Source organism: Anomalospiza imberbis, chromosome 5 (assembly GCF_031753505.1).
Source record: "Anomalospiza imberbis isolate Cuckoo-Finch-1a 21T00152 chromosome 5, ASM3175350v1, whole genome shotgun sequence".
In the NCBI taxonomy this organism is placed as follows: domain Eukaryota; kingdom Metazoa; phylum Chordata; class Aves; order Passeriformes; family Viduidae; genus Anomalospiza; species Anomalospiza imberbis.
In genome coordinates, this window is record NC_089685.1 from 18,096,685 (window position 1) to 18,240,863 (window position 144,179).

Genomic DNA, 144,179 nt, shown 5'->3' on the forward strand with positions numbered 1-144,179 from the left:
CTACCCATCAGTATTTAGCATCCACTCAGCTAAATTGCTGCAAAACAACTTACCGATTCATTTTTATGTTTTCTCTAGCAGTAAGAGGTTTCCTTGCCTCAAAAAAACCCAGTAGGTCCTACAATCAATATATGACTAGGGAATCAGAAATAGATACATCTGCTATTACTTGTACAAAGTTAATTAAGGTCCAGAGAGTTTAAGCAACTAGGCTGTGGAAATCTTGTAGAATATGAAAAGTACTTTCCAAATTCTTTTTTCCTTGTGGGGCACCATTTAGCACACTGATCTCTGAACAAAACACAAGCTATTAAAGCAGCTAACACTTGTGCAGTCCGCTCAGTGTAGGAAGAGATCCTTAGGCTCAGACACACGAAGTACCTTCAACTTCCAAGACAAGAAAGTTTGTACAAACTATGGAGGCCATCTGGTCACTTGTGTACTTGGCTGTGAGGAACTACTCTCCAGTTAAATTGTTTTAGTGATCCTGCCACCAGTCTCCCAAGTCTTACAATATGCTGATATAAATTAGTGTTGTTGCACTGGAATTCAACCTGTAATAGAAACGTATTAAAGAGGGAGTATCATACCATACCATATCATGTACATTAGTGCGCAGAGTATAAAAATGAATAGAAATAATGTTGTCAAAAACCTAGTAAGATTATGATAAGAAAATATGTTGGTTTATCTTTTAAGGGATAATTCATGTGTATCTGATGTGCAGCTGTACAAATACTTTTTTAAGTGGAGACAAGTTTTCCACAGAAACCTTGATGTTGTCCACATTCTAAAGTGTCTGACACACAGCAAGCTGGCTTTTTTCCAGTTTCTTTTTTCTGCCAGGTGGACTACAGCATTCCATAGTCCCTAGACATCAATTTGATAACAGGGTATTCCTTATTGGTATTTCCACCATTTGACCACTTTTCTGTAATTTAAACTCATGCTTCTAGATTCTTCCAATTACTCTCATTAAGAAGGTGGCATGTTGAGTTTTTGCTCTGGAGCATCCAGGCTAGGACACAGACCTCATGCCATTCATTCATATGGTATTTCAGAGTAACAGCACAAAGATTAGGGCACACTCAACAAAAAGCTCTGTATTAGGAGTCTTAGACTTCAAAATAACTTCTCATTGACTTTATGACAGGCTACCAGAGCAGGATGCTCAATCTCTCCATTTTAAGTATTAGTATATTAGCCCATGTATTTCAAAACAGAACAGTATGCAGTATTGTCTGGGGCATCTGACCAGTCCTCAGCACATGTGCCTATAACCTCAAAGATCTGTTACCTTCATCTTTTCCACCTCACAAGTGAGATGTGATTACTCAAAAGACTACAATTCTACTAGCATATGGTTCAATTTCAAGCCAAAAATAAGAAGCCCTCTGATCCCTAGTTTGATGGCAACAGACCCCTCACCACCATTTTTCACACCAGTTCAACATGTGCAAGGGGCTTTAGTCCCAGTCCTTCAGAATCCTCACACCCCTGTCAGGATCAAACTGTTAAACAAGTTGCCAATGCTGACTCACTCTGCATGGAAAACTTCACAGAAGGAGGATCTTCTCCCTAGTGGATCTTATCCACTAGTTGTCAAATTCTCAACAGAATCAATTCAAGAAAGATCACAAAAAGAAACACAATTGCTATTTATCTGCCTAGGCAACCTCTCTATTTTCTCATAGTAACAAGCTTCATGAGACACATTTCTATGTTTCCTAATCGTATCACCTTTGTTTTCTGGATTAATAAAAGTCAACTCAAGACTCACTGCAGCAATAAATACTGGCAGAGGTAACGACCTACTTTGGATGCAACTTTGTATCCCTCTCCTGGCCCGGACAGCTGGCTGCTGAAGGGACAAGAAAGAATTGGAACCCACCCCCACTCCTTAGAACCTGCAACAATCTATATTTTGAGAAAGTTTTTGGACTGCCACAACATACACGTGTGGGTCTTCTTCCTATCATGATGACAAATCTGCCTAACCTTGCATGTCATATTTCTGTATGATGCCTTAAGGTAATGTATCACCAGTAAGTTTTCAAGTTTGGCTTCTCCATTACACAATTTACACCTTCACACTCATCTATGAGATACAACATTACCATGGTCCTCTCATCCTACACGGGAATGCTTTCAGATCCCACCTACTTCATCAGTCATGGTATGCTGCACTGGGAGAATACTCGCAGGAATGACTTTGCAAGTTCACAAAAGAAAGGTTGTTCCCAAACCTATGGAAGCCAGAACAGCATTCTCTGTGGAAAAGATGCTGTGATCTTATCAATAGACATATTACAGCAGTGTGCTCACAGAATTTCAGCTGTTTATTTTTAGTCTCTTGGGTGGTGGTGGAGGATCACTCTGCACCTTCTGGGTGATCTTTGCAAATTTTTGTATTTACAGAAAAATACACATTATCACTGATCCATCTCCTAGTTATCATTGATATCTTGTAAGAAAGACTGGTATGTCATACTAGACAGAGTGGAATATATAGTTCAAAGTCTTGGATGACCATCCCAGAATGAAGATCAAATTTTTGGCTTCAAATATATAAAAGAAGTATTGGTCCATTTTACTCCTACTTGTTTACTGAATATATTTCTTGATCTGTAGTTAGGAAGATTTTTCTGGATTTTCCTTCTCACTCCTCTCATCTGGAAGTTTTAGTTGTATTATGACAAAAGGGGGAATAAAAATGAAATAATATTGGTGTTCATAATGTTCACCAACTGCTATGGAATCAAAGATTTTTTGTTTCTTACAGCATCAGTAACTCTTACTCCCTACACATACCACCTTTCTCATTCTCACAGCCAAAGTGGTTCTTTGTTAATGAATTGCTAAGACCCTTTTGTCTGACCCTTCAGAACAGACGATCAAAATGAACAGTCTTCACTAAAACACAAGTTTAAAAACAGACTGGGAGCCGTGTCAGTGCCTTTTATGGTAGTGATGAAGGTCCAGAGACCTTTTATCATCAGAGCTCCACCAGAAGTCACACTTGATCAGGGTGCTTGCAAAGAAATACCTTTGTGAGCTGCATCTGCTAAGCAGTCCTATGGAATGTTGTCTATAGATAAGCTTGAAGATCATTTGACAGAGTGGTCTTCAAGTAGTAAAGCTGCTATGCAAAGGCCCTTATCCCATTTCCATTTAAGCATTTGTTGGAACTACTGCTTGGGGTCACCTACTGCAAGAAGAGGTATGTATCCTGTCACTTGCTGACAGAGAGATACACCAAGCACTTTGCTGATACACACAATCGACAGGGAAACCTACTGCCTGCTTTACTTATCCACTGTCTTGAATAGTTTAACATTATGTACCTTTAGGATTTTGCAGTTTTAAGATGCTCTCTACAATATGTGCTCATAACTGTTGCATGGTGGAAGGTGGGGAATGAGCTCACTCCTCTGGACACTCAAAGATGCAAAACCAAAGTTCATCATTAGGATATACATGAAAACATATGTAAGCTATGCTTCAATAATACAAAACAAAAAACCACAGACAAATTACAACATGCTGCAACACAAGCACAGAGCTTGCCGGTGTACTGACCTGTAGGTCCACCAAACACCAAAACTACCATCTACATAGCTTACTTTCAAGACTATTTTATCAAGAACAAACCCTTGGAACAGAGTTATTTGCACTCTTATGTATAATGATATTGCTGTTTCCAAAAGAGTAGACAGAGCCATAATCAAGAGAATAATATTCCCCTTCTCTTCCGTCATTGTCTCTTCAGTATCAATTATTCAAATACTAGTGTTTACAGTTTGGCACCTTTATTATGTTCTGTATAGTAACTCCCTGTGCAAAGGTCTTTGTGGGAAGCTATTCCTGCCACAGGATAACCACCATCAGAACAACCCCTTCATAAACAAGTCACCAATTTTCTGTTTAGCTCCCAGGAGTGCTTCCCTGCATGATCAGATGAAAATGATTACCAGCACAAGACAGCAGCAGTAAAGTAAATCCAGGATTTGGGAGTGCCCCTTCAGCATCCCCAGTTTTTAGCCATCATTAGTTTAGCTTACAAAAGCAGCTCCATGTTTAGAATTGGAGTGCCTGTCAATTCACACAGCATAACTAACTGAGCCAAGTTATAGGCAAAGACAGCATCAGTTGTAATGGTTAGGAATCAAAAAACAAAACAGTAATTGCTATGCAAAAAGTTCTAAAAATATCATACTTGCACAGCAAGGAATTACAAAACAGTGTGGCTAAACAATCTACATTGGATTTTGATCTCTTTTTTTCACAAGACACACTGAGAAAACCTCAGTAGCAGATATAAGACAGAATTTATAGAAAGGTAACAATGAAAAAAGGACCTATTTGAAATGAACAATTTTGTCAAAGGCAGCCATAGCAAAGGGAAAAAGTGTGCTCCATACCTGTATCTGATACACAATGATTTTTGAGAAATACAATCTGTGGTTGTTCTCCTGATCAGGTTTGGATTTCAGAAGATACCCGAGTTTGTGATAAATGAAGTAACTTTTTAAGATAGCATAACCCATGCAAACAATGTTATGCAAATACATTGTTACTGTCTCCCTTGCCTACTTCCTGATCCTTTCCTCTGCACTGGAAAGGATTCTCTACACAGCATTCATCCAAGCAAAGACAAGTTGCTCACTGCCTTCATAACATTTAATCATACATAAAGTTTATTTTATTTGTTGAAACCCTTAAAGTGACTTCCCTATTCTCAATTCTTCTGGTGTCAGTTTAAAAACTTGCAAATGTAGTATGAGATGAGGTATAAGCTCCGAGAGAAGTTCTTTTCCTAGTTAGCTCACTCACAAACACGTATCTCTAAGAAGCAATCTCCAATGTTTAGAATGAGTTAATACTTCAGCCTTAGTATAATTAAGTTAAAATTTAATTAGTAATGAGACCCAAATCCAGTCTTAATTACTTTACAATCTCTTCCTCATTCATTCTAGAGGACAAACCTGGTCTGCAGCTGATTAAGATGGTTTGCAATGGAGGAAGTTCGACTGTTAGAATCCCTAGTCATTTGTCACAGAAGAAATCCAAAAATAGATGGGCTCATTCAGGATTAAAACCTTGCCTCCTCATTTATATAGGGAAGGACTACAAGAAGGTGACATCAAAATCTGGGAAGGAAAAAATAAAGTGAAAAATAAGTCAGAAATAAGACTCAACATGACATCCACAAAAAACCCTGAACCACAAAGAGCAACTGACATGGCCTGTAGCTTCCTCTGTACAGAGAAACCCAACTTGTGTGTATCATTTAACAAGTAGTAATGAGCCCTACACAACTTTGCTTGTCCCAGACTTGCTACTGCCTCAGCCAAGGCCTGATGCTGCCTAATAAAGAGAACTTCCAAACTCATGTATATGTAAATCAGTCCTGATACTGATGGCTTCATCATGTAGACAAAATTTCTATAGGCCCAACAGAAATGCTAGAATAGGAACTTCAAACTGACCACTCCTGAAAGATATAATCCGGCACCATGCTCACTCCACATAAAGGGCAAGCATGAGTAAATCCTGTCAATGTGCTATTATATGCTCAACTCCAAAAATCAGTGACATACACCTCTGATGTGCTACAGAGTGAGGATGACAGAGATTAAACAGTTGTGTTTGTAACAAGTGAGGTAATTAATATAAATGCACAAGGGCACCATGGTTTTGGCAGTAAATGCTTGCTCCTAACTACTGTGTGATTGCTTATTTCTTATTTCCTGAGCACCCACCTTGACACCCTGGATCTGATGAGCAGAGCCAAGTACTCACTGAAATAAATGGGAATGTATGCTAAATATAAGTAATTTCCTATGTTACAAGTTCTTAGAAATCATACTCCTGTGATAGATACTAAATTGGACATACAAGTTTAGTACTTTTGACCTCTATTTTAAAGTTTTGATCATTAAGCTGACATTGCCTGGACAGGTTCCTGGAAGAGGCTGGAGACTATACAAGGAGGAAAGGAGATAATTTTCTTAAATGTATTACCTCTGCATACAAAAATCTGCAATTCTTTGTGCTTTATTTAAGAACTGTTATCTCTTAATGTAGTTTTAGTCTTCATGACTTCATACAGAAAATGCATCACCGATGCAGAAGTTACTAGAGGTGAAACCAAAGGTTTGAGTGAAAATAAGCATACTAGAGCAGGTCTGGAGATAAATATTAACTGTTAAATTTTGCTAAAACAAGGCAACAGCATCAACACTACTAACTGCACTGTTATTATCAACATTCAGTGTTTCCAAATGTATACAAATATAGAAAGACAGAAGTACATCAGTTTATCACTGCAGTATCAACATTTTGTTTACTACCAAGAAAAATGGAAGGAAGGAAGCAATAAAACTAGATTAATATGAACAGCCCAGTGACTGGAGAGACCCTGGGACCACAACACACAAAACTCTGTCTGCAGCACTAAACATCTACATCTGGCTAATAACATAATATTGAAATAGGTGTATTTAAGGCATACTTTAAGTTCTGTCACAGCAGGATAGGATATAAGAATTTAATTTAGTTTCCAACTGGTCTTAGGCTCTTGCTATAGCGTCCCCGAGAGCCCTCCAAGTTCAAGGTATACCCCAGTACTGAGAATGACAGAGAGATGGTTACAGATACATAAGTGATGTTTCTTTCCTCTCTGAACCTGTAATAGCTTTTTTCCAGAGAACCCGAACAATTTTCTTGGAAGCATGGTCTCCTAGCTTTCCACTATTCTACAAAACATAATGAAGAGCCAGATACTTGCAGTTTGCTCCAGGGACTGGAGTGAGAAATTACTTTTTTATATTAATTTAATATCATATCACTTTTAAGACATGTCATGTTCAGTTAACCATGCAAATAAAGATGTTTATTCGCAAGATCAGAAACAGATAACAAGATTGTAAATGCATAAATGGAGGAAAAATTAAAGAAAAAAATAACTCATCTGAAGTTAAATAATGGAAGTTTTAGGTTCTTCCTGTCAGGATGCCTTGTAGATTTTCCCAATTATCTGTCTTCCCAAATGACTATGTTCTTTCACATACTTACACCTCAGACTGCAACCTTTATGGAAGATCTGTATCTTTAGACTATCACCACACCAGTGCTGCTATATTCACCACAAGCTGGCAGTCTGGAGCCTTCTCTAGGAAATGCAGTTACTTACTTTGTTTTGCCTGTCACCAGATCACCACCTCTGTGTTTTATTCATCACATTACTTGGTTGTTTGTGAGAAGATGCTCTGGATCCAGCTTTGCTCAGATTTTTAAGACCCGATTTCTTGAGTTTCTGGTGTATTTTTGTAAAACAAGAAAAGAGAAATTCCAGTTATTTCACTCAATCTGTGATATACACCTGTAGATTATATACAGAATCACTGATTGGTTCTCAAGCCACCTAAAAGATAATTTAAAGAAATAATTAACTTTCACTAATCTCAACTGCCCTAACCCTTACGGAAATTTTTCAGAATAGGATGTATGAAAAAATGAAGAGATACAGAGAGCTGATTACAGAAAGAGCAACATGCTGTGCAAAAGTACAAAATAATTTCCAGTCTTTTTTAATTTACTGTAAAATTTTCAACTATGAATTGCGAAACTCTCCAAAATCACAGCTGTTAGAAAAGGCAGTTAACAAAGCCACATACTCTGTTACTTAATCTTTCCATATTGTGATAAGCATAACTATGTCATTCCAACTGTTGCAATTTTATAGTTCTCTAAAAGATGTTTTATGAGATGACATATTTCAATACTAGTAATAACAGTTGTTGCTATCCTCACCACTGTAATTTCCTGTCAACAGACTGGTGATAGAGACTTGTTAACTAAGCTCTCACACCTCTATTACTGTGACTAGTTGACAGATCTAGCCAAGATCAAACTTCATTTTTAAGCAGTTCTATTCATATAACTGTACTTTGTAAGAGTGGAAACTTACCAAGTCCAAGTAACTTCACCTCAAACCACTTTGGCCTCAGCCACCAATAGTAACTAATACATATGCTATATATACAATATTTCTGTATATACATATATATATACACACTGATACAGTCGAACTCTACCAATAAACTGTAAATTAAAAAGTAATAAAGAACAAAGGACTGCCTGCACACAGCATAACAACTATTTTGTTGGGAGTTTGAGTAGTGTATGAATAAAATTTAAAAAAAAATTGGCATGAGATTTCCAAAGAAGTAATAACCACAACAGACCATTTACTATATGTTGGCTAGAAAAATCCATTTAGAAAATCACACCAGTACTTAAGTACAAACATACACCTAATATGGCAGAATGTTGAAGAGTTCCATTATTTCAAAACAAAAAGCTATCAACTGATCTCTTCATATACTGCCATATATTCCAACCAAAATACTCTTTACTAAATCTGTTCAAATTACAAAGGAAAAGAAAGTTAACTGATGAAAATAACTCAGATCAAAAAGCAAGGACTTGCTTAAGCACTGTCCCTCTAAATACTGTCTTAATCTAAAATTTAACATTGTTTCTAAACCAGTACTGTTTACAGTACTCTTAAGCATTTTCTCCTGTTTTCACTCCCAAAGGTAAGCAGCGAGTTATGACGACCAACACTTAAGACAAAGAAAGTGAAATCTATGACTGCCACTGGGAATTTGACAACAAATGTCACAATCACAGCAGATTATACCTCACTCAGCTCTCCGGAGAAATGACATACATCAAAAGGACCCAACAAATCACCCTTACCCCACCTGAAAAGCCTGGATCACTCGGCCCATTGATAACCTTAACTAATGTCTCACAATCGGAGAAGAAAATCACCGACCTACAACCGAACACCGGAACTGGAGGAGCTTTATCCAGAACACGCCCTTATATATGTAGCCACTGTTTCCCTGAACCGGCGCAGTGCATTCCCTTCTGCCCTGAACATCCTTCCCTAGGATGCCTGCTCAGGTGAGACTCGAGCGCTACGCCAAGAGTCCCTCCCGAGGCAGACTCAGTACATCAAAACAGTGCTCAGAACCAAACCCGCTGTGCGTCAGGCCACGGATACCCATCAAGGTGGGTTTAACTGCGGATACGAACAATGGAGGCTAAATTCCTGACAAGGCTAGGGCTGCGCTCGGAACAGCGTGTCCGTGCCCGCTCCAGCGGAGTGATGCCCAGGAAAGCCTCTCCGCGGCCGGCCCATGGGTAATGCGAAGAGCCCGCCCGCGGCCTCCCAGGGAAGGCGCAGCAAAGGCCCTGGAGGCATCCCCAGGCCTGAAGCACCGCAGGAACGGCCTCGACCCCGGCCGCCGCCCTCAGCCGGCCCAGGAATGAAGCGGAGTGCGGCGACCAGCGGCCGCACCCTTGCAGAGAAGGACGGTGCCGGGGCCCGGCCCGGCCGGGACGCGGATGCCAAGGGACCCCGCTCTCCTGAGCATGGCACCCCTGAGCCGCCATTTTGCGGCCCGGCGCGCTGACATGTCGCGCGCCGTGCGTGGCGCCGCCCTCCGCGCCTGCGCCCCGCGCCCGCGGCGGCCGAGCCGGGGCAGCTGCTCAGCGCCGCGGCGGCGGCGGAGACAAAGCGCCGGGTAATGAATGGGACGGGCCCGCCCGGCCCTTCCTCTTAACTCCTTCGGGTCCGGCCGGGCGGCGGCAGCGGCGACCTCCGGTTCCCCCCGCGGCGGCCGCCCGGGGAGGTGAGTAGCACTGCTCCGGCGCCGAGAGGGCGCCGGGCAGGGCGGTACGGCTCTCTGGTCCCGCGCCCCCCCATCCCGTGCCCGCCACCGCCGCCTTTGGCCTTAGCGGCCTCGGTGCCTTGCGCTGCCGGGGACCTGCGTCCCGGGCCCGGCGGCGCCTTGTCCCTCCCGGGAACGCCCGCGGGACAGCGCCGCTAGGCCGGGGAGGGGGCGTGTGGCGGCGGGGTAGTGCAGGAAGCCGGGAACCAGGCCCGCGGTGCCGGCTCCATTGTCTGCGGGGCCCCGCTGGGGGCTTGGACGGCCCGGTGGCTGGAGGTCGCTGGTGCCTAGGGGTTCGGTGCTGTCCCGGGCCGCCTGGCAGACCCGCCGCCCCCCGCCCGAGGAGGGGTGCTGGCCGCGGCGCCGGGTGCGCCTCGAATCCCCCCCGGCGTTGTGCGCGGCCGGGCCGGGCCGGCGGGACCCGCCGGGGCTGAGCGCCCGCGCCCACCTGGCGGGGCCGCAGGAGCCGGGCCCGCGGAGGGAGCGGTGACCATGTGGCCGCTGCCATCCCGACCCAAGATGGCCCAGGCAGCCCCGGCATGGACAGCCCATTGCCCTCCGTAGGGTGCGAGCCCAGGACCGCGGACCGCCTCGGGTACAGGCTCCCGAGACGGGTGCCGGGACCGGAAAGCCCGGGAAATCCTAAAAAGCGTTTTCCCCCCGAGAAACAGGACACGAGGTAGACAGGCGCCCGCCAGCCGCTTCGGCCACGGTGTAAGCACCGCGTCTGTGTTTGTGCGCGGTGAAGTTCCAGCCATCCCTGCTGGGCCGAGTCGCTCAAGAATGGTGTCTCAGAAAAGTGCAGAATTTAGCTTTCATGTGGTGCTGTTCTCGTTTTCTCCTTGGGGCGTTGTGATTTTTGCTTAAAAATGCCTTTTCTGGATTCTACATCTACACTTAGACGGCTGCTGATGTTAGAGTGCTTGTGCTAGAATGCTTACTGGAGTTCTCAGGGTGTCCGATACACTTAAAGTTGTCTGCTGCATATACAGCCTACTAAAAGTATAAAAACATGTATTATTGTACTGAAATGTTTAAGCGTCTTTTGCATTAAATGGTGATTCTATTTATCGTTGCTAAGTTTAGCAGAGTTAGGCTTTGCAGTGTAGAGACCTTTCTCCATAGTGCTTATGTGTTAGAAGCTGTCCTATCTTGTTTCTGGGGGGGTCCCTTTGGGAGATGTCAGTAATTTAGTATGAGCTGTCTTCCTACACCTATAACACTAAGCAAAGAAAGCTTTTCAAGCACCCATAATATGAATGTACTTTCTAGACTTTCCTTACATGTTGTTGTCTTTATGGCCCACTATACATGTGTATCTGTTTTGCTTTTCAAGAGCATGAGCACAGCACTTTTCTTCTAAAGGTTATTTTCAGTAATGCAGTGTTTCACTTTAAGAGCAGGTATGCATCCTTGGGAGGGCATTAGTGGCTTATGTACTGGGGGGAGTGAAGTCTGGAAGACTTTTTCAGCTATCCCCAAGATATTATGCTGCTACTAGGAAGCTTGTGTTTGTGCAAATACTGGGCAGGGGCATTCTAGTCATTATTCGCTATGGGGACTGGTTTTGCAGAGGAAAAAAATTTGTTCAAAACAAAATAAATTATTTTGCGTAATTTAAGTAATTTGAGTGCTGTCCACTAAGTATAAGACCAACAGGCAAGGTGCTGACAGTTTTTGTACAGTTGGATTTGTGTCTACTTTGGTACTTTATGTTGCTAGTACCTTGCAGCTTTAACAGATGTTGAGGAATTTATTCCATAGGGGTTCTCCAGAGCAGTCAAATGCAAGAATTGATTGAGAATAAGTAAAATGAAGTATCTAAGCTAAGCATCTCAGAGAAGTTTTCTAAACATTTGTACTGTTACGTAACAATAACTCTTTTGCTTCTTGTGGTGTAACACCCCCCATCCTTGTGACTACTCTGCCTTCTTGGAAGCTCCTGGTGAGCCGTGGCCAAACCAGCTGAGCGGTGAAGCGTCCCTTGACTGTACCAGTTGGGCTGCGAGGCACTCCCTGATGGTACCAGGAGCTCTGGCTTGGTAAAGGTGGGAAACAAAGGATATGCAATTACCTCTTGTAGCCTTGGTAAACCATTTACCTGGATGTAGCCCGAGTGGAACGGTACCATTGTTACTGCACTTGGGGGAAAAAAGCTTACTAGTTACTGACTTGATTTATGGTCGGGAATGAAGGTTGTTGATGGCCAAAGTCAGTCATCTTCTGACCCTATAAACAGCAGTCCTAAGTGATACTGTTTGGGCTTGCCTGGACTGCAGCAGCCTGTGCCAGCACCTCCCAGAGCTCACAAACCCTTAAGTTTGTGGTACTCAAGGATTGTCAGCCCCTCTCCCCCCATCTCCATGTTGCTCAAGATCCAACCATTGCCTGTTGGGAAATGTGAAGGGATTTGACATATTGTAGTGAATTTGAGGGGAATTTTTCATATTAGCCCTTACATGCATAGAAATAGGTGTATGCATCATTTACCTGTGTGTATGTGAATTGATTGTGGTACAAATGTTAATATTTTGAATCCATAGTTAAGTCATTGTTATAATTGTAAAAACTATCAAACCACTTTGTAAATGTTAAAGTACTCAAGTATTAAGTGCTGCTAAATCCTTCTGGACCCTTATCTTTCCACCTATATCCTTAGCAGTCTTACTGCTTTTGCACTCACAGCTTTTGTGTAAATCATTCCAAATTGCTTCTTATTTGACCTTCCTTTGCATGTTTTAGTCTTTTTACTAAGTAGTAGAGTGAACCTTGCCACTGAACTCTGCAAAGTTGCATCTTCACATATCCATATTAAACCCTACTTTTGCCAGTACCTTTGTCAGTGTTTCTTTAAGCAGCCAAACCACTCATTCATGACAGCGGTATAAAGCAAGATTGTAACAGGTACAGCATTTTCAGTGATAATGGGAGACGCAAAGTATAGAACAGCAGAAGGCTAGACAGGTGATGAACTTGGGAGTAATGTTTGCTATTTTTTTGTTACTTTGTCTGCACCCTCTCTATCTACTGCTTCCCCTTACTGTGGCTTATTTTATACTGAGACAGTAAATGTCCAGAGCAAGAATCTGTGTTTGCAGAACAGCCAGTGTCACAGGTGGTTAGTACAGAGGGGGTCTTCTTCAATAAGCATTTACACATCGCTAAGACTTATAACAGGGCCTTGGAAAATACAGGAGGGCAACAGAATATATTTTATATGTTTATTTTAAAATGTCCATCTACTAAAGTAGACTATCCTATCAAATACTTTCAAAATTAGGTATTACAGAAGGAAGTAGCCTTTGAGCCTGCTGGGTCTTTCTGTTTTCTTCTCCCTTTTTTCTTGGAATTTGTTCTCTTTGAGTTTTTAGAATCCTAAATACATTAACTTCTGAGAGATATTTTTTTTCCTCTGGGAAAGTTGGAGTTGAAGAATGTACGTGTTGTATTTCCCAACAGCTTGCTGCATTTTATTGCCATTCACAGTGGAGAATATTTACAGGGGAATTTGTAAATCCTGGTTTTTTTTCAGCTTGCTTTTAATTTTATAAGAGTTTCATCTTCAAAGTGAGCATGTTTTGCTATGCGGTTGATGAATGAACACTTGAAAAATCAGCCATATGTGAATAACATGATGATACATGTATATTGGCTTAGTTTTGTATAGAAAATAATATTTTAGATAGTTTAGTGGGGAATTTTGCACCATATAGAGCAGAGTGTTTAACTCATCATGACTGACATATTTTCCTGAAGCAGGCATGATCTGTGTATTTTAGTAGTATCAACATGAGTTAATGTAATTTACATAATGTTACCTGTTGTAGTGTATACTTTCACAACAGACTTCACAAAGGAAGACTTCTTATATGGCAGACGTGCCTTGTTTTCTGCACATCTTTGGCTATGTATTTTGTATTTGTTATTGGCATTCTCAGTGTTGGCCAATTTACAACTATGGAATTGTTGAAAAAAATTGAGTCATTTCTGTGGTCTAATGGTAGCTTTCAAATGAAATCTAGAATTTAAAGCTTTCAGGTCAAGAAGTAAGAAAAACTAAAGCTTTTTTTCATATTTTTGGTGCTTTTTGTGTGTTTGGTTTGGGTTTTTTTTTTTTTTGTTTCTTTCTTTGTTTGTTTGCTGAAGCAAAGGAACTTCTGTCCTAAATGAGTGTGATAGTGTGATACATAGTTTAACCATGGTAGTATTGGTTTAGGTTTGGGGTTGTGGTTTGGTTTTGGTTTGTTTTTTTGTTTTTTTTTTTGTGATGAGATAGAACTCAGTATGATGGGCTGTTAAAGCAACAACAGGGAAATAGCTTGGTTTTTAAGGCCCTTCTTTTCATTCAAGTGTGATGATTCAGGATAAATAGTGATTTTTTTTTTTTTTTAAATATTGAACAACATATTGGAAGGTGAGGTATGAGTCATTTCTGTAGTCAAAGACTGGTTTTCAGTGGATGTTGACATAAGAAATATTATTATATTACTATAATCTTTATGTAAACTCACAACCTGTGTGCTCTTTTTAGCAATTACTGTGCAGTTGTGTCCTTCCCATCTCTCAGTTCTGTCCCTTCCTCCTTTGTTTAAAGACATGTAGGGTTGGACAATCCCTCTCTGAAGGTTTAGAAGGTTACTGATTTTTTGTTACAGCTGTGTGAAAGGGTGTTGGATTTTTTCTTTTTGCTTTTTTTTCCTTTACACTGTCTTCTAGTTTTCATTCACTGGTGTCCTACGTAAATGTTTTTCCTGTGATGTGTTAAAGTAATTTTTGTAGTGACCGTTTAGATTTTCTATATATTTAATACAAAAGACAGTTCTGGGGTGTACTCAATAGCTTGAAAATCAAGGCTGAAAATAGGATTTTTAACAGCTGAACATTTTAGCAATACTTTTTTGCAATTATTTGCAAAATACATGGGAAAAGATATTTAATAATATATTTCTTTCATGTGACAATGATCAAAGAATTTGAGCTTGTTTTACTCCAGATAGGTTAAGTGGCTTTTCAATAATTATTCTTCTTACCTGTTGCTGTAATTCTGTATGCTGAATCAGTGTCTGCCTCTAAAGAAAATAATCTGAGATCTAGAAAAAAAATTACTTTTTCTTTGTTATTCTTCTCACAAAAATAAGCAATCAAGAAAACCCAAATATTAATTTGAATTGAACAGAATGTTTGGCTGGGCTCGAAACTATAGTCATCTTTAACAAATCAGAGAGGAGGAAAATGGAAATGGAAGGGTTGAGGGGTTCTGGTGTTTTTTAAAGACATCAGGGAGCATAAAGATGCATATTTGTACTTTATTTTGCCTGTAGTCTGATGGCTCTGGCACTTGCAAGGAATGTGGGAGAGCCAGGTTCACTTCCCTGCTTTGCCTGAGGAGCTTAATCCACATCTGAGGAGAGTTCCCTAACTGCTCCACTGAGCACTGTGCCTCTGGTGGGTCTGTGTCTCCTTGGCTGACACCTTCCTCTCTGCATACATTATTTAAATGTTGCTGTAATAGAGATGGCTACAGTATCTCAACAGTCAAATTAGCCTGCAGCACAGCTCTGGAGGTGTTTCAATTGCTTAAGAGGCACTATAGGAGTGTTTTAAAGATGTCAGTAAGAGAAGTGATACATAGTTCATTTCATAATGCACACTAAGCCAGTCATCAGGACTGTTTGCCCTCTGAGACGTGATCTCCTTCCCAAAGAAAAAAACCCCTAAGTGTGGGTATATATATGTATGTATGTGTGTGTATATATATATATATATGTGTGTATATATATATATAGTGTTAAACATTTCAATCTGATTAAGAAGAGTAATCACTGCAATATAAGAGAGAATGCCTTTTAGATTATGGATTTTCTAAGGTGGCAAAATGTTTTCTTGGTTTGTTTGGTTGGGTTTTTTTCAGTGTACTGGGGCCTCTGCACTATGGCACTCATATTGATGAGATCAGTGGGACTAGAGTTGCAAAACTCAAAAAATGTGTCCTGCAATAGATTGTTTCAGTCTTTTTAGTTGCTAAGTCAAAATATGTGATCTAATATGCACTTGCAATTGCTCCTTTCTCATACATGGGGAATGATAATCTTCAGTTGATTCTATGCTATTGCATGTTGATTAATACATGTGGTTGGTGCAATGGATAAGCAATATGTTTAGCTTAGGAAGAGAAGGTTAACAAGGAGAATGCTGTAGTGCATGGAAAGGTGTCAGCAAGCTCCTTTGAAATCTTGCATGTAATGTAGACTGTTTCATTCAGCATAAGCATAAAAAACTGGAGCAGTGGTAAAATAAATACAAAAATTTTACTTTTAAATTTTGTTTTAGCGATCATCTGAGGGGTTTTTATTATGTTTTTAACTTTTATTTTGCTTTGGAGCTCTAGAAGTGAAAATGTCCATCGTTTCTTGATAGTTGTGAGGTCTAGAGATTTGAAAAAAGGTGAGAGTCATGTAAGTGCAGCTCCTGGAGCTGTCACCTAAAGAGAAATTTGAAACATCTCATGAGTTGCCACTGTGGCAGTTAATGTATTTAAAAATAATAAAAGTAATTACTTTCTTATTTTCTTTAGATACAATCATCTCACTAAGTTTGAGTAGCAAGTCTTTAACCTCAAATGAAGCCGCCTGCCTGCTGTGGAACAGATGTGTAAGTTTGTTTGTTTTTCTCAATAAACTAGTGAGCAGCTTGTTTGTTTTGGGTCTTGTATCATTATTTTTATTAATTTAAAGGAAGACAATGTAAAAAGGTAATGAATACTTGTATGCCTGTGCAGTGACTTGCATGGAGCTCAATAATTTAGCAGGAGGTTTGTATGAGTGCCTGAGCCTTAAAAATTAAATTTGGAAGCCTAGATATCTTTAGAGTGGTACAGAAATAGTAACTATTTTATGATTTATGGGGCATCTCTTACTCTGTGGTATCAGCTGGCATATATACATCTATACCCTGAATTATACTGTTTAAAAAGGGGAGATAACTTAGATGCTGCATTCCTCATGTACTCAAGTTACGGGTGTCTTAATCAGATTTTATGTCTTCACTGAGCGAGTTAGTTTTAATATTTTTTCTGGAGTTTTTGTCAGAAAATACTAAAAGTTTATATATTCCGTTTAAGCTTCTGAATACAGATTTTTTTTGGAAGCCTGGGATTCCTGAGTAAGATGCCATAGAGAAAAAATTGTTCATATAAAGATAAGTGTTTATATGTGGAATAACAATAAATGTTGTTCTTGTATAGTGTTTCAGAGCTTTGTATTTATTTCTTATCCCATCCCCTCTGTGTCGTGAATAAAATAGTTCAATTTTTAAGCCATCTGTATTATTGGTTAATATGCTAGCATTGGTTGCATGCTAGCAACAGATGGAAAAAATGTTTAAGATGGAGAAAATTTTGCACTTGAAAATCTTGGTGGGGTCATAGAATCAGAATAAGGGACCTCTAAAGGCCACCTAGTCAAACCCCTTGCCATGAAGAGGGACATCTTCAACTAGACCACATCACTCAGAGCCCCATCCAACCTGGCCTTGAGTGTTGCCAGAGATGGGGCATCTACTGCATCTCTGGAAAACCTGTTCTAGCATTTCACCATCTTCACTGTAAAAAAAAATCTTTTCCTTATATCTAGTTTGACTCTACCCTCTTTTCATTCAAAACCATACCCCTTTTCCTATCATTATAGACCCTACTAAGTTTGTCCCCATCCTTCTTACAAACTCCTCTTCCTGAAAGGCTAGTCTAAAGTCTCGCTGGAGCTTTTTCTTCTGAACAACCCCAACTTTCACAGCCTTTCCCTGTAACACTGTGGTCTCTGTAGGAAGAGAAAATTAAAAGTCTGATTCAGATTCATTCCTTGAAGGAAACTTTTCTTAGGTGACACATACAGAAGATGTGGGAGATTTTGTTACATACTAAATCTGCCTGTGGATTGTTCTTCATCATTCTAAGCAAAAATGAGCTGCTAGTGCTTTCCAAACACAGAGGAGAGCTGAAGAGCAGGAGAGAGTAGTTGTTTGTACCAGACACCCAGGTCAGTTTTAGACCACTGTAAAGAAATCTGACAAAAGGGACAATGGTTTTTTCCCAGAATATCCAAAAGTTCACTCTCCATGTAGTTAATGCTGTATTCTAATATACTCATCTCAAGGTCACTGAATGATTTGCATGGCTTTATTATATGATGTCAAGCACTGTAGTATATTATACTTAAAGTGCTTTTCCATTGTGACACTCAAGGTTAAATGCCTTCAGTGAAAATAATCCACTTTAGTTCTACCTGTCTAACGAAAATAAGTATCTGGTCTTTGTACCTTCAAGAACTATTTCTTGATTTATAGTCCCATATGAAATAATTTTTGACTGCAAGTTCAGTGTTCTGATAGATCCTTTCTTAATCTGTGATTAAAGCAGCACTCTTGACAGTGGGTACCCTAAAAACAGATACTTATCTAGAACTGCAGTCTCCTGAGAACAAAGATTCTGCTGCCCAGATGTTACCTTTTCTGTTAAAATTTTAAATTTTGGTAGGCCAGCAATGTTACTGGTCTAAGTCCTCTATACCATCTACTGTAAGAATTTGTCTTTCAGTGTGTATGATATACAGTTATTTTTATGTGGAATTTAGATCATTGAAGAAAATCTAGCTCCTGATTAAAGGGATCCAGTAGTGCTAGATGTGCCCTGAGAAGGTGGGAGAGAACAAAGCAGTGTGAACACTGCTGCCTGTTTGTTTCACACCCAACTACTGGCTCCTAGCTCATGACAGCTTTTCTTAATATAAGATTTGAGACTGCAAATCCCAGTGCTAAAATGTGGCATAGCTCATGGCAATCATATAATTTTTGTGGTTTTTTACTCTGTGGTTCCCCTTACTAATTCTTCATTAAAGGTGGAAGCATGGTAAGCATGATATGGGAGCATATGTACAGATGGGAGGAAAAAAAAAACAGTTGAAAGACAAGAGTGTAAAACTCATTTCATGAGAGATTGTCACTTGCTCTGACTTTGAATAATAGCTGCTGAAACAGTGGGAAGAGTGGGTCAGTTTTCAGGGAGTCAAAAAGTGCAGATTTTGCTACCAAGCAGCAACCATGCTTTGGTACTGGGAAATGGGAGAAATTGAGGTTCTGTTCATTTCCTTTTTTAGTGATTTTGAGTTCTCTTCAATGGCTTACTGAACTGGAGGGAGACCATAAACGATTTATTACAGGAAATACAAGGATCCTCATAAAGAACAGGAAGATTCCTCATCCTTTTCTCTAAATACTTTTATTTCCCTTTTCTATTCCTCAGAAAAGATTGTTTATTAAAATAATTATTAATAATAATAGTAGTCAAGTGAATGGAAATGGTTATCCATTTCTTTACCTTTTCTTGTACTAATAGTGTTGTGGATCTTGCTCTGAATAGGACACCCATGTAGTTGTACTATGTAAAACTTAAGTTTAAAAACAAGTTGCATTACATTAATTAAGCTCATGAACTGCACTGGTTAGAATAACTACTATAAAAAGCTTTATTCTTAATTTAAAATTTCTTGTATTTTTTGCTCCTTGAGCAAAACCTTATTTGGTCAACTTAAGATCTGTCTATGGCATTAAGATTGTTCTTCTATAAACCATTAATTTTGGGAGAAGACGCTATTAGAAGGAGCTGTTTATCTCCTTGAGGTGGGAGAGTGTCTTTGTAATTCCTGCTAGTGCTCAGTGTGGTGCTGGTGGAAACAGTGTTGGCTTCCCTTAGCTAGGTTGTGTGAGTCAGTTAAGTCTTTGCAAAGTCTCACCTTACCTTGAAGAAGACAAAGAGAATATATCCCTAAAAGAGATTAAGAGAATACCTCTTGTCATGGAGGCTAGGAACAGGCTGGTTGACAAGTGAATATGGAGGTATGCACACTCATTTTTCCCTCCCTCTCCCCTGTTCCATGAATAGGAAGGCTTGTTTTGAGAGGAAGAGAGATCTAATCATTGTTTTTTAAACTGGGATTTCAGGTGAAACTGTCAGATGCTACTGATGAATGTACAGTTTACTTAGAAAATATAGAATGACAAAAAAATACTTGAAAGGGGCATAAGATGTTCATCCCTATTGCAGACATGTACATTATGCCTGTGTGTGATATGGAAGCTTGGTTTTAAAGGTTACCTCTTGATTTTTGTTACAGTTCTTGTAGTCATTGGCTACAACTACACTACAAAGGGTGGGGAAACTGAGTGTTTCTGAACTCTTATTAATTACCTTGTATAGTATTGTGAATATTGTTTTCTGTTTTATTTAGTAGATTTAGTAAAGAGATTATATTTTCCTTACTTCCAGAAAAATCTAGACATGCTTCTTCAGTTTATTACATGAGGAAGGAAGAAATACTGTTCATACTCTTGAAAATATGTTTTTGTGGTTTTGGGTACTATGAATTGCATTCTCTTTCTAACCTTCCTTTGAGTTCACAAGCATTCCAGGATACAAATGTTTTAATAGAAGCATAGTATTATGTCATGTTACATTATGTATATAAATCATGGAAAACTTCTCACTGTTGAAACTATATGAGGACATACAACTAACTGGCATCAGTATGAGCACAGAATTGGGTTGATGGGTAGCTGTGGAAGGTTTTTAAAACAGACATCTTCAGACTTCATCTGGTTAGCATGAAAATAAATACTACTATATGGTAGTCTTAGCAATTTAACACTTCCAAATAGTTCCATTTTAGATCATAAAAAATTATAGTTTTAACAAGTTAATATAATATATTCTGCAAAGAACTCAGTTTAAGTTCTGTGAGGTCTTTTTCTACTTTCTACTTACGTGGATGTTTTCAGTACACAAAACATGGTGTGTCTCTCCTGTTTTTTTTTTTTGTTTTGTTTTTCATCATCCTGCCTATTCAGCTTTCTTCTTTACAAGTGCCTCATTTCTTACTGTTTTAAGTAATTCTTAAAGTGCTTGAAGTTTCACTCTTACTGGACTTAAAGATAGACAATTAACAAAAATAAAATCCACAAAAGTGTATAGTTTTATTGTGTTGCAAACTAGGAAGATAATGTAGTGAGTAGAAAAAATAACTTGTCCTAATCCTATCCCTTTCACTCTATCCCTTTCACAGCTGTGGGCTGCATGGGAGGAGAAAGAGAAGAGTCTAATGGGCTGTTCAGAGAATTGATCATTTGGAGAGAAGAGTTGTTAGACGAGCTTTGCTTTGATTTTTCTGATGCTTTTCTGAAAGCAGGCTGCTGTTCTCTAGCAATAGGGAGTAAATTTTTAGTCTTTTGCCTTTCATTCTTTTCTGACTTAGCTATTGTTACTGCTGTTTTGGTTGTGTGCTTTTCTTGTTCCATGATAATACTGATGCATCTTTCCTACTCTGTTCTTATTTTATCTTCTCCATTTTACCCTTGTGTTGTGTTCCTGCAACCTTCATTTGTCTCCTGTCAGCCCCAAATTGTACAGCATGTGATACTAAAAGCAGCTTTGACGTCCTGCTTTAAAAATGCTCTAAACCAAACAATATATACCTCAGCTGTGTAAAAAAAATTTTTTTTTACTTAAGAAAACCAGCTTATTTCTTGTAACATTAAGATTTTCCCCATCATATCAGTGTATGATATTTTTTTGCCAAAATTATAAAGAATAATATATCAATATAAATGTATAATTTGCTGTAGCAACACTAAAATGATGTGTAAGGCTTGGGAAAATACTGCTTAAAGTTTTAATGAAACTATTGCTTAAAACATTGGCATTTTAACAAATGAAAGATCTGACATGTGGTAGGTGTGAACAATAGCTCAGAAACATATCCTGCAAGTATTGCATGTCTGATAATGAGAAGTAACACTTCAACACTTGAGACAGTTTGGATCCTAGACAAATGTTGACATGATTTACTTAGTGTGATAGATCTGTTTTTTATGAGTAATTTCTTAGTAGAAGCTGGGACAAATTATTAGCATGTGTGGAACCTGGGGTGTTTTTTGTCCTTCATTACAGTGTGCTGCAATGGGAAGTTAGTAAAGGACATGTGAAGGGATATAGCCCCATTTGAGATCTGATCATATTTTTAGTACACTAAGGAAAAAAAATAGCAACAATTAAAGGCTTATCAGGTGGTTGTAGGTGTGAATAGTGCTACTAATTCCGGTGATACATAATGTTATGTGTGATGGTAATGCAACACACTTCTTTGTTTTTTTACTAAAAGTTGTGAGTGATGTTGTTTTGACCCGGGTTATTGTTTTGTTGTTGCAGCTTTACATTTTTATTTTACTTTTAAGATAAATGTTGATAAAAACCTTGTGGTATGGGGATTTCTGTGCTATGGGCTTTAACATGTTTAAGAGTGTTACTTAAGTCTAGGTGGTGGAGGATGATGCTTCAAATAGATATATGCCTAATACATTGGCAGATAAGTGATGAAGATTGATTTCTCCAGAAATAAGGTTGAGCTTTGACTCAGTACCCTGTATCAGACACCTTCTTTATTCTTACACATACTGTGCAGTGAGCCTGCATCATTAAGTCTGATAAAACGTTTGAGTACTGAGCTTGTTTACAAAACCCGGTGAGCCCAATGGGAGCTTCAAAATTTGTTAAAGAAGCCCTGCTGTTGAGTCACAGGGTGCAGAAAGGGCTCCATGCTTTCTAAACTTCTTCTCAGAGAGGAGCCAGGGTGTGGCTGGATCCAGTCTTGCCCCAGACTTTTCAACGGTTTTTGTCTAAAGGATCACAGAGGTGTAATTAAACCTCTTTGGCCTGCAGGATTAAGGATGGCAAACCATATATATTAATATAAATATAAAAAATGTATTATGATAATGATTAGATACAAATAATTTACAAAATTATTTACTACACAGTACAGGAACTGTAACAACTATTATAATATAGTGCACTATGAAGCAGTTGTATTGAAGAAGCTGTATCAAAGCTGAGAAAACAATTAAGTAGATTGATGTTACTCACGCATAACAATGACCTTGGGCAAATCTCTTTAGCTCAGCCTCAAGGAGTAAGAGGAGTAACCTTGAGGGATGTTACCCATTTAAGGGAGGAATCTCCATACATACACTCCAAGAAGGCTTATGTCAGAAAACCCTGCATTAAAATTTGGGACTGGGCTTTTATAATGTGAAGTGACTGATGATGGTCAGATATCAGGTCCGATGTCTCCAGCTGTGTCAGCTCTGCAGCTTTGGACAAGTTATCAGTAGTATCCCTTGTTTGTTCGTTTATCCAGGAACAGATCTACCACACCTTCATCTCACTATCAGGATGTTTAGCTTTGGGACTGATGAGTCAGGCTGGTGTCAGCGTTATTCAACACCAAAAGCATCATGATGCTCCCTTCTTCATTTACCACTTGTGGGTTTGCAAACGGCATTGTTCAAGTTGGTTCACAGCATTCCCTTGTAGCAGAATTTAGCTACAAGGCTAAACAGGGATACCAGAATTAAATGTCAGAATGTCAGCCCGATGTAAATAATATACATGCTAACTTGAACATCCTTCTTTCTATCATACTTTAATTAACATGAAATGTATAATATTGTATAATAGTAATGTACCATATTTTAAAAGCATTATCTCAATTCTTTTAAGAAGTTTTATGATTGAGGATATGTGAGTGTAAGAACTGAATGAAGAACTGGATCTTCTTTTTTTAAATAAATATTACTTTAAAAAAATATATCTTCATTTCCACTTTGTCCCTGTTCCAAAGTATTTTTTAAATTATGCTAATTTGGAAATTGTATTGTTTCTCTTCAGTTTTACCATTGTCATGAATTATTTTCAACCTTTTACATATTGGAGTATGAGCCAGTGTAGTTTTGTGCAGGCGGAGCTGGCATGCACACTGTTTTGCAGATGATTTAGGGTTTGAGATGGAGATGTTGGTAGAAAGCTGGAGCTTTTAGTTTTTAATCTTTTCTGAGGTTTCAGGGACTATTTGAAAATTATTAGTAAACAGCACCCCATTGACTTTCCATGTTTACAGCAACAAGAGAAGAAAACAGCTGTACAAATAGAAACATCTTTCAAAAGTAAGAAGCTAAATTTGAGGAGTTTGAGTTCGTACAATGTTAGGTGTTTTCTTTGTGCTGGTTTCATTTTAACTCAATGCTGTCCATTTAACAATAGCCAAATGGCTAAAATTTTCACTTCTGAGGTGTTACCTTCTTGAAGTATTATTACTTTAGAGGTGGTGGGGAAAACAGAAAACAAAGAGAAGAGTCCACTAAACCAGAAAAGTGTAACTCGGCCCTAGTAGATCTGTTTTACTGCTTAAAATCATTTGGGCTCACCATAAAATTATTGTTGTTTTGTGGAGCAAGAGGCAAGAAGGAGGGGAATATTTACATTTAGTGGCCATTTTTATCTTTTTAGTCTCTGCTTCAGCTAAATTCCTCCATTTGCAAGTAGAGTTGAGTACTCAGAGTGTAATTGTGACTGTTATACTCGACCGTATACACCTTGATTTTTTTTCTCTTCCTGCAATGACTGAATTAGGCCACAGCTTACACCATGCCCTGAGTTTTCCAGCAACATGAAAGGGACATGAGTGATCTTTATACTTCAGCAAATCAGAGGTCTCTGTGTTGTGTCCTGACAAGCAGCTTGAGAGCACTGGGGAGCTCACAGAAGACTATTCTTGTCAACAACGAACAGTGTTCAATTATGGTGGTGCTGTTACCACTCTTCATTCCTTTGAGTCCAGATGGAGCATTTGGGGTTGTGGATGTGAGAGGCTGTTTTACAAGTTAGAGAGAAAACCTTTGTAAAACCACAACAGTTACTGGTTTTCATAAGACCTACCTTTCAGGTGACTTAAAAGTCATGGAATAGTAAAGTTGTCACCTCTTTTCTCTTCCAGCAGTTCTCTAGAAATCATGCTTCCCATGAAGTCCAGAACGACTTGTGTCTTCTATTAAGCCTGACTTTCTGTACTTTATTCAAGAATAAACTATTGCATACCTCTAGTTCATGCTTGTACATCTGTGCCAATTCCTGTGGGCTTCTGTGAGACTTGAGACTGGGACCCACCTTGTTTCAGTGTGACTGACATGGCAATTTTCATATCTAATTCTGCCTTTAGTCATCAGTAACTTGCAAATCTCTATAGTTTCATACAGGTGAGCTAGTACTGATATTTTGTCATAGGAAATTTCTACAGAAAAAATGCACTGTTTTTAGTTTTTCTTCTTCAAGGAATTTATAACTTTGAAAAGCAGTAAGGTTCATCTGGACTATAAATTTATACTAATACATTCTGCTGATTTTTTATGATTTTGAATGTGTATTCTCTGGATTTTTGAGGGGTTTTTTTTTGTGTGTGTGTTTCTGTTTTCTTTGATTGTTTTGCTTTAGCAAATATTCCTTTATTAGCAAAGTACCTGCCATTGCAGTTGAAGCAAATAATTTCTTAAAGTATATATTTCTTATTGCTTGTATTGCTTGCTGTTAAGCATTTCTAATGATGCTTCTACATTTCCAAAAATAAACAAGATTAACGCTATTATAAAACTGACATCCATTTATGTAAATTACTGTTAATGAGCTTTTATGTACATCTTACTCTCAAAATCTGTCACTACTTTTGATTTTTTTTTCAAACTAGTAAATGCTTTTACCTTCACTGTCTTCAGATTTCACATCTTTCTTTAAAAAAACTGTTCTTGCATTTTGCAGGTGTGTCTTTGTTTTTACATTACATGCTTTTCAATAATAATGTAATATTTTTGTTTTAAACAACTTTTTCTTGACCATTATTTCCACCAAGATTCTGTGATATAATCAAGTTCGTATTATTGCCTTACTATTCAATCTAAAATGGTTTAAAGCTTACAGGCCTCTCTGCTTTACAAAAAATAATAATTCTGAGACACTAGTGTTTCACTTTTTTCCTCCTTCCTTCACCACTGATTTCTTCTGGTCATGGCAGTTTTCTGTGGCACTCAGGATCAGTGACGTTCTCCAGACATTTCTTGTCAACCACTGTACGCTTTCAGTAATCCCATTTTGAATGGAAAATCCTATAAAATGTTCTGTAGGCTTCTTACCACAGCAAACTACTGCTGAGGAGCTAGTAGTCCTGTGTAGTGCATTTGAGTAGATAGTTGTTCTTTAGTACTGTTTATTTTCTTTGAAGATTATTTTGTTGCAAGGTGACTCTGTATCTCACTGTGGAGATTTCAAAAGCATAAATCACTTTGAGCTAACAGCCTATAGCTTTTTGTACCTTTGAAAACATTTTCCTTCTTGAATATCCTGTTTGTTTAGCAGTAGTCCTTAATTTTGAGTCGCTTGGGTCCAAGGGTAAATATGGTCATAATCAAATTCATACTTCATTCTAGGTGACTTTAAAATTTTAAAACATCCTTTTTTGTTTCTTATTAAAACAAACCGACTCTTGCATAGAGTTGGCATGGGAGGAGGAGATGAAAAACATACTTCTGTTTCTGACCCTTAGTATTCTGGGGACTGTATTCTAAAGAAAGTTTCAGTTGAATGTGAAAGGGTATTTGAAGGGAAGGAGCTTGACTTAATTTTACATGATGTAATATCATAACAGAATTAGAGAATGATGGGTGTTGGAAGGGACCTCTGGAAATCATCTACTCCAACTTCCCTGCTAAAGCAGGTTCAGCTGGAGCAGGTTGGACAAGATCTTTGTCCAGTCTGGTTTTGAATATCTCCAAAGGAGACTCCACAACCTCTCTGGGCCGCTTCCAATGCTCTGTCACTGTCAAAAGAAAAGTTTTTCATTGTATTTAGATGGTCCCTCCTGTGTTTCAGGTTTGTTCTAGTTGGGTTTCCTCTAACCAGACTGCCTTGCTGATTGCAACCCTCTGAGCGCTGCCATTTGGCCAATTCTCAAAGCAACAAAAATAATTCTTAGATGTTTGAAAGAAAATGGAAAAAAAAAAAAAAACTTCTAAGGGGCATTCAGCTTTGTGGATTTCCCAGGAAGTGATTGTCTCCTCTAATCTTAGCTATTTCTGGTCTTTTCTAAAAGGCAGCAACAAGGTCAAGAAAAATACATACTATGTAGCCAGAGACCTATAAAAGCCATAAAGTGGACAAGATATAAATAATTTTTTCTTGTCTTACATTTAGTCATAAGTACACTAAAATAATGTAACTGACTACCATCTCTAAGTGCTTTTTAACACTGCTAATAGTATAATAACTCTATTAACAGCATGCAGGCATTTTCACAGCTAAGCATAAATATAGAAGTAACATGTAGTTGTAAAGGGAGACAGGTTTAATTGCACAAAAGGAGGACAAAAACCACATGAATCAACAATTCAAGCAATAAAAACTGCAATCAGAAACCAAGGATAATAGGAATAATATTATAGGATAATAGGAAAGATTTCTGGTGGATCAAGAACAATTTTTTTGTCCTAAAGAAATTAAGATAATAGGGTCAGGAGCAGATAAGATTGCTTCTCACATTTTTTTGGTGGTGGAGAGTATGAATATTAAAAAAACACTGTGACAGCAAGGAGACATACAGAAGAAAGAAGTCTACCACCCTGGTTCCTGCTTAGAGTCTAAACAGCTCCCTCACCTCTTTACCTCAGCTTCAGTAACTAACACTGTCAAGGACCACAGCCATCAGTATTTAACTACAGGGCATCAGCTCAGTGGTATTGTGTACTCAAAGCTAATTTAGGATAAGGTGATTAGGGTGTAAGTGTTTGAATATGTAGTGATAATGGCTGATAATGATTAAGAACTTAACCACTGGCAATGTTTTGTTAATGAATGTCAATCTAGTTAAGCGTGGTTATAAAGTTTGCAACTGGTGTTATTTATCAGGTTTTCAAATCTTCCCATCACAGCTACTTTAAGCTTCACTGTGTTAAGCAGTAACTGCTTATCAGGACAGGGACACTTGAAGCCGCTCTGCAGATTTTTCTGTTTAAAGCCTAGAACTGGTTTTGCATAGTTGAGAAATTATAGGAATCACAGGATAAATATGTGATTACCTATTTTGAGTCAAAGAAACTGCACACGGCTTCATCAGAACCCAATGCCAGTGGATATATGCATTTATTTTGTGTGAATCTAGCTAGAAATCTGTATGTCCTTATTGTAGCTTGGCACTCTATGCATAATTTATGTTCTGTAAGCTCTGCATCAAGCCACTTGCTTGTGAGCATTTCTATTCTGTGATCTTAAGTCACAACATCTTATTATGTTTTCTTGCTTTTCCTGTTTGCAGTACAAGATCCAAATTCACAGATGAGATCAAAGTAAAGATGAAACAAAAATCCTCTTGAATTGATTGCTATTTTAAAAAGTTGACTGTCTTACACTCTCTCTTGTTCCAGATTCACACATATCCGTATAGTATAATCAGTATGTGTGTGTTCACTCATTTTTGTTTCATTCAATTTTATATTGAGTCATGTAAATTTAGTCTGGCTGCCAGAATTGTTCTCTGATGTGATTTCACAAGCCAATGGAAAGTCCTGTGTAATGTAAATTTCTTGCAGAAATCTAAGGTTTTTCTTCAAGTGTTTCCCTTCATTGTTCTTCATGCTCAACCCTCATATCTTTTCGTATCTGAAAACATTTTTTCCCCAAGAATAAGGAAGAAAGACACAAAGACTAAAACTCACACAGAAAGAAAAGCAGAATTGCTCCCTACCTCTTAGCAAGTTCTGACTGCTCCATCTCCCTCTTCTTAAAATAGCTGCAGTAAGACCATTGCCTCTCCTTTTCCCTGCCCCTTCCCTTGCACTGGAAAAAAAAAGGAAGTTATCACAATGATAGGCTTTCCATACATCAGAAATCTACAGAAAGTGTTTCTAATTTCTCTTGCAAACAAATCCAGAGAAAAATAAGTTAAAATAGGTTACAAAGCTAATATGACATTGATCTGGATACAGGGGGGAAATTTGTGTTTTGGCTTTTTCTGTGGAGAGAGAGTTCCATAAAATGTAGTTTGCAAAAATTGCAATGCATAGTGTAGCATCACCAATGTGATAGCCAAAACTGTTTGTTATCTTGAATGAAGGCATCAATAACTGCATTAATGACATAGAAGAATAAATGAGAAAGGGTTTGGCAAAATTTAAAATTCTAATATAGTTGCAGTGGAAAAAAAAGTGACTGATAAATGCAAACAGCTTCTTCATATTTGTGAGGGACTACTCGGTTCCAGTTTTTGAGGCTGCAGTTGCCCTTTTGTATGCAACTTCAGAAACCTACTCTTTGTACTGGAATTGGTGGTGAATAATCTACTCACAACTGAAATTAGCTGTCTTGCTGTAAATGGGCTTTCCAGTGTAACCTTTGGGCATGTGAGGGATTTGAGCTGGCAGTGCTTCACAGGGCACCAGCATATGTGGCTGTGTGTGCCTTGACTTCTGAGTGATGTTGCTACACTTTTGGAAAACCTCTCTGTCTGTATGGCATTTATACAGCTTAGCTGTCCTAAATTAAACATTTCAGTTTTTAATGAAACTCTAAAAGTAGCTTGTTTCTATGGCATGTTGTTGTCTGGCAGTGTTATGGCATGAATACAAATGTGTGACTGTGGTCAGAAGCAGAGTGATTAGTGTGACAATGCTGAACACACTTACAGAAGTTACTAGTTTTCTTTTTAAAGACTGCTGTCAGTAATGGTGAACTTACATGTACAGGACTGTGATACAGCACTTGATTTTAAGTACATATTTCTGTGCTAACATAATTAAATGCCTGCTTGTGTTCCTAAATATTGGTAGATACGGACACCTGTACAGTATATGGGTTTAGATATATGTATGTGTGTGTATGTGCTTTGGTATATATGTGCGTGCAGGGGTTGAATGATGATGTAGGATGAGGCATAGGTATGTGCAAGCAAATACAAAACTGATGCTTGGACTCTTTTTGTCAAAGTTGAACCTGAGCTGCATATGTAGATTCATATTTCCCTACAATAAATGTATCGAGTAAATGTTGGGCTTTTTCCTTTTTTTTTTTTTTTAATAATACATTGAGTTGTTTTCATCTCAAAGGAGAAAAAACCCAAAACATACAGAATACCTAGTGCCTGCTTTCGTTCCTCTTTTACTGTAGTTCTTTAATGTGCATTAGTCAACTTTGTCTTCCGATTTTTTTTTGTAGATGGTGTGAAAGAATCTCAGTTGTGCAATCAAGATGATCAGAATGGCTTTCTTCAACAAGAAAATAGAACATTCATTTTTTAGGATTATATCTACAACATGAAGCATTTAGCAGTAGCTGACTTTGAGAACATTCATCTATGACCTGAAATGTCCTGATCCTGGGAAAAAAATGGGATTCCATTAATTAAGTCTATAATTTTTTAATGCATTTTCATGAGTAATTATATTTGCTTATGCACAACACGGATACAGAATTCATAAACCAGAAATTATTTTAACACATGCACACATTTTGTTTTACATTCAGTATACAAGATACCTGATTTTAATCAAATTTTAAATAATCTTTTAAATTATCAATATTTATTAATAAATGAAGTCTGGGCAAGAATTTATCATCCATGGACATGAGTAAAGCAGATTTCCCCGGAATGGATGATACTTTTGTATTGGGTAAAATCAATAACTTGAAAGTAGAGCAAGAAGACAACAACATTAACTGTACTCTAGAAAGAACGGATATAAAGACAGAGCAAGATGATTTCAAACATGCGGACAGCAGTGATGAACAGGAAGACAAAGAAAAGAACTTCATTACCAACAACTCTGGCAAATATTTGTCTACAGAAAATGAAGATGATTATGGATCTCTTTTTTCTCAATATAGTAATACACTGTATGATGTAGCAATGGAAGCTGTGACACAAAGCCTCCTTTCTAGCAGAAACATAAGCTCCAGAAAAAAGTCACCTGCTTGGAACCATTTTTTTATATCTCCTAGAGATAGCACTAAAGCAATATGTATGTACTGTATGAAAGAATTTAGCAGGGGTAAAAATGAAAAGGACCTGAGTACAAGTTGTCTCATGAGACATGTGAGGAGAGCACATCCCACTGTACTAATTCAAGAAAATGGAACTATGCCAGGTATATCTTCCTTTTCTTCATCCACGTTATTGCTGCCGCCTCAGTCTGCAGATGTTGGAGATCTGAGTTCTATGTTATCCCCCATAAAACTGGTCAAGAAAATGGCTTCTAAAATACCATCTCCAGATCGAATAATTGAGGAATCTGTTTCTATAGTTTCTTCTGAAGAAATATCAGATCTCTCAGTTTCTGAAAAGTGCAGCAAAGAAGAAGTCATGGTTGGTTCATCTCCACAGCAAGCCAACAACCAATATGATGACACTGTTGAGAATGTAGCAGAAAAAACAGTTGTAATTCCAAAGAGTGCATCAGGTTCTAGAAGGAGATCTGCTGTCTGGAAACACTTCTATTTGTCACCTCTAGATAATTCTAAAGCTGTTTGCATCCACTGCATGAATGAATTCAGTAGAGGAAAAAATGGAAAAGACCTAGGAACGAGTTGTTTAATAAGACACATGTGGAGAGCCCATCGTTCCATTGTCCTGCAAGAGAATGGGGGTGGTACCAGCATACCACCTCTCTACACCGCACCTCCTACTCTCTTGCCTTCTTTACTACCATCAGAGAGTGATCTGAATTCTATGTCATCTTCTCCTGGAAAACTAATGAAAGAACCAACTTCTGTTTCCTCTTCTCCAGACAGAATCTCTGAGGAGATCCATAATAATCTCACTTCTGGAGATACTCTAGTTGAAGACTCAATGCTGTCATCGTCTGATGATATAGGTGAAGTTTCCTTTGTTTCATCTCCTGAAAAACAGTGTGAGGGATTAGGTCCACTAATATTTGAACCTACTGCTGTGTTTCAGCAAAATAAAAGGATTATGAAAAGGCTTAAGTCAGAAGTCTGGCACCACTTTTCACTCTCACCTGCAGACAGTCTAAAAGCAGTATGTAGATACTGCAGTTGTATGATAAGTCGTGGTAAGAAAGGAGATGTGGGCACAAGCTGCTTAATGAGACACCTGTATAGACGCCATCCTGATGTAATTGGAAACCAAAAGAGCTTTCTTGATGTGAGTTTGGCAAATTCACCTTATGCCACTTTGGCTTCTGCAGAATGTTCATCCTCAAAGTTGACTGACTTGCCTACAATGGTTACACATGATAATCAAATTATATTTCCTGTTAATAGTAAGAAGACCTCAAAACTGTGGAATCACTTTTCAATTTGTTCTGCAGATTCAACTAAAGTAATATGTACACACTGTGGACGTATAATAAGTAGGGGGAAAAAGCCAACAAACCTAGGCACAAGTTGCCTTCTAAGACATTTGCAGCGGTTTCATAACAATGTATTGAAAACTGATGTCCCAGAGACAGTATTGTCCTCATCTACAGATAATCACATGCCACTCCGCACAGAATTACTGGGATCTTCAAATTTTGATGAAACCAATGACAAGTTTTGTGACTCTCATCCAGTTGCCAAAAAAATCACAAGTCTTGTAGCCGAAATGATTGCACTTGATCTTCAGCCATATTCTTTTGTAGACAACATTGGCTTTAACAGGCTGCTTGAATATTTGCAACCTCAGTATTCTTTACCTTCTCCATCTTACTTTTCTAGGACAGCAATTCCAGATATGTATGATAATGTAAAACAAATAATTATTTCACATCTTAAAGAAGCCGAAAGTGGAGTGATCCATTTTACATCTGGAATATGGATGAGCAACCAAACACGAGAATATCTAACCCTGACCGCTCACTGGGTAACATTTGAGTCTTCATTTCGACCACAGTGTGAGGATTACCATTGTTCAGCATTATTAAACGTATCACAGATTGATTGTGACTACAATGGAATCAGTATTCAAAAGCAGCTAGAATACTGGTGGGAAACGTGGATTACTTCCATTGGACTTCAGATTGGGATTACTGTTACTGATAATCAGAGCATAGAGAAAACTTTAAATGAAGGTGATCATTCAAGTGTACAATGTTTTAGTCACACTGTTAATGTAATTGTAAATGAGGCTATTAAAAGCCAGAGAATGGTTCAGAATTTGCTTAGTATTGCAAGGAAGATCTGTGAACGCGTCCATCGGTCAGCAAAAGCAAAAGAGAAGTTAGCTGAGTTGCAAAAAGAGTATGAGTTGCCTCAGCATCAGCTAATACAAGATGTTCCATCCAAGTGGAATACATCATTTCATATGCTTGAACGCCTTATTGAACAGAAAAGAGCAATTGATGAAATGTCAATAGAGTGCAGCTTTCGGGAGCTAATAAGTTGTGATCAGTGGGAAGTCATGCAGTCAGTGTGTCACGCTCTCAAACCTTTTGAAGCTGCTAGTAGGGAGATGAGTACACACATGTCTACTCTAAGCCAAGTGATTCCAATGATTCATATACTTAACAGGAAAATAGAAATGCTATTTGAGGAAACTATGGGCATAGATACTATGCTGAAATCTTTGAAAGAAGCTATGGTGAGTAGATTGTCCTCCACGCTTCATGATCCAAGGTACATTTTTGCTACACTTCTGGATCCCCGGTATAAAACATCATTATTTACAGAAGAGGAGGCTGAACAATATAAACAAGACTTAATCAGGGAGCTGGAAATAATGAGTTCTACCTCAGATGATGATAAACCTGTTTCCAATGGATGCGATATGGGTTCACCATCTACAAATTCTTATGGGGAAGATAATCTCTGGTCACTCATGGGTGACATGAAGAAAACAAAAGACCTGAAAGAGAGAGCAAAGTTACCAGAGGAAATGGTGCTTTCTTACTTGGAGGAAGAAGTGCTTGAGCATAACTGTGATCCTCTAACTTACTGGAACTTTAAGAAGTCATCTTGGCCAGTACTGTCAAAATTGGCTGTCAGGTTCTTGGGTTGTCCACCAAGCATTGTTCCTTCAGAGAGATTGTTCAATACATCCAATGAAAGCAACAACTTTAGTCAGTCAAGGTTAATGATTGAACACTTTGAAAAGCTTATCTTTTTGAAAGTGAATCTTCCTTTAATATACTTCCAGTATTGAAACTAATGAACAAACTGCTAGACTAAATCTGTTGTTGCTCACTGGATATTAACTATCTATAACTCAGATTTTTAAATTGCTCCAGTAGGGGCCATGTATGACATCTAATCAGTGACTATAATTCCAAATTTTAGATTCTTTTTTTTCAGCTTTCAATATGTCTACATGTGCCTTATTATAGTACTTCAGGCCAGATATTGTATATATGTTTTTTAAAAGTTCACACTAGAGATAGCCTGTCTCGTCAAATTATACAAAATTATGTAGGTTTTAATCCATAATTGTAAATGAACTTTAAAAAGCTCAGTCATTTGTTTTAATAGAACAGCAAAAAAAAAAAAAAAAAAGATGTAAACAGTTCTATTCTGTAGTTTTTTATTCAATTATTATGTAAAAACCATAAACCAGGTACTGTATTTTAGTTGAACATTGCTTTAATTGCAAGAAAACAGGTTTTGTAGTTGTCAAAAGAAAGCTGTACATGAAAGATGGGGTTCAAGCTGTCTTGTCTTTTTATCATATGGTGTTTTTAACTGCAAGCCCTAAAGTACTTAAAGGATTAAGAAGAGTTATTGAGGAAGATGTGTTTACAGGAGACTGTTGACTTAATATCTGAAAATAAATCTTAAATTTAACATGAGATGGAATGTCACTTATACAGCAATCGGTAGTAAAACTTACCATTCTGGGTTCTCCTGTTCAGGCTTTACATTTTAAGTGAATTACAGAAATATTCTGGGTATTTATAAAAGGTCTTTGGAAGTTCTCTCAAAGTTTGTGAATTAATGCTTGTTATTTAATGCTGTATACAAAAAAGGCAAGAAACTTACCAAGAAGACTCTAATGTCATTCTGAAGCCTTTTCTAATCTTTAGTGCATCAAAACTGTAAGGTCCCTATTGTAAAAATTGAGCCCTTACTCCTAATGTAATTTCAATTGTGTAGAACAGCCTTTCTTAAAGCTCCTAGTACAGAAATAACTGATCTTCTGGTTTTCAGTAATAGCCTTATGGATATGGTGCACTGCTTAGAACTTTATGTAGTGGGGTTGATTCCTAACTGTTGGTGTCCATCAGGCAAATGGGATATAAAGCCTTTAAAGCTTCAAATAAGATGGAAAAAATAGCCAGCATTTTAATTTGAAAGGAACATTCTCCTTAGTTTAACTCTAGAAAGACTTATCTTTTAATTTCAGTTTTCATTGAATACATTTTTGGGAAACAAGTCATCATTTGCCTATGACCTTTTAGAAAAGTTATAGCTTTGTTAAAATACTCTACCTATGCCTAATCTAATTTTGCATTTACTATGTTTTAGTGTATTTATAAATGGTGAACTCAGTTTCTGAAATTAAACATTTTATTTGCAATTTTCCAGTGGTAGTCAACACTGCCTTTTATTTTCAGATGGATTTAAGGCAACCATTGAATAAAAATTAATTCAAACAATTGTAATCATAAATATACCACAGAACAAGCTATGTGAAAAGACAGGTTTTCCATTTAGCTCTTTGGACTTGAGCCTGGATTCTGCTTCTTTTCATTTTCCAAAAGCTGCTTTAACCTCAGGAAAATTGGTAGAATTACTTCCCAAGTGGCTCTGGTTTCCATGTTTCATTTCTCTAAACATTTTACAGTTTCAGATATTTCAAGTGTTATGCCATCATGTTATGTTTATACCTATACAATTTAAGTAAATTAAATTACTACATAGTGCACTTGGGAAAGATTAATACTGCTTTTTTCCCCTGAAATATTTTAAAAGATAATGTTTACTTCTATCAACAGTCAGCATCTCTTTGTTCTTCTAGGGTTAAATGAGAACAGCACATATTTTTCCTGCAGTAATAAAACAATTTGGTCTAGTTTATATGTAGCTGGAAGTAGGTGAGTTTGAAGCAGCTTATTGGGAAACATGTTTAAATGACTACTGGTTAATTATTATCTCAATTTTTACTCCTACATTTTAACTGTGGATATAACCTTGACCCTTGTAGAGGAGATTTTTAATCTCTCCAAACCAGTGGAGAGAGGATGAAAAAAACATTTTTCTTTTTAAACAAGTGATACAATTTTCACTCGGGGCTTGAATGTAAATACAGCCTCAGCCTTAAAGCATTATGGAGTCATATCAGACAAGGAGGAATGCTGGCAGTGAACAAGCTCACCTGAAAATCACAACTCTCCGGACTCAAGAATCTTGGCTCCTCTAAAGGGAGTCTTTGCTGAAGCTCCTATCAAATTTCCTGTGTGGAAAGTTGTAGTGATGGCATTTTGTAGTCCAAAATCTGCTTCTTAGTCATACAGATAATTAATTGTATAGTCATGCTTTTTGTCAAAACATTCTGAGAACACAAGAACTAGTCACTATTTTTAAAAGTAAAATTTCATCAAGTTAGTCTACTTTATTTATACCTGTGATTACCCTTTTTCATTTTGGTTTCATTTGGATTTTTAAAGGGCTTAGTTCTTAAGACCACACTGTTTCAGTGTCAGCTTGGTTAAGAATGAATTAAAGACTTATGTTAGAATGTTTTTAAGATAATATGCAGGCCTGAAAGACTTTAAAATTGAAACACTTAATTCTTAAATAAAAATAAGGGAAACTGAGAACATAAAGTTGCTGTTTTCAGTTGTAAGCCTTGATCCTTCTATAGGAGTTACAGGAGCATCTCCTTCAGATGACACTGCTGCCTGTCAGAAAAGAATAATTCCAAAAGAAGGGCTGAAAGCTTTCATTTAAAGCTCGAGGTAAGTTACTGAGTGACTGTGTTTTGTGTTGGGTTTGCCTTATTATTTTTCATGTAAATTTTCTGTGATTGCTAAAATTTTATGGTTTTACAACCTTTCTCATATTTGTAATAGATAAGACCCCCCTTCCCATTTTTACAGTGTTTTCCCTCAGACTAATAAAGCTGTAAATAGTGGGAGTTCTCATCAACCTGAGTTTGTGCTGCACCAATCCCTGTGGCAGCAGACAGTTTCCTAATGCATAATATGGTGGCCCTGCAACAGTGACACTTAAACAGATACTTTCAGTACCGTAGCAACTTCAGAAGTAAATTTAGTAAGAATTTTTTTCAGTGTTAGCATAGAAAGTAAAGTGTAGATGACACTTGGTCATCATAAAAATCTTAAAAGCTTTTACTTCTTTTAGAAGTAGGGAGGTGTAAGAATATAGCCAAAAAATAGTTTGTAGTAATAAAGGTAGGAAGGGGAAGAAGTTGAAACCTGCAACAGCCTTTTCAAAGAACTCAGGTCTTGTGAAGGGTATATAATGGAAAGTATCTATTGAGATGTATATTATGCTTCAGAAACCTGAGATAATGCTTCCCCCACATTTGCTTTTTTTTATGTGGCCTCTTTCCCTGCCCACCAAGTCCAAGTGAAGGAAACGTGTTTGCAGAATTTAGTCAGTGAGCATTTACTACCAATACTCGTAGTTTCCCCATGCTTCCCAAAAGTAGCTTCTGAATAGAAAGAACTGAAATCTCAACTAGAGCAGTGTCAAGACCAGTGTAAGGATGTAATTGATTGAATTGATGACAGCTCAGAGTAGGTGATTACAGTTGTTGAGATCTCTCCCTTAAACTAGCTTTTTTTTTCCTTCCATTATATAGAGCTGACCATATTAAACTTTCATTTAATTACCTCCAAACACAGGAAAACTAAATACACACACACACACATATATATAAAATACATAATTTACAAATAACACTTGCTAGTTTTAGATTATTTAAGATTTTATAAATTAAGCATTTTACTCTTTCACAAACATACTCATATTTTGCTTTATTCTTAGCAAAAAGAAAGAGTGATTCTTTACCTTGGTTTCATTGTAAAGCTGACCCAAAAGGGATTTCATAAAATGAGTAAGCCAACCAGAAATAGTAACCACGGCGATGTCCCCGACTCAGGTATCAACTTGGGTTCTAAGGACTGGATCTTTGCTAAAGCTGTCCCTGACTCTTTTATTTAATCTATGAACCAATGCCTTCTTCCAGCTTCCTAAGTAGGCAGTTTTAAAGGAAAAGGTGGACTCCATTTCAGGCAGCATTTTTACCTTATATTTGGCACAAACTGACAGATGAAGCCTTGGGAGGAAACACTGGATGCACTTTCTATGATAAAGGTCTGAAATAAGGAACCAAAAAGTAGTTACAGTTGTTCATGGTTATCTAAAGAGCTGATCTAAAATAAGTAGCTGCATACAAAATGGACCAGTTACACTTTGAAATCCTACATATATAAATAGGAAATTAAGAAAACCTTTGTAGAGGCATTTGTTATTTAGCTTAAGGATTTTTTGCAAATACCCTTTTAATCTTTGGTGTCACATGTTAAGCAGGTAGTGATACATTTCATGTCTCACTGTTTAACAGCCTCTTAACATTAGTTTTGGCATAATTGAGACTAATTATGTAACCAGCTCACTGAGATAGTTGTGCCTCAACACTCTTGCTTACATCAATGATAAGCTCAGCTTGATGAAAAGTTTTCTGTTTTTCTTGCAAATAGAAAGTGAAGTCACTTGTACAAGAAAGAGCCTTTGAGTACTACAAAGGAATGCTCTTTGAGGGTGGGGCTAGAATGGGAGTACTAGAATGGGAATACGCAAGACTGACCACATGTAGTAAAGGGAAGTAACACTAGGCTATGATGTCTGGAATTTCTGTGTAAGTTATGAAAAAATGCTGTCAGATGCAAGGGAAACACTCTCTCTTGCATTGGAATTGATATAGCAAACCAATGCTAAGGACTCATATCCATTTTCAAGTTCCTTAACATTAGAAGAACTAGAAGTATTAAGGAAAATAAGAATGGTTCTGGAACAACTGCAACTGCAGGAACAGCAGCACAATCTCAAGCTTTGTTCTGAACATGTAACCTGTCTCACTAAGAGGATGTGTGAAATGGCCAGGGAGCAAGAAAAAGGAGTGTGCTCAGTGTTTCAGAATGCATTGCACAAATAGATTGAACTGAGGTTGTGTTCTGATGGACAAACGAGGCAAGAACCTGAGATGTGTTCTGGTTTTTCCTCAGTGGAAGCAGATAAATGTATTTGATGTCAGATCCAATACAACCATTCTCCATTTCTCCTCACCCCAATTTAGCTCGAGAGGGAAGACCCATAGCAAGTACTTAGGGCAGGTATAGGGGCAATATAGTCTGATTTTTTCCAGTTCTTGATATTAGAGACTTTGTGAACTGGAAGTTGTTCCTTGATCTTTAGTTCTTTTGGTTCTTGATGCAAGAGTCATCTCTTTGCTGTTATTTTGAAGCAGCTTCTACTTTCAGCTTCCAGAAATGTCCTCTATTGGCAAGTTCCACAACATTTTTTTCATGCAATTACTTTATTTAGTTTTATAACAAGAATGTCCTACAGCTCAGGCTGTAAGACTGATTACTCACCTTCTTCATGTGAAATGGCATGGTGACGTATTTTTGTCCAAATAATCTGTTGGACTTTTTACAGGAACAAACATTGCTTCCAAGAAATTAAGTCAAACTTGAAAGAGCAATTTATGATGCTACACAAGATTTGACCCTTGGGGAGTTTAAACAAGACACCCTAAAATAAATCTCATTCTATACCAGCATTAGATATCGATCAACTGTACTATCTGTCTTTTTGCTTTATTCAGGTTAATTCAACCTTCAGTAATTCAATATGCTCACCTTATTTCTGTTTTTGTTAAGAAAAGCTGAACTTTTTGGTAGGATTGTAATCAGTCATATCAAAAGGTATTTTTCTTTTAAGAACTTAAATAGGCATGAGAAATTTATTACTTTTAAGTCCATTCAAAAATTCCAAGTGTTCAGTCACTGTCCTCCTACCTACCCCAATCATTCTCTAACATGATGCTTCCTCCTATGTCCCCCAAATTCAGAAGAACTTGTAATACCCCACTTCAGGTTTGTAGAAGGAGCAGGAGAATTCCTATATGCCTTCTTGTATTTAAAGGAACTTAAACTCACTTTTTTCTTCCATGCAAATATACTGAATATTAGTTTATATTAAAGGAGAAAATAAGCTTTATTGTTCTTGTGGAGCTAAAGAAAGGCAACACAAGACTTGGAGACAAGAAAATTCATTTAAGGAGAGATGGCTTTAGTTTCTGTTCCAAAGATTGCTTAATTTATTCAAGCAGTAATCTTTATCCCAGTTTGCCAGCTGCCCCTGCTTATTCCAAGTGAGGGCCACCATAATATCCATGGCCTGTGTCCGAGGCAATTACCCATAGAATCATAGCTAGAAAGGAATAGATGAGTCGGAAAAGACATACAAGACATACAAGGATCAAAGTTCCACTCTTGGTCCTGCACAGGACATCTCCAAGAGTCACACCACATGCCTGAGAGTGTTGTCCAAACACTGCTTGAACTCTGTCAGGCTTGGTGCTGTGACGACTTCCCTGTGCAGTCTGTTCCAGTGCCCAACCACCCTCTGGCTGAAGACCTTTTACCTATTATCCACCTTAAACCAGCTCTGATATATGCTGTTACAGAGGGCATATAGCCACAGGTGCTGTGGTGCTCCATGCACTGCTTGGGTCACAATCTAGCCCTTTTAGCTACAAAACCAAAGTTGCAGATTTTCAAATTAAGCACTTTCAATAACCACATATGGAGGATAAGATGTAACAGGACACAAATAAACTTCAGACACCCTTCAAAACTGCAATCCAGTATCTCTTTCCTGTCTCCTTGTGTACATTTTATCTTTCTCTACCCCAAACAAATAGAGTAAAAGGCCAGTTTGAGCTGATTGCTTCTATTTCCATGGTTGATGAGGCTGTGAACAGTACTACACGTGAGCTCCACAACTGAATATCATCACTGGTTTAAATCCCACAGGTAGCACCTACACACCAGAGTAAGTCTGTGGAAGGACTCTATAGGATGTGAGTATGAAATTCAGCAAGATGAAACTCTTCAAATGCCTCCTGTGTACATATTCAGTGCCACTTCAAACAGTAGCTTGAGATGCCTATTCTGCAAGCACAGCAGCCCTAGGTTTTCTCTGTAGGTGATCAAAGCAAGTTCTTGCAGAGGGATTCTGACAACCGGGCATTTGGAAAGCTGGAGCAACCACATAGACATTTGTGTACACCTGGGCAGGAAAAATTTTAGTTTGGGTTCTTGAGTTGTGGATTCCAATGTGGGGGAGTTACATGAAGTCAATGATTAGCCTTAACACGTAGGCCTACCTACATCCTTAAGCAAAAGTTTTCCTTTGTGTGGTTCCAAATGTGCAGCTATTTGCACATGTATTTCCTTCTGTCTCTTGTGAATTGTTTGATGTTCAAACTGGCTCTGGAGGAAGCTAGGTTTTCTTCCAAAGACAAGTCAAATAGATAATATTTGAATAATTTAAATTCCAAGAGCAGCCAGAGACTGGACCAACAAGTTCTGCAGGTTGCCTTTGCCAGATCTGCTCAGGCCAAGGAAGCCTGGGCAACAACAGCCACACAAAAGGGAGCAGGCTCCACCCCACCAGATCAGTTCCACTGATACATGATCTAGAGGATAAAAAGAAAACATGGTCCTGAAAACTGAAACATACACAGGTAAAGGTAGTTCCTGAATCAAGCAAGTTTAAGAATAAAAAGAAAACAAACAAAACAACAAAACCCAAACCACTTTATTCCATAATTATACTCAAGTTTTCAGTCAGCAAGGAATAGTTTTCTGCCTATGATAATTTCAGTGACTGTGACATTCTACACTAATGGAGCTTCTGCCACATTACAACTGGGCCTAACCAGAATTCTAACCTTTTGTCCTTGTTCCATTCCAGCAATCTCTGCAGATATCCTTAACAAAAACATCTAATAAAGAAACTACAGAGCATGCAATCTTACTCTAGTTTACAGAATGCAGCACATGGCACATTAGAGTACTCCTTTCCAAAGGGATTACTTAATCAAAAAAAAAAGGAAAACAGCACCTATCTTATAGTGGACATTTTCCTAGGTAATTTTTACACTGCAAATTAAGATATCATTACAGCAGATGAGGGGAAAAATTATTTTAAATACTCTTTTTCCCGCAAAATCCAAGTTATTGCTTTTTCACAAACTGTTGAATTAAGATAATCATCCTTAGTACTCAAATCTGTTATGAAACAGTGCTTGTCAAGAGGTCCAACTGCTTTTTAAGTGAATGTTTCATTAGTTTGGTAGCCTACAGGGCACAATTAGGTATTATGATGAAGCAATGATGAATATGGCTTTCCTATATTTATAACATCGTTAGGTTTCAGACTGGCAATCTGCCAGCTAAGGGGGTTACAATCCTGCAGATACATAAAGTAATACATCTTTGCACACATAGATTACATATCAAATTACTGCCCTAGCACAAACCTGTTGATTTTGTATCTTACACAGGACAATTAGGACATACCTGTGCTACATGATGAAACAGACTATCGAATCAAGTAGACAGGTTTTATTTAATACCACTAAACATGTAGGCAACTGCTCTCAAACATATAAAAATACAACTCAGTATACTGAGCATATACTGACTAGGAATGCACTGTATTATTTACGTAAGAAACAGGACAGAGCTAGATACCAATTGGTACAGAGATTTTCTCTGCCTTTCCACAGAAGCTGAGTTGCAGTGCTGGAATGACAATTTACTGCAGTCTTATACAGTTCAATCATCAGCAAAATCACATCAAAAGACTTACTTAAAATTCACAGTCAAGATGATAGAGGAAGTTTTTCCAACAGTACTAATTTTGGTTTCAAGTTTAAAGTAAAAGGAGGTAGTGCAGTAAGGTTCAACCCAATTTTACTGATGCCAGGTATATTTGCCAGTGGCCTGTGGGTTGTCTTGTAATGTGATATTTGAAGAGGATTTGTTTCCATCAGTATATGTGTGTAAGAAAACATCAACTGGTCTCCTGGTTTAACATCTTCTCTTTTGTCATACCTGTAAAGAATAAAGAAGGTTTATTTTTATTCCTTGCTTTACCTATTAAAGATGGCCATTATTGCAGAGGCATGAAGCATCCAAGGTGAAACACAAAAATGAACTAACATTCTCAGTTATAGTTCTTGATTAAATAGTACTAGAGAAGGAAATAGTATTTTTGAAGAATGTAGGGACTCAGTCATTCCATGCAAGTCTTTCTGCTGCTATTGTGATATAAATCATGACTCCTAGAAAATTTCTTACTAGTTCCCTATTTGAATTCGGTGGAGAAAGGACTCCAAAGCCTAAGATTGCAGGAAACTGGACCAATTTTTAAGTTTTACTCTACAAGAACTGTATTTGGACAAATGTGAGGGTTTTCTTTGGGGTTTTTGCTGCTTTTTGTCTGTTTGTGAGGTTTTTTAGTAATTCTAAGAAATACCTTATATGGTACTTAAGCAGAAACCTTTTTCTTCTGGTAGTCATACATTAGAGTAGGAGCCTCAGAGAACAGCAGGGAGAAAACCTCCTTGAATGCTTGAAGATAGAAGGAGCCTGGCAGTTACAATACTAATTTGATACTTGTTATTTCTAAGTTCAGTTCCTTGATCTACTACATGTTTGGGCAGGTCACTTTAGGTCAGCTTTTATAAACTGTTTAAGTACCAGAATACATATAAATTATATATAGAATTTAAAAAAAAAGCTTATAAAATAACTATTGAGTTCTAGGACTATTTATTATGTACACTTACAGTTATTTCTCAAAAGGATTTATGTTCAATCTAGCTATTGAGGAATTTACAGGATGAGAAAACATGTGACTTAGCCATTTGGCAGGATGTGAAAGATCTAGTTTCAGCCACTTTTCATCTGACCTGAACCCAAAACTGCAGTTCATTATCTCTTAAGAGCTGTATGAACCCCTTTAATCTTCTAGGAATTGAGGCACATCTCCACCACTGTCTCATGAGGACATGGTTCTACTTTGCACTAGTTATTTGCTCATTCACTGAGAGTAAGGTGCAATTTAGAGCTTAAGGGTTAGGATATTCATACTGAACATGGCAGCCTGATTGAGTCCTCAATCCAGCAACTTCAAAGGAGAAGAAAGAGGTAAGTTCACTCCAAAATGCTCCATAAACCACTGTTAGGCTCTGTAACCTGAGTGAAGAGCAGTGTCCCATTCTTCACCTTTTCTGTTGCCCTGTTCTGTGAACTGTTTTCTACCAGCACTTGGAGCTCCCATTCTTAGGCACCTGAAGCCTTCCACACATTTCACAGGCATCTTACTCAGGCCGTCATTTTCCTTGCAGACATGGACACAGGTAGGGAAGTGGTGCAGTCCCAGCCCTACATACCCTTAAATGCACCTAGGATTAAATCCAGCCTGCATCTTTGCAGGCTTGGCCTCTTATCTGCCTGAATTCCCTGAAAAAAAACTCTACTGATATTTTTGTAATGCTGCCTGACAGTGCAGTCATTAACATTTAAGATATATGAAGGAAGTACTTTACAGAAAAGCAGAGGTTTTGTGTGAATTGTTAACTAAAATTTTGGCAACTCAGGAAAGACCCCAGGCTGACAGAATTCATAAATGTTACTAAACACACAGTATAATGCAGAATTAGACTGCACACTGAACAGGTGTTTTCTACTTTTAAAACAATTGCATGCTAATTTCACCTGCTATTTCCAAAAATATTACAATACCCCTTAGGTTGGTAGATACATCCAAACTGGCAGAAGGAACAGCATTATTTTGTAGCAACACTACCAACTACTAATTTCGCATTTTCTTCATCAGCAAGTAAAAGTCCTTTTATCTGGCTGCATGCATTTCTGAATTTTATTATTTTTAAATACTTTAAGCTTACACAGCATATTTATTCAGGGTTCAAAGAGACTGCACTAATTGAAGACAAGATTGTAACACCTGTTCCGTGTAAGAACCTGCATCAAGCTCCTTTCAATCACCCTTTGAAGAAAAATAATAGATCACTTGCATTTTTCTTGAGGCAAATAGATCTCATCTGAGCACTAACTGAAAGCTGATAACTTTAAGACACTTTTATTTATGGATTGCAGTTATCTGATGAATCATCAGCCTTCACAGCCACCCCACCCCTAATCTGTTTCCACCTGACATATACTGTCTATGAAGATGTTAAGTTAGTTTTCACCCATCTGAAAGGATGTCACTTTCTTGGACAATGAGAAAATGGACAGTTGGTGCCAATTAACTTTGCACTACTGTGCTGTCAGACCAAGTGGTAGTCCTGTGTATGATGCTCAGTTGTGAATTTTGCCTGTTTTTTTAATGTGAAACTTTATGCTGAATCAGCCCTTCCTTTAGCCTTTGTTTTGCTGAGTACAGATAAAAGTGAGAGAAAAACTGCTCTGTAACACCATGAAACATTTATCAGTGACAGGGATATTATTATTCATTCACCTTCCAATCCCACTAGGCCTTACAAGCCTTACAAACCTTACAAACCCAAAGCAATCCAACACTCACTCAATGAACTCAAAAAGCTCATTGGAATGAAGCATTACTGAGAAACTGGAGTTGTATTCAGAATAGTGTGTGTATTAAAGTATATTTTAAAACCCCAAATATTGAAACATTTTAGCTGTCATGCACATTCTATCCCTTGAACTCTAGCAGGTTAATGTCTCCTCCCTGTAGTTTAAGACTTTCTCCAGATTTAGCATACAAAAACCAATTTGAAAAAAACAATAGATAGGTAATTGTGAAGGCTTTAAACAGTCTGTACCATCATCATGAGAGTGCTTGGAAATAAAAAGGCATAGCAAGATCAATGATTTTTGTACTTCCCCTGGAAGCATTCTTTCCCCTTCTTCTGCTTTACTTCCAAAGTACTTTTATCTCTAAACATACCAGTAATTAAATTATATTCATTTGATCCTGAATACTGTGACTGGGGAAAAAGAACTCTATGCTCAAAATACTTCTTAAATCAAAATCTGCTTGTGTTGCTTTTGTTTTGTGCAGTATGAAGGCAGGCTTTGTGTCACCTTCTAATGAGTCATTTTCATTAAGATCATTTTCATTAAATTAAAATCTTATGCTTCAGCTGAAGAAGTAGGGTTAAAAATCAGAAAGGTGCCTACTTTTTGGTTTTCATCCTGAAAAGCAAATGATGCCACCTCACAATGTCTCCTACTATTCAGTCCAGTATTCCAACTCTTTTTAAAAAGTGTCTATGTATCACTGCTGGTCATAGTAACAAAACACTCAACAGCCCTCTCACAGAGCTAATGAACGTGCTCACAGCAGCAGCTGTGCCATCTATATGAGGGATGGTCCACATAAAAACAGACTTTCAATATTAAAATGTACATGAGCCTCACATTGCCACACATCATTCAGACAAATAATTATATACACTACTTTGCCAAGAAAGCTCTGTTTCACAAGGTCTAGTGGGGTATCAGACCTAGCTGCATTAAACATATTGGTATAAAGTTTGGTAAGCCAGCAATTTTTGTGCTGGTTCTGATGTCTTCAGAATCACAGAATCATTAAGGCTGGAAAAGATCTCTAAGAGCATCAAGCCAAATCGTTACCTCAGCACTACCATCACATCCACCATTAAACCATGGCCCCAAGTGCCATAGCCACACTTTTAACACTTCCAGGGATGGTGACTCCACTTCCCTGGGAAGCAAGTTCCAGTGCTTGACAACCCTTGCCATGAAAGAATTTTTCCTAGTATCACACCTAAACCTCTCCTGGAGCAACTTGAGGGCATTTCCTCTGGTCCTTTGAAATAATCCATGCTACACAGCAAATCAGAATCAATCAAAACAATGAAAAAAACACTGCAGTGCTTTATTTCTGAAATGGCAGCACTGCAGACATCAAAAATTCTCTGAAGAGTCATATAGTTCTTAAGCTGGTTTAATAAATACGCTATACCAGAAATTGTGTTTACAATATTTATCCCTGTGCATATGTAAAAAAAGAAAAAACAGGCTACTGTCCTCAGATCAAAAAACCTCATTCAGAACATACCTCCAATCGGAATTGATTTCTAGAAACCGAGAAACTCCTGTTTGTGCTGCAGCCACGTCAATATGAACAGAGACATCTACATAAATAAAGAAAATAGAATACAGCTTCAAAATTCTTCCAAGAACACGCTTATTAATAAAAAACTAACAAAACAGTAACAAAGAAGATGTGTGTACCTAGTTTGAAGAAGTAGTATTCAATACATGGAAAGATATATTGTAATTAATATTAGGGGAACATACCTCAAGCCAGCTTTACATACCTGCTGTTGAAGGTACCAACTCATGCAACTTCTGAATTGCCACTCCTCCAGGATAATTGAAATGTGAAACATACAAAGATGTTCCTGAATAAACAGCATTAAGTAGAAGATGCATTATAATAAAGAACGATCCAAGTCTGTACAGCCAGGATCTCCGGTAGTTATTCAGACTGTTGAGGAAGAGAAAAACAAGGAAGAATAAACTTATTTTATTTCATACTGGTCACTGACTACTGTGACAACTGTTACAGAAACTCCACTTCTAGATAATAAAGATTAATACATATTTTATTAACCCTGTACAGCATGTATTTATTACCAATTTGTAGAAGATTAATTTCTAGTGACATTTAAATTAGAATATTCTCATTAATAAAGCTAAGACAAACTTACCAATAAAGCTAAGTATTTATCTTTAAAAACTTCAGCTATGAACATATTCTCTTTTAAATAAGTTAAACACTGAACTTCAATTTCTTTACTCAATACACCCAAACAGAACTATTTAACTCCATGTCTCACAAGCCTCGCCTGTGTATTAAACTATCTCCTGAGGTAAACTGTGTTAACAGCTCAGGAGTACACTGGAATATGTCTTCTTTTCTGGTAAATAAACTGCATTGTAACAATGTAACCGTATAATTAGGGCTCTATTCTCAATTCTCCTCCAGACTTCCCAAATAGTCCCATCAAAGCATTTGACTTTTCTCTGTTTCCACTTCTCTCTGCAGTCAAATGGGTACAAAGACCTCGAACTCCTTTCTACAGAATATGAATATTTCAATATGACCCAGAGTTCAAGATGAAAAAAAGTGCATAAGAACAGTACTAATAGTTTTCCTTTTACATTTTCAGAGGGAAAAAACCCAACAAACAGGATTTTGAACTTACATTCGTGAGCACATTTTAGCAGCCACTATGTTGAAAACAGGGAAAGTATAGATGATGAAACGCAGCTCTTTGTGTGGGAGAAACGAATACAAGAAAATAAAGCCCAGTGCTGGCAAAAGTAAAATCCGAGTTCTCTTTTCTGTTACCCCTAAAGGTACAAATATTATGCTGCATCCCAAAGCACGAGGCAGGGCTGAATAGAAATACCACAAGAAGGGAGAGGTCTTCAAGGTGAAAAGAGTTAAGGATGCTTTCACTGCTAACAGGTAAAGTAACTATTCTTTACATAGTACCCACAAATTTTGCAAATGTGCAGTATACTTTTTGTATACACATTCTTCCAGCCTTTCATTTCCTGTCTTATCTTTGGAAAACTAACAGCAGTTGCTTAATTACATTCGTATTACCGAAAAGAGGCACGTCAAATGGCACTAATGATGGGCAACATGAAAAACCAAGTGGAAGAAACCTGGCTTTATATTGGTAGAACACAAAGAGGCAAGAAAGAAGTTAGCAGACGAGACTTAAAATTTGCAGAAACATCTAAGAGACAGACATTGTCTCATAAGTTTTAAATAATGAAAAGTAGAATCTAACACCCTGAGTCTCAGGAGTAAGTCACATCAAGTCTTTGCTTTGGTAGTGTTCTTTTTCTCTGGATGTTTCAAAGGATACTCCCCAGTTGGAACTTTTGTTTAAAACTGTGTTATACCAGAGCACCTTCCCCTCAGGCCACACAAGCTGCCTCCAAAATAGAGAATCCACAGCAACTGTTAGCCCTAAAAGAATTAAAGAGATACAAATCTGCATGAACTAAAAACCAGGGAAAAGCACACTAACACATCTGAATAGCATATATACAGCATTTTGAGACCAACATAAACTAAAACATGCATTGTAAGCCTCACCCAAAACCACAGAGAAGGCTGAATATGTCAGTCTTGCAGGGAAGGGAGGCACTTCTGAACAGAAGCCTTTAAATAAGCATGTTAGACATGAATCCAATTGGGATTCACCCCACTCCAACCCCAGGTTTGAAAGAAAGGGTTTAACTGAGATTTGTTTTAGAAGAGTATTAGGAGGATTAAATGTAATGAACAAGAAGCTCATGTTAACTTCAAATAGTAATAAATAAATGTTTATTGTAAAACTAAATTGTTTTTTGTTAAGTTAAAAAAAACAATCACAAAGTTTGCTACTATTCATTAGGTGGAGAGAGAAGGAGAATAAGGGATGAAAGGCAAAAAGAAAGCAGCAAAACTGTCAGCCCTATCTCTTCCACTCAGCTCTGTGAAAACTGCTCTAGTATTTAAGGATTTTGCTCAAATAGGAAAGGGGAGTGCCAGTGATTAATTCCCACTGGACCTCCAAACTCTTACATCATGAGGTGCCTCCACATGCACCTGGCATAATTGTTTGGCGTTTCTGTTATGCACTCTGCAAGGGACAGCACGCTGCCAAGGGTCATCATCACATATCTGACAACAGCATTTTTAATTTGGTAGGCTGATGGAGCAGCTTAGAATATTTACGTGCATATACACGAGGATCTTCCACAGACGGGTAGAGACAAGGGAATTTTTCAACCTCTCCAGCATGGAGATCACTTAAGCTGTTAAATTTAATTTAAGAACAGAACAGAGCTGAACTGTAACTCTCCCCACAACCCTCCTGCTTGGTATCTCTGTCACATAGTTGTATTTTATCCTGGGACTCAGCTTATCACCACGGCAATAGATACTACAACTGATAATATGCACAAGTAGCAACAGCCAGGTACTAATTGTACTGAAGTCAACCTGTACATCTCAGCCTCAAGATCAGGACATTATACTGTAAGCATCTAAACACAGAGGCTACAGCAGCTTTCTCTGCTCTGCATAAATCTATTTCCTCACATAGAAATTTTCAAAGAAATAAAAAATCTTGTCATATTATTAGCAAATAGAATCAAACTAAAACAATAACAACTCACCCCACTTACCCTCTCTCCACTGCCACCCCACCCCAAAAAACCCTTAAGGGCTATTCAACAGATAAATCAGTCAAAATTCCAGACTTCCCTTGAACTTAATGTCATTTGCTTTCTTCCAAGCACTTACCCAACCAAAACATTCCAGCAGGAACAGCATGGGAAAGCACCTTGAAAATGGAGATTCTTTTAGTTAATAACGTCACCAGGAGCATGAGGCCTAAGAATATGCAGAGCTCTGATCTGAAGACTATAATCGCCAAAGCTGAGAACCAAATGAATGGCCTTTGCTTTTGCTGTATCCAAAATGTCAATGCCAGGAGCACTGCAAAAAAAAACCCAACAAAACCCCAAAACACATCATCCAACATACTGAACTATTTATTTTCTAAAGGGTAACACTCAATGCTATCTTCTTGTTCCTCTAATTTCACACCAATCCTCTCCTGGTCTTCCTACCATTTCTAGTCCAGAAATTCTTCCTTTGTTAGAGAAATGTAATTTGGAATAATGCACAGCTTTATACTGTTGATGCTTAAGTAATTAGGAAAAGTATAACCACAGAAGGAACACATAAGAACTCTTTCTAGGCAGTATATTTAATAGCTATTGGTGGGGGGGGGAAAGAAAAACAAAACTTTAGGGAGTACTAAAAGCTTCTCAAACTATGATTCATAATTATTATTGCTCAATATCAACTAGGCAATTAGTTTATTCTCTTGGCTAAGTATATTCTATATTCATGATAACACAAACACATTTCAAACATAAAAATGAGACTACAGACTACTGCTGAGGGAGAAAGATCTATAAATTCATTTACATGACTAGGTGGGATACACAATATCTCTACAGACTAAGTTGTCTCTATTTTTGGTTTAAATCTTGACATAGTAAAGTGCTCAGGATCCTAAGGAAAATGTGAAATACTAAGGTACAAAGTCATAAAACAACTTGTATTTTTTAATATGCAGAAATTATCTGAGACATTACTAGACAGTTTATCTGACCATTCATCTGCTTTTGTTTCTCATTTCTCATCCATACAGGTTCTTACATCAACTTCACGTTATTAGCTGAACAACTTGCACTGAAGCATTTAGTGACTCAGTAAATATCTGTCACATAAGATTAATTTTCCTCTTCATTAGCTCGGGGGGGAAACTATATATGTTGAGAAGGGTTTGATGTTGACTTTTTTTTTTCAGTAAGTATAGAAACTGCTGCATTTGTAGAATGCTTCAGAAGAGGAAGGTGGAGATGGTGCAGTAGGAATTTCTTCTACAATCCCATGATAAAGTACTTTCCTGTGCCGACCAAGTTCACAGGATTTTCTGAACTGCAGGTGTACCTCATTCCTTTTCATAGCTCCATGCTTTATGCATTAGACACGTGTACTAGCTAATCAAAGCCATCTGACAAAATCCACATGTACTCAGATTCAATAAAACTTGATTAAACAGTCACTGTAAGCATAGATGGTAAAGAGAGAAAGAAATCTCAAGCTTTCTAGTCTTGTTATCACACAATTTAATCAAGTAGATATGTTATTTTGGTCTGACCATACTTTTCCTGTGCTTTAACTACTGATACATTTGAAAAGAAGTTTTAAATTTTTATTTTTTTCCCATGAAATACCTACCGAATGGAAGTGCAAACACATTAGGGAGGGTTCTTGTACAGTAAAACATCAAATGAAACTGAGTAACAGTGATGAGACAGAAGATTGATGCTGTAGTTGCTCCAAACTGCTTTCTAACTTCTTTCTGCAGCTTCCATAAGGTGTAAATCACACTGAGCCCCAAACTTCCTCGGACTATCAGGAGAATAAAAACAGGAATCAGAGTAGCATCAGATGGATCACTGATGAATGGCCATGTTACATAATGTAATGGGAAGACATTCTGAAGATTAACACTTAAGATACCACAATGTAACTACCTTCAAAGAAACAAAAAGCCAAACAAAACTGCATTTAGTTTATCTGTTCTAATCCACTTTTAATTTGTCTGGTAGTTCTGCACAAAGGTCAGTGCTTCCATGCCGAAGTTAACAATCCTTTCTAAAGTGTGCATGGGAGAGAACTCTCTGAAGAGACTTGAGATACTTGCTTTTCCTATGCTGCTTGACATTTGTTAGCACAGACTTCCTGTGCGCTGTTAGTTACTCTCCAAAGAAGGAGCTGAATGGCCATGCTGGCCCCAGGTACCATAGTATGGGTTTTCCTTCGTTGAGGAAAAGAATATCACAATTTAACTATTGATCCAAATGTAGCAAAAATGTGTTAACTGGTGCTCTAATGGGTGACATCTCTAAGGATTTGAAGTTCTCATACCTATCAGCTGGGAATAAAACTTGGACATTCTTAGTACAGAAAGCACATAGATAGCCGGGCTGGAAAGAGCAGCAATAAAAATTGGTCCAAGGAACGTTCTTGGGACAACTCCAGGAAATTCATGATGGTCATACTGCAAAAAGGAGAATCTACTTAAAATAAGCAAATTAGAAACAATGGAAAATAAATCATATTCACACCGCATTTATCCTACAGATACTGCAGGGAATTGCCATCTTTAACACTGTCCAAAAATGAAGACATTATTTTCAATTTACCTTATCCAAGTCCAGCTGGTGGTACACGACATCATGGATAGCTTGTAGGTTAAAGCTTTCCTCCACTTTTGTAAAAGGACAGACAGTTAAATGAACAAAGGCCACCGCAATCAGCAGCAGCAGCAATGGGAATGACCGCCCACTTGAGCTCCTCTTCTGAGCCATCTTGGCTTTGAAATTCAGATATATTCTATTAGTATCAAAAAGAAAATAAAAATAAATTACATAAATAACATGGCATGAAGTGTACAACCAGAAAGGAAGATTGATGATGCAAGGAAAATGTACTACAGCAGTCAAAATTTCAAACAAAGACTAGTAAGACAAAAAATCCAGGAAATTTTTTACTACATTCAATTAATTAAGGTAGTCAAAAATATATTCAGAAGCATTTCAGAATTTATGCCACCATCTGTAGATATAATTGTTTTAATTTTCACCTAAAAAACCTCAAGACAACATGGACCTTAACCAATAAAGTATATCCCTTTGCATTCCATACTGCCCCACTGCTGAGTGTCACGTCAGTTATGTCTGTGATTTGTGGGACAGATAGCTTTGTAAATTACCCCCACTTTAACTACACACTGGATTTACATATGATCTTTAGAACATACACTCTCTTGCTTGTTCAGGGCTCCAAAAACAGTGGGAGAGGATCCACAAGGATGAGAAATTCTTGAGAACAGAGTACTTTGATCTCCAGACTACTTTGAGTTTGCCAGCAGCTTGGTCTGGACTTGGCCAGAGAAGGACAAATCCCCCCTGGCACCCACACATGTCACTATGGCAAGAGACATTTTGTATCCCATATTTCACACTTCTACCCAGAAATTAAGGTCCCCTCTCCCTAGTGCTTCATTTCACAACACTGCTGTGCCATTCTTATGGAAGTATTTATGTTGTATTTTATCTTTATGATAAAATCATGTGTCCAGGTGATGCCAGAGAAAATCTATTTCATGTTCTTTTCATTTAGGCTTCCCAATTTTTTGTAAGTTTACAATGTAATAAAAGAGATTTTGATTACTGTTATTTTTGCTCTGTTCTCACAGAGAACAATTTCAAAACCAGCACTTTTATGGTACAGCTGGGGTATTGGTTAGAGATGTTTTCTCCTGTGTTTTGGTCTAAATATGTCCATCAAACAGATGTAAGATAGTTGGCAGATTTCCTGGGATCACTTAGCAACTGCCTCCTAGAGCTACCTTTTCCTGAACTGATGTTTGTGCTGCTCATTTGTAAAAATGAGCAAGCTCATGTTCCTTGTATTCACAATGAGCACAAATAAATCTTGAAATTTGTGTACTTCCTGTAAATTGCATGTATCTGCATATTATTTTAAATATCTCATTTACTGCATCTCTTTTTCTGATGATTGCTTCTGCAGCAGACTGTAACTGAACCTCTAAGCCTGAGCTCACAGACAGAGCCTTGTCAGGAGTCTAAACAAACCCTTCACCCCAGGAAGTGGGAATAGCCTTTTTAACCTGCGCCTAGTATTATTTCTTTACAAGAATGGATAACCATAGTTTATGCTACAACAGAATCCTTTTTTGCACAAGAGTAGGAAAAGACGTATGGGACTGACACCAGGACACCTCAAAAAAGTGTCTGGCAGGAATTAAGTCCCTGCACAGGGCCATTTAAGTTGCACAAATTCTTGCTAAATTCTTACAATAAATGCAGAAGAATCTCATTATTCTGGTCAAATTTAACTGAAGAGAAAAATGGACACTGAAGGGTCAATCCACTGCTGCACACAGCAACACTGGCACTTGAGCAGCTCCTGCATCAGGTGAAACAGCATATTCTCCTGCAAGGTAGGGACTCCTGACTCCAAATTCATACCTTCTTAACACTGCAGATGTTTTAGGACCCAATAAATCCTTATAAAAGGACCCAAGTGCCAAGAAGCTCTATTTTTTCCCTTCTTAACTACATCATCTGCATAACAAGCTGTTACCATCATCTATAAATACTGCATTCATTATCCTCTGACCGATCTACAACACAGCCTTCTCCTGGTATCTTTAGCTGATAACTACATGAGTAATTAGTCCCCAACTTCCTAAATCAGAATGAAAGTGAAGCTACATATCCCACACACAGTTTATCACAAGCTTTTTTTTTATCTTGTTGACTCCAATCCTTTTGTATGCCTGAAAAAAGCACGACAGCATACTTGCATATCTTGAAGATAATTATATGCAGAAATTCCCTGAAGATAAAAAACCTGGGTGTTGAAGACAACACCCAGGTTTCTGATATAAAGACTAATAAATTCAGTGGTCTTGTCAAGACTCAAGATAACTCGCTCTGTTGAAAATTTATGTTGACAAGCATTAAAATTCAAGCAGAATTTATCAAGACAGGTAGGCACTGAATTTTATTATTAAAATAAATTTCCTATATAAAAGCAAATACTTGCAATTATAGTTTTTTATTTTTAAATGCCAAAACCCCAGAAACAGCTTTTCACTTAATAAAAATAATTTAATACTGACACTTAGAGGGATAATCATAAGCAATATACATAGGTTTGTCCATTGATTACATTCTGGCAACTTCAGAAGAATCTTCCTCAGGCCTCTACAACATAGCCACACTGACTTCCCCCCAGGAATCTATATCAAAACTGAATCATAGAAGAGCAGGGGTTTTTAACACAAAGGATTCATCTTTTCCTGGGATTAAACTGGGTGGAAAAAACCCCTGGGTTTTCATGTTAAAAAAAAAAAAAAAAAAGCTGAGGTACTTCCATCAAAAATGGTTTGTTGCTGTTTTATACTTTTTCAGTGGAAATACCATTAGTTCACATAATATTTTTTTCTTCCCGTGAAAAACCTACCATATTAAGCTCACTTAGGTTTTTCAGACACGCTTCAGAAGAGCTGTGATAGAGTTTGGCAGCCAAACTGCATGTTAAATCTGTCTACAGAGTCATTTCACTCCCTCAAAAGGAGGAATCCAAGCAGAACCACCAAGCGCACCCCAGCATCAGGTCTTCCCTCTTAGGCTTGATCTAGTGTTGGCAAAACCCATTTTGTATTATCTTAAATTTTCATGGCTTTTTTTCTATGTTTTAATAGCTCTTGCAAGTTTGATCTAGAGTTAATACCTCAATGAGGTCAGATTTAAACCTTTTAGTTGCTGGGATTGCTTCTTTTTCGTGTATTAGGAAAAAAACTGCAGTTACTATTCTTATATACACTTCCTCACTAGTTTCGAGACTAGCTAAATAAAAAAAAAAACAAACAAAAAAAACCTAAGGGGGGGAGAAAAAAAGAAGAGAAGGTTGAGGCAGGAAATACAGTGTGGGACGCTAAGACACAAAGATACGGCCGAGCGATAAAGAAATGGCACTCCTGGAGCCAGGGAAGAAACACGCAGAATGCTCTCCACTGAAACCTACACAAACCCAACCCGACCACCCTCCCCGCGCCCCCATCGTTCCCGGGCGCCCCGGGCCCAGCAGGGGCACCCGGACACCGAACCGCCGAGCCCAGCCCGGCCCCGCCGAGCCCAGCAATGCCCAGCCCGGCCCCGCCGAGCCCTGCCCGGCCCAGCCCGGCCCCGCCGAGCCCAGCCCGGCCCCGCCGAGCCCAGCAATGCCCAGCCCGGCCCCGCCGAGCCCAGCCCTGCCCGGCCCAGCCGAGCCCAGCCCTGCCCGGCCCAGCCGAGCCCAGTCCGGCCCCGCCGGTGCGCGCCGGGGCGGGTTTGAAGCGCCGCCCGTGTCAGGTCGCTCCTGTGACGGGGCCCATGAGGGCTACCGGCCGAGACCAAGCACCACCCGGCGCTCCGCCAGGCCCCCGCGGCAGGGGCAGGCACCGCGCCCCGCGCACACCCCTCAGGAGGCGGCTGCCCTGCCCTGCCCGGCCGCGCTCCCTCCCGCCACGCCACAGCTCCCGCGCCCGGGAGGCGGAGAGCTGGGGCGGCCGCCTAGCAGCGCCCGGCGGGGCTCCCGGGAACGCCCTCTGGCCCGGCTGCAGCAAAGGCACGGGCAGCTGGCGGCGCTCCCGCTCGGCCGCTGCCCCATCCATCCGTCCGTCCATCCGTCCATCCTTCCTTCCATCCATCCTTCCATCCCTCCCTGCCTGCCGCCCGCCCCGCCGGCCCGGGCAGCGCCCGCCGCCAGTCCCGCACTCACCGCGCGCGCGCCCACGTGGCCGCTCCGCAGAGCGCGCCGGCAGCGCGGGAGCGGCGGCGCCAGCCCCGCGAGCACGTGACCGCCTCCCCCGCCGGCCATATTGGGCGAGGGCAGGGCACGCCCCCGGCAGCAGAAGGTCTCCGAGGCGGCTGCCGAGTACAAATGGCGGGCGGCTCTGAAGCCCCTACGGAGCCGGTGCCTGCCCTTTCTCATGATGGCGGCGACGCGCTCCCCAAGAGCTCTGCCCCGCCCCCCGCCCGGCTCCCTGGGCACGCGGGGGGCTCCCATTGGTCCGGAGCGTGGCGGGTGCTGATTGGACCACGTCCCTTCGCTCCGCCGCCTCGACCAACGAGCGCCCGCGGCCGGTGCGCGCGTGGGGCTGACGCGGAAATCTGAATGGAGCTCGCGGGCCGGCGGCGGCGGGGCCGGGGCGGGGCCAGCGCGGCCGCCGCTGCTGAGGGGGCTCGGCTGGGGCGGCCCCGCTCCGCGTCCAGGGGTCCCGCGCCCTCGCCATGGGGCCCGGCCCCTCTCCGCGCCCGGGCCCCGCGCCACGACCGTCTCGCGTGGTCTTGGCCGTGCTGCTCTGTGCCGCCCTGTTGCTGTCGCTGCCTGTGAGCGGCGCCGGTGAGCGGCGGCGCCTGGCGTGCTCCACCTGCCGGGGCATCGTGGACAGGTTCAACCAGGTGGGCCGCGGGGTGCGGGCGGACGGCCCCGTGCTGGGTCACGGGTGCGTGGGGGCTCCCGGCGGGGTCGAGCAGCGGCGTAGCTGGCTCCGCGCCTGCGGCGGGCGCCGAGGGGCAGCGCCGGCCCCATGGCCGGGCAGCGCCGGCGGGCGCGGCGCGGGTCCGGCCGGCGGTGTGCCCAGAGGCCGCGCATCGGGAGAGCCGCCGCTGGAGCCGCCCTGTGATGGAGCAGCGGCGGGTCCCGCTCCAGCAGCGCTGGCAGCGCCGAGGCGGATGGGTGGCAGAGCTCCTCCATCTCCATCTCTGCCGCCAAAGGTGTTTTGGTGCTTTTTGTGTAAAAAGGCTGGCACTATGGGAAGTGCTGGTGGAAAGCTTCGTCCCGCTTCACTGTCTGTTGCCACTTTGTGGCATAGTAAATTCTGCGCCGGCAAAGAAGGGCTGCTCCGCCCGGTGACCGGTGCTTTGTGCTCTCCATACGCGTATCGGCTGCTGCAGGCTCGCCAGGTCACTTGAACTGCGGGGTTTTCTGCCAGGTGTCGTCTGGTGGCATTGGCTGTGACTGGGGACAGCTGTGCTGATCGCCCTGTTGTACGGTTGGGTGCTTAGCTTACAACTTGGTGCAGACCGGGCTGTTATCAAAACCGAATGAAGTAAAGGTTCTGTCCAAATGATAATAAGTAATAAATTTCCTGAGAACTTGAGGGAGAAGGGTGTAAATACATGCATTTCATACATGCATAGAGGTTTTTTTGTAAATCAAGAGTGTAACATGGCTTTGTTTATGCATTAGGAAAATTTAATCACGTTATGCTGTAACATACACTTTCTCACTTTTTGTGTTGTCGTTAGCTGTTGCTTTCGCTCAGGAATTTGATCAGCAGCTTGAGAGCTCTACTGTAGTTTATACATGGTGCTTTTCATAATTTCTGTATAAGCATTTGTTATTGCCCTTAATTTTTGTTAGAAACAAACCCTATGTAATTTCTGGTGCTTTTTATTTGTAGGGTTTGGCAGATACAGCTAAAAAAAACTTTGGTGGTGGGAACACTGCTTGGGAAGAGAAGACGCTGTCAAAGTATGAGTCTAGGTGAGCTGTCTCGGTACTTCTCATTCATCTGCATTTTGTGTTCACTGTGTTCTCATTCAACTGCATTTTGTGTTCACTTCAATATACCATTGTTTTTTGGAACTTAAATATTGAACTTGGCATCTGAGATTTCTCTTGTCCAAACCTTAAATTCTTAATGATTATAATGTTACATAACATTGTAATCTAAAGACTATAGTAAAGACTCAAATGCCTTATTATTGCCTCTATTCGCCTTGTTTCTGAAAAAAACTAAAATTATTTCTGTTATTAGTCATAGTAGTTTTGTTTTTCTATTTACCAATAAAGTCTTAATGAATCTAAATAATGGTCAATATTTTATAGCTAGTCATAAAAGGTACAGAGTACTGAAATACTTGATTTAGAATTAAAGCAATATCTTCTCCCTTGAGTTGTCACTGTTTCAGTGCCAAAGAAAAGGCAGATTACTGTATGCACATCTGGTCAACCATGGAGAAAAGCAACCTGATACCTTTCTTCTGCATTTCAAATTCATTTTTTATCTTAGTTGGAGCACTGAGATGTTACTGTGAGATTCACATGCTTGTGTCAAATAAAAATACATTAAATTTATTGTTGAACATTAAAGTATTGCACTCCAATCTTCTGGGAAGCTAAAAATCTATCAAACCTACAATCTAGAAATATAGTAAATGCAAGCAAGTCACAACATTCTTGTGGTCACTATTCTGGGTTTGGGTTTCTTTTTTGACTGAAGTAATGTTTTTTAGTTCTTTGCTCTGATATTTGGTATGTTTTGAAACTAATTCAAGGCACCCCATAAACTGATGAAATATTCTCACTGAAGTCTGGCTGCTCTGTCAGGTCTTGAGTTGTATTGAACATTTAAATTGTATTTACAGTTTTCCTTCTCTGCTTGTAGTGAAATTCGTCTCGTAGAGATCATAGAGAATCTGTGTGACAGTAGTAACTTTGAATGTAACAACATGGTAGAAGAACATGAAGAGCTTATAGAAAAATGGTGGTTCAAATTGTAAGTATCATTTTCTTGGTGGAGATCTTTGTGTGAATAAATTATCTAAGAGGATGAACTAATAATGTTTAATCTTGTACCTGAACAATAGCAGTATGGGCAATTATTCGTTGTCTTTCAAGGGTTGCCACTGGGTGCAGCTGGTTTCAGGCTAACTTTTAGTATCATGTGCTGCTATACTATGTTCTTTTTGATTTTCAATTCCAACAGTGTTGCAACAAAGCATCTACACTTGTTTCTTATACACTGTCTACTTAGTTACCAGTAGGGTGTCAACATTGGAAAATTTTGAAATTTAGTCCCTTATTTGTTTTCTTTTGTCACAAAACTTCAAAAGGCTCTTTGGCTCTTGTGGGTTTTTTAATTGCTTGCTGTTTCCCTGACGCTACATTTTGTTCTCCTGGCAATCAAAAAAATAGTTGGTGCTAGTCAGGGTAGAAGTTAGATCTTTTGCGGATGATAGAGTAGCAGCTGACTTTTCTACCTGCATTTTAAGCTAGACTGGGATTTGTGCTATAGCTAAGCTTTTTGTATAGCAGTCATAAATATTATTAGTGCATGGATGGCAGTGTACCATTTAGATTTCTTAATGTTTGGGTTTTTTAGTTCCAAATCACATTTCTTCTAAGTATTTTTCACTAATTTAGACTGTCAGCACTCCTAATTAGCTAGAATACAAGAGAGTGAACTGCCATTAAATGTTTCACAACTGGATAAGGCTTTTTGATACTCTTTCTTCTAAATGACTGCTTTATCCTTTTACCTAACTATGCAGTGTTGTTTATATGGTAACATGTAGTGAAGGGAATAGAGTAGAATAGCAGAGCAGAAAACAGAATATTTCACTTGCAAGGAATCTAAAATGATCACTTAGTCCCGCTGCCTGACTGCTTCAGGGCTGATCAAAAGTTAAAGCATGTTGTTAAGGCCATTATCCAAACACCTCTAAAACACTGATAGGCTTTGGGCCTCCACCACCTCTCTAGGAAACCTGTCCCAGTGTTTGATCACCCTCTTGGTAAAGAAATGTTTCCTAATGTCCAGTCTAAACCTTTCCTGGTGCAGCTGTGGACCCTTCCCTTGTGTCCTGTCATTAAATACAGCAGAGACCAGCACCTCCTTCTCCCCTTTCCCTCCTTAGGAAGCTGCAGAGGGCAATGAGGCTACCCCCTCCACCTCCTTCTAGACAAGCACAAAGTCCTTAGGTGCTCCTCATAGGACATGTCTTCCAGAAAGGTAAACTATGCAACCCAGAATCTTTAATTTGGCTAAAATTTGCAAAACTGGAAACTAGAAAATTTGGCATAGTAAACTTCTTAAAATAATCAAAACCATTCACAGAATACATTGGGTTTTGGAAAGTTTCTGTATTTAATAGACCTTTTGAGTGCATGCAATTGATTGTTTGCCTTTCTTTCTTTAACCTGCAGTATCCAAATGTCATTCAGTTTCTGTGGTAGTTTCCAAAGACAGTTTCTTTGCCCATGAGTACCTTAGGCATTTTTTACAAGTTGTTACATAAAGGGTGGTTGATCACTGGAACAGGTTCCTCACAGCACCAAGCCTGTCAAGTGTTCAGGAATCATCTGGAGGACACTCTTGCTCACATAATTTAGTGTAGGAAGTACTGAGAAGAGCAGGGAGTGGACTCAATTAATTGGGGTTGTGTGCTTGTGCTCAAGTAGCACACAACTAACTTCTTAATTTTAAAAATGTTTGGTAAAATAATACTTGATCAATGCTAAAAAAAGGAGAAATTTTAACCCAATCATCAAGTAGCCAATAATATGAACAAATGTTAACAACTCTTCCAGACTATCTTCTGTATACTTGAGATAAAGATACAGAAGTTATCTATAAGAGAAAGACATAAGTAAGACTGTGTAAACTGTATATAAACCTTCTCTAAAAGTAAGGTGTTGAAAAATGGCCTGTGTACATGTATGGAGAAGAATTGATTTTATTTGTTGCTCTTATTTCACTTTTTTCTTAAATATAATTTATAAAATTTGAGTACAGCTTGTTAATAGTGGTGTATTTTAAAGGTAGGTTTTCAAGTTGGAGGACATCTTCTAGAAATTGATTCCTGAAATCTTCAGAAGAATTTGGTTTCTAATCTGTCATGTGCAAGAGGTTTCTCTCTTGTGTTGTGCTGGATCAGTTGTGTGAGCTGGCTTTTAAAGAATCTTTGTTCCTTTTGTTTGTAAATGAATGTCTTTCATATACAGAAAGAAGAAGTATCCAGATTTGTTTAAGTGGTTTTGCATTGAAACAATAGAAGTTTGCTGCCCTGCTGGAACTTATGGACCCGATTGCCTTGGTAATTTTTCTTCTGAAAAATTCAGTAGCAAATACAGTTTTTTTACCTGTTTGTTTCAGTCTTTATTGTCACAGACAAATACATGATATATAATATTTTGTATGAGACACAGGCTGCTGTGTAGTATGTATCTGCTTTCTGCCTCATAGTTAAGTGGTTACCTTGTGAATATCCTGCCTGAATAAAAAGTCTTCTGGGCATGTAGTAATGTACTAAACTGTCAAGGGTACCAAGATGTGCAGAAACAATCAATCTGATGCTAATATCCACACCTGACCCATCCTTAAAGGCTGTCTGTAACATGAAGTCTGTTGTTTAGGTGGCCTTGCAGAATCTGTGTAGACAAGAATCCTTGACCAGTTTCAAGAGTAAAACAACCCAAATGCTGCTGGGGTTTAAATGAAGAAACTTGCCACTGAGGGTCAGTTAAAAAGGCAATGAGAAAAATTGGGTAAAAGTAGGTGGGAGGTAAAAGTAAGGTCTCTGCAAAAGTGATGAGAGATATCTGAAGCTGGTAAAATGTATAAATCTCTAAAACTTTGCACGTTATTAAAGAGATCGATTTTGGCCACTTAATATATTGGTAAAAATGAAGTCCTCATTTCCTATATTGATCTAAATGATAGCTGGTAGATTTTTACAAATGTAATATTAGCCTTCTCAGAGATCCAGAAAAAATAAAGATACCAATTTTATCCAGGAAGCTGGGAAAATAAATAAAATTTTGAGCCATGGTCTTTACCTAAAATCAAATTGATAATTGAACTTTCCTGGAGATTGTTTTGACTTTCCCTTATACTTGAATATATTATTAATCATTGTCTTATTGCAAAACTTTTGGTTACTCTCAAGGGTGAAAAAGACTCTTGGAAATTATATCCTGCTTTAGTCTGATATTTTAAAATTAATTTTTATTTTATTTTCTGTGAAGAGAGAGGCAGTTTGGGTGCTTGTATCTGAGAGTAGAAAGTTATTTCCTTAAGCATCTGGTTTAAAAATATGTTTGATCCTTTTTTAGCTTGTCATGGTGGTTCAGAAAGACCTTGCCATGGAAATGGCCACTGTGATGGTGATGGTACCCGAGGTGGAGATGGCTCATGTAGCTGTAAGAAGGAGTATACAGGACAGTTTTGTTTGGACTGTTCTAGTGGTTACTTCAGTTCCTTGAGAAATGAGACACATTCTGTTTGTACAGGTAACAAAGTCTTAACACATGATTCTATCTTTGTGTTACTTCCTCAGTTTTTTGCAAGCAAAACTAGAAAAATTTGAAACTAACAAATGGAGAAACAAAACACAGTTTGGTCAGCTTTAAGTATAAGAGACATGTCAGTCATTTTAATGGAATTCTAAGATTTTGCTAAGTCATCTTTTCACATTGCCCTTGGTTTTGAAATTGTTTTTTTCTGCTTTAAGAAGAAGAAGCAGAATTCATAAAAAACTTTGCTTCTCTGCTTCCAAAGTGCTGTTAAAATCTTGAGCTGAAATTACTACATACTAGACTTCTTTAAATGTTAAGGTTTCCTCATGTCTCAGATGAGCTTAAATGGAATAAATGGAAACAGTTAATCTGTACTGCAAACTACTTAGATTCCAGTTAGATATGCCTAAGTTTAATTTTGAAACAAAGTCAGGTCATAGGAGTAAAATTTTGCATTGATCAGATTTTCAGTTCTTCTTAGACCCTTGATGAGATTCTGCAACAACTGCATCCTGTGTCTGGGGTCTAATAAGATTGTTTTTAAATAGTCTATATTGTTGTGTTGTTGTTTTTTATTTTTTTTTATCTTGTTATGTTGTAATTCTTCTCTATGATTTGTTTTAGATGACAATATATAACATACAAATGTTGCAGAGGGTATGTTATATATGCATGTTATATATATATATGTATACAATATGTATATACAGCTGGATTTCTAGTACCTTCTGAAGATCTTCAGAGTTAAATCACTTCACACATTGCTCTCATAGCTAGTTGCTAATATAAGTTGTGTGAGGATTCATTTGGTAAAGAAGTGCTGAGTTTGATGTTTAAAATCATGTCCCAGCCTTGAGGAGCTGAGCTAAGTTTGCTGTCCTGATCTCCTCTTTCCAAATATTTTAGAAATTGGACCTGTCACTTCTAGTCACTAGAATTTCATGGCAGTGTTCTCAGTGGTGCAAATAACTGTAATTGCTAGGTTTGGTTTCTGTTGGTATTTTGCAGTTGTTTTGGTCAGATAGCTGCATGTTTCTGAATTAAATCTTGATCTTATGGAGGTGGTGTCTGGTGAATGGGAGTTTCAAGCTGATAAAAATGATGGCTTCCACTGAATCCTAAATAAAGTTTTGTCTGAGAGATTGTGTGCCCAAACTTGTCTTGGTATCTCTCAACAAAGTTTTCTCCTCTCAGCCTGTCATGCTGCCTGTAAGACTTGTACTGGTTCAAGTAACAAGGACTGCCAAGATTGTAAAGAAGGCTGGATTAAAAATGAAGATGGAGCTTGTGTGGGTGAGTAATGCTTGGCAGACTTCAAACAGGTTTTGTAGTAACACTGGCTAGTAAGATTAGATGGCATCACTTCCAAATCTTATTTTATTTTATGGAAATGATCTGTCAGTTTAGATTTCTACAGTTTTATTAGTCTCTCTCTTCCTAACTTACTTCATGTTGCAGGAAAGCAGTATTTTCTCACCACTGATTGCCTGGTGATGACAGTTACGTTTTATCATTCTGTTCATTGTATGTCTTTTTAGTTTAATGGAATTCATAGAGCAGCAAGTGGGGTGTTTCTTTCTGGACTTGAGTTTTCTTGGTGTTTATTTGAATGCTAAACAATGTCCTGCTCTTGACTTAAGCTATTCTGTCAATTAGTAGAAGATTTGTGTAAACTACATATTTTGTACTAATTGCACATTTACCTTCACATAACTTTGTTGTAAATGCTCAACCCTAACAGAGTTCAAACACTTCACTAAAAGCCATACATGCTAACTTTTCCTGTTGTTGGACAGAAATACCAAGAGACATCAAGCTCAGTGCTTCCATTAATCTCTTACCTGTTTCTGTCTTAGCATTTAAGTTCGCTTACAAGGAGATAAATGTGAATACAGGAAAAATGTGAATACTAAAAATACTCCCAGTGCAGGAATGCATTAGGGGAGAGTAACACATTCTGTTTTAGTGGTTGAATTTGACCCTTTAAACACCTCTAACAAAATGCCCAGAAACAGTGTCTTTGAAATTATGTGAACACTGCTTCCTTTTCAAAGTGCCAGTGAGAACTGGTTTTGAATTACAGCTCTTGCACTAACCTGCTTAGGCAACTACTGAGCACTCCCAGGGCGTTTTTAAGATGCTTTGGTACTGTCTTCTGTACAGCTGAGTTTTTTTCCAGATAATTATTGCCACTAATGAACTATAAATCAATTGAGTAATCAGTAGGAATGATGGGTGCAGCAACAGGATGAGAGTGACAACAATGACAGGAAGAAAGGGACTGAAATAACCTTTCTTTGTTTGAATTTTTTAATGAAATACTGTTGCACCCTTTCCTTAAAATCATAAGGCTTGCATGTTTTAACTCTGCAGTAGAATTGGTTTTCAGTCTGACTGGTCCTAATCATAACTTGATTTGCTTCAATTTGCTTTCTGTAGAATACCAAGAGGTGCATGTGTGTGCAGTAGTATAGTTTTTTAGTCATATAAAAAGCTCTGTAACTTGGTAATGTAGGGGTACAGGAGAAAATAGTATTCTAGAACAATAGTGTGTCTGCTTGTTTGTTATGATATTTGCATAAATGCATGACTTGAAAATGGCAGGGATTGCAGGTATCCTGAAGTTTATTTAGTTTGAGCTCTTGAATTTCTGATACGTCTCTTATTGTCATCACAAAGCATATGAGGATCAGTTTTGATTTTCTAATACAGGTTTAAGCTGAACAAAACAGTGTATGTTACTGTGCTGGTTCTGGGTGTACCATGTTGCATACCTGACCACAAACTCATTGCAACTATTCTCAATAGCATTCAAGTATTAATCTATTAATCTATCAAGTATTAATCTATTTAATCATAACTACTATTTTAGGTAACTTGTCACTTTTTATCTTCAGATTTAGATGAATGTGCTGCTTCTCCTTGCAAAGATCACCAGTATTGTTTGAACACAGATGGATCTTTCTCATGCAAAGGTTTCTTTTCAATCTTCCTGTTGTATTGTACTGTCTAGAATACTAAACTAATGCTAGAGGTTATGCTTAGAAAATGCCTGATGGATATTTGGTACAGTGTGGTCTGATCCTCACTGGGCACGGGGAGGATGAGGCTTTAGACCTATTGTATGAGCAAAACAAGAGATTTCTGGTTATTTCTCCTTGGCTTTTGTGAGACCCTCCAGCTCTGAGACCTCCAACATGAGGCAGGCATGGACCTGCCTGAGTGGGTCCAGAGGACAGCTGTGAAAATCTTGATCAAGAGGGTTGCCTCCCCTATGAGGACAGGCTGAAAGAGCTGGGATTGTCCATTCTGAGCAAGCGAAGGCTCCAGAGCCTTTCAGTACCTAAAGAGACCTACAACAAAGATGGAGAAGGACTTTTTACAAGGGCATGTGGTAGACAAGATAAGGGGGAATGGATTCAAGCTGAAATAGATTAGATTAGATATTAGGAAGAAAATCTTTACTATGAGGGTGTTGAGGCAGTGGACCTGAGACGTTAGGAATGCCCTGTCCCTGGATGTGTTCAAAGACTGGTTGGATGGAACTCTGAGCTACCTGGTCTAGTGAAAGGCATCCAACCTATGGCAGGCGGGTTGGAGCTAGATGATCTTTAAGGTCAACTTCCAGCCCATGCCATTCTGTGATTTCTTTGTGTGGGTAAGCTGTCTGACTTTAAAGGTAGTATTTTAAACCCCAGATACACAATTTTTTTATGCATAAAATATTTTATCTTTAGCATGTGATGCCAGCTGTGTAGGTTGCACGGGAGAAGGTTCTGAAAAATGTAAGACCTGTGCATCTGGATATGTGAAGGAAGATGAGACGTGTACAGGTTGGTGGATTTAGCAGTACCTGGTAGAATGCTAGTTAGCTCACTCTTGGTTAGCCATACTGAGGAGCTCATAAGTGCATTCACATTTGTGTGCTTCAGCTTTCATGCCTGTCGAAGTGAATCCAGTCGTTCTGATATTAGCTGCAAAGACATTTTCAATAAATTACTTTGTTACTGAGCTGATAAGCTTGACAAGACTTAAAGTGAATCACTGGTACAAAGGAATAAGGTATTTTATAGTAGCTTCAGGAAACAGCTACATGAGTCTTTTGTCAGTTACTTACCACTTTGTCAGATCTGTGTTTCTATTCATTTTGTAGCAGAAAGGCAGGCATTGTGATAATCCATCAATGTCCAAATTCAAATGATATTCATTCTTAGTGAATTATAACTTGAAATTAGACTTCTTCTGTGGGAAAGAACAAGACATATGCATAATCTGAAGTAGCTGTTAACTGTGATGATGTAGTATTTACAAGCTCTGTTCCCTTTAGCTATACTTTGATGGCATAAATAGAAAATGACTGTGGGGGAGATGTTCAGTAGGTCAAGACAAATTGCCTAATTGTGACAAACGTAACTACTTAATACATTTATCCATACATGTTGCAAAACATTAAAAAACAATAGTACTGAGTGTTATCTGAATAACTTTGAAACAGTCCAAATCATGAAGAATCAAATCTCTTGCAGCAGCATTCTGCTCCTCAGTGTTTTTCATATTTGAATAGACTTTTGTTTATATGACTGAGCACAAATAAGGTTTATAACAAAATAACAGCAGTGGACTCTTTCTTTCCCTGTGCTATCTCTAGATGTAGATGAATGTAACCTTCCTGAAAAGGTCTGCACAAAAGAGAATCAAGACTGTGTTAATACGTCAGGTAGTTACAAGTGTGTATGTTCAGAAGGGTTTGAAGATAAGGATGGAACATGTGTTCAAACTGTAAAACCAGGTAAGTAGCTTTTCAGGGACAATTTAAAAAATATGCTGTATCAACAACTTGGAGTTTTATGTAAGTCTAAGGGTCTAGTTACTTGTAAGTCCCTCTATATTATTTCTCATCTTCACACAGCTATGGTCTGTATCAATAGTTTATAGTGTAGGCCACACTCTGATGTGTGTGTTTTTGCCTAAAGATAGTTTATGTTTTTAAACATTCTCTTCTTGTGTTGCTACATTTTTGCTTAACTCAAGGTTGTGTTTTTAAGTCACTTAAGGGTCTGGCACTTTTACATAAAATGGGCTAGCAAATATCTGCTGTCATAAAAATGAGCTTGTCCTCCCCACTTCTTTCCTTTATCATTACTTGTAGTGACTTAAGGGTTTGTCTGATTGCATGCAATCTTCAACTCATTGAAATCTCCGAAAATTACAAATTGAAAAAATAATTACAAATTCTTTTTGCTGGATAAAAAAGCTGAATGTGTTTATTTTGTGATCATGTAAGTGCCAGAGCTGGCGTTAAGATGAAAATGGGGAAGACATCCATCTGTCAGTCATAGGGAACAGTTTAGCTTCACTTAAATTATAACTTGCGTCAAAAAATTCAACTATCATTTTTTTTCTAGGATGTATTGACACATATGTACAGAAGTACATACATTAAATGCTCTGTTACTCCATCTAGGCCTCTTTTACAATTCCAAAGAGAAAGATGGGATTATTTTGCAATAACAGCTGTAGGAGAATAGATGAGCGACACCTAATTTCATACCTTTTCTTTCTACTTCTTAGCTTGTTTGGGTGGGTTTTTTTTTGTCCTCCCTTTTCCATCCCCAAGACTGATTTTTCGTCTTGTACTAAAAAGTTGTAATGATGGATGTTGTGTTGCTCAAGGCCACTCAGTTCATTCCTTTTAGTGCTCGCTGTTATTAGTCCTATAGAACCAGTTATATACTTCTCTGATACAGATATGCAGGGTATCAGATACTACCTTTGTTAATGTGGTCTGACATTTTGAGACTAAAAGTAAAATAAAAGCTTGACAAATTGGCTTAGTTTTTTTTGTTTAGATAATGCATTTCCCAATGTTATAAAATTGCTCTGCTTTTCTACAAGTTCTTTTAACATCTGAACTGAGCAGTTTGTACTATAAAAACAATTCTGAGTAAGACTTGCCCTACTTTTTCAAATACTGAAACTACTACTGACAGGATATGTGGAAAGGAGGAAATTCACTGTGAATAGCTGAAAACAAAAGCCTAGAACAGAAATGCCTGTGCTGATTTTTTTTTCCTTCCACTAATAGTATAATACCAATTGATTTGAAAAATGTTGTTGGCATGTAGTAAATAAGTACAAGCTTAGGTTAGGAGAATGGTGCACGTAGGTGTTATATATGGCTTAATTGCTTTTCTGGTCTTGATAAATATGTTAATTTGGGTTTCTCTTTAAAAAATCCTAATTTCAAAAATCACAGTTAGATATATAATTAATTATATATATAATTGATAATAGATTTGTATTCTAATTGTGCTATTTAACTTCACAGGAGAGGAAGTAGAGAGTGAAACAACTGAGCCTTCACATACTGAACATATTGACTTATGATCTGCATTCAGAACCAAAAGACATTCCTATCTAAAGTTTTAAATTATTGGACTAAGCCTCTGCTAACTGTCATACTGTGGAAGTGGTATGAAATATGCAGGTTGCCATTAAGACTTTTTTTTTAAAATGGTGACAACCTGCTCTTTAAGCTGCATTTCTTTATTCTTAAGTCCCACTTTTTATATAATTCTTCAAAAACAACACTCTAGATGGGTTAGTATAAAATTTGAATGAACATAACACTGTACCCAGCAACTGTAAACAACTTGCAGGCTTCTCATTCCAGTGCCTACTGAAAACTGTTATCTTCTGGAAGAATTTAGTTGCACTTCATAATTCAAGGAAAATTTAGACTGAAGTTTGTTGTTTCTAATCATGAGAAATATTTCTGTAATTGAAATACAGCTTTTGGAAATTGTCAAAGGGAGTCTCTCTGGGGGGAGGGAAGCACTGTTCCCTTAAACAAAATAGAATGCCTAATATTCCATTCAATAAAAGTGTATTTTGTTGGAATGTGCCTTAAAATTTTTAAGATGTTAATACCTTGATGTGTTGTCATGCCTGTTTTTCTTTTAAGTCAGTGAAAAAAACACAAAAGCAACCCAAACGACTCTCAAAAAAACAAAACCCCAGAACCTTGTAAACTGTATTTCACTTCAGCACTGAATTCTAGCACTCAGTTGTATTGGAATATACATTAAATAAAAACCCCAACCCAACCTCTCCTCTCTCTCACACACACTTTTCTCTAAAGGAAGAATTATGTCAACTTAACTTTTCAAAAACAGGTAAACAGGTCTCTCTGACAGATACTTGCATCAACTATGTAAACTAGTTTAGAAGGTGATGAAAAGTAGGTTTGGCTAACACGTGCCTGCAATGGCTCTAAGTTAGTATGTGAGTGCTCTCTAGAATCGATGAATACAGGACTTTCACTACAAGCTACTGCTGTGTGTAATAGCTGCCTGTCTACTGGAGAGCAAGCATGCTACTATCAATTTTTCATCTTGTAACTTGTGCCATTTCAGAAGGAAAGCTTATAAGCATAGCATAGATACAACTTCCTATGTGTTGTCTCTAAGCTTGATTGGCAAGTATAAGAGCTGAAATGGATATATCCTGTAGGACTATCACAGCTGTAAATAAGATAAGGACCATCCACGTACAGTCTGGTGGAAGTGAGTAAAGTTTAGAATACATTGTGATGGTGGATACAGCGGGTTGTAGAATACAGCTAAGAAGAGCACAGTTTAGGCTTAATTACGAAGTTTCAAACAGGACTCTAAGGTAAGGGGACATAAAAAGGCTTATGAATAGGATTGATCTATTCTGCTAAGCAGTAAAGATCAGACTGCTTCTATATCAGAACTTCTATATAGTTCTGAAGACTTTTGTTCAAGCTAAGTCACAGTTCAGTTTATGAACAGTGCATGGATGATTTGTATGTGTGAGAGATACCTAGGTGAATATTGTACAAAATCTCATTCTGTTGAATTCTTATGTTAAAAGCTGTATAAACTGATCTTGTGCATGGTAGTTTAAATACCTAGTGGTATTAAGGTATCTCTAACAGTTTTCTTTAACTGTTGTATCTAGATGTTCCTTAACTTGCCAGTCAGAATATGAAATCTTCAGTGCTTTCTCAGCTATAATTGTCAAAGATGGGCGTATTTGCCACAAAATCTTGCAAGTTGGAGGGTAGGCATTGCATTTGAGGAGTACTAAATCAAAGGGAGGAAAAAGTAGGCAGTTTGGGAGGCACATGGAATACAACTCAAGGATTTTAGGGTTTTTTAGTACAGGTGTAGCCAGTTACAGTAGTGTTAGTCCCTAAGGATCCTGCAGGAGCGTAGCTTCTCTATGTTACTCACATTTAACTCCCAGGTGTTGCAGGTTGTGGTATGAATGGTTGTTAATCATAACAGGAAATGTTGGTACTGTTTAGAAACTACCATCAACTCACACTCAAGGGAATTGTCTGTCCAGTACAAACTCTTTATTAATGTTCCAAGCCTGAAATAATGCTTCCCTATGAAGAAGAACTTGCTACTCTTAAGTTCCTTTCAACTTACTTGGGACTCTGGGGGATACCTGATGAGGTTCTTAACTACAGACTACTAGAGTTGAACCATCAATCAGAATGTTGTACATACAGATGTAGTGCCTGGGTATTATGAGTCACTAATATTCTAGTCTCAATTCTCCCATTCTCCTGCCACCAAATATAGGCACATATTGCTCTGCATTAAATTATTGTGGAGACCAGAAAGGTGAATTCAAATATTTAGAGCTCTCACTGAAGGAATATTGGCCATGATATGTATGTGATAAATATTTAGTACTATGCTGCTGTTTTCTGCCCTCTTGATGCTGAGTTTTTAAAGAGTTAGTTCCCTTGTTTAGTTCTGTGTTCTCCTTTTACTTCTTCAGACTGTAATTACTGCTCCATTTTAGAAGTTGAAACTAAAAATTGTTTTGACTGAACTTAATCTTTTCTCCCCCCTCTGCCTTGAATACAGTGGGGATTGGATTCTGAGTTGTCTTGGGTTTTGCCCTTTATAATCAGAATGTGGGGTATGGAGGAGTAGGATTTGAACTGATTAGAAGAAACTGGCAATGAAGGTAAAGTGCATTTTTTTAACCAAGCCAATCCATACTATCAATACATTCTACAGTATATGTTAATATTCTGGTGCTAAAAGAAAGTGAGCAGTTCCCATTAAATTTTTCATTGCGTTGTGAGAACATCTGGTTATGTGGTACAAGAGTTTGTGCTTAGGGTTGTCTGGATGAACAGGTCTCATGTCCAACTATACAAATATGTTGGTAAATACTTCAGAAGTGGTCTGAGAAAACCAACAAACAAGATTTGTGCCTCAGTGAAGTGTTGCTTACTGGCAGGTTGGTTGGCGAAGTGGTAGGTACTTCTGTAATAAGTACCAAGGTGAACTTTTAGACCCACACCTATGATTTATTTTGTAAACTTCAAACTCTGGTACCAAACTGGAAGCAGCATCCCTTTTCCTAGATTGTCTTGCTACTATTTTGGGGTTTCTTGACCTAAAACTAAGTGGTTTTTTGCCATGGGAAATAGTACTCAATAATGTATCTAGGCACTTGAAAGGACAGTATTCTCTTGTATGTGATAGCTGGATTCCACAGAAAGTCCAGAAACACTTTCCAGGAGCAAGCAAACTTAGAGACCTTCATGTTTCAATTAAAGCTCTAAATAAGACCAGGAAAGCAGTTTTGAGTATGCAGCACCAATACGACAATCCTGCAGTGCCTAAAATTAGAAGTCAAGGTATGTGCTGAAATGTTTTCAGCTAAACATTGGCACATAATACTGAATATTTTCTTTGATGTGAATTCCCAACATGTCTGTAATAGACACTGGGTTCTTTTCAAAATGTGATATCCATTCCTAAACAGGGCAAATGATTTCTCTTTTGCAGAACACTTGATGACTTAGGTAATTCAGGGAGTCAGTGATCACATGAAAGGGTTCAAATCATAATCTTCTTTCTCAGGAAAGTTGCCAAAGTCTGTAAGTTATATACAAGATGAGGACACAGATTACTGTAAAATATATGGGATATGCTGTATAAACAGGACTTTTTTCTTTTTATGGATGATGAAGATGATCATACATCATCCTAACGCGTATGGGAGAGGTACTACTCAGGCAGTTGTCAGTTGAAGAGTCAAACAATGACATTTGTAAGTTGCAAAAACACCAAGAATTGTGAAAATCACCAAATCACACTTCTAGCATAAAGCTCTCAGTGTATGTGGCACTATGTGGATATATTGAGGTGCACCCTGCCCTTCAGGTTACTTTCAGACCTTTTTTAATACTGCACCAAGTTTGCCTTAACAAGTGACTAACTGAAAAAAAATGTGTCAAGAGAAAAATAAACAACAAAACCCTCAGCAACAAAATAGAAGCTTTAAAAAATCCAAGAAGTTCTGGATCATATGTAGCAATAATATAAAGGACAGTTGTCCATAATGGTCCTAGATGACCTCCTGGTACCCCTCCCTGCCCTCTGTCTTCTGTCAGAGTGCTATGGATTTTTGCCTTAGATTGTATTTTATTTGTTCTGAAAGGAATCTTCTGAGGTTATTCAGAGCGACTGCCTGTGCTTTTTTTTTTTGCCTTCCTTTCATCAAAATGGAATTTTTCTCGTCCCTTTCAGCAGCTTCACACCTTGTCTAATTTCATGGTTTCATTTGCTGCAGACATGCCTATAGCAGCCCTTAATACTCTTCAAATCCCTTGCCAGTTCTCCTCCAAGCAGGCTTTGGCTTTCTTGGTTCCATTCCTTCGTGCTAGGACAGTGGCTCTGTATTCCTTCTGGGTCACTTGCCACTATTTCCACCTTGTGTGTTCCTTTTTATGGCTTTAGTCAGGAGCTCGTTGTTCATTCTTGTCAGCTTCCTGCCACCTTTGCTTGATTTCCCACACATCAGGATTGGAGAAAGTGATCACTGAAAATCAACCATCTGCCTTGGACCTTTCTGTCTAGGACTGTCTGCCTTAGCTTTCCTCTCATGCTGAGGCCTGAACTGCCCGGGTCTACCATTCTGATATAAAGGGTTATGGTCCTGCTACTGCTTTGAAGGCAAAATAGTATTTGGTTACATTTCTTGATTTACTGCTGAGGTAAAAATATTGTCTCTCTACTTGATGGTGCTTTTTTGTTGAATCTAACCTTTCTTATTCAGTCTTAGTCTGTGGGGTGGCTGTAGGCTCTTTGGGACTAAGGGTCATCTTTGTTATGCTAGAGATATGCCCTAATCCTCACTTGTCCCCCAGTTTGCATCACAGCATTTGATGTGTATGATTCACATCTTACTGCATCCACTAGTGCAGAAACTGCATGAGAGTAGCTGGAAAGTTGTGCAGCTAGAAGAATGTGTTTCTGTTGCTGAATTCTGTATTCACAGTGCACAGTAAATCCAAGAGAGAAGAAAAACAGAAAACAGTTGGATCTTTAAATACGTATTGGGGCTGCTATGTCAGTGTTTTTAAGCATATTGAGAAATTGTGATGTCCACGTAGTGTATCATTTTGGTTGATAATGTGTTCAGTAACTTAATAAATCTTTCTGTATCTCTGGGGGAGTTTTGATAGATATCATACTTGGACTAGGCAAATTTATCTTCCTTGAGGAAAAAAGAAAAAGCTCCTTAAATAAAATCAGTTCTGGTTCACACTGGTTTTTTCAGTGGCTTCTAGGAATTTGGTCCAGATCCTGTTATTCTTACCCATTCTGTGTACCTGTAAGAAATTCTGTGTAATTAAAAACAAAACAAACATTGATTTTTTTTTTTTTTTTTTAGTATTTCTTAGTTTAAAAAAAATTGATTTATTTTTGGTTTTTTTAATGAGATGGAGGAAGAATCAATACATATTTTAAAACTAAGAAATAAAGTGTCCTACTTATTTCGGATTTTTTTGTTTTGTTTTGTTGGGTTTTTTGTTCTTTGGGGGTTTTTTGTTTTGTCTTGGTTTGTTTTTTTTTCTTCATAGATAAAAATGGCTGACCAAAACAAAAGATACGTGAATAAATTAGTCAGTATTCTAACAAGCAAGACCTTGTGGGTCATCTTGTTCTTCTGTTGCCAATGTGGAATTCTCTCTGTGCCATTTGGAAGTGCAGTATCTAATTTAAAAATTGCTGAGGTAATGTATTTTCCATCATTCCACATTATTTTATCTATCAGAATATATTATAATTTCATAGTAATTACTTTTAATGACTAGCACAATAAACAAGAACTCTCCCATGTGCAGCTGTGATTATGCCTCATTTGTTTCAGGTAATGCACAGATACAAAAGATAATCCAAAAGATCTTTGCTTTGCAAAAGATGGAAGAGGAGCCTGTTCAGGGAACTGAGACTTATCTTTGACCTTTAGCATAAAAAATATGCTTTTAGTTGGCTTTAATTTTTTTTTTATTTTATTTATTTTTTTATTTCTGGAACAAGCAGTGTCACATTTTCAAGCACTAAAACAACGAAGACCAGAAACTACCACCAGAAAGGGATGGTGTGGTATCTGCCTTCAATGGCAATCTCTTGGAGCTCTTTAATAATGGGGCCAAGAGCCTGGACTGAAGCAGCAGCTTCTTTGTATTTAGATTAGGAAATAAAGAATTATCTCTACTCCCTGTTTTCATTTACTCTTCTATACATCAAAATGCTTATGTTTATAAAGAAACACTTTCATAGATAGGTATATGTAGACTTGTATGTCATAGATAAACAAATGCCAGTTGAAGTACTTAATAACTTTTAGGTTTTTTTCATTATGCATCATAAGATATGCAGTGATTAAAACAAATTCTTCCTACCTCTTGTTAACTTTTCAACAAGAAATTTTATTGCAGTGTGACCTGTAGAAGCTGGATAAACTCTTCCCATGAACTTGCAAGGGAGAAAAGATGAGTCATTAAGACACAAGCTGTTGTGTCTTTTAGGACATAATTCTGTTATCAATTCATTGCACACTGTTCATGTTCAAAAGAAACAGAATGTCCCTAGAATAAGTTTTGTTTTAGGCTAAAGCTCTTCACACAGATGGTGCTTTACAGGCTATTTGACAAGAGCCGTCATTCTAATGGGACAGCTCTGGAATTCCAGTTGTTTGGGAAAGAGCTCTGTGGCCTGTGGTGCAATGTTGCTTCAGGCATTCCCTTTGTAGGTGATAAATGCTACAGCACAGCTGTTTGCCTCATGCAGAGATGCACAGCTGTGCTACTCAGGAAAAGGAGTTTCTCTCTGCCATGCCGTTTCAGTGTATGATGCTGCAGGTTTTCACAACTTCAGTGTTAAGCCAGCAGAGGGTACTCTTACGCTTCCAAGAACAGGTTACATGGGCTGCCTCAGGTTACTGCCGCCGAGTTACTGTACTGAGGGGACGGGCTGAAAATGTGAGTGCTTAATTATATGGGCCTCATTGTACTTTAGTGAAAGTTTTGAATAGGCCACATACTTTGTTGAATAAACCTACACTGCTGTTTTTCCAAAAGCACAGCAAACCAAGATCCTGTCAGTGTAATACAATCTTAAAAAGGGGGAAATTCAGGCTTGAAGGTTCTCCAGGTTGTCTCTCATCCAAACAAGTGGTGAGGCAGGGTTGCTGTGAGAGCTGAGTAGTTGCCTTACCCACTTTTGAAAACCCATAAGGATGCAGACCGCACGTCCTCTTTCGGCAGCTGCTCTCACAGGCAAAATGTTCATCTGTGCGTCAGGTTGAACCTGCTGCGTTCCAACGTACACCTGCTGTGTCTCACCCTCTTGCCATGCACTGCTGTGAATCCTTGATCTAGTGGCTCTGCTCCTTCTAACGCATTCCAGAAGGCCACTGGCCATCTCTGCTGCCAGGGCACTGCTGGCTCACATTCATCTCACTGCCCACTGGACCCCCAGGGCTTTTGCACACAGAGTTGCTCTCCAGCTCTCAGTCCCCAGATGGTGTCACTGCAAGAGTATCTTCCTTCCAAAGGGCAGCAATTAGGGCTTGTCATTTTTGAGTTTCATAAGGCAATTTCCAAGAGAATAGACTGTCAGTCAATTCCTCCATCTCAGCTAGATCCCATTTTTCTATGAAGTCTTATATTTACATTCCATTTTCATTCAAATCAACAGTTCTACTGCCTTTAATAGAATGAATTTACTAGAATAACGTAGGAAGCTTAAAAGTTGGTATGCTTGTGGATTACAGATTTGTATACAATGTTACTACAAGTTAAACTACAAAATTAGATAATGGATTTCCAGTCTATTCAGCAAATAACAGAGGAACAGAGTTTTATCTTTTATTTGAAAAATAATACGTCAAGAAGAAAAATAGTTTTTCATATGTAACTTACATATCTCTCGTGTGATATGATAGTCAAGGTACAAGGCACAAAAGCACATTTAACTTGACAGAGTGATGAAAACCTTACTATAAACATTACTTTTATTTTCAAAGGCTCATAATCTTCCTCTAAAAATCAAATATTTTTATGTCATTACTCATGTGTAGAAACAAAGATTATTAAAGCACAACTGTTTCTCCCTCATTGTTCTTCAGTCTTCTCCTCTTCCAGTCAACTATATCACCAGTTACTCCTGCTGTCTACAGCTGTATGTTTTCTGCAGATCACAAGCATAGGAATGAGGTGGCAAGAAACACCTGGGACCTTTTCAGAATTCTTGCTGGTGCATCTGGAGCTCCCAGGATTGTCAGAGCACTGAGACTAATGGAAGCTCTTTTATGACCAATCTGCAACCTGGCACCACATGAGCCAAATGACTTGATGAAAGCTGGTGACTCATTAGGGGCAGTATAGCAGTATTTTGTACAAGACCCTTTACCTTACACTACGGTCAATTAAATTTTAACTATTTCTGCCCAAAATCTTGTGGAAATGTACAGGGTCAGCAAAAATGTATGGTTTTGTGAAGGCCACAGTCTACTGTACTTCTTTCATTTCATTTTTTATGATTTTGTGGTTGGAAAAAGTAAGAGATTAACAAAGAGGAAATTAGGTGCTGGAATATGTATAGACCAGACAGTTACCATTATTGTTACCTGAAGAAAAGTGAGGTTAGTCTTCTGTTACTTGTTTCATTTTAAGGTTATGAATAATCTCAGTCTGTAACTGATGGATTTAAATTTTAATAGGAAAGGTTCAGCATCAGCCTGGAGAGTTCAAGGTACTGCAGAGAGAGAGGCCTGCATATGGCTGAAATGTTTCCATCTAAGGCAAGGGTCAACAACATAAAGTGACAGAAGTGGAGGAGAGGTCATCCCTTCAGATGCAGTATTTTCTAGCTGCCACTGAGCTCTTTCAAGTGCCCTTAGCCTCTAGCTGGGGAAAAAAATGTAGTCTGGCATACTGCACTTGAAAAGATGCTGACCCCTGTTCTACATCTCACACTACCATGGGAACCATCCATGGTTGTTGAATTTAGCTATATCAGAGCATGTGTCTCAAATCCTGTAAACTTATGTGTCCATTAACAGCAATTAAAAAACCTGCCAGTTTTCATAGAATTCTATAAACAAGAATATGTAGTACTTCTGAAGAGTTATCTGCTATTACTCTGAAAATAGTCTGATATTTACCAGGGAAAGCATCACCAGTGGATGCACATGCTCCATATTGGCTTGCATTCTGTATTGTAATAATATTTGGACTTCCCTCAATGTGAAGTAAGAACATAGTGTTTATATGAGTTAGAAGCATAGTACTGGAAAGAAGCAGCTATATGAGTTAATGTTCTTTGAATAGCAGTTGAATAAACTTTCATGGGAAATTTGTTTATTTCTGAACTTAAAAATGGCTCCAGGAAATACTCATGTTGTGACAAAAGGTTTCACTGTTCTTTGGAATAGACAGGGATTTTATCACAAGGATCATGGTGTTCTGAGTTTGCCAGTAAAATAATGGACAGGCAACACTTTTTGAGTCCTTGTATTTACAAATATAAAGAAGGAGGAGAAAAGTCATAATTCTGCAAACTAAGTATGACAGCTGTATTTAGGGTTCCAGGAAAGCCTTAAACCCCTTACAATTCCTAGTGGCAGGTTGAAGGAAGAGATGATAGGAATTTGTTAAAATTAGAAGTTGTGGGAAACAGTCACTGGTGAGTTTTGTCATTGCTAATATCACTTCTTTTAATCCTGCTGTCCTCTATGAATAAGCAGCAAGCAGAAGATTTTTACCAAAGCATCTGAACTAGGTGAGCTTCAACAATTCTTTTTTTTTTAACTCAATAGGACTATAGGAAAAAATAGATGTGATGACGTGTAGAACAAAATATAGAACATTCTGAAAACCAGGATAATCCAGAATATATGGTAAAGGTGACACCAGTGAAATGGAATGAGCAGGCCCCTGCCACTAAAGTCCTTTGAGTAGCACACTGACATTTTACTTTATTTCTTCCACGGGAAGAGCTGTGGAACATGTCTCCAAAGCTTTTAGACTTACACCTGTCAGCAAGGACAGATGACTGATGAATTGAGATGTGTGTAATGGCAGCACACCAAGGCGTCAGTCAGTTGCATCCTGCAAGATTTCAACAAAGATTGCTCTGAGTTTTTCCAGGTCCATCTTTGAAGTATCTTTTTTAAAGCATAGCATGTTCAGATAACATGTCCATAAACATGTCCATGGTGGAGTGCAGGCAGGGATGAGATTCCTGATTTCTAGATCTAGCCTTCCTGTAAATTATTTGTGTGATTTTTGGATTGTTTGCTTTATTTAGCTTTATCCTTTGGGCAGGCCTGTATGAGATAAACTGGCCTGGGCAGTGTTGTCCCAGTGTGAGGTCAGAGAGCACATCTCTTAATTCAGAGGGTGGAATGTCTCTGGTGCCTCTCATTGAATTTGATGGCCAGACTCAGGAACTAAAAGCATTGACCTTAGTTAGGAAATTTAGTGGGCTAAGTGGCCACACATAGTCATTGTTATTCAAGGCATCTGTAGGTTACCTGACTTGCTCTGGAGGACCTGACAGGCCTCTGGCTGCCTGGGCTTTGGATGAACTCAGTGGTATCTGGTGCAAACCAAACATCTCTAGTGAACACAGGGATCATAGTGATTTTGTGCTTTCAAGTGCTTCTGTGAAATTCGTATCACCACAGAAGTGGGAGAACTACTCAAAAATTCCAGTGTGAAGTGTCCAAAATGATGAAATAATGCCAGGCTTTGGACTGTGGAGCATAACACGTATCAGTTCAAACAAATCCAAGAATTAATGTAAACTTTGTAAGGACAGGCAGCTGCAATTTTGGCCAGAATTCAAGGAAAATAACAGGGAGGGAAAAAAAGTTGCTTTTGATTATATGAGATTTGGTTGTATGGTCATAATTGGAATTTGGACAGCCTCTTATTCAGGGAATCAGTGCTGCTGTATGCCCACAACAAGAACAGAATAGATCAACGGAAAATTATAAAATGCAACATGACAAATGCATATTGTCTCAATCTCTTCTTTTTTCCAAATGAAATTTTTAAATTTTTCCCTTTATTTTACCTAAGAAGTACTAATTCTAAGAAAAAACAAAACTTTTTAGAGGATGGCAATAACAGCAGGACAAAATGTTTTTCTTCACAGAGCCAACTTTTCTTATGAGGACCTCTTAAGAAATGCTAAACTTCATCAAACTTCTTTAACCTCTCATTATTCCATAGCTAGTGGTGTATCTCATGGTGACAAGTCATGAATGATTTTCTAGAATACTTGTTTCTATTACTAGCAGGAGTCACAACGTATTTTCCCACATAAAAGCTCTTAGATACAGTGACTAGTGTTTAAAGTAGAAACTGATTTTTAGAATTGATATTGTAGTGGAAATCAATGAAACCAGACAAATGAAATTATTATTCTTTTCCAGCTGCAAACACAGCTTAAGTTATTATATTTAGATGGCCTTCTCCAGCTTCAAAGTTAGTGACAAACATTTAGCTAATTAGTAAAGTTGTGCATGCAGGCAGGGAGAAGTTCAAGAATGCCTTCCAATACTGAACAGATTTTGGAGATGGCAGGTCATACTGATTAAGCGATGCTGAGGATCATTTTTTTCCTGCTAACTTCTTGTCTTTCTCTGCCCCTCCCTTCCCCACCTGCTACATTCCTCCCCGCTCCCTTCTTGGTTTTATCTGCTTCCAGTCTCCTTCCTCCGACCACATCTGTCCAAAGCCCTTTGCTTGCTGCTTACTTTTTTCCTACACTTGGTGTTGTTTTACCTCACTTTTCTTGATGTCCAAAGAGAGAGATGAGATGCTTTCCCTTGCCAATAAAAACTGGGGTGATCCACAGCAATTCAACACCCCTGAAGGGATGGAGCCACTCAGCCAACCCTGTCACTTGGGGTATCTCTGTAAGTCAGGAGTTACTATTGCTGTGAGTCAGTGGGAGACTTACTCATGGTTTTTAACTGGAACAAGGCTGAGACCTTAGAGCACTGAAAATGAGTGGGTGAAAACAGAAACCTTTCTGCCAATGTTTTAAAGAGGTCTCTTGCAAGGAGAATACCCTAGTCATTGGGTGGGTACCACCTCCTTGTATTGGAATGAATGAGCTTTCAGAAAGGAACAAAAGTTCAAAAGAGAAGAAGGATAAATGCATTCTGTCTGAATACTTGAATTAGAGAATTAGACAATAGTATAACAGATAAAACTTTATTTATTTGGGCTCTTTCACAAAGAAAAATCTCAAACTCCAAAGATACACAAGAGTAAAGGCTAAACAGAAGGATAAATTCAATAGCAGACGGGTTTGCTTGCTTACATGTAAGAAAAAGCAAAATACCTTTATAAGCTAGTCCCTCACGTGGGAAGTTCTTGCAAATAAGGACTGAGTGTGAGTGGAGAAGTAATTTGGGTGACATTGTAGTAGCTGCATCTCTGGGCCTGCTGGTGCCAAATGCCTCTTAAAGAGTCTCCTTCCAGAGCACTGCACTGAGCTGGAGTGGCTGAAAGTCTCTTGTCACGGTGCCAGTCCACAGTAGGTGCCTCACTTAGCTATCACAAGTTGTTTATTATGACTGCAGATTTCTCTTCAAGAGTTAAGCAATGAGTGGGGCTGGCAATGTGTTTATATACCTTTACCAAAGCCTGGTTGTTTGCTGAGTAAAATTGCAAATAGAAATGTTTATGAAACAGTTGCCCAAGTAAAACACAGATAATATTTCCGAACACAAAATCTAGTACCCCTTGTGAAGAAAATGCTGCTATCTTGATGATGATTCTTGTTTTGGATGTGTCAGGAGACTTAATGCAAAGTCAGACTATTATATCCCCAGTGAAGCTGAGAAAACAGGATCACTCAGCAAACAAAGTCAGTCCCTCCTGGTTTAGAAATTAATTGTCTTTTGTCCTGCAGTGAGGCTTAATTTGGCTTGAATTAGCAGAAATGACATTGTAATGGGTATGTAATGATGGAAATCAAGTCTGGCTGTGAAGTACTGCACCACTTTGAATGCAGGTTATCACAGTCTAAGGATATAAATGAGGCTTGGATGCAAAAGTACTAAGACTTCAGAATCAGAATACATTTTTCAAGGCAGATCTGCACTGCAGTTTCACCAAGGAAAAAATCAGAAAAATGTGTCCTTTTTTAATTGGAAAAGGTTTTTCTAACACTCTGAATGCCCCTCAGGCAACTGACAGACATATTTTATAACACCTATTTTATCACATTGATAAAAATTTATGCTTGCAGAAGTTTTATGGTTCATAGAAATGATAATTATTCCCAAATCCCATCAGTTGTATAGTAGTTTAAGTGTTGTGCTATGTTATTAATAAATAACATGCCATTTCTCCAGGGTGAAGTTTCTCATGCAAGGAGTATATTTTCAATATAAGAGTCTATTTTTATACTGTTTGAGTATGTCTACCAATTCAATAAACTGTATTATTAATTTTCCATTATTATTAATGGAATAATTTTCTATTCAATTATCAATGATAATAATTGTCTCTGAGAGTCTGCCTTCTGGACCAGATTTGTAGTTTCTCCAAAATCAACAAAAAATGTAATTACAATAGGATAGTTTATGATATTAAATTACTTAGGTACCTTTTGGAATCAGACATATGTTGCAATTAAATTATTTGGTATTTTTGATAACACCTGCTTAATATCTTCCAAGTCTTCTAAAAAAAAGCACGATTTTTCTTTGTTCAGCTTTGTGTATATAAAATTTGTGGTGTCCAGCAGTGATGGCTTTTAGGGCTACTTAGGAATTACCTGTTCCTCTATCAAGTTTCTCCAAAAAGGCTTGAAGTCTTGTTGTCCTATCTAGTTTACAATATCTTGGATGCACTGTGTGATAAGCTGCCCACTGCCATAGCCCACAGCCATACTGCCAGGGCTGTTTAAAAGGGTCAAGAGGTGCCCGGGGACTCCTCAGTGTAGATGTGTTGACTCTGGATCAGCATTTGTGTTTGGCATTGACCCATCTGCACACTGGGCTGCCTTCAGAGCAGCAGCATGGGGACCTCAAGTCAGCTTTATCTGTGCACAGCAACTGAGTTTGAGAAATCTTCCCCTGGGTGTTTGTGGATCTCATTCAAAACCAAAACCTTTGGGTTCAGAAGCTCTAGGCAGTTCTGTTGTCTGTGTTGCACTTAGCTCAGGATAGGTGGGTATTGATTTACCCATCAGGGCAGACAGTGATTCCCTTCACGCAGAAAGCACCAACATTGGATTAATACGGCATAGCAGCAGGAGAAATTTGTTCCTTAATTAGAAACATAACTCTTACTTACTTAGCAGGTCTTGCCCTGCTAAGTTGGAAGTAGCCTATGTGCTGTTGTAAACTCTGGTAGGAGCCACTTTGACCTCTGGCTGGGCTAAAGGTGGTGGGAGAAGTACATCACTGTTCTCCACATGCTCCCCACTGTGGAAAGTCTGCCCACTCCTTACTCATAGCAAGTTGAACGTTTCCTCACAAGGCCCTTGATGAGTCAGCCAAACCCCATAAATGGCACCGACCCACACAAGCATCTTCAGTCAGAAATAGAATCACAGAATCACAGAATCACAGAATCACAGAATAATGAGGTTGGAAGAGACCTCTAAGATCATCAAGTCCAACCTATGCCCTAACACCTCAACTAGACTATAGCACCAAGTGCCATGTCCAGTCTTTTTTTAAACACATCCAGAGATGGTGATTCTACCACCTCCCTGGGAAGACAATTCCAGTGCTTTATTATTCTTTCAGTGAAAATTTTTTTCCTAATATCTAACCTATACCTTCCCTGACATAGCTTGAGACTGTGTCCGCTTGTTCTGTCAGTGGCTGCCCGGTGGAAGAGACCGACCCCCACCTGTCTACAACCTCCCTTCAGGAAGTTGTAGAGAGCAATAAGGTCACCTCTAAGCCTCCTCTTCTCCAGGCTAAACAACCCCAGTTCCTTCAAACGTTCCTCATAGGGCTTGTGTTCCAAGCCTCTCACCAGCCTCATTGCCCTCCTCTGGACACGCTCAAGCATCTCAATATCCTTCCTAAACTGAGGGGCCCAGAACTGGACACAGTACTCAAGATGTGGTCTCACCAGCACCGAGTACAGGGGGAGAATGACCTCCCTGCTCCTGCTGGTCACACAATTCCTAATGCAGGCCAGGATGCCGTTGGCCTTCTTAGCTACCAAGGCACACTGCTGGCTCATGTCCAACCGGCTGTCAACCAGCACCCCCAGGTCCCTTTCTGCCTGAACACTGTCCAGCCACACTGTCCCCAGCTTGTAACGCTGTAGGGGATTTTTGTGGCCAAAATGCAGAACTCAGCACTTAGACTTATTAAACTTCATGCTGTTGGACTCTGCCCATCCATCCAACCGATCTAAGTCTCTCTGCAGAGCCCTCCTTCCTTCCAATAGATCAACACAAGCTCCCAGTTTAGTGTCGTCTACAAATTTACTAATGAAGGACTCGATGCCCTCATCCATGTCATCTATAAAAATATTAAATAGAACTGGCCCCAGCACAGACCCCTGAGGGACACCACTGGTGACTGGCCGCCAGCTGGATGCAGCACCATTCACCACCACTCTCTGGGCCCGGCCATCCAGCCAGTTCCTAACCCAGCGAAGAGTGCTCCTGTCCAAGCCATGGGCTGCCAGCTTTTCCAGGAGTATGCTGTGGGAGACAGTGTCAAAGGCCTTGCTGAAGTCTAAATAGACAACATCCACAGCCTTTCCTGCATCTACCAGACGAGTTACCTGGTCACAGAAGGAGACCAGGTTGGTCAGACATGACCTACCCTTTGTAAACCCATGCTGACTGGGTCTGATACCCTGGCCATCTTGTAAGTGCTGTGTGATAGCACTCAGTATGAACTGTTCCATTATCTTACCTGGTACTGAGGTCAGGCTAACTGACCTGTAATTACCAGGATCCTCCTTCCTACCTTTTTTGTAAACGGGTGTCACATTGGCCAGTTTCCAATCATCTGGAACCTCACCAGTGAGCCACGACTCCTGATAAATGATGAAGAGCGGCTTTGCAAGCTCATCTGCCAGCTCCCTCATCACCCTAGGGTGGATCCCATCTGGTCCCATTGATTTATAAATATCCAAGTGTCCTAGCAGTTCTCTGACTGCCTCCTCTTGGATAACAAGAGGACCATTCTGATCCCTGGCACCACCTACCAACCCCTGAGGACAGTTGTCTTGAGGACAAGCTGTCTTGCCACTAAAGACTGAGGCAAAGAAAGCATTAAGCATTTCCGCCTTTTCCTCATCTTTAGTTACTAGCTTGCCTGCTCCATCCAATAAGGAACCGAGGTTGGTTATACCCTTCCTTTTACCATTAATATATTTGTAAAAACTTTTTTTATTATTTTTAACAGAAGTTGCCAAGTTAAGTTCAAAGTGAGCTTTGGCCTCCCTAATTTTTTTTCTACATGCCCTAGCAGCTCCCTTAAATACTTCCTGAGAAATCAGTCCCTCCTTAAAAAGATGATACATCTTTTTTTTATTTCTAAGTTCCTTCAAAACCTCATTGCTCATCCAGACTGGACGTTTGCCTCATCTACTCATCTTTTGGCACACGGGGACAGTCTGTTCTTGTGCCCTCAAGATCTCTGCTTTGAAGCACACCCATCTCTCCTGGACTCCTTTGTTTTTAAGGGCTGTTTCCCAAAGAATTCTCCGAATAAGTCTCTTAAATAGGCCAAAGTCTGCCCTCCGGAAGTCCAGTGTAGAGATCTTATTGATATTCCTCCTTATTTCACCAATTATCGAGAATTCTATAATTTCATGATCACTGTGCCCCAAGTGGCCTCCAACCTCCACATCACCTACCAGTCCATCTCTATTTGTGAACAGTAGGTCTAACATAGTCCCTCCCCTGGTGGGTTTGCCCACCAGTTGTGACAAAAAGTTATCCTCCACACATTCTAAAAACTTTCTAGATTGCTGTTTTTCTGCTGTATTAAGTTCCCAGCAGATGTCTGGTAGGTTGAAGTCACCTACAAGAACAAGGGCTGATGATCCTGAAACATTGTTCAGTTGTTTATAGAATAAGTTATCCACCTCTTCATCCTGGTTGGGTGGACGATAGCAGACTCCCAGTAGGATGTCAGCCTTGTTGGCCTTCCCCTTAATTTTTACCCATAGGGACTCAACTTCATCATCATTAGTCTCAATACCTGTGACATGCAAAACCCCCCTAATATAAAGGGCCACCCCTCCACCTCTTCTCCCTTTTCTGTCTCTTCTGAAGAGCTTGTAGCCATCCAGTGCAGTGCTCCAACTATGTGAGTCATCCCACCATGTTTCTGTGATGGCAACTATATCATAGTTCTGCTGATGCACCATGGCCTCCAGCTCTTCATGTTTGTTACCCATGCTGCGTGCATTGGTGTACATGCATCTCAGCTGGGCTACTGATTTCTCCCCTAACACAGTCTTACCACCCTTGGGCCTGCTTCCAGACAGCCCAGCTGCATCCCCTACCCCCTTCAAACCTAGTTTAAAGCCCTCTCAATAAGGTCTGCCAGTTCATGAGCTAAAAACCTCCTGCCCTTAACAGAGAGATGTATCCCATCTGATTCCAGTACAGCAGGTGCCATAAAGGTTGCTCCATGATCAAAGAATCCAAAATTTTGCCGATAGCACCAACCCTTGAGCCATTTGTTAATGATATGAGTTTTCCTATTCCTTTCATTATTTTTCTCTGCCACCAATGGGACTGAGCAGAACACTACCTGTACACCTGTCCTATCAACCACTTGAGCCAGTGCCCTAAACTCCCTTTTAATCACCTTGACACTCCTCTTTTCAATCTCATCACTGCCAGCTTGGAGTATCAGCAGTGGGTAATAATCAGAGGACCGAATCAGCCTAGGAAGTCTCTCAGTGATGTTTCGTACCTGGGCCCCAGGGAGGCAGCAGACCTCCCTGTGGGATGGGTCAGGTCGACATACGGGGGCCCTCTGTCCCCCTCAGAAGGGAATCACCTACTACGATTACCCTTCTTTTTTTCTTGACATTAGAGGTGGTAATCGATTTTTTAGATGAGTCATAATTGGGAGGCTTACTGGATAGATAATTTTCTTCTAAATCATCCGTCTGGCTGTCTAGATCCAGGGCCTCATACCTATTCTGAAGTGGCACCTTCAGAATACAGAATACAGTAGACCTTTGTATTACAGGATAGCTTTTTTTACAGGATAGCTTTAGGAATGGTTTAACCAGTAAAAAACACCTGTGAAGTGTTAGAGACTCATTGCTTATACAGAATCAGAGCAGGAAATTACTTTCTTCTTAGGCTATGCTCCTCTCCTTTACTTACAACTAGGCAAAGCTATGGTAGGTGTGTCAGCTCAGTGAGACAAGAAGTTACTGAAATTGCAGGAGAAAAGGAGATTCCTCATTCTCTTAGAATAAGAGTAATTAAACTACACTGGAAAAAGGCTGTGTTTTTGTCATCCAGCACTTGCTGAATGTTCATTAAAAAAAAAAAAAAAAAAAAAGAACAGAAAGAAAACCTTCCAAAACAGACTTAGATTTTTGCAGAATACATCAATTAATCAAATGTAACCCACAAAAGTAACTGAAGCCACCTGTTTCCACTTTCTCCCTAAGAAAAGGGAGATCTGCATTGTATGAAACACGGAGCAGTGAGTGCAGGAAATCCTGCAGATGACTCTCGGCAAATGAGTTGGATTAAATATTTGTAGCAGGAAATGGCATATGCCTCCCTTTTTCACTTTCAATTCAAGCATTTATGTTCATTCTCTTTTGTATAACATCAGCCTGCTAGATGATAAGCCTCACCTACAGCAACCTGGTGTCAGATTATCTGCACTGCAGAATTTTGTTAGGTTTTAGGATTCCTTCCAGGGTTTATATTAATTGGTTTGGAATCTAATGATGAAAATAATCATGGGTTATCACTAAAGAGCTCCAGATAAATTTCATTCACATTCCAGCTGAGGAGGTAATGACATGACAAAAATTTTACTTTCTTGTGGTCTCTTGCTTAGGTACAAACTTAATACTGTTGTTAAATGGTGCTTTACCTTGTGAGTGCCCCATCAGTTCATGTTGATCTCATCTGTACTGACTGGGTAATTAGTGCCTCCGGTCAGCAGATTATGCATTCATTCTCTGTGTTCTCCTCTCTTGCTGACTGATACTGAAGTGTTTTGAAACTTTACTCTCTTCACATCCTTTAAAACACTGTAAAGAACATTTTCAGCTATTTAATAGGTAGCTGCCCTTAGCAAGATGATTCAAACACAAGTTTTCATGAATGCCAGGTTCTGATGTTGCACATTGCAGTCTTTCCCTTATATACATTAGGTGTCTCTGCTAGGGTGCTCCTAAAACTGCAGCTGATTCTTGCCCTAATATTTGAAACCACTACATCTCCAAATATCAAGACCTCAGAACTTAGACTGCTTATACTTTGTTATTTTAATTAACCTAATGGAATGGAGTAAGTAAAAGAAAAACATGAAACCCTGTTTCATTGCAATTGGGCAGATCATTAACTTCAGCAAAGTTGCATTAGTTTACAGGATGAAGCCTTTAGATGCTGGAGAAATTACCTCTGAGAAGACTTTATGCTACTTACATTATGTATGTAATTGTTTGCTGTACAATAGCTGCTAATGAATCATTCAAAAATCATGATTAGCAATTTAGAAATCATTAAAAATATTACACATTTGCACTTCTTGATCTTTCCTTTTGGTGAAAGATTGACATCTTTGAGATCTATGTTGTCACTCTGAAGCATGAATAGTTACATAAGCATTACTGTTACAAAATCTGCTTTTCATATCTGCTTAAAAACCACAGCTATCCTTCTTTCTTCGTAACTGTGGCACTGGAGCCTGTTGTACTGGATGGTGGAATGAGTTTGTGATTTGATTCCCCAGAGATGGTTTCCCTCCAGTCCTCCTGTAACATTCAGGTGACTCCACAGTGAACACAGCCAGCACATCTATGCAGGGTGTGTTTGTTTGGTGTCTCTGTGCAGTTCTGGTCAGGTTTCCCTGGGGGGACAAAGCAGTTCAGCAACAACAGTGAAATGACATATACTTGAACTAGGAGCACATGGCACCAGTAAAACTTCCATCCTTAGTGGTTTGGCAGTGGATCATTTGGGAATTAGGGATGAAAGCAACAGATGTTATGCATTCAAGCACCTGGATAAAGAAATGAAACTACATATATTAAGCTAAATGGTGAAACTTGCATTTGTCTGTGATGTCCCATTCTACTCAGATAAGGTACTGTTTGTTTTTAAATGGAAATATGGCTTGGCATAACATGACAAAATATAAAGGCCCTTGTAGCCATGTTACAGCTGGGTCAGATGTATTTGATGTTCTTACTTTGATCTCCTGTCTAATCAGTGTGTTTTCAGCTTAGATCTGGAATCCATGTCTCTTGTAAACATGAACAATTCCCAGACCTTTTGATCTGCAAAATGACTCATTCTTCCACAACTCTACTCCAGGACAACAGAGAGAAGTGATTCCTCTTCATAAGGGTTTCTTTGGCAGGCTCCCCTGAGACATATAAAACTCTCTCCTAATAAAACTAAAGAGGCTAAACAAGGTCTCCACTGAATCTCTAGGAGCTTTTTCTTTGACATTCTTCCCCTGGTTTTCCTCAGGACTTAAAAACTTGGATAAAGTTTTCTATGATGGCTGGATTAATTTACTGCATTACCTGGAATTTGTTGGATAAGGAAACTGGGACTGTAAAGAAAGGAAATAATGGATAGTATAGAGGCTGATGAATTCTGAAGGAAGCAAACTAACAGTAAGAAAGTGCAAGACCATGACAGTGCAACATAAGGTTGGACAGAGGGAGAACAGAGACAGCAGAACCAAAGCAGCAGGTGGAACTCTGAGATGGGCAAGGCAAGGGCATGAGGGGAAGGGGCTGAGGTGCCCCGGGCCAGGGTGTTGCAACTGGCTGAGGAGTCTGGAGAAGAAATTAGAAATCTGTACTCCTGGGATCAAGACTTGTGGGTGGAGAGGAGTGATGGGAGGTGAGTGAGAGTGAAGCCAAGCTTCCTCAACGGGCCAAGGCAGGGGTAACTTAAACCCTTACTGCCCAGCCTTCTAGGGGGGAGAACAGGACCAGGTCAGGGGGAAATTAGGAACAAACTGCAGAAGTAGGGATGTGGAAAAGACAAGACTGAGGCAAGCCCAGAGGGACTGGGAGCCCTATCAAAAATGGGTGAGAAGTAGTCACCACTAAAAACATTCTCCACCATATAACTACTCTCCTTACCTTCACCATGCATCCTCACTTACCACTTTTTGTGGTACGAACTGGTCCTGTTTCTTTCAGAGCTCATGAAAATCTCTCACTCTCTTCTATACATTTAAAGGATTAGGTTTTATATTAAGGTGCCCCCCCCACCATTAGTCTTAGTAAAAGTGTGAAGGTTAATTTCAATTGCAAGAGATATTTTTTCCTTTGGAAGCTTACAGCCATTTTGGAAAAACATTTTTTCTCACCTGTCTCTATCTCATTCAAACTGCAAGTACTAAATAAGATATGAATCTTACTAAAAATAGGATGACAACGTGTAAGGAAAGACAGTGCCAATGCACTTACAGGAGTCTGAATTACAATAATCCCTTTTACTTTGCCCACAATTTCTATTTCTGTATGTTGCTTCTATGGTGCTTCTTTTGTGTGATATATTCAGAATATGGGTAGGAGCTGTGAGCTATTTTTGGTATGTGATACTACACATGCAAGCAATGGATCACGTTTATGATCAGAGAAGGATTCTGCAGAATCCTCCATCTGCAGAAGATGTCTCATTAGGTGCTATTAAAAGTATGTAACTCACAAATAATGTGAAATGCAGCAGCCTTCCAAGACAGAAAGGCACAAAACCTGTTTGTGTTGTAAGCTAACAGAAACAGAAAGCAGTGCTGCATTTTTCTAATTGATGGGTGCAGTCCACCTTCTAAATTGCTTATTTTGACACAAAGTCACAACAAAGGCACAAATCTAATGTTTTACTTTGATTTCCCAGTTAAGTTTCTTCCTGTTTCTTCTTTTCATCTAGAGGAAAAGCTAGTGTTTACGTGTCATTTCTTTTATGTGCTTTTACCTGAAAAGCACTTCCTGAGCAGTGCCAGAAAGGTATGACGTGTCATCCTCGAGTGTTTCAGTATCTGGGACCTGTGGCATCCAGGGGGTGGTAGAAATCTAGGCTGATGAGATTCCCTGGCATGGCTTTCACATCATGCACGAATCCATGCTTAAAATACACTGTGTGGGCCACGTCAAGGCACCCCTGCTGCCATTTTCCTTGCTGAAGGTGCCACTTGCTCATCAGGTCATTTTTAGCTTTTGGCTGGAAAACTGCTGGGCTTACTGAAAGGCTGGGGGAGTTCCCTGGGTGTTTTCCTTTGGAGAAACCTACATCCTCTTATTGGGGAGCTTTTCGTCTTCCCTTTGCAAAGTGAAAGAGTCTGGGAATGCAATCTTTACCTGTTCTGGTCTCTTTCTGGCTCGTGTCTGTCTATGAACAGCAAGTGCCTAAATAAAAAGGAAAAGCTATCTAGTATGGTGCTGATTTAAAAACCAACACAGATGGAACAGCACTAAGAAGTCTGTACGTAGATGTAAGTATATGCATGCGTATAAACGTATTAAACACTGTGTGTGATCGATCCTAAAATAATCATCCTTCAGGCCAAAACCATTTACATTCCTAACTGAAGATTCCTTGCATGTGCCTATCTTTACGTATTTGTACACAGCACACACATGAGTGTGTGTCCGTACAGCTGTGTCACACAGTCCTGTGGAGGGGACCGGCCCTTTGCTGTTTCTAAGCTGCTGGGGAGGTCTCCAGGGAGTCGTGCAGCCGCTAGAGGGAAGTGCGGCTCCGTGCCAGGGCAGTGGGATTTAGGGGCCCACGAGCACGGACTGTTTGTTGCTAATGCGCGTTTGTTTAATGTTTCGTTGCCAGGTCTGGCCTGTGTCTGTGATAAGTCCGCAGAGGCAGGAGCAGGTTGTGCTCGGAGCTTTCCCTTTCACCCAGTTGGACAGCGGAGGGCACGGACGGGTTTCTGGGGAGGAGCTGCTGCCCTTGCACCAGCTCCTGACTGCACAGTTGGAGGCAAGGGGGTCCCAAAGCCCCCTCCTGTCCCCTCGACATTTGGTTCTAGACACCGACAAGTGCTCCAGAGGTGTTCTCAGGGAAACCTGCTACGAACATGAAATCTGGTCAGGCGAAAGTTTAACCCATGCACATCCCCATCATTTCCATAATGCCAAGAAAGTATACGCACGCTTGGTTTCACAAAGAGACCTTTCAATTATACTTCTTTAAATGGTAAAGAAACTGCTATATTGGTTTTTATGGAAAGGAGAAAGCTTAAAATATGTATGTATTATCTGGATATATTTGGTATATAGCATTCCCTCTTGCAGTTACGATATTTGTTCAGAAACAGTGGATAAAGTAAGCTTGGATTCTGGATACAGCTGAGACACCTGGTTTGCATGCACTGTTGTTTTCATGTCCCATATGTTTATTAGAGAGATGTGACAGCTTAAATGAATAAACCCATGTGGATTAAGTCCTTTCCTTCCCTTGGGGCCAAGAGAAGGGCTCTGAGCACGGAGATGGAGTAGTAAAAACAATAATACCTTTTCCATTTCTTTTCAGGGTAAATGTTACCATCTTTCCCTTTTTGTGGGATATTTTGTTATGGCTGAGTATAGTGCCAAGTCCCTGGCACATGGTTCAAAAATGCTGGAAGTCTTGTCACCTTCCCAATTCCTCACAGCTTGCTTTACTGCACTTTTTTGGTATATTGTTCCCTATAGCTCCCCAAAGCTCTAAAAATGCCTTGAAAACTTTAGGGAATAGTCCAGCTTACAAACCAGTGGGGTCAGTTAGGAATGATTTAAGTTACTCTGAGTAAATCTTTCATTCTGCTTTAAAACTTGTAATCTTTGTCTTATGTTTTTAAAGCATTTGTGAGATGGAGAAGCATGCTGATGGCTCTCAAAAGTGCATGCTGCACTCTCAAAATCTCAGCTGAGCAGCAAAGCCAAGAGCCAGGCTCCAAGAGCACCCTCCCTGCCCTCAGATCGTACTGGAGATTTGTTTGTAAAAACCAACTGGAAGGCTTCATCATCTGAGCTCTGGCTGAGTTTGACCTATGTGATGGGTGAGGTGTCTGACCGTGAAGCTTTCAAAGAGCCTGGCATGACTATGGCAGCTTACACTGTACAGTGGTGTTGGGTTGGAGGCTCCCAGTCAGGAGCTGGCTGACACGTAGGAGCCTCTCAGCTGGGCTAAGGGACTAATAAACAGGGACTCCCATTGTCTCTGGTTTGTGCAGTTCTAATCTGAGTTATAATCAGAGAACCAAAGGTACTGGAGAAATCTGCAAGATTATTTAGGAACTTGTCAGAAACCAGATGATATAAGAAAATCAGCTGGAAATCCTTTTTCTTAACAAAAGAAGAAAGGAAAGGAAAGGAAAGGAAAGGAAAGGAAAGGAAAGGAGAAAGGAAAGGAAAGGAAAGGAAAGGAAGGAAAGGAAGAAAGGAAAGGAAAGGAAAGGAAAGGAAAGGAAAGGAAAGGAAAGGAAGGAAAGAAAGGAAAGGAAAGGAAAGGAAAGGAAAGGAAAGGAAAGGAAAAGGAAAGGAAAGGAAAGGAAGGAAAGGAAAGGAAGAGCAGGGGTGTGCAGGTCAAAAGTGCAGTGTCATAATAGGCAACAGTGTGTCCAGGAAGGGGAAAGTATGGACAGTCTAGGAACAGCTCTTATAAAAGCAGTAGGAGAGGGAATCCCCTGAGCTCCTATTTATATAAGGAAATTCCAGAAGGCAGGAAGCAAACACTGTGGTTCAGCCACAGTGAGGAACAGGGCTTTTGTGGCTTTCTGTGGTCACCTAGGGGTGACTCGACATTTTAAGTACTGATGGGGTTGAGGTGAATCACCCCAGGCAGAAGGGGAATGAAAACTCCACAGTCATGTGGACCACATCCTGGCCTCTTGAATCCAGCTGAAAATATGCTACTTCTTGCACTTCCAGGGAGTCCCAGATATTGTCATTTTCTGTTTCCTGACAGTCTTTCCTGTCTTTCATGACAGATGTCATGGTGGTCTTTAAGCTTACACAACCACACTATAAAACAACTTTCTGAGTAACCAGGATATGGTAGAAAGTTCCAACCCCTGGCTTTGAGCAGGTGCTTTATAGCCTGTGCTATGCACATCCTACCCCATCCTACTCATATCCATGCTAAGCAACATGGATAATTCTCCCTTTTTTCACTTATTTATCTTTGTGTCTTTTTATTGGATGATTTCTCTGCTGCTTGGTTACGTATTTGTGTTGGATTGTGAATAATTGTCGTGGTTGGTTTCTTGCTTGTTTGTCATAATTGATCTCCTTCATTGAAAAAAAAAATAAAACTAATACAAGGAAGAACTGAGGTCACTACAGAGCAGGTTGTTTTTCATGTCCTCATTTTCACTTGCTGTTTGACTTTGGTCTGCCATAAAGGGCCAGTTGCCAGTGATTGTATCTGCACACACACACGTACACACACAGATACAACAAACTCTTTCATAGTCAGGCTTTACAAGTAAATGGAGGGTGCTTGTGTTCATACAGTTAGTTTGGATTTGTTCATACATGCTTTTGAATGCTGACTGTAAGCTGATTCATGACCTCAGATGTCATACAACATCCCTCTTACATTCAGTACTTAAGGACCAAGCTGCTGAAGCATCTCTGTGTGAAGTGGATTTCAGAGTCTTTGCAAAAGAGATTTTTGCTGAAAAATTCCATAGAAGTATGCTCCAGTAAATATTACCTTTAGTTCAGATAAAAGTATGAAAGGCTTCATTTAATAGTATTGCAGAAGTCATGTAGTACTGAAAAATGTAGGAGTCCTAGAACTTGTTTAGAGCAGTTTTTTTAGCACGTTGAAAGTTAAAAAGAATAAAAAAAATCATTGCACATAAATATTCCTGTATATATATATATATTATAGTGCAAGAGTTCAAGAAAGATCAAATTCAACAAAAAGTTAATTATTTAAATATAAATGTCAATTTAAAAGTGACATTATAGCCAAGTTATACCACTGTGGAAAGACAGGGCTTCTCTTGCTTACCATGTTTCTCCAAATTACTTGCAGTGAGTTGCAGGCACGTATAAGCAACGCCCAACATAATAATTTTCAAGACAGAGTGCAAAACACAAATTTTATAACTGATAATCACAAAAGTTTGGCCTGGGGAGTGAGAAATTACCTAGATATAAGGTTAGCTGAGGACATAATTGCCAGGCACACTATGATACTAGTAAAATGTGTGTACAGAATAGAATGATTTCAATTTGCATATTTGGCGCTGTTTATTTTCTCGTTCCCTAAAGCATCGAGGATAGACGTTTCATACCAGCCAAATGTCATAAAACTGGCTCCTGCCTTGCACTGGCATGCTGTAAAACATGTATTTTAAACCCTACCAGCAGCCTCCCTTCTGCTCTGTAAGTACAATGCCAGCTGCCACCGGTCAGCCTGATCTTGCCCACTCATGGACCAGTTGCTGAGTAGGAGGATGGCCAGCAGCTGGGGTAAGCGTGTGCCAGCCCAGAGCCAAGATAACATTGCTGCAAATTTATTTAAGTGTAATGGCTTATCTGACTAAAGCTATCTGGAGACACAGTCAGTAACTTCTATGCATGTTGGAGATACATACAGGGTGTGTATATTTAACGTGAATCTGAGGGCTGTGATCTCATACCCTCTGCCTGGCCACTTGGAAACAGGAGATCACTGATAGTTAAAGTGATACTGTAATGAGTGTGGGGTGATAAGAAAATGTGGAGGAAACCTATATTCATTACATGAACATATATGATAGAAACAAAGTTCATCTGACACCAGTTGCTCAAAAAGTTAGCTGTTTAAATCTAAACTGCTAAAATTCAAGTTTATTTAATTCTAGAGTACACTCATGTGCATCTGGATGCAGTTATCTAAATGTAGATCCTGCGTAATTTTAAATGCTTGTGAGACTTACCACCTGCTGTTCCAAGAAACATCAAATATTTTGCAAATTCAGTGTCATATGCAAGCCCTGTGCTACCTCCAAATGGCTTGAAGTACCTAAGTTCTCTAAAGCAGCACAAGAACCTACAAGTATTCCTTGAATACTTTACACAATTTCAACACCAAGACCTCATTGTCTTAATCCAAAGCTAAATCCTACTCCCAAAAACTCAGTGAAATCCATTCCAAAAAAAACAGACTTCAAAGCTTCAGCACTGCAATTGTCCTTCACTATGCTTGCACTAATAGCTATCAGTATCACACTGGGTTAGTAGTGATGAAGACTTCAGACAGGAGTAACTTGTAGTAGGCTTGAGTAGCTGATCTCATTATTCTTTGAAAATATGAAGGAGTTAGATTTTTGCTTCCTTGAATGACTGAGGAAAAAAAGAGCCTCAGAATTCTTCAGATTTTCAAAATACAAAATATTGTTTTATTTATAATGATAAATGGAACAACACAATATTCTCACACCTAATAAGATGTCATCAGTTACTGAATCCAATCTGGAAGCTGAAGATGTTACTGGAGTCCTCTTTGGAACCTGTTTTCATGCAACATTTCATCCAGTAAGGACGAAAGACCTGCAAGATCTCCTTGAGCATTAAGTTTCTTTCTGAAATATGGCAATTTTTGATTGACAGCAAAATGAAGATTAAGATTTTTCCCTGGAAAAAAGAACATCTCTTGCTACAACCTCATGGACAATGGCCTCTCCAATGAAGGAATAAATCCTTGCCCACATGAGAAGTCCTCTCCTGCATAGCTGTGTCAGTAAAGAGCACTAGTGCAGATGCAGTCTGTTTTGAAGGGGATTTTTTTCTTTCAAGGGGAACTTTACACTTTTGCTTGGGTCACTTTTGCTTGTGTGTCTCCTCTCCATTGGTATGGCATTTCACTAGATGTAGTAGTAAAGTCTGGACAATTGAGCGTTTCACTGCATGCTTGCTTTTCCAGATCATTCATGAAGATATTAAATAAAACTAGTTCCAGCATCTGTACCTGGGGATACTCCAGTATTTTCTCCATCCTTTAAGTGAAACTTAAGCCCTAATTTTTGCTTTCTGTATTTTAAAGAGCTCTCAAACTCTTAAGTAGTGCTTCTTCCAGAATAGTGGCATCTTGATAACCTTTGGTGCAGAAGGGCTTTTAGTTAGTTTTTTCTGCACTGACTGTTGTATTACTATGTATTTATTCCATCTGACCTGAATCAAGATAGTCAGATTTCTGTGGCACATGCTAACACTCACCAAGCGATCATAATATCCTTTTTCATTGTGCCAGGTGATCAACTGCCCCTAAAAGATTTTTAAATCTGTAAAATCTGATGTGCTGTAAAAATTTCATATGGCACAGAACTGACCAGATATCACCCTTGACAGGTCTCAGACACAGACATAGGCTTGGATTCCATCAGGAAGTACAAAGGAGAGGAGGACCTCGGGGTGTCTTGTTCCCCAAATGTGCACATGAACACGGCTGCTGGAGGTCACCTCGTTGCTTTGTGATGATTATGGCAATTCCCAGTTTGAGCTAAATATGTTTTAAGAAATTTAATTTGTTAATAAACATGTTGCTACTTCTTTTTGCCATATCACCATTGAATGCCACAGTGTCTGTTCTGGATGTTGTGTGGTACCATACATGAAATATGCTTTATGGTGTCCATTATGACACTTTCGTTTCTACTGCAAAGGATTGGTAACTCCAATCCTTTGACATGAGAAGAGTCTTATCCCTCATCCTTTGATTGTCTTGGGTTTTATCAGGATACTGTCAAGTAACTAATGATGGTTTTTGTTCAGCAGCTGATTTCTTAGGATGGGCTCCATTTGTATACAAAAGCAGTCACCCAGCCTTGGTAGAGCAGACCAGTCACCTGGGTGTAGCCAGACTCCAACAAATCTCATTATTGGTTCATTCAACCATATACACAGACAAAAGAGTATTTCACACTGGTTTTTACCTTATTTGAGAAGACTTCACAGTCTGATATTGCCATTTAAATTCAGGCCATTTAGTCTATAGTAACTAATGTTATTGCTTATATGGAGTTAAACCTTTAACTAAAAAAGACATGTTTCTAGCTATGAAGTATAGGGTATGTATTTTTATTTTGCGTGGTGTGCTTAGTAGGTGGCAGCCTGTCTCTTCCTCTCTAAAATGTTCCTGAGTTATTGTCATGAAAACGACTCTTCTAATTCTGTAAAAGAGAGAAACAAAATGTAATTTTTACCTTGACAGAACTTTGGGATGGATGAAGCAATTTATTGAAGTGTCTTTTAAAAAAGTTTCACCTTGGGACAGAATATAGAAAAGAAAGATTTAGCCTGTTGCAAGATTCAGGGGTGTTAACCCCTATATACTTAGGTACCTATGTAGACAAAATAATAAAACCCCAGTATTTCCTAAGAAATCACCAGTGTGCTATATAGTTTCTAACAATGCATCTGAGGATGCTGCACAGCCCCATTATCCAAATGTCTGCAAGCTTCACAATATTAAATGTTTTTTCTCACACCATCCCTGCTAAGGAGAGAACGCCTCTAAGGAGAGAATGCGAACAGAGAACCAGAAAGACGTTCAAAGCACTGCTGAACAAAGACCATGGCACTGAACTTGAACATCTGAGCTTGTTTCTGAGTTTGTTCCAGCACACAAGCTGCTGTAGCTCAGCCCTGTGAGCTGTGCCCCTTTGCCCTCCCTGTGGCAGGGGAAGGCAGCATCCAGGAGGGGATACATCTGTCTGGCACCATCAGCAGCCCCACAGACGGGTGTGTACCTGCTTAGCCCTGCTCCTGCGGGCATCAGTCCCAGCTAATTCTGAGCAATGCCAGTTGTCCCACACAAACCACAGGGACTGCAGAGCTCTGCCAGGTTGCTCAGTTCCCTGGGCTTTCCAGGTGGCAGTGCTATGCTCTGCAAAGCCACACTTCCTGCACTTGCAGGGGAGGTCAAAGCTCTGTGGCTTGTGCCTTGAGGCTGACTGAGGTAGCTAGTGGGAGCTTGCTGTCACCTATCTTAAATCTAAGCAAATTTTGTAGCAAATTAGACCTGTCTGTCACACAGTATTGTGTTCAGCACAGAAAAAAACTCAGCATTTTCCAAATCACAGCTAAAGAAAACAGATAGTACTGCAAGGCTATAGATGTTAATCAGAAACGGGGAAATCTGGTTTAATATTCCTCTCATCCTCGTGAGATTCAGATTGCCCTTCCCAGGATGTTGCACTCCTTGGCATCCTACAGACAAGACTGTGGTGATGGTCGTTTACTCTACATGCAGAATGTGAAACTGATGAGAGAACAGAAAGCAGAAAAGTGTCTAAATCTACAGGCTACTATTTATAGGTACATCCTCGGCAAGGAGAAAGCCTTGTTTCTGCTTCCTGCTTCCACATTGGTCTGTGTGCTTGATCCAATGACCTATAATGAGGTAAATTCAACACGTGGCAGGGCTTTTATGTTGTATGAGGCAGTCATGGCAAAGTGTAGAGAGGGGTGATGTTAATCAATAGTCACCATGACTCCTAAATTGTTTTTCTCAGTCAGAGATTGGTGAGATTGGAGATTGGTGCTAAATTACTGCTAATAGGTCCTTCCCACATGGGAAGAATGGGCGAGGGTTAAGACATAAGAATGAGGTGAGAACAATAGGTTAGAACATGAAGGCAGGTGCTGCAAATGCTGGAAAATGGAGCTACTGTTGCTGGTAGAGGAAGCACTGGACAAATGGGAAGCTAGAGCCAAGACAGAGCTATGTCAGCCCAGGTATTTGCAGAGAGAATGGACTGTGCCAACAGGAGGAACAGCACAGTGGGGAACTGTGAGTGAAAAATGAGAACACTGACCTTGCCGATGTCTGAGGAAACACCTGATCTTTTTTTTTTTTTTTTAATCTCTTTTTTTAGAGTATATATCATTTTATTTGGGAGCTGCATATCTCTCAGGCTGGGTCATATAATGGTAGTGCTTCTGCTCTCTCCCCTCTGTGCTGGGTCATGTGAGAAGGATCTGTCCATGATGCTGCCATTCCAGCTCTGGAGTCTTCCAGTGGTTTCTTGGCATTCAGGATCTCACTTCCAAGGCTTGTCTCTGCACCCCACAACCACTCTGAAATTATGCAAGAAGCTTTGTCCCTGTGCTGACGCAGTGCTGGAGGCAGCAGGGGCAGGTGGGCACTACACAAGGGGTTTTCAACCTATAGAGCTGGATGTGCCATGGGGCTGCATGAAACTGAAAGGAATTCTCATCTTCAGATAGGATTTTCCCTGGGCCTGTCCACATTTCAGCATGAATAGAAGTCCTTCAAAACAGAATCTCATATTGGAAAGACTTAAGAGGTTTCAGCAATCAAGGCAAGTGATGTTTATGATTTATTATGTCCTTGCCAAACCATACTCATGGTGCTACTGATTTATTCCATGGGATCTATTAAGAAAATGGAGTCAGTGAAATCAGTCAGTGAATCAAATGGCTAGTGTCCTTCTCTGGTAGAAAAACAATCCAAAAACATCCTGGCAAATATTATAAATGAACGGTCTTCCCTTAGTTCAAGGAATAGTGCAGGATATGAGGGTGTTTCTCTTTACGTGGATAATATTGCTTGCTAAATTAGGAGATTTTAATAGAGGATTTTGACAGTATCTTGAGTTACAGTCAGCTGTCATTTATTATCTATGATCATAGAAACATGACAAGTTTTTCTTGGTATTCTAGACACTTTCAGAGGACATTAGAAAGATATTTAAATTGGGCGAGAGGTACAATGCCAATGAGAGTAGGACTATTAAATCTAGGGATTAAGGGCAGGGATGTGTATGATGACTAGAAGTTCCTGTCTCTAAATTGCCAGTGATTGGTTAAACAAAATTTAAACCAATTTTCTTCTTTTTGATGGGCACCAAAACCTTCCTTTCAGTGACCACCGAAGCCTGAATGAGCAGCATGATAATGGGTCATCCTGCCAGTTATTCAAAGCATTCTCAATAAAAAAAAAGTGAAGCTGAAATGTAATGAAGCATTACAACTTGACCTCAGATACCATTTACATAAGCAGAGTAGTTGGTTTAGGAAAGTTATATAAGCAGTATTTTTCCTTACCACCACACTTGAAATTAGTTACAATACCTCAGTTAAAATATGTCAGACCAACTATTTTGAATTGCTGACTTATAGAATAGACTTGATTAATATTTATTGTCTCAGGTGGCCAGCTATTATTGTTTCTTTGTACTACACTTCTTAAGTTGTCAATTATAAAAAATAGCTACATTTCACAATTTGCAAATAATTTTATACAAAATAGCACTACATTTACTTCAGCAATGTTACTCCAGTTTTCAAAGCTTACTAGGAAATTTGATTTCAGTATGTACTTTTATGATCCCTCTTTAAAAATTACATCTGTTAAAAATATTGTGGAACTAAATAAAGTTATCATAACGAATCACAGTATGGATAAGTCTGGATAAGGATGGATAAGGACCGCAGTGTATCATCTGGATCAACCTCCCCACTCAAGCAGGGTCATCCCAGAGCACATGGCACAGAATTTTGTCCAGATGGTTCTTGAGTATCTCCACTGAGGGAGACTCCAGTAGGTTCAGTAGTGAGCAGTGAGTAACTGAAGCAGTAAGTCAGACATAAAAAAGTCAGCATTTAATTCTTGACTCTTGAGCTTTAACCTGTCACTATTGAGGCAAGACAAAATTTTGCACGGGTGGCTGTCAGGAGAGCCCTAAGCTAGCTAGCTATGAGTGATGGCTTTGTCTACAGCCCCACTAATTGCAGATGCTGACTTGGCCACAGAAGCAGCGTGTTGCTGCGAACACTGCTCTGAGCCTGAACTAACTCTGCCTGGGGCCTGGTTTTGGGGCTGCACAGCCAGCAGCGCTGGTGCTCTCTTGCCTGTGAAGATCAGCTACACAACAGCTGTGTGCTGAGTGTCCTGATAGACTGCCAGCATACCCTGGGTGCACTGCTGGCCTCAGGCCTTGCTGTTGCAAGTCTGCACAGCTCTACTTGCCTCTGGGTGGGTTGTGGGCCAACGAATGGACAAGAACGAGAGATTTGCTGGGCTTTTTTTTGGTCTTTTTTTGCCAATGCTCTTTGGAGGTTTTATAGACAATGCAGCCTTAGCTTATGGAGAGCAGTGGTGAAGGACACCTCCATGGCTCTCTGTCTGTATGTCGATACTGACCTTCCTATGTAGTAGTCATTCTTTAGCACACTAAGTATTCTCCCTTGCTTTACAATTTTGTTAGAGATTTTTAAAAATAGGTCCTCTTCATAACCACAGTGCATCAGAAAAGAGTCACTACCTTCCTTCTTTCAACTTTGAATGAATCAGAGTTAATCTTGGACACCTAGAAAGCTGTATTTCTAAATATCAGGCAACTATTTAAAGCCTGTGTTCAGCTGTCATTATGTCCTGATGGAGGTTGTGTAGCTCTGAAATGTTGAAAAAATGCACTATTTGAAAATAAAAGCAAGTTATAACACACCAGAATGCAAGCATCTGTACTGTGAAGGCTGGATGCAAAGCTTAGAAAAGAATACAGAGTGGAATTGCATGCTGACAGCTCTCAGGCATTTTTATTCAAATGTTTCATTTAGGATGATTTAATACCTCCATGAGCAGTGCCAACAAAATAAATAAGTAAATAAATGCAGACAGTCTATGAGGATGCCGCTGTCATGGGAGAATGATGAACAAATATCCGCATATCACATTCCTTGGAATCCCAGCTTGTCCTCCACCCTCGTGAGACAGGCTCTGTGGATTTCTGAAGCGGTTTCAAAGTGAGGCACTGACTCCTGATGGTGTACAGATGTGACTTCCCTAAACACTTGCAAATGTGCCTGTGTTCACACACCCAGATGTGCACATTCCCATGCCTCTGTGATTAATCCTATGGCCTGATTGGCAAGACACTAAAGCTGTAAGACATTTCTTCTGGTCTCTCCTCAGAGCTGGTAAATCCTTAACACCACTGAAACAATTAAGAGACTTCCATGCCTTCACACCTAAGGAAAAATATGGAAGATGGGGATCTAAATATCAAGCACAGACTTGAACCTGTTACTGCCTATGGGTGTCCTAGTTGAGTATTACCTTTTGGCTTAAACAACACCACCATCACAGTGATGGGTTTAAAATATCCCAGTTTCATATTATGAAACTCATCTCTCCCATTTTTTCCTCTACTGATAGTAATAAGCAATTCAACACAACCTGCAATATCTCCTATCATCAAAACCAGTCACTGCCCTAGGTGTCCATGCAGCACTAGTGTAAAGGGAAGGACACAAACAGATCAGTAATCAGAAAGGATGGATCTTCCAGGTTTGCATTTCTTGGATGTTTTCTTTCTTACCATTACAATATCCATTAGGTTGGTAATAATGTACACTACAGGTTCTGGGCCAAAGAAAGAAGTGCTCTTTTAGATTGCAAGCTCTTGCAATGCTCATGTATCCCTCTGAAAAAGAATACAGGAGAGCAAGTACTTTATTTGAGCTTGTTAATTCACCTGGTCTAACAGATGGGTTCAAAACTCCCACAATTTCCTTTCTTTGTTAGGAAAAATCCAAATCTAATATTTGATGTTCTTTGTTATGATCAAACTAAGGCGTGACTGGTTACTGTAGATTTTTAGGCTCTGTATTTCAGCCTCTTATGTGTTTCCTGTGCTCTAAAACTGAAAAGCAGATGTAAACTTGTTGAGTCAGGGATCACATCTTCCATTTAGAATGTAGTACAGTGGCACCTATGAGACACACATTACAAAGTACAACTGTAACAAAAGTTGACATTCCAGAAATTTAGCAGGAGTCAACCAGATTTACTTTTCCAGACATTTCCCTCCTCTTCCAGCTTTTTACTTTTGAAGTTCTTGAGTTAATCTCTGACCTAATGCCAAAATAATCCTGGGTTGATAAGAGAAATAATTTCTGGATTTGTGAGAAAGTTGTGTGGTAATTTATGGGAAATCTTTTAGAAATGGCCTCACCATACTTCTGCTCTTTGGCACTGTGAATATAGAAGCTGTTTGTTTTCTCTACAGTAATCAAGGATACATGACTTTAATTTCAGTAACTTTCATGTGATCTTTTCAGTTAATGTAAGAGAAAAAGACATTTGAAAGTTTCAGTCCCAGTGTGAAAATAGAGTTTTTCAATTTGTAAATTCATTTGGATAATCTGGGACTCACTCCCTTTTGTAAAAACTTATCAATCTGTTCCAGTGCCTAAAATGAAGATACATCCAGTCAAATAAATTTCTCTAAGGATATGGAAATGTCATGGATTTTAACTAAGTAGTTCCAAAACATTTTAGTTGAATTACTGTAATCTCTGTGCACCACCTTCGATCACAGGGCTAATCTAGATTACTTTTATGGGAACTTTGCTTCATCTTTTATTTTTCTACTAAGTCAGTAGAAATCAGCAGTTTTATTAGAAATCAGCAGTTGAGGTGACTCAACAAAAATCAGACAGCATTAATCAGTGGGAGAGAATCCTCTTTTGCCTTAACATGTGTCCTGAAATAAACCAAAAATAGCATAAAACTTCACTAGCCTGTTGCCATGACTTCAGGAGTTTACATCACCCAGCCTTCTCACAGGAATATCTTTCTGGTGGCTTTTCATAGAAAGCTTTCTTCAAGAACCTGTGTAAGATGAGGCAAAGAAAAGATGGCATTGACACCTAGCCATGAGCAAACCTGGTATCTGGGTCCCTGATTCATGCATGGAAACTCAGCATTAGACAGTGCTTACCCAGGTTGACACGGGTGCTGTGTCATGGCTTTACACAAAAAGTCTGTTGTGCTGCAGGGATTGACAGGTCACTGATTTCAGAATACCAGATCCCAGTGTAAGTTAAAACAGGATTCTCTAATGGGTACCTGTTGAAGAAAAGTTTCCATATGAAATTAGAAAAAACAGATCTACTGAGGTATGTTACCTCCCATTTGACATCTTTCAGATCCTAACTCCCAAAACATCACCTGTCAAAAATCAGGCAGCTGAAGGAAGACAGGCAGCAGAGACAGCACTATTCCAGTCATGGGAAGGCACATACCAGTGGAGGACTTTCTTCAGTGGCCTTTTATGACCATTTTCTCTTGAAGATGGTTCACATGCCCCACATGAAAAAAAAAATGCATATTTTTGAGGTGTCAAAAACACTGGAAAGACCAAAAACTATTCTTGGTGCAAATTCTCCTACTGACTTCTGCAGTATTTTGGGAGAATAGCCTGACTCCAAGGATAAAAGAGTCTGCTATTTACATGTGAATTGTATTTGAAATCACATTGTATACACAGGAAATGCAGAGAATAACAGCAAGATTAGCAATAGAAATAATTTCAGTATTGTATCATATAAAGGGCCTTGAACACTGGTAAGACTTTGATTTCCCCTGTTGTACACAGGATCACTGATGAGCTTCAGAGCATTTTGACCCAAGTGCTGGAAAGATGAGCTCAGATTTGGATCTAGTTTCTGGTTTTGGAGGTAACAGTACATTCAGCTGTGTATGCCCACCTCCTCTTTCTCTTTTGCTTTAAAGGTGGAGCAACAGGATGCAGCAACAGGAGCAGGAACCTTTGGGATAAGGAGAGAGTAGAAGACTTCATGTGATAAACAGTTTAGTTCAACTCAGGGCATTTGAGCATTTCTTTCAGAGTCCTAAATTTAGATATTTAAACATTTGAGAAGGGTAAGTTGATAAAATGTAATGACCTGTAATATGTCAGTGTACAGACTAGGTAATCTGACCTTTTCAATTGAACAAGAGAACAAACTCTGTATATATTTATTGTTAGCGTCATTATCATTCAAGTGAATGGTTTAGATTTGTTCTAGGTTCTGCTTCTGATTCCCAAGGAGTGCCTATATATATGTCAGGGAAGTGATGTGTTAGGGTTTGGCTTGTGTGCATCTGGAGGGTGGATTTCTTTTGTGCTTATAAAATACAGGTGGGATGCAGAATTTTCATATATTTCATAAATTTTTCAGCCAGAGAGAGAGAGAAAGAAACAGCCAAAATAAAATGTGGATTTTCCATCCAAGGATTTGCTATATCTAACCTAAATTTTTAAAAATACTAAAATGGTTTTATTTATGCTTTTCTGATCGTAGATTAGAAATGAATACTAACAAGAGCCAAATGTATAATGTCTAAAGTCAACATATTAATTGATAATATCTAATTAAATAATGTCTAAAGTGATACACTCTAGAAGAAGAGACGCAGAATCAGTTTGGATTCACAGAAGGTTGATGTGCAAGATTCCTGAGTTTCTTCTGAAAAGCCCAGTGACGAAGCCCACCCTGAAGGAATTCCATCACTGGGGCTGTCTCCTATAACCTGCCCAAGCTCTATCCTACAAGCAGCATCACTTTTACCTTCACAGAGGTGGTTTTCTTGGACTTATTTTAATTATGATATTTAACCAAAGGAGATTTAAACACTTACTTGAAGGGGATACATTCCTTAGTTGTCCCTAAAATGGAAGAATTGGCATGGTTTCACACAAAATTTTAGTTATATAACATCCTAAATGAGGCATATGTTGAGAAGTGGTGAATGAAGTCAAATAAACTACAGGAAAAAAAAATCTTCCTATAATTAGAGACAGACTGAAAAAAAATTCCATCACACCGATAAAACATAAATGCTAAGTGAAAAACCATCATCAGGTTTAATGATTTATTACCTATTATTTTATATATATCATGTAACATCAAAACTACTGCACATATTTAAAAAGTGAATAAGAAAAAAAATATTAGTGACTAAATAGCATAGTGTGATGGGTTTATAGTGCTTTTTTAGTGCCAGAGATCTGTCTTTGATAGCTTGTCTCTCTGGTATTCATGCCTGTCTGATTTTGTTTTCAAGCTATCCTTGTATTTCAGTTTTACCTTGCAAAAGTACAGACTTCTATGGAATTACCAACATATAGAAATGCTTTAGAAGGGTTGTTTTGCTTTTTGTGACAAGATTCAGGTAATATACTTCAGGTAATTTTTCTTTAATTTTCTGCTTGATTTAGTATTTTCATTCTTCTTAACACTTAAATAAACCTTCACTTTATTTATCTCTATTACCCAAACATTCCCTTGATGAAGTTGAATTTTTGCTGTGTACAATCTGCTGCAGGCAAAATCATTGCTCTTATGAAATCAAGGGTTACCCCAAATTTAAATTAAAATAGTTATTTCTGAAACTCTTAGGACACTTTCTTGTGTTGCAATGAATTGAAATAATTTAAATTGTGATAGTGAATGCCAGCCTCCATGATGCCTCAAAATCAGTCCGATGTTCTTCTAGCACTGATGTTTACTATTAAACATAGAAATTCTATCCCTTCTTCCAGTGTGAAGTCAAAATAAAGCAGACCAGATCCATTTATCCTTTTGCTGCTGTTTTGAACTTTTGGCTTGCTGTGCTGAAGAAAAAAGGTACAATTTTCTTTTAAACATGTAGTTTAATGTCGTCTCTGATCTTTGCACTTCAAAAAGATTTTTTTTTTTTTGGCCTGGAACAGTCTTCCACAGATGAGTTACAAACCCCTGAAAACAGAAATTTATAGTGGAAAAGCTGTCACCACATTAATTATGGTAGCATAGGTGCAGTGTTGCTTCTATAGTTAAGTCACTGCTTAAAAATAAAAACAAGGAAAAGGTGTTCTGACATAAAGTCTATCTTCACAGTACCCAATGTCAAATGTTCAATTTTTAGTTAACTGTTTCTAAAAAGTGATTGCTATAGTGCATTCCTTTGCCTTTTTTTTTCTTTTGAGAACATCAATCTGTTTGTATATAAAAGATTACATTTCCACTGACAGATAGTAGCTGGAAAAGAGCAAAGATTACATAGATCAAAAAGCTTCATTGCATGATAAAAAATATGTTGGATGTTTACCTAGAAAAGCCATTAACTGGCTTATGGTTTGGGGTATTTTTTTTGAGCTTGCATTCTTTGTCAGCAGTTTGGATTCAGAGACTCTAAACTTAAAATTTTATATCGATCTCCTGTAGGTCTTGGCTTCCTTCTGATTGCTTCTGGACTTATGCTGGGTCTTTGGGTTTTAAATTAATTTGGAGGATTGAAGTCACTTAAACATAATTTAAATGATCTCATGTGGTAAACTTGGTAAACATTTAATAGATTGTGTGTTTCTGCTTGGTGATACTAAGAGCATATATTTAGTACATTAGTATGTATATATTTGGCCCAGGGAAAAGGCATAAATCATAGAACAGTACAAATTTAATGATGACAATTTTCCAGGAAATAGCTAAAGAAAATTCTAAAGGAAAAATTGTCTGGTGATAGAGCATGCTGTGCTGTAAGATTTTCTGGACTTCAAAAGGCATACAAAAAAAGCATAACAAATAAAAAAATGCTTATGAAGTGGAAAGAGATAACTTTGGTGCTACAAAGTACAATCATAAAGCTGACACTGCAATCCAAAGATTTTGGCCTTGGCTGCAATATTTGTGAACCACTGAGTTTTAGCTGTACACAGCATTATGTATTTTACCCTCTGGAAGGTTCAGAATGTGACAGAAGGATCTTTTAATGTGACTGAAGATACGCCAATACAGAGAAGTAGCTGTAGCAGTCCCACTAAGGTATCTGTTAAGAAGCTGGGTGTAACACAGAAAAAAAGGCTTAATTTTTTTTTTTGTTTGTTTGTTTTGACTTCTCACAGACTGCTCTCTGTGAAGTCTTCTGTGCCATCCTCTTTCTGCATAATTGTGTCATAATAATCTATTATATTTCCAACTCTGTTTTAAAACACATGTCTTCCTAACAGACTGCTGAACATTAAACCTTCAGTGGAAAGATGTGATTGCAGTAATCTTCAGAAGAAAGCAGCCGTTCTCATTACTGATCTTGGGTGATATTATGGGATCTGGCATTACTGCAAAACATGTTCATCTTATTTCAAGCATTGCTGGGTGCAGAAGAACTATTAAGTGCATGTCAAAATTTAAGTGTTTTCACCATAATCATCTATTTTAGGCTACATTTTGACTGGTCCTCATTTTCTCTTCCTTGTGGTGCAACGTACAGACCAGCCAAAAATAACAGTATGAAAAATTCTATTACTGGTGGTCCTGGTCACAAACCAGCATAAGCAAAATGCGGTGCTTTCCTATCACTCCATGCAAAGCAGCAAAATCCTTACATCTTCTGCAGAATTCCTTCGCTCTCCCATGGTGCTGGAGATCTGAGCGATATCTCCCATCCTGGGATCCTGTCTCACTACTGCCTCTGACAATGTGCAGTGTGCTGGCAGCACAACCAAATGACAAATATCTTAACATCCAGTGCTTTAGTGTTTCTGGTGTTTGTGAGGTTGGAACTAGGCCTTGCTCATGTACTTGGGTATTTTCCTCACTAAAGATAGACAATAGGAGCTCACAACTCAGAGCAATTGATGCACAGCAATACTTCATTGAAGTCAAGGCAGTTTACAGGCTTCAAATAAGTTACACATTGAGCTGGTGACTGTAGAGAATCCAAATAAAATCAGAGTTTCTTTGCCTTTGCTAGGATTTAACCTTTACTTAATTAATTCAAAATGAGAACACAGAACACACCTTTTTTTTTTTTTTTTTTTTTTTTTTTTTTTTTTTTTTTTTTTTTTTGCTTTAATGAAGGCAAGACCTTGCATCTGGCATACCAAAGCAAAAGAATATTTAATCCAAGATCCAGATTTTGCAATTGGGGTCCATCTGTGATAAGAACAGAGTGTGAACTCATGGAAATGCTTGTGTGAATTTTTAATAAATTGTCACTGCCCATTTTGATACAAGGTAGAAAATAGCATATAAATGCAGCAAGGAACTGCCAGACAGAAAAGAAGCTCTTCCCTAGCAGAGTCCAGGCCAGCCCAGTGCTCTCCAACAAAGTGCAGAATAACAGCTCCCCACAGCAGCATTTGACTCCATCTCAGAGCTGCTGAAATGTTAATAATGGAGCACGGTCAGCAGCACTGAAGTCTCCTAAGGACAGGACACAGAACAGCAAACACTGGGAGAAGCATTTGTATTTAATCTGGTAACCTCATTAAAAGTAGTTACCTCATTTTCAGAAAATAAATCCTATACTAACAAATGCAAACATTTGTAGTAGGTTTAGTATATGAGGAAAACATAGTTTAAAAAAAGGGAGTTTTTTGTTTGTTGTCCTCAAATAATGTTTTTTCCAAGGAATTAACAAAAGTTCATTTTAGGTCAAAATAGTTTTTATTTCATTATTTGATCATTTTTTTGGCAACCAAATGATACAAACAGATATTCACATAGCTTTGGCTTGTAATTCTGGTGATGGCTGTTTTCCAAGACATATTTGGGAAGCTAGACCATTTATTAGGAAGGGAAGTATATTTGAGATTTCACAATTCTTTCCTACTTATTTACCCTTGTATGCAGTTTTCAGGATTGCAAGGAAGGAAAAACAAAATAATCTCTTTTTGATTTGAACACACAAATTTGAATTTAACACGCAATGTGAAGAACGAAAATTCCTTTTCTGGGTAGAGTTTGAACACTCCTTTAGTAAATTTGGCGGACACACGGTAATAATCTATATTATGTTAAGATACGCAAATAGTTGTCTATGGAAACTAGAAAAAGCTGGAAACTTTAAATCCCAGATGGAGTTCTTATTAAGGAAACATCATACTTTTGAAAATCCTATTTCTCCATCTGCTTGTAATATCATTGAAGTGTTTCTCTGTATAAATGCAATGATGATTTCTTTGGATCATATTCTTTATTCTTTATTTCATGACTCTACTCCTTCCTCAAATGCACAATTGTTCACCTTATCAGTTGGCAAGGACTTAATTCCATTTCCCCTTGCTCTGATCTGACTGGGGAAATGTGCTACAGTTGTGGCATCCTGGCAAAAAACTCCACAAAGGGAGCTCCATGTAGGGTTTGAAACTCCCTTCTTCCTCAAATCCTCTGCAGGGAGTTCTGTGCCAGGGACCCTTCTCTCGCCTTGTAGTCTGACTCATTCTGACTCACTGAGCTCAAGAAAGCAGTCAGTGTTACTCCTTTCTGGGAAAGTGCAAAGAAAAAGCAATTCTGTTCCAAATAAATGCAAATAAGTCAGCTGCAAGTATCTGGGGAAAAGCAGTTAGAGAAGTGAGAAATTACTTTTTGTTATCTCATATTCAACTGCAGTGTAATTTTGATCATTATCTTATTTTTCTTTCCTGATGGAGGGAATGAAGTTCATAGGTTGTGAATCCAAGCTCAGTACAGGAACTGGGTAAATAATAGGTCACATTTAGTTAAATTTGTTTTTCAAGCTGTTGTTCAGGGGTGCTTATCCAGTCATTTCAGTTTAAGAGCATGAACAATTTCATTGACTTTGGTACATTGTTCAAGTGCATTGGCTTAAGCCTCTGGTGATTTACTGGGAGAAACATTGCAGTTTCTCAAAGAACACTGGCTTCTCACCTCATTTTCTTGTGTGCTCCTGGGAAGATAGTACAAAAGCTAGAGGTTCACCCTGCAGATATAAAAAGAGCTAAATCAATTTCTTTACTAGAAACTGCTTACACTAGAGGACAGCTTTAGTTGGCAACATTGCAGAGCTGTGCTGATAGAATACCTGCACCTGCTCTGAGAGCAGTGATGGAGGAGCAGCAGGAGGGTGTCTGCTGCTGAGAAGCCCTCTGCTTTTTCAGCTTCCATAGGGAGCACACAGGTGGTGCTGACTGTTCACTGGGGATTGCCACTTGGAACTGGATCTCAAAATACTGTAGTTTTCCAGGTATAAAAGGAGTATTTCACACAGACGTTGTAAGTCCTGCAAACTCTTGTAGTAGCCAGATGGTGTCAGTCTTGTATTGAAGCTTTATAATTAGTCTCCCCTGGTGCTCAATAGATTCTGATAAATTCTGCTGCTCACATATTTTTTTTCACCTGTAATTGCCTAAGAACAACACACACACAAAGAAAAAAAAAAGGAAGAAAGAAAGAAAGAAAGAAAGAAAGAAAGAAAGAAAGAAAGAAAGAAAGAAAGAAAGAAAGAAAGAAAGAAAGAAAGAAAGAAAGAAAGAAAGAAAGAGAAAGAAAGAAAAAGAAAGAAAGAAAGAAAGAAAGAAAGAAAGAAAGAAAGAAAGAAAGAAAGAAAGAAAGAGGAAGAAAAAGAAAGAAAGAAAGAAAGAAAGAAAGAAAGAAAGAAAGAAAGAAAGAAAGAAAGAAAGAAAGAAAGAAAGAAAGAAAAGAAAGAAAGAGACTTGCTAATATCTGCTATGAGCAGGTCACACAGAATCTCCTTGAACTGCAGTGAACTTTTGCAGACAAGTGCAAAATCTGCATTTCCCTTAAATCTCAGAGTTCCTCTCTGAAAAATTACCTGATCTGTATGTCTGTAGAAATGCTTATCAGCAAGAGACACAGAAAAGAAAGAGTGCCTGCAAGATTTAAGTGGACTAAACCCACTCAGAATTGGAAAAAACAACAGCAGCGAATGACAGGTCATTTTAAGTCGGGTACCATTACCACCACCACCACAAAAAAAAAAAAAAAAAAATCATAATATGAAGAGCTGCAACTTGTCACTAAAATGGTAATTATTCTATAATACGTTAGTTAATGCAAACATTATGGGCTTTTGGATGAGCTGTAAAACCAAGTTCTTGGCCACTCCTAACTTCCAGAAGTGCTTTGGCACTTTGGCCAGGAGCTAGGGTGTTAACATGAGTGCTCTGTCCAAATTCTATGTGGGTAACTATATTTTGTCTAGCTGACATTTGCATGTAATTTAGTTAGATACATTATTATTCCTTTCTTGTCTCAGACTGTAGTACAGAGCTCCTGTATTAGGAGTTCCTGCTGCTTTGCCAGAGGTTTTAATAATCCAGGGACCAGTGAAGGGATTCCTGTTAGGACCAGAGCAGGGATTTCTGTGGTGGTCAGTGTTTTAGGAGTTTGGAGTGAAAGCATTCTATAAACAAGTGTTCATAACGAAAGCTCTATTTCAAATATCACAGATACCACGAAAATCTTGGCATTTGCTAGTGATGCTGAAATCCTGAAACTGCTGGCAAGATGAAGTAAATTGGTTAGCATCCCTGCTGAGCCCTGAATGAATAAAGCAAGAAAATTGGTAAGAGGGCTCAAGAAATATATGTTGTGTGTCTTTTTCTTAGTTAAATTTAAACTAATTACTTTCCAAACTGTTCAACAATCTATAGAAGTCTGTACACTGCATCAGATCTGAGCGCTTGCTCCAGAAGCAGATTTTACAGGGTCCCTTGGCCATTCTCCCATGGGATTGGGCAGAGGCTTTTGTTGTGACAGCATTGCTGTTTTTTGGACAGGATGTTTCGGAAGGTGTCTTTAGGAAATTTGCTCCATCTTCTTTGGAAGGTTATTCCTCATTGGATCCTCTGGAACAGGAATATTTTGTTGTCTATCTTTTGTGTTCATCTCAAATATTTTGACTGGGGCTGTTTTATGGAAAGTCAATCACTTTGGTAGCCAAAGCTCCTCTGAGCATAGTAATTTTGTGGGCCAGTCTGGTCTGCACTGCAGTGATTGAACAGAGTAGAAGCTGCCCATGGCAGGTAACAGAGGGTGACCAGAGGTCAATGCCGTTACTGCTGAGTTCTGCAGTCTTTCCTGCTCTTTTGGCCTTCTGAAGGGCCATGAGTACACTGGTAAAAGGATTAGAGCTGCAAGGAGGGTTGGGGTCTCTCCTGCTACAGCCCAGCCTCTGGCGTGTGTTTGACTGGCCTATCCAGGACTCTTACCAACAAGTACCTGGAACTGTTCTCTGGGACATCAAGGATGGCACTACTCTGCTGTGGAGGGGAAGAGAGCTAAGCTGAGTGGACGTGACTTCTCCAGAGCTGATTATGTCTAAATTTTGGGAGCAGAAAGAGAACTGGCATTGAAACTAAGCTGTGAACATCAAATTCTTGTGGTTATGTCCTGTGTCTCAGGATTGTACTTGTTTCTGTTCACAAGAAGCTATTTCAGTCCTTGGAAACCAAGACAAGTGGGGCAGAGGAAGACACTGCAAAATTTTTCCTGGCTCATGGATTACATACCCTGTTCTGCCTGACATAGCTAGCCATATGAGAGACTACAGCATCTGGCTGGTTTCTGCAGGAAAGCTGAGATCTGTCAGCTCTGTCTAACAGCCAGGGATTCTGGGGCGATTTTGTGACTGAGCAGGTCATTCTGCTGTACTCTCACACCTTGAATTCACAGAAACATATGATCCCTCTGAAACATTGCTGTTGCTTTCCTCCTCCTGCTGAAGAGAATCTATCCACTAGTCTGGATTTAGCTTTCTCATTTTATGCCCCTGGAAAAATGGTGACATCTCTCTCTTCACATCCTGATATCAGTGGGGACTTCCAGTCACTGACAATTCATAGGCAGCATCAATGTGTGCAGCATGGGAGCCAGAGACAAAGCTGCTGGTTTCCAGTTCTCCCTGTTCTATCTTGCTTCTGTGAAGTAAGTTGTTCTTTTCCAGTAGCAATGACATTCGTTCCCTGAATCCTTCTATCTTAAAAACATTATACCAGGCCTGGCATTCTGTTCTTTGGTCTTTTGTCCCACTAGAAGTATGATGAAACAAGCAGTGAAAGCTGGTACTGTGTTGTACCTAGAAAAAAAAAAAAAGTGATACTTTATGAATTTGGTGATGCAAAGTGTCACTTCCAGTGGGTAGCTCTCAGTTCATCATGGTTCTTGCCATGCAGATTCTGGGGAAACACTGTCTCTCACACAAATGAGTTTAATGTGTTTTTTACCTGTTATAAAGCACAACTTGTTTCCAAGTGGAAATAAATACAAACAAATACAAAGTTTTCATTATACAGAATGAAAACCTTATTATTCTGATTTTCTCTTTTGCTCTTTTAGAGTTTGATTTTCTTTTTTTATTCTTTTATTTTATTTTGATTTGTTCTCCCAGGAGTGCAACTCTGAGATTAATAATCTAGTAGCACCCTAGCACCAGAAATTTGTGTTTCTGGTCACTGTCTAAGAGTCCTAAGAAACCTTTTTCTTTCTGGATTACCTTTTTCATTAGTTCATAAGCCTAAAAAAAGGGTCTTCCCAAGTTCTTTGTAGTCCTGAAACCATGATGGATTTAAACAAAGGGGTATATTCTGTTTCTGCTCTATTGTGATGCAGCTCCACAGGACCTCCTTTCACTTTCACAGAGTTTATCTGGATCCACATAGATGTAAATCAGACCAGAATTTGGCCACTAAGAATGAAGCTAATTTATTCGCTGGCATCAGTGATTCCCCATACTTGGAGATTCAGCCAGCTCTCTTCCAACTTAATCTCCTTTTTAGTACTTTATTCTATATTCCCTGGTGGCAATGTGGGTTGACATGAGGTTGCCTTACCTCGCAGTGCAGAATAGAGAGGGACAGAAAACACTGAAACACTGGGGCAGTGTTGGCTAGCACTAATGGTGACAGTCCCACCCACACCCTGCAAGTGCCTGAATCAGTGAAGACATAAGACATTTGCCAATTAAAAAGGCCTTCTACGCCCTTGTTATTAGCAATCTTGTAGGAAAAGGACATTAACAAATTGAAAACAAGGGCCCTTCCCTGATTAAGCTCCTCCTTATCACAGAGCATGTCACACTTATCCCTTGTTACATCCCAGCTCACTTTTGGCTTTCACAAGTCAGAATGGGCTTATCTGTGATTTTTTTGTCATGTTTACTCAAGCTCTCAGCTTGATAGTGATGCACGACTAATACTTGGATGCTACCACATTCCAGAAGATTTGTAAAGTGAATGACAGAGAGAGAGAGAGAGAGAATTTTATTTCTGTGAACTTAGTTCTGGGGTTTTTGTTTCCACAATCATTGCTATAAAACCTGCAGGCAGCAACTTCAGCCACATTTGGAGCCCTCTGCGCTCTGCTGGCAATGCAGAGGCTGCCATGAGCAGCTACTGGGGATTTTTTGAGGCTACACTTTGCCATTTGTCTACATCCTTTTATGGACAGAGGAATATTTGCCTGTGAGTTCTGGGGCAGTTTCTGTAGGGAATGGGGTGAGGTGCACTGGCATTCAGGTTGGGTTAAGCAGCCCTGAGATGCATCCAGATCACAATGAGCATGGAATCAGTACAGAACAACCCCTTAAACATGCAAGCTGAAGGTTTTCCTCTCCTTTGCTACTGCAAAGCTCCTTTGAGTACTTGTTGGAAACAGCCAAGGAAAGAGCTTCTTATCTTCTGTTACTACACTTGGAAGTACTTCCAAGAAAATGTAATTTTTCTGTCTAAAGACCTTAAATGACTGTAGTTTGGTTTATATTTCAGTTTTTAAAGTAAGAAATCTAGCTGGAATTGATGGTTTCTTTGGAAAGAAAGATATCTCATGTCTTCTCATGTTTTTTATAAATCATTTCGTTACATGTAATTTTTAGAGCCTTAGAATTACCAGGAATCTCCAGGAAAAGCAGGCCTTTACAAAAATATAGTAAATTATACAGTGTTTTTATTCTAAAACAATGGACATGTTTTTATTCTGTATTTCTTTTCTTATTTTTGGAAGACAAAGTAATGGACATGCATTTTGCTTGGTACTTACAAAAAAAGCAGAAAAGCATCCTTGCTCTTATTAAGTATTTGCTTGTGATAATTGCAAGTTATTTTAAGGTTGGGTTTTTTTAAAGTTGTTTCTCGGTATCTCCTCTATGGATTAGGTTTTCCCAAATTTTAGGGATGGTTGAGCAATGAAAACATGAAGTGAAATAAGCTCATTTTATTTTTATGAGACCTGAAAAGGGTAGAAGAAATAGTATGCTCTCTGCCAAGTGATCACACTACCACCTATTGCAGTCTTGCTGATGAAGTCAGCACAAGAAAATTTTGCAGAAGCCTCCTTTCCCACTCACTAGATGGGACTTGTGTGCAGTGTAGATTCTCTTCACATAGTAATTCTGGGGTTCTTAACTTGTTGACCAAGAAATCTTCCTCTGGCCTGTCCTGTTGCAATGCTTCCAGTGGCCCACTAGGCACAAGTTCTTTAACACAATGTCTAAGGAAAGTAAGCTCTGGTGTGCACTCTGGGTGCCTTGAGCATGTCAGCTGATGCATCCACTGATCCCACCTCCAGGGACCTGCACCAGGTAGGGTTTATCCCAGGCAGAGTGGGTCACCCACTCTCTGTCATATTTGCCCACATGCTGACCTCAGAGCACTGCTCCTATGCATTCCACAGAGTTTCATGTAGCCTGCACCTGAGTGATGTGGTTCTTCAAAAGCTCTATTGCAAGAACACATGGCTATTTCATTTTCAATATAACACCTTCCTGACAAACATATCCAAACATATGTTTGGGTGAAATGGAAAGACGGACATGAAGGTAATCTCACCAATTCCTGTCTGCAAGTACAAACCCCCAGAATTTAGAGTCTGTCACTCCAGTCCAAGAGGTGTTGGTTATTGATATTTTGTTCTAATGGGCCATGTCCTCTCTCTCTCATCATCTCACAGTGATGATGCTTGATATCACATCCAAAGATCATCTGCAGGAGAGAACTAGTGTGGAATGGTGCAAATTTCTGTGAGAAGACAAAGGACTTGCTTATGACAAATTGCTGGGGTTCAGAGCTGTGGGATTCAGGCTAGATTACAGAAAGCAGTGTCAAACCAAAGACAGATGCACTGTCTCTGCAGAGCTGTTGACAAACAACAACAAAAAAGTCTGAAACTAACAGCCCGTTTTTTACCATCCATATCTGGAGTCACACGGCTCTACCTTTCAGTTCCATAGCTGGAAGAGCAGAATGCATGACTCCTGGAGAAGTAATGTAAAATTGGGTAGAATAATGCAAAGTGTGTGGAAGGGCAGGAGAGTATGTTTATTTGAAACAAGTGAATAGCAACTCTGCATTAGTGAGGAAACAGGTGTGCTCTGTTAACTGGTCTTGCTTGCAGGAATGCTGAGTTCCCAATGATCCCTGTGAGCAGCCTACCTCTCTATCTCCCTAAAGAACATGAAATTAGGCCAGATAAGCAAAAGAAACTAAAGGAGCTCACAGACAAGTGCTTGGCCTCCTGAATAGATACTTTAACTCACAGTTAGGCATTTAACTACTGTGGAGAGAATTCCAAAACCACAAATACATTAAGTGCACTGCTACTTATCACTAACCAACAGAGCATGCTGAGGATGGGAGCACGTCTTAATCTAGACCTTTATTCTGCTTTTCTAGAAATGCAAACTAAATTGCTCTGGAGATGAATACTTTTCTTTCTGCACATGGATAGAAAAGGAAGCACAGTAACCATTTTTGTATGACTCCATTAATTATAGCATAAGATGAAAGAGTTGAAATTTAATTTTGCAGTGATGGTTTGAACTTCTCCAGTGAAAAGCCTTTCAGGAACTTGGTGACTGCAGTATTAGGAAACGCTTTTCAATCAACCCAGAGCTACATTTCCATGATTTGTTTGGTGTGAGAAAACTTAATGTTGGGATAGAGTTGGGAATGTTCTGACATCCCTTTCTCCTTTGGGAGTGGATATTAAATTCCACCTATACCTAGCAACACGATAGATATTCAGAGTGTCCCCTGAGACTCAGAGTATAGTAGATCTTCCCTGTCTCACAGACTCTGTGAAGACAGGGTCCTGCTGCCATCATGTATGGACCATCACTTACCAGTTATCCACTCAGAAAACTACAGCAAATGTTGCAATCAAAAACCACATGGCAAGAAGAGTTTTATATCGGTGATAGGGACTCTACTACCCTTGCTTCAGCATACTTTAGCAGCGCTTGTGATTAGCTTTTTCATCAGAAGCATCTGTACGGTTTATGTAACTGTTTGGTTACTGTGTCATGTTTTTCATACTGATTGGTAAAGTTTAATAAAAGTATGCTGTAGCAGAGGGCACAGAAAATCTGATGACTGAAGTTCTTACTTGAGCAAATTTTAGCTTTCAATAAAGAATTGTCTTTTAGGGCTCTGACACATTTATAAATATTTTTCTCCCTTTCAAAGTGAGGGTGATATTATTACCTAGGAAAATTGCAGTGTGGGAGAAAATGCTATGCAACTAAAAAATGAGATTGAATACTCAGTCTATTCCTGTGTTTCTGTGTTGCAATTAGCCAAAAAAAGGCCAGGTATATTTTCAGCAGAGGGTTATATTTTCACAATAGTCTCTTTGATTCTCAAATTGGCAATCATGGTATCATTACAATTAGAGAGGTGGAAGGAGTCAGTGTGCTACTCTTCACATTGATGATGAAACTTCTGCTTTCAAACCAAATACACTGTCCTAATATATGTCTATATGTCCTTGATATACCGGAAGGCAGCCACAACAACCAGAACAGTCAGGAAACAGCTCTTAAAACCTCTGTGAACAAGGGTAGGAAGCCTGAGTAAGCGTAAGAGCAAAGAGATGAATAAAGGAGGAAAAAAAAAAGAAGAAAAATGAAAGAACACAGAAATAAGAACATAGAAAGATTGTTTGGTGTAAATTTAGTGCAGGTTTCAGTGCAAAACATGGGATCTATACTGGAGTTTGACAAGTATTCTAAATTATGAATCAGAGTATTTAAGATACATTTTTAATTTTTTTCCATTAGTACCAAGATGATACTAAAGTGATGTTGCTCTGAAATAGAGGTTGGAGGGACTGGTAAACTGAGGTACTTTAAAAATAATATTATTTAACTAAAAGAATATTATACACCTGGAAACTTTTTAAAAGTATTTCCACTTCTTAGTTACCTGTTGTCAATCTCAACTGAAATAGTTCACATTTTAAAATATAGAAACCGAAACATATTTTAAATTATTCAAACAATAATTTTGTTATTTGAGTTAATGCAACAAAAAGTGACTTCAAGTTTTTGGCAGAAGTCCAGAAATAATTGAGTTTTACACACACATTTTCAAGAATTATCTGACATTCATAAATATCAGTGGAAATTTAACTCTTTTGTGGGAAATTATATTATGTGGTATTTTAAAATCTGCCAATGGCTGTTGTAGAGCATTTTAAGATTTTTTTAGGAATTTTGTCAATCTCAATTAACTCCTCCTCCTAAAAAAAAAAAAAAAAAAAAAAAGGATGGGACCATATTAGAGACTGTTTTCAATTGCAAAAAAAAAAAAAAAAAATTGTTGACTGCTTGGTTCAGAAGGTCCTGTAGAAAAGCATGAGCAATGCTTTTCAATAGTTCCTGAATTTGCAGTTTTAGTAGATACTGAGGGTTCTGATTCAGATCCAAATTCGGTGATGCAGAATAAGCTTTGCCATAAATTCAAATATATCAAGATTCAAAAAGGTTTAGTGCTAAATCCAAATATTAGAACAAAGAACCATCTTTAAGTTTGAGCAACCTCTTAATGCCTGTTTGACATCTCACAGTCCTGTCAATTAAAAGTGATTTTGTAAAATGCACTAATATAAATGGTAAACTTTGCAAACTAATGTAAAATCAGTGTAATGACAAAAAGAATTGGGTGCTTTTTTACATTAAGATTTTAATAATTCATTTTCTTCTTCCATTTTTGACATCTCAGCCCAGATCAGGCAGAAGTGTGGGCCAAGAAGACAGCTACACTAGGTAGGCAGCCAATTAAAACAGACTGTCATAAAAGAACAGGATGATTTTTCAGGACAGGCATCATTATTTTGTGAGTACCAATATAAATTCCTAAATGTCTCGCAGATGCAGTCTGAAAGAAATTGCATCCCCTCCCAGTAAAAATATCTTAGCTACCTCAAAAGGAGAGACCATCTGGAGGCTTACTCACTTCGGGGGATGCTGAGTTAATTGAGTGAAAGTCCAAATAACTCTTTAGGAGACATGCTGAGGAGTAGCAGTAGACTCTAAAGTAATGCAATTCCAAAAGAATTTGCTTCAGTATTGCTATTACTTAATCAGCTGCATTATCACCATTCTTGGGAGGCCTAGGTGTAAACGCGGGCTCGTTTTGAAGGACTGCAAAAAAGAATTTGCTGAGCACAGCTATATGTATTTACGCAAGAAATTCAGACAAAATCCAGTGGTATTTCAATAATAAAATCAAACAGCAAAAGGAATGTGCTCATTCTTTTGTCCGAAGAAGTGACTCCATCTGCCCAGAGGAGTATCTAAGCTGTGATTGAAATGTGCAGCACACGCATGCACCCAAGATACTTGGGAGTAATATAGGATCACCAGCACTCTGGTTCCAAGCTTTCCTGTCTGTCTTTTTTCTGGATTTGCTGGTTGCTGTTGGGAATTGCTCTGCCTCTTTAGACCTGTCTGCATGCTCAGAGCTGTCAGTTGTCTGATCAATTTTGAGAGTTTTTTTAGTTCACAGTGGTCATACTGTGCTGAAGAGGTGCTGGGGCCTTTCAGTTACGAAGTTTCCAGTGTCATTTAGACATCTACAGATCATTCCTCAGGCTGTTGTATCCAGTCTGGAAGCTCATCAACCCTGAGCATTGTAGACTGTGTTTGCAATCTCTGTGCCAAGAACTGACAGGGTGAAAGATAGAAGATTGTCTTGAGAAGAAATTCTTACTGACTGCTAGTGCAGGATCTGTAGTTTGGCATTTTCCTCTCTTTGTCCCCTTCTAATGCTACCTTGGCTTTTTATGTAGTATGAAAATAGTAAGTTTTGCCATGTCACATACATAACTCTTTTCTAGCCTGAGACTCCTCCTTGATTCTTTCTTTGCACAACAATTCTTCTTTCACTGTTTTTTCCCTGGATAAGTTGAATCGATCCTATTCCAGTGACTGGAAAATTTCATGTCTCAGACCTTAGCCTTATCCTTTAAGCCCTTCCTTTCCCATTGCTATAGTACAATCATTATCTACATCTATTTACTCTTTAATGGATCTGGGATTGTTAAAAATTGGGCAGACTGGGTCCTTTCCTGTTCATGTGAAATTTATACTGAAATAAATGGGATTTAGGAATCTAAATATATTTGAGGATCTATGTCTATCTATGTCTTATTGGTTTTGGGTGATATGAATAACTGGCTTAAGAAAATTATCTTAAAACTCTACTGGGATGATAAATTTCTTTTTGGTTGTTTTTAAGAATCAGATTCTTCCTGCAGATTGCAATAACCAAGCAGTTAGCAAGAATGGGCCTTGACAGAGAAGCTCAGTTCTCTTTGCTGGTTGAGAACACTGAAACCAAGGACAGGCATCAGCTCCTAATGGTTGCTGGATGTGAGACTCTGTTCTTTCTCACATAAAGTTGCAGCAAATAAATTTTCCCGACTGATAGAAGACTGACTGTTAAGTGGATAGAGCTGTTAGACTTTCCAAATCTAGGAAGAGAGTGGAAAGTGGCCCTAGGAGCTGAAACTCCTCTATTACTGCATTGTTTTTTACAGCAGTAAAGTGCAAAGCCAATGTTGCTCTAGACTTTTGGGTTTTGCAGCCTTCCAGACTTTCCAGGATTGACAAAACTGCTTCTTAACTTGTTTGGCCCATTCAAAAAAGGAAAATTGCTCTATTCCAGACACACATAGTACCTCTTGCTTCTCCCCTTCCTATTCTTCAGAGAACTGACTTTTTAAACACCTGAATACTTTTAAGCAAGAACTGTGATGTGTCCTCTGTCCTGTACACTGCCTAGTACATGGACAGTATGGTGGGAAACAAGCAGAATTTATTGTACATCTCAGAAAAAATCAAAGCATAACTTACCTGAGGTCTACAGGGGCACCTTCCTATCCCCCAGCCTAGGCAAACTGGAAATCCTGCTGTGTCCATGTGTTCTGCTGAATGGAGGCAGCCCTAGTCTGTTGTCCAGGCTGAAGCACAATGTGGACTACAATAAGCACTCCTTCCAAAGAAAACTCAGGTGCACAGATGGGAGATTATACAACAAGGTCCTTCCCAATCTGAAGAGCAGAAACAAGGAAGGACTATCCTTCCACCTAAACTCACTGTATTTTAGTATTGGCCTAGTGAAGCCCAAGAGCTGTGGCACCATTCAAGATGTCCTTTCAGGAGTTTTGGGTTGCTGAAATTTGGAGGATAGTTATTTTTATTCTTTGGGCTGACACAGAATTGGTAAAACCTGTAACACTGGAGAATCAGTTAGGGAATGGGAAGGAAAGAAGAAGAAGAAAAGAAGCCATCAAAAAACCCAAGCAAATTCAAATGCTAGAGCAAGAACAGACGGAAATTGTAAGAGACATAGGGACTTAACGGAGGCAGGTTGAAATGAGGGAATGAGAGCAGTGAGAATAAGACATCAAAGTAGAAAACTGATACACAGAAGAGCAAGTGGGAATGGAGGAAAAGAAAAGGGGAAGGAGTATCTTGCAGAGAAGGAGAAAGGAAAGACAGGAAGAAGTAGGGAAGTCGGAATGTGACAAAGAGGGATAATAAGGGAGCTGGTACATCAGAGGAGAAAAGGGAAATGGAGGAGGAAGAAGACCAAAGGGAAAGAAAGAAAGAAAGAAAGAAAGAAAGAAAGAAAGAAAGAAAGAGTAGAGCCAGAACAGAGGAATGAGAGAATCTTAAAGTAAGAGAAATTATGGAGAAATTTCTGTTTCTTTTCACAGAAAAAGAAGAGTGTAAAATGAGAAAATGAGCAATGGAAGCATGAAGAGAGGAAGAAGAATAAAGGTAACATGAAGTAGGGCCTCTAGATGAAATTATAGACTTTTAGATGTTAGAATTAAGGTAGATGAACCCCACTGTAAGATGTGAAGCAAACATTTATTTTAAATTTCAAGTTATAGCTGAAATGCAAGTATTTTGTAGAAAATACAAATCATTGTGATTTTTTATAAATGCTGGGTAGTGTTATATATCACTTTGTAAAAAACACCGAAGTAGAACAATTTACATCAAGATGTTTTGCAGAAATTAGAAAAAGAAAAAAGAAACCTGATACTTTATAACACAGGCAGGAAAAAGCTGTCTCATGTATGCTATGGCTTACAAATCTGTGGGAGCTATTGTGGCCAGGGTCCAGCCCTCACTTTATACATTAGTGGGTGTAAAGGGTGATGTCACAGAAGGATTAGGTCTAATCCTGCACAAGAAAGCCTTGTGATGACTCAACAAGGAGCAGAAAAGACAGAGCTAAATCAGCTTAAAGTCAGGCTTTATGGGTCTGGATGGAATCAGCATTTTGCATGTGTGGTCATGCTTTGCATGTAACGACACACTCAGTTCATGATGATACTCTGTCTACAACCCTCCTACTCCTGCCTCCCATTTCATCATGCTGCTGGCCCCGTGTCTGGCTGCCACTAACTCAAAATAGGAGACTCCAGGATTGATATGAGGAAAATTTTAATTACCAGCACAGCTATTGGCACCACATAAGCATCATAGTGCATTGGTCAGCACAAACAACCATTAAGATCAGGGCAGACCTTTGGCTGCCATGCAGTAAAACAGGGGGATGCTCGATAGACCAGCTTTAATTCTCCAGTTCTGTTAATAGTCTTTGAATCTTCTGTGTGACAAAGCACAGGCTAGTTTGAAATGACCAAATTTACTCACCTGCTAAGTTGCTTGCTGTGGATTACCTGGTTCCTCTGACCCCAGAGCTCTGCTGAATGAATGGCAGATGTGAGAACAGATATTTCTGGATAGGACTGCAATTTGTGTAGAAACCATTGATGAGCCCTGGCACATCTTTGCATCAAGCACTTTAGTCAGACAATCACATGCATGGGAATCAGGCAGTAAGGAGCTCATGTCATCATTTCCTGAATCAGAAGCAAAAGGTGAGTGATTTGAGTGTTGTCTGAAGTGGTCACTGCACAGAAGGCCTATTCTCATGACTAGTGCTATAGATACCTTTCATGTGTTGAAATGAACGCAAACCATTTGCAGGGATCTATAGAGCATTTCATTTAACTTTTACTAGAAAAGCACCAGAATCCTGTTTGGGGAGGTAACAAATGGAAAACTTCTTTGCAACACATAATGGTTCAGATAGATATTTCCTTATTTATTTATATTTGAAAGGAATATAGAAGTGAGTGATAATTTTTGCTGAGATTATTTAGTTTCTATTTCAGAGAGGTTCCATTTAATAGTTTTCTTTAGGCTTTAAGCAGATTAGAGAAATAAGGGCTCCAGTGATACAGCCCAGTGTAATGTTTCTTTACTCACACTTGTTTTTAGTCTCAAAAAAAAATTACCTAATTGAAAAGTGTCATTTAGGCAAAACAGATTTTTAAAAGACTTGCAGGCTTATTTCAGAAGTTTGCTAGACCATATGGGGGCTGCTCTAAAAGCTCTGTTTTGAAACTGACAAACTGAGTTTAAATAGCAGAGCCAAATCTGCCCCAGAGGTAAGCCCCCTAATGTGGATGTGACAGTTGGAATTAATTGTTCTATTGTTTTCAATGCTAGTTACTCAATAATTAAATTACTACAGCAAGGCTTGGAGGTGTAAAAAAAGAGTATAGGAAAGACATTCTAGCACATGGAATAAAAATGAGAAAAAATAACAATTTTTCCCACTAGGAAGTATGCAATTAGATGATATTTCACGGTCAATATATTGTGTAAATAGGAAAAAAAACATAACTACAGAAATCAATGACAATGACAATGATTATCTGACAGTCACCCTTTGCATGACAATTTTGACATGCTTCATTTGAGTCACTTCCCAAAGGACAGTTGTCAGTCCAGCTGTCAAAATCACATCCCATCTGAAATAGTTCTGTAGGAAAGGCTACAGGTCCCAGACTGAGGACATGAGGGAATCCCAGCACCCTGGGCACATGGAAAGGAATTTGCACTGTCCTCATGTGCTACCCTAAAAGAGGACAATAGACAAAGCCAGGCCAGCTACTGGTGATCCTCTCTGCACTATGGAAAAGTGTTCTGGCAGGGGAGTCTCCTTTCCTCCTTCAGCTGGAGGAGCTTTTCTTGTCTCGTGAGTTTCTTGTTTTTGTGAGGAGCCAGCACTAATGTTGATCAGGAGCTGGTAATTTGCTATGACAACATATAATCCCTTCCATAAAGCTTTCTGAGGTCATTCAACCATTGTCTTGTGTCCAAGTATAGAGGAAAAAAGCAGAAAACTACTTTAACCGCATATATTTCTGAGAATGATCTAGAAGATATTTTGGAGCACTAAAAAGAAAAAAAGCCAAAACAAGGATATATCTGCCAAAGGAGTCAAGGGTGAGAAAGTTCTGGATAAACTTTGGTGTAGCAGAGCATAATTATGATCCTGAAATCCCCTGCTCAGCTGTAGCTAACCCAATATAGATACCTAAACTCACCAGGGGCCCCACTGTTTGATGTTTAACATTACTCTTATGAGAATTCAGTTCTCTGCAGCCCATCTCAAATTGCCCTAATATGAGAAGTTCAGCAGCTGGTTCAACACTTGATCAGGTTTCAGAAATAGGAATTTTCCCCTAAGTCTCTCTTTAAGTTCGAATATATTCTCAGAACATTCATAGCAAAGATGCAGAACAGTGTGCTGCTTGAAAAACACTGTTATGAATATTTTTTAAAAGAAACAGGGTTTTTTAATTCCTTCATAATGATGCAATAGCTTTTTCTAATACTTGGAAAAATTGTGAATTTTTGTCTCTAGGCCTTTCTTGGCTAGACTGAGAAAGTTCAATGTCAAGTCTTTCATTTCTTGATTGAGCATCAGACCTCTTCAGGTACAGGTTATTCTGTGTATTTTGTTGCATCTTCTTGAGTTGAAGCTGGAATAGTCAGAGGAAAAAGAAGACTAACAAGATGGAAAGGAGAGTACAAAGCAGGAGGAGAAATGAGTTTGAATTCCCACTGGCTAAGGAGGGAAATGAAACTTGATGTGCATACTTCTTGAATAATTACTTTTGTCTTGGCTTTGCATGGCAAGTTTTTGGTAGCTGGGTGGATACAGGGCTGGCTTCTGTGAGAAGCTGCTAGAAGTTTCCTTTATGTCTGATGGAACCAATGCAGCTGGCTCCAAGTGTGTGCCCAGCATCTCCAAAGAATTTCTGTGAGGGCAACATAATGAAGGGGTAAGCTCTGCTGGAGGCAAGGGTGGATGAGAAGGCTGTACTGTCCCTTGGCAGTCAACAGGAGGGTAATACACAAATTATATACATAATTATAAATGAATGGCACCACTCAGGAGGTGGGAACAAGGCTGGGAGTACTACAGATGTGGAGGACAGGGGCAGCAGGAAGGGATTTTCCTTTTCTTTTAAAGATTCAGTTACATGTCAGCATACCTCTGTGGTTGGACATGGCCTGTGAAATCCTACTACAGTAAGAGACAGTTAAATACATGCTCTCTACCAAGAGAAATAAGGAACAGGGTTCCTTATCGGAAAATAAGTTATGGGAAAATAATTGTCAGAGATGAAGTAAATCTAAACAAGGAGAGATGGGGAGGAAGATGAGTGGCTTTTGTATGACAGAAAGGAGATTTGAAACAGCAGGGGCCTTGAAAACAATGTGGAAGGGGAGCCTCAAAACAGAAGGCATTTGAAAGAGCTTTTAGGAAGGAAGGACAGGGAAATTTAAGGCTTGGTACAGAAGGGACTGAGGACAGTATGGTGTGAGGGAGAAGTTAGGGTTACCAGTGTGGGGGAACGTTATTTTCTGGGCTCTGATATCAGAGAAGAGGCATACACAGAGAGAACTGCCTCCTTGTCCAAAGAACAGCCTTTCCCTTTTTCTCTGTTTGTAGAAATTAAAATACCCCTATTTTGGACAGAATAATCCAAAAATTACCTTTAAAGTCAGAATGACATGAATTCTGACTGATCTGTGGAATAATTGTGCCATATGAAAATTCTCTACGTGGCAGCCAGTTTGAGAGATTGAAACGTAGTGTTTCTGAACTTGTTTCACACAGAAAGTGTTCCAAATAAATCCCAGTTTTAAACAAGACACTCTTCCATACAATGATATGCATCAATTTAATCTTCCTTATTTCCTGAAATATCTCTTCTCTGTAGGAAACTGATCCAAAATCCTTCAGTCAAATCCCAGATCCTTCAGTAGATGGCCAGATAATCCTACTCTCTGTACGCAATGAGCACTGAATTTGCATCAGTTCATGTAAGCACACTTTTGTTCTGTTTTTCTTTCTGGATAGGGCAACACTGAGCTCTCTTGGAATCCTGTCTGTAATACATGGTTGTTTACAAACCACTTGATAACAGAAGTCACAGCACATATTTGTGTTGGCTGATAATCCTTTGTCAATGATGGATGAAGATCAGGTGTCATTTCTGATTCTTTTGGATGTGTCAGCTGCCTCCAGTACTGTTGACCATGAACCGACCTGCACTCTGGCAGTCCGGAAGCAAGGACAAAATGGGATGAGTTGTGGAGCTCAGAGTTATGTGCAGATTTTAGCCCTGAAGCATATTGGCAGTGGGTTGAGGCTAGGATCATTATTAACATCTCTTCTGTGTTAAAAGAAATTCAGATGATTCTTCATTTCACAGCATTTTTATTAATATGTTTACCTACTAACATTTTGATAATGCAGCTTTGGCACTTATATAAGTCTCTGCTTGCTTGCCACATAAATTTCTTAAAAATCATGTAAGCTCATAGAAAATATTTTCTACAAATATTTTCCCCCACAGTCTTTTGCCTTTAGCTCATACTTCCCTCAACTGCCTCAAAAATAGATGAAAAAAGTCTCCATACAGCAAGCTCTGAAATGCCACCCACCTCCCCCCTCAACAAGCAATCAGATCAGTCTCTGTTGGACTTGGGGGAATAGTATAGGTTTTGTTGCCTCCAAAGATGGAGGCAATTCTGCTAGATAGTTCTTCTTGTTCTTTTTGAGTCCATTGCCAATATCTCTCCAGCTCTCAGTGAAATGTTGCAGCATACTATTTTCTTCTATTCAGTCAGAATTTGGGTTATACTCAGCTCCAGGGGTCTCTTCCATACTATGTCTCCAATTTAAATGATGGGGGAGGAGAGAAGGATTCTCTGTGCTTTGCTGCCTCCACTTCTCTATTCTCTCTGTGGCAGCTAAAGCTGCCTCTAAGTTGCAGACCAAAACTCAACAGTCTGAAGTCCAGCAGGAAATAGCTGAAAACTGCTCACATATGGGTTCAAGCATTGCCTGTGCGTACAGCTCCTCCTGGGAAGTCTGCATGAGCCATCAGACAGAGCCACAAGGTGATCCCAGCATCAAGGGACAACCAGAGAATTTTGCATCCAAAGGAGGAAAAAGCATGTACAGCACTGATAACCCAGTCTGAAGGGAAACAGCTTCCTGATGCAATTCCTGTGGCAAGGCATATTATGCCATGTTAGGTCAGCCATGGGAGGAGCCCATGTTTAAACTACTTGTCAGGTGCAAATATGAGATAAATAGACACAAACTTCTCTACCTTGAAGTTACTGGCCTCCCAGATGCAATTAGTCAGAGAGGTAGGTAATTACGTAGAGAGATAACTCAATGATTAATAGCAAAATCAGATCAGTGTCCCCCAGGCTTTCTGGGTAAGCACTATGAGGACAGGAAATTTTGCATTTTACAAAAGGGTGATGTAGAGGGATTTTCCTTTGCTTTTAAAGATTCAGTTACATGTCGGCATAGCTCTATGGTTAGACATGGCCTGTGAAATCCTACTACAGTAAGAGACAGTTAAATCCATACCCTCTACCAAGAGAAATAAGACATTATCTCATGGCTTCCATACATTATATTAATTTCTCTAGTTATTTCCTGAAGAGGGAAAAAAATAAGGTGGTAGATTACACAATCCTGACATTTGTCCACTTGTTGCTGCTTTCTTTGGCCCTTCTTTAGCTAGAAAGATGTGCGCATTGGGAAGCAAATGGATTTCCCTGAGGACCCTGAACTAGTGCCCTGCCACAGCCAACAGCTTCAGCCACTTGGAAAAAGTGCAATGTTGTGTCTTCCAAAAGTTGTTCCCAGGGCTTCATAATATTTGATGATTAGACCAGGGTTGTTTACTGTAGGGTGGTAGTTATGCTCAGTCCAGACTTGTTGCTTTATTATGCACTGGCTCAATCTGTTTGTACAACACTTTATATGTAGTAATAATGCCAGTAAAACATTTGCCATGGTGTAGTTCTATTTAGTAAACTATGAAATTCTCCTTTGTTCTTTCCAAAGTACTGAGCATAGATGAATTTCAACTGCTTTGAAGTTTTATAAGAAATAAAATTACTACGTGTTCATTGATTACTCTTAGATTGGTCTATTATCTGACCTCAAATCTGCCCAATTATCTTATAATACTCCACCTCAGCCTTTGTTCATGACCATCCCCAGCTGTCTTCTCCACCAGCTGTTAGTCAGCACCTCTATGTTTTTTTCTGAAAGACATCTACCCAAGGTGCCAGAGGCAGGTGCAGGAGACAGACACAGCTGCACAGGATTGTTTTATCAGTACTGTGTTTTTCAGTTGTAAAGTGTTTCCAAAGTTTATTTTCCTTAGTGAAATGAAAACAAAAAGAGTTAATCTGTTGGTGTAAATTTTTGTGTAGTTTTACTTAAAATTTTCATTGTAAGTCTTCAGTTGACTAGGTTCCTTCAGGTTAGTTTTGTTTTTCATTATTCTATAATCCTCTGTGGCTTGAGACGACCGGGCTTGAGTTTCATTTATGTAGACAAGTTATACAAGGAACATTACCACAGCAACTAAAACCCTGATTTATAAGACAAAACATAGCTCCCTCCTCTATTCAAACAGGATTTACAGGTATTTTGCTAATCATACATCCACAGTTCCTTTGATTTTCAAATGAAGTGCTGCCTATATTATTAATTGTCCTGTCACCTTGACTGATGCAAATTCAACTGGCTGTTTTATGACATTTGAAGGGTTGGCTTTTCAATTTCAGATTTTCTCATCTTCCTATGCCCTGAGCCAAAACACTGCCCTAGAAATGATTACATTACATTTAATATTTCCTGAAAACCACTCAGTGTGGCAGGGTCAGTATGACTGTCCCTTTGATTTTCTTCTCTGAATAACAGCCAGGTAGTACTCTTTCCCCAAGAAAGGATTTTGTCAATCAGAATATAATGATCTCATTACAGGATGTGCTTTAATTACCTTTTCCTGTTTTTTTATGTCTGAAATATGGTATTACATGTTACTATCCAACCATGCAAGAAAAAATCCCCCTCCAAAACACAAGGCAAGTGTGGTATGAAAGGATGAATCCCTGCTCAGATTCAGATTTTCTGCCATGCAGGTCATTCCACATGGTCTCTCTCTTAGGTCTTGAGCTGCAAAATAGAGAGAAATACCCCCCTCCTTGGCAGACCTTTGTCAGGCTATGAAATGTTCAAGTACCCTTCCCTAGTGTAACTGTGGTGAGGGTAGGAGTGATATCAGTTCCTGTGCTGAGAGCTTGTGTAGATTTCCCTATCACAGCAGAAAAATTAGCCCACACTGTCTTGATTAAGCTGTGTGCAAATCCAGGAGGTGTTGTACAGTTTGGGTGGTGTTTCTTGTTTAAGCAGCTGTGATATCCTCCAGGGACTAGCTGGTGAGCAGACTGCTGTACCAGTTGCAGTAATATGTCTTGAAGATTGAAACCCCCTAGGAACATAAAAAAATACTCTTGTCTCAAAAGTACCAAATAAATTTTCAAAGATTGCACTTTTGACTAATTTACATGCAACCTCCCCTCCCTCCTATTTCTGACTCTCAACGTCACAAAGACCCTGCCTTATTCACTGGAATGTGAAATTCTAAGACCTTACTGGATGGAACCTTTACAAAACTTCCTTTTAGTCTGAGGCACTTCCCATTTAAAAAGTGGGAAGAAAGTTTACAAAAGAAAACTACTCTGTAAAGTTTGAGAAAAAAAAATACCTCAGCTGCAAATATATCCAGTTGAAATACAAGCAGAACACAGCTGATAGCAAACACATGGTATAATTCCAGATAATTAGTGAGGCTGCATCAGCTGAGAGCATGCAGGTTGGCTAAGAGCAGGTAAAATGGGCTTATGGGCTATGGGCCCTGTTCTTCAACTCATAGAAAATTGCATTTTCTACATTTATGGGAAAACAAGAGACTGCTCCACCCATAATCTCTCTTACCACTATAAGAGCACTTGTTGCAGCTTGACTAATGGTTTAAATGTAAGCATGAACCTCATCAAGTCCAGACTTATCTCAGGCAGGATGATGAGCATAGGCTTAGCAACAGTAAAGGGAGAGCCAGGCACCCGCAGAGCTGCAGCGTACACAGGTCAGGGTGTGGTGTCAGTCCAGCCTTGGTTGTACTGCCCACCTGCCTTTGTGCTGGTGCCACGTAGCAGTGAAAGCCTGATTCCTACAACACGAGTCCTGGGTACACTGTCATGTGGAGAGAGGGCTTTTCTGCTCTTTGTGGGAAAGTGTTTACTTGTAGTCTGATTGCTGATGGCCACTGCAGTCAACGTTTGTTTCTGGTATCAGAATAGTAACGCAGGTTGATGAAACTTGGGCGAACATTTTCTTTGGATTAGCTACATTGCCTTTGAAAATAGAGGCTGGACCTGTCTTCAAAACTTGTGGAAATGGAGAACACCTTGTTATGAGTAAAGCTTTTTAAAAGGGACTCAGACTGGCTTTTATTTTCTTTTTTTATTTCTGATTGAGCATTTAAAGTCCCTTCTTGGTCTTCCAATGCATCAAAAATAGCTGAAACAAAATAGAAACAGCAATACAGAGTCTAATAAATTCAGTTGCAGGTATGCTTTGGTTTCATCAGCTATGGAAAATAACTGTAAAAAAAAAGACTAAAAGACTAAGGTGACTATCAAGGTTAAGAGTATAATAATATAATGCAAATAGTTTTTGTTTGCTTGTTCATTGGTCGTTAACTAACAATCTTTAATCCTCTGTGTGCTGATAATTTAGACTATGGTCACATGAATTCACTAAAAACACTGGACGTAGTTAGAGAACCTTCTGATGACCAACAACGTGATATTTCCAAGAACAGATGAGCGTCTCTGTTAATTTACTGTCAGTCTACCTGGAAGAGTCCAGTCACTGATTAAACACACACTGAGGACTAATCAATAAAGAGCCATATCTTTGATCTACTTGGTGCTGTTCCTGACTACAAAAAGCAATGCTCTTAATGAAACATGGCTCTCTTGCTTTTTCAGTGTAAAATATTGTGTTTCATATGGTTGCTTATTTAAACCCTTATGAAAAAGTAACAAGAAGTGGCTTTTGTTTACTTGTTTCAAACAGTGCAATAGCAGCTGGCTCATGTTGGTGTTAACTGGTCTAAGGTTCTGTTTAGAGGTTTTTACATGTGACCCAGAAGTCATGTTTTGATCTTTGTCAATAGCAAATGGGAGGATTTCCTAAAGATACAATTTGCATCTATTTTGTAATGTTAAATAGGTCAAGTGTAGTGCCCCAAGTGTCACAAGATACAATTGCTAAATTCTCTAGGGATGAATCCCACCTTAGCTGATGGAAGAGCTGGGACCCTGAGCGGGCATCTGTGTGCTGTCAGTCTGCTTTGACCTTGCCTCACAGATGTGTATTTTATTTCCTTGCAGTGTAATCTAACATATCTGTTCACTAGCACTGAACACCTGCTGCTCTTAGCTGTCTAAATGGTTTTTAAAAATCACAAGGGACTACCCCCACTGCACCATCACTCTGTGCTGCCTCCCTAACAAGTATCTCACTCACCTCTTCATAGTTCTTTGCAAATACCAGTTGAAATAAATGAATCCTTCACTGGCTTTAAGCTCTCTGCTGTAAAGGATGCTAAGGTGTCTTATAGTTTCCCAGACAATATCTGTCATAGCAAGCTGAAATGACACTGAATTTAAGTATGATTGTGGAAATTCACTCTTCCTTGCCAGGTATAGTTTTGTTTTGTGTTGACAGACTTTATAGACTTCCTAATCCCTTCCTTCTGGTGTTCTTACCATTTGGGATCAGCCAAACAGTTCTCCAATAAAAATAAAAATTATAAGGCTGCTGTGAATGCCTTTCTATACTTCTCTCTGCTCTCCCCTCCTGCCCAGCACATGCTGTAGATGTGAAGAGTTTCTACAGATGCCTTATGGGAGTTAAGGCTACACCAACCTCTATTATACCCTCCAGATCTATTCTCTGGCTCACCTAGATCATAGCACTGGCTGGAGCATACAAGAACTCCTTGTTGGCTTGTGTGTCCACCAAGGAAAAATCAACCATATGTAGGGGCAGGAGGGAGAAAGGGACAGACAGAAGCTGATTCCTGCTTTAACTCCTGCCAATGTATTTTTCCTAGTGACTCTCACCTATAAAATGATGCTGGAGGAGTTCTCATGAAAGATAGAAAAGGTATTTTCCCCTCTAGTCTCTCTCAGAGGATAGGCAACCATGCTTTAGCAAGACGGACATGGAGCAGTTTTGGTTCAAGTGTACTTGCTGGCACTATAAGCCCTCTCCTGAGAGGTGTCATCCTTAGTGAGTCATACAAGGCACACAAGCTAAATTGATGGGACAGGGAGTGCTGCAGGGAGGACAGGGAGGCAGAAAAAAGATCCTCAGTTGATCAATCAACTGGGAGAGAAGCTGACTTCTCAGCAGCTGAGATGCTAATTAAAATGTTCATTTGACTTTTAAAACTCAGCTCAGGATATGATCTACATACTGCTATGAGGCTTTGAGTGGTACCTCACTTTGCAAGTTGGGATGAGTCTTGTGGTGCCCAGGTGGTTCTTCCAGTCTTTCTTAGAGTAGGCCACAATTCTATAATTGCTCATCAATTCACAAAATATTGAACACTTGACATACATATTCTGGTACATGTGTTCTTTTTGCCTCTGTGAGTTGTTATATTTTTATCCTAGTCATCATCTGTTCTTTTCTTATAAAGGCCAATTAAATAAATCAAAGGTAAAGGACAGAAGAATGGGATAGTGGCAGCAGTTAGCAGAACAGAGTGGTTAACAAACATGAAATTCTTTATGGCAAAACTACAAAATGGTGAGGGAGGTAGCAACAAGATTTTTGGTACACAAAAACGCGGTGACTGTGCTTTACACAGCATTTACGAGGCATTACTGTATTATTACAGAACATGGGCAACTGTTTGTTCCCCAGACCAAAACACTCCTGGGCATCCACAGGAACAACTCCTGGGCACAGATCCATGGGAACTTTGTGTTCTGATTTGAATGTCATAGCTGATTTTAGGTTTTTCTGGGGTCATCTGGTACTCATGAGTAAGCCTTACAAAACTTAGTCACTGGAAATCTGTCAAAATAGAGTTGGGATCTCAGGCTTTCACCAGAAGGGACAAGTCTAACACCAATCCCTTTCTAATTAGTAAAAGAAAAAATCTTCCTTGGTACCCTTGAAATTTTTCTCTTGTGTTTCTATTGACAGGATTTAGTTCATTCCATAATCATCACTGCTGGCAAATCAGGTCCCCAAAACCACTAGAAACTTAAAGATGCACTTATGTTAAAAAGAAAAAAGGTAGGAAATTCTATTCTTCTGAATTAATCTGAAAAATAAGAAACCAAAGGAGTATCCTACCATTAAAAAAAATTCAATATTTTCACTAGATCTCTGGTGGTCAACAAATAAAGATAAAACTGACATATTTATTTGTACAAAGCTGATCATACTCTTTCATATGCTTACAAAGTTAGATGTAACAAAAAGGGCCCAGGTTGTTATGCATTTGTATTGAAAAAAGTTTTATATTGAAATCAGGAAGAAAACCTGCACGACACAGAGAAGAGTTCAGTAAGGTGAAAAGTGTGTCCTTCAGTTGGAACATTTCTAAGGAATGACAGCAAATACCTTGGGCCCTAGGTATCTACAGTGCTGAAAAGATCAAATTGAGCATCAAATGTACTAGAACACGATCTTTTTCCTGTGAATGTAATTGGTATATTTTCAATTATGAGAACTCCTGCTATCATTCTTATTTTGTAAGTAATACATATTCACAAAATTAATACTTTTCATTTTTGATTTGTGTCAGTCACAACTCTAAGAGTTCTACTTATCTCCAAATTGATCCAACAGGTGCTCGAAGATTGGAGGCATTTTAATTCTGACAAGTTTAAAGGATGTCTGTATTTAAATAATTTTCCTAACAAATAGTTGCTGGGAAATGAACCTCCATCAAAAGCAGAACAATAATCTCCTTAACCTTTGTGATGTGAACCATACATTTAGCTCCTTGTATTTGAAAAAATGACATTACAGTAAACAATGATTTGCTTGTTTATAAGTCATTGCTTGAAGTATAGTTTTGGATTCAGAAGCAAAAAGAAGGAAAGCTGTTAATACCTTTTATTCACTGTTTTTCTGTTTCACTATCATGATGATATACCTCTTTTCCTTTGGTTGTTGACCTTGTAAATATCTGATGCAAATACTTATTCTTTATGGTAGATTCTGCTTATATCTAACAGACTGTGTCACATGCTTTCATAAGCCAGCACTTCAGACAAAATACAAAAATCTCTGAGCTTTGTGAAGAATTATTTAATAAGACTAGGCAGACCTTTCATAGCTACATTGAGATGTTTTCTTCCAGTCAGACAATACTTCGTGTTCTTAATATATGTTATATTTGCCTATGAACAGCCATTCAGCCATAGAAGGAAAGAGACCAAAAGGTCACCTCAAATTTACCTTCACCTATGGCTCAAGTACTGAGGGAATCAGAATACAAGTGTGTATGAGACCACTCTCCTGCTGAATGAACTGTTATTCTGGGTACCAATTATTTCTCTTGGGTAGAAAATAAACCCTCAAAAAAGTCATACTGAGATAATGTTTTCCTATTGGGATCTGCAACAAAGTCAATGCACTTTCATTCAAAGATATAGCAAAGCTGGCAAGGGGTCTAAGGGGTCTAAGGTGTCAGTATTGATTCCTGCATGAAGTTCTGGTTCTACTGAGATCAACAGAAAAAAACCCATTGGTCTCAATGAGGCCAAGATTTCATTGCTTACCTTTCCTTATTAATAACAAGAGTAAATTTCAGAAAGTCTCATTAAAATAACCTGATATTATATTGCATAGAATTGTTCTCTTACTACTCATAATAAATAATGGAAATAGAAGAGCAACAGAAAAAGCAGAAGTAATATGAATGTGAACAGGGATAGGAGCTGAGATTGCAAATATTAAGAGATTATTAGTCCTTTTTGCCCTTAGAGTCATTAATGATCCCTGGCTTTAGTACTCAAAGAACCTATTTTCTATCCTTGCATTCTTTTCCAGAATTAAGTTCAAATTTCCATGGGAAATATAAAAGGGATCAAGACTTATCTATATAACAATTTATAAGGCCTTCATTCACCAACAGCAGTTTCTTCTTTTGCTCTCAGATATTCACACAACATCTGAATGCCCAAAAATATTAAAGAATTTATGCTATAACCTCCTGGAGAATTAGAGGAGAAACATTATCTCTATTTTACAGCTGGAGAATGGAGACAGGGAGACTTTGTGATGTGCCTGACATCTCTCACTGGATTTTTCAAACTCTCTATTTAAACCACAACACTTTCTTAGCTTCTGATTATCTTTGCTTTGGGGATTCTAGCTTATTTAAATTCTGTTCTCTTGAACACTTTTCTCTAGCCCAAATCCATGCAAAACTCATTCTTAATCTCAACAAATATCCGGAAAACCCCTTGTCCAGAAGAAAGCCAGAGTTTTTCCTGGCTGCTGTAACTTGTGAGGCAACAAAAAGAGAGCCAAAACCAGACTCTGAAGGATCTCAAAACTTATTTGAAAACATAATAATGAATGCATACAGACTCAAATGTAGCAGATTTCCTCATCTCAGTTTTGTCTGCGATAGAGTTACTAGTAGTTTTTGAACTGAAGTTATATATTGTTATAAGTTATCGGTATTTTGCCACTCTTTTTTTTTTTTGAAGCTCTCTCCTTAATTAACTATGAGGGGGTTTTGGACTACTTTTATGTATAGCTTTCATTTTATGAGAGCTGGATTGCATTGTCATGATGCCTTTCACTTTGCAATGAATCTACACACCTCATAAATCTGTCCTGATTTAAAAACTTAAGAATGTAAGTGGATGTTTTGTCTGCATTCTGTTTTGTTAGGAAGACAGGATCAGCCATGTTTGCTGTGCTGCTGCAAGGAGTAAGCTCCATTATGTGCTACCCCATGCTGCTGTGGTAAGACAGCTTCCAGCTCCCGGCTGCTTTGCTAAGGGTTATCTAAGTGTGCTATACTTACATATGCTTACACATAACTGTGTGTAAGTATAGTAAAAGTTTTATTTAGTAAATGTTTTACTTCTTTTCTAATTAAATGTATCAATCTAAGTTGTTTTTTTTTTTTTTAACTAGAGATTTAACCTTTCCCTTGGATCTATTTTGCACAAACCTAGAATTCAGTTATGCCTTTGTATAGGTGTTTATACAAACTTAGTTTATTCTATATGACAGAAAACACTTATGAGTTTTGAGACCTCTATAATACAGAAAGCTGCATCCTAAAAGAACCAGCACACCTCCTCCCTGAATACATTGAAAGCCAGGATGCTCATGAAGTGTTCTCCAGGACTTACAAGGTGGCAGATGGAGTAAAATGAAGGAAGAGGAATGAAGTTATTGGAAAATTTCTTCATTCAAGAAGGATGAATACACACTGCTGTGTACTCCTTTCCACCATTCTTGGCTTGGAGAATTATAGAGTGGAAACTTTGGATTCTGCCTTAGGGAAGAAGACTGAGGAAAAAGCCATGGAGCAGAAGTCTTCTTCCCATAAAATCACTACTGTAAAAAATATCTGGCTTTGATTTTCTTTTTACTTATACCCATTTGACATTATGGAAGTGCTACTGACTTATTGAATCTGTTACCAACTTCCATAGGAATAAGGAAACTTAGAGCTGGGTTGATTATATTTTAGCATGAAACACTCTGTCAGTGATAAGACCAAAGGACAGAATGAACTTATTCTGTGATTTTTCTGGTTTATTCAATATAAAGAATCTTGGACATCTAGAAATTGGAAAATTCTGGACACCACCAGTGTTGACTGGTGCAATGCAACATCTGCCTTTCAGCAAGCTGAACTGTCTTCAAAATAGGCCCTGCTTTGAGAAGGTGTTTGGATCAAAAGGTTTCCAGATGTTCCTTCTAAACTGAATTGTTTGTTGGTGTGTTCCTGCTCACTGTAAAGCTATAACTCTACAGAGCCTTGTCCATGGCATTCCACAGGCCAATGTTTCCCAGTGCTTCCAATTCCAGAATTAAGTGCAGCATCAGTTTCCAGGTCAGGCTCTGCACTAGACTTGCTCTCCATCTGAGTTAACACATCCTGAGCAACACAGTACCGACACTGCCACCTTCTTTTGCTTCCAGCAGCATCTGGAACTCTAACACCAAATCCTTGAAGTCTAATACAAAGCATAACTATAGAATCATAGCATCCTGAAGAGACCCACAAGGATCTCAAGTCCAACTCCTGTTAATAAATTAATAAACTAAAGCTCACCAGTAGTAAGTCTGGAGGTCATTGGTTCACCACACCTTGTTTTCTTATGGACTCCTTGTTCTGGGAAAGGACAGATGAAGTCTGCCTATCCTTCATGAAGCCAAGGAAAGTTCTGGACAGATTATTAGTTCAGACAGGTTATGATATAAAAACCATAACACTAATATAAGACCCAAGACAGCTGAAGAAGCAGCACAGCTGTGTTTTCATGGTGCTGAATCAGCCAACGTCCATGGTACAGTTAATCTGCCCAAGGAGGTGCCTGTACATTACAAAGAAGTGGAGGTTTCCTGTGCATGCTGTTCGCTGACATTTGCAAGATTTGCAACTCCACTTACAGTCATTGAATGAAAATGAAGCAATTTGGTTTAATAATGCAGATGTCAAAATATTAAACATTCAGGACAATTATATTGGGAAACTGTCATCATCAATTTTATTTATTTTTCTTATTTTGGAATTGTTTGAATGGTATATTTCCCATTGTGGTGAAAGATGATAAACAGAGGAACTGAGCTGAAGATAAATCACTCATAAATCCATCTTTCAGTAAGGTGACATGTCATTAATTCAGGCTGGAACAAGTAAGATCATTAAATATTATGACACACTTCATCCAATTCCTCCACAAAATAATTTTCTTAATGTTGTTTTTGTAAAGGAAATTAGTATCAGTCAATTAAACATGGACATGCACAATTCTAATTAAGTATTTTGATAATATAATAAAAACAGTATGTTTGGTACCTTAGTTAGTATGTATCCAAAGTGTGTCAGAAATATTTGGATTCACTTTTATAAGAATAACCCATTTTCCAACATAAGAATAACCCATGGCCTATTTCTGTCATATATGATTCAGGGGGCTTATTGCCCTGAAAGAGATAAAGAAACCTGCGTAATACAGGGTGAAAGATGGGCGGGTAAGCCAGAGGAAGCAAATGACACCATTCCACCGAGGGCTGGACCTGGCTGCAACCACTTTAGATTCTCCTACGAGGCAGTAAGATCATCATGACAATATTGCTTGGGAATTGACACTGATCTGAAATTATTTTGATCTGGCGCTAATGAAGATATGCAGAGCAATTCAAACTATCATTGCTTTAATCACATATAGAATCCTGTCAGGTTCTTGAACTTGGTGGAGGGTAGAATTAGGGAGCAAATAATTGAAAATGTAAGAGGAAAGAGATAATGTTACAGAATTCTTTACATAAAATGTAGTATCCTTTTCCAGAAATAATGTTAGTGTCATATTTCTATGATCAATGTTTAAGATGTTGATTAGTTCTACTGATGTTATTACTAAACCTGAAGAGAAGTCCTATTTTTATTTGACCTGTAGATAGCTCAGATATTTCTAATAAGTATTGTGCTTTGTTACATTATTATTACTTGAGAAGTGTGTGAACATATCTATTTATTCATTTATCTACTTGGTCAGCTTATTAACTGCTCTACATAATTACTCCCTCACTGTTTGAGAAATCATGGGAACTGTCCTAAATCAAATACATTTTTAACTGAGCAATTTTTCTCATGCTTTTGTGAGGATTTATGGGAACTAGCTAAGTGAAAATGAACTTTTTCTGTAACCATTGAAATAAGCCCCGTGTTAAGAGTTTTGGCATACTTACACTGCCTAGGATAATACCCAGAAGCCTTTCATAGGATAGCACAGGCCAAAGACCGTTCCCTTCATGGAGGAGGCCACGCAGTTTAGGGTGGTAAGGGTTCCTGGCTGTACACCATGACCTCGACTGCCTTATTTTCTCTCAGCCTGGTAACCAGAAGCTCCCAGTGCATGTCTGGACAGTGCACTGACTCACAGCCACGCCACTGAGGCAGAAGGTCAGATTGGAAGCTGCAAGGGTAAAACAGTAAGGTTCAGCCACACTTGAAGGTGAGTCAGGCAGAGATATTTGCAATATAAAAGAGCAAATGGACTTGATTATAATCAATCTTAGCTGTTTCTGAATCATTTGGCCACTCTCCTGCACCAGCTCAATACTGGATTGGAATACTTATGATGGCCATGGGATGGGATTGCATGAGCAAACAATCCTTGTTCCAGGCACAATGGTACAGCCTCTTTCTATGGATAACTCCCAGAAACTAGAAAGAGAGCTAGGAAAAGTCCTTAGCTCCTGAAAATGTTTTTAGCTCTTGATCTGATCTTCTGATCCTGATCTCTGATATTATAAAATCACTGAATGGTTTGGGTTGGAAGGGACCTTAAAAATCATCTAGTTCCAACTCCCCTTCCATGAGCAAGAACACTTTCCACTAGACCAGGTGCTCAGAGCCCTATCCAGCTTGGCCCTGAACACCTCCAGGGATGGGCATCCACATCCTATCAGGACAAACCAGTCCAGTGTCTCACCACTCTTACAGTAAAGAATTTCTTCCTAATATCAAATCTAAACCTACCTTCCTTCATTTTAAGGCCATTTCTCCTTGTCTTATCACTACATGACCCTCCTAGACCCTAAAATTCCCTCCCCAGTTTCGTAGTAAGCCCCTTTTAGGTATGGAAGGAGGTATTTCCATGACAAGTTGACCCTTGGAAGATGGTCTACCTGCACTTTATTAAAGACTTTGAAGCTGTTTCCCAAAGCATTCTCCTGGAGAAATTAACTGATCATGACTTGGAGAGGTGAAAAATTTTTCTTTGGTGAAAAATACTGTGGCCAGCTGGACCAGGGCAATTATTGTCCCTTGGTAGGGAGGGTAAGGCCACACCTCAAACCCCACGCTCAGTTCTGTCCCCTCTCTACAAGAAAGACATTGAGATGCTGGAGTGTGTCTAGAGAAGGGCAATGGAGCTGTTGAAGGGTCTGGAGCATAAATCTTATGAGGAGCAGGGGGTGGGAAGGAGGCTCAGGGGTGACCTTATTGCAACAACCGCCCTTATCTCTACAGCTACCTGAAAGGAGGCTGTAACCAGGTGGAGGTTGAATTTTGCTACATGTACTACTTGACAGGATGAGAGAAAATTACCTCAAGTTGTACCAGTGGAGGTTTAGGTCAGATATTAGGAAGAATTTCTCCACTGAAGGAGTGATCAAGTGTTGGAACAGGGAAGTGTTGGAATCACATCCCTGGGGATATTTAAAAGACATGTAGATGTAGCACTTAGGGACAGTGTTTAGTGGTGGACTTAGTGCTGGGTTAATGACTGGGACTCAGTGTTATTAGAGGTCCTTTCTGACCTAAACAATTCTCTGATAATTCTGTTCTGGGTGGAATTCCAGTGCAACAGCTCTCTGGCAGCTCCTTTTAGTTCCCAGGGGAAGAAGACATCTACCACATCCCTGCCTAAGCCCACAGCTAAATGCAATGTTGTATTTTCTCCCTATTCTGCCCAAAGCAGAGTTTTAATAGACCCTTTTTGTTACCACATATAAGTCTAAAAAGAGTCCATAACAATGTAAGTTTTTCATGTTAGTAGAGAGTCTGCACACAGTAAAAGAGAGAGAGAAGAAAAGAAGAAAGAAAAAAAGCAAACAGGATATTGATTCCACTCACTTGAAAACTTAACAAGAAAAATTGTCCTCACTTCACTCATATGAGAAAACAGAGTGCTCTGACACACACAATTACCCTTTTACAGCCTTTTTTTCTTTTTTCCTGATGCTGTTAGAGACTTCTGTCTGTAGTCAGTCATCCTTGCTGTAAATTTCTTTAAATTGTAATTGGGCAGTTTTCCAGATTCTGAGGGACCCCTTTGCCAGACGACTTCCTGGGGACATAGCCCCTACATAGCCCCTATTTTTTGAAATTGAGGACTGAAATTAATAAGTAACTGATTACCAATATGACACTTTGTTTCTAGCAGAAATATTGTTTTACCAGCAACTATTTTTAAGGAACCACAATATGAAATATGTATTGTTGTACTTTCATATTCCTGTATTTAATTTTCTGTCTAAAAAGATTCCACATTTAAGAAGGTCATGGTCTGTGTTTTTGTATGTGACACCGGGAATTTGAACTTTAGCCTCTAACCACCTTCTTAAGGATCACAAACATAATTTGAACCAATTTCCCCAAATCAGCTTAATTTTTCACTCTCTCTGTCTATGTGTCTCCCAGTCACATGCAAAAGCCCCACACATACCAGGCTGAAAGGATGGGTCAAGGCCTGTTTTATTGACAAGCAGAGCTGGTCTCAGTCACTCCTCTTCTGCTGGCAGCTGGCGTGGCCTGCAGCACATCAGCCAGCCAGGCAGCCTGCAGCAGTCCTTTGGCTTCTGAGCAG

General features: G+C 39.0%; 3 protein-coding genes across 9 annotated transcripts; 2 read left to right on the forward strand and 1 right to left on the reverse strand.

Annotated features, from left to right (window-relative positions):
* Positions 1–1,747: 1,747 nt before the first annotated feature.
* On the forward strand, positions 1,748–35,174 carry ZBED4 (zinc finger BED-type containing 4). Of its 6 annotated transcripts, none has more exons than XM_068189780.1 (4): positions 1,748–2,031; positions 8,604–9,084; positions 16,321–16,397; positions 29,878–35,174. In XM_068189780.1, the coding sequence occupies exon 4, from the start codon at positions 30,281–30,283 to the stop codon at positions 33,797–33,799; it is 3,519 nt and encodes a 1,172-aa protein (XP_068045881.1). In that variant the 5' UTR covers positions 1,748–2,031; positions 8,604–9,084; positions 16,321–16,397; positions 29,878–30,280; the 3' UTR covers positions 33,800–35,174. The 6 variants fall into 6 exon arrangements, 4 of the variants coding, with proteins under 4 accessions (XP_068045881.1, XP_068045882.1, XP_068045880.1 ...); XM_068189781.1 differs by having other exon boundaries at positions 8,604–8,976; XR_010998997.1 differs by lacking the exon at positions 29,878–35,174 and adding an exon at positions 24,623–25,464 and having other exon boundaries at positions 1,895–2,031; positions 8,604–9,707.
* Positions 35,175–41,844: 6,670 nt separating this feature from the next.
* On the reverse strand, positions 41,845–56,828 carry ALG12 (ALG12 alpha-1,6-mannosyltransferase). 2 transcript variants are annotated; one of them, XM_068189772.1, is made up of 10 exons: positions 56,656–56,828; positions 52,506–52,695; positions 52,228–52,360; positions 51,535–51,708; positions 50,023–50,217; positions 48,596–48,699; positions 47,921–48,144; positions 47,030–47,199; positions 46,768–46,843; positions 41,845–42,746 (listed from the first exon to the last, which is right to left on the reverse strand). In XM_068189772.1, the coding sequence occupies exons 2-10, from the start codon at positions 52,668–52,670 to the stop codon at positions 42,515–42,517; spliced, it is 1,473 nt and encodes a 490-aa protein (XP_068045873.1). In that variant the 5' UTR covers positions 52,671–52,695; positions 56,656–56,828; the 3' UTR covers positions 41,845–42,514. The 2 variants fall into 2 exon arrangements, with proteins under 2 accessions (XP_068045873.1, XP_068045872.1); XM_068189771.1 differs by lacking the exon at positions 56,656–56,828 and having other exon boundaries at positions 42,240–42,746; positions 52,228–52,376; positions 52,506–52,678.
* Positions 56,829–57,081: 253 nt separating this feature from the next.
* Positions 57,082–69,861, forward strand: CRELD2 (cysteine rich with EGF like domains 2). The gene is made up of 10 exons (XM_068189773.1): positions 57,082–57,338; positions 58,343–58,425; positions 59,330–59,440; positions 61,669–61,760; positions 62,779–62,955; positions 64,156–64,254; positions 65,859–65,936; positions 66,699–66,794; positions 67,610–67,750; positions 69,290–69,861. Exons 1-10 carry the CDS (start codon positions 57,168–57,170, stop codon positions 69,346–69,348), a joined length of 1,107 nt encoding a protein of 368 aa, XP_068045874.1. The 5' UTR covers positions 57,082–57,167; the 3' UTR covers positions 69,349–69,861.
* The last annotated feature ends 74,318 nt before the right edge of the window (positions 69,862–144,179 follow it).

Excerpts from the sequence above, each read along its gene's own strand:
- CRELD2 (XM_068189773.1), top strand. The coding sequence starts at position 57,168 with ATGGGGCCCGGCCCCTCTCCGCGCCCGGGCCCCGCGCCACGACCGTCT. Across the intron at positions 57,339-58,342 it reads TCGTGGACAGGTTCAACCAG|GGTTTGGCAGATACAGCTAA; the intron begins GTGGGCCGCGGG and ends TTTTATTTGTAG. Across the intron at positions 64,255-65,858 it reads TGAAGATGGAGCTTGTGTGG|ATTTAGATGAATGTGCTGCT; the intron begins GTGAGTAATGCT and ends TTTTATCTTCAG.
- ALG12 (XM_068189772.1), bottom strand. The coding sequence starts at position 52,670 with ATGGCTCAGAAGAGGAGCTCAAGTGGGCGGTCATTCCCATTGCTGCTG. Across the intron at positions 52,361-52,505 it reads ACCAGCTGGACTTGGATAAG|TATGACCATCATGAATTTCC; the intron begins GTAAATTGAAAA and ends TCCTTTTTGCAG. Across the intron at positions 42,747-46,767 it reads GAAATCAATTCCGATTGGAG|GTATGACAAAAGAGAAGATG; the intron begins GTATGTTCTGAA and ends TATTCTTTACAG.
- ZBED4 (XM_068189780.1), top strand. The coding sequence starts at position 30,281 with ATGGACATGAGTAAAGCAGATTTCCCCGGAATGGATGATACTTTTGTA.